We start from the raw sequence: 107,666 nt of genomic DNA on the forward strand, positions 1-107,666 counted from the left end.
ACACACACACACACACACACCGCCCGGCCTGCGTCACACCCCGACACACACACACACACACACACCGCCCGGCCTGCGTCACACCCCGACACACACACACACCCCGACACACACACACACACACACCGCCCGGCCTGCGTCACACCCCGACACACACACACACACACCCCGACACACACACACACCGCCCGGCCTGCGTCACACCCCGACACACACACACACCCCGACACACACACACACCGCCCGGCCTGCGTCACACCCCGACACACACACACACCCCGACACACACACACACCGCCCGGCCTGCGTCACACCCCGACACACACACACACACACACCCCGCCCGGCCTGCGTCACACCCCGACACACACACACACACACCCCGACACACACACACACCGCCCGGCCTGCGTCACACCCCGACACACACACACACCCCGACACACACACACACCGCCCGGCCTGCGTCACACCCCGACACACACACACAGACACCGCCCGGCCTGCGTCACACCCCGACACACACACACACCCCGACACACACACCGCCCGGCCTGCGTCACACCCCGACACACACACACAGACACCGCCCGGCCTGCGTCACACCCCGACACACACACACACCCCGACACACACACACACACCGCCCGGCCTGCGTCACACCCCGACACACACACACACCCCGACACACACACACACCGCCCGGCCTGCGTCACACCCCGACACACACACACACACACCCCGACACACACACACACCGCCCGGCCTGCGTCACACCCCGACACACACACACACCCCGACACACACACACACCGCCCGGCCTGCGTCACACCCCAACACACACACACAGACACCGCCCGGCCTGCGTCACACCCCGACACACACACACACCCCGACACACACACACACACACACACCGCCCGGCCTGCGTCACACCCCGACACACACACACAGACACCGCCCGGCCTGCGTCACACCCCGACACACACACACACCCCGACACACACACACACCGCCCGGCCTGCGTCACACCCCGACACACACACACACACACCCCCGACACACACCGCCCGGCCTGCGTCACACCCCGACACACACACACACCCCGACACACACACACACACCGCCCGGCCTGCGTTACACCCCGACACACACACACACACACCCCGACACACACCGCCCGGCCTGCGTCACACCCCGACACACACACACACACACCCCGACACACACACACACCTCCCGGCCTGCGTCACACCCCGACACACACACACACCCCGACACACACACACACCGCCCGGCCTGCGTCACACCCCGACACACACACACAGACACCGCCCGGCCTGCGTCACACCCCGACACACACACACACCCCGACACACACACACACACACACACCGCCCGGCCTGCGTCACACCCCGACACACACACACACCCCGACACACACACACACCGCCCGGCCTGCGTCACACCCCGACACACACACACACACACCGACACACACCACCCGGCCTGCGTCACACCCCGACACACACACACACCCCGACACACACACACACACACCCCGACACACACACACACACACACCGCCCGGCCTGCGTCACACCCCGACACACACACACACACACCCCGACACACACACACACACCGCCCGGCCTGCGTCACACCCCGACACACACACACACCCCGACACACACACACACACACACACCGCCCGGCCTGCGTCACACCCCGACACACACACACACCCCGACACACACACACACCGCCCGGCCTGCGTCACACCCCGACACACACACACACCCCGACACACACACACACACCGCCCGGCCTCCGTCACACCCCGACACACACACACACACCCCGACACACACACACACACCGCCCGGCCTGCGTCACACCCCGACACACACACACACCCCGACACACACACACACACCGCCCGGCCTGCGTCACACCCCGACACACACACACACACACCCCGACACACACACACACACACACACCGCCCGGCCTGCGTCACACCCCGACACACACACACACCCCGACACACACACACACCGCCCGGCCTGCGTCACACCCCGACACACACACACACCCCGACACACACACACACCGCCCGGCCTGCGTCACACCCCGACACACACACACACACACCCCGACACACACACACACCGCCCGGCCTGCGTCACACCCCGACACACACACACACCGCCCGGCCTGCGTCACACCCCGACACACACACACACACACCCCGACACACACACACACCGCCCGGCCTGCGTCACACCCCGACACACACACACACCCCGACACACACACACACCGCCCGGCCTGCGTCACACCCCGACACACACACACACCCCGACACACACACACACACACACCGCCCGGCCTGCGTCACACCCCGACACACACACACACCGAGACACACACACACACAGCCCGGCCTGCGTCACACCCCGACACACACACACACCCCGACACACACACACACACCGCCCGACCTGCGTCACACCCCGACACACACACACACACACCCCGACACACACACACACACACACCGCCCGGCCTGCGTCACACCACGACACACACACACACCCCGACACACACACACCACCCGGCCTGCGTCACACCCCGACACACACACACACCCCGACACACACACACCACCCGGCCTGCGTCACACCCCGACACACACACACACCCCGACACACACACACCACCCGGCCTGCGTCACACCCCGACACACACACACACCCCGACACACACACACACCGCCCGGCCTGCGTCACACCCCGACACACACACACACCCCGACACACACACACAGCCCGCCCTGCGTCACACCCCGACACACACACACACCCCGACACACACACACAGCCCGGCCTGCGTCACACCCGGACACACACACACACCCCGACACACACACACAGCCCGGCCTGCGTCACACCCCGACACACACACACACACACACACACACCCCGACACACACACAGCCCGGCCTCCGTCACACCCCGACACACACACACACACACCGAGACACACACACACACACACACCCCGAGACACACACAGCCCGGCCTGCGTCACACCCCGACACACACACACACACCCCGACACACACACACACACACCCCGAGACACACACCCCGACACACACACAGCCCGGCCTGCATCACACCCCGACACACACACACACCCCGACACACACACACAGCCCGGCCTGCGTCACACCCCGACACACACACACACACACACCGACACACACAGCCCGGCCTGCGTCACACCCCGACACACACACACACCCCGACACACACACACACCCCGAGACACACACAGCCCGGCCTGCGTCACACCCCGACACACACACACACACACCCCGACACACACACAGCCCGGCCTGCGTCACACCCCGACACACACACACACACACCCCGACACACACACAGCCCGGCCTCCGTCACACCCCGACACACACACACACCCCGAGACACACACACACACCCCGAGACACACACGGCCCGGCCTGCGTCACACCCCAACACAAACCCCGAGACACACACACACACACACCCCCCGAGACACACACAGCCCGGCCTGCGTCACACCCCGACACACACACACACCCCAAGACACACACACCCCGAGACACACACACACCCCGAGACACACACAGCCCGGCCTGCGTCACACCCCGAGACATACACAGACCCCGAGACACACACACACACACACCCCGAGACACACACAGCCCGGCCTGCGTCACACCCCGACACACACACACACCCCGAGACACACACACACACACACACACTCCGAGACACACACACACAGCCCGGCCTGCGTCACACCCCGACACACACACCCCGACACACACACACACCCCGACACACACACAGCCCGGTCTGCGTCACACCCCGACACACACACAGCCCAGCCTGTGTCACACCCTGACACACACACACACACACACACACCTCGAGACACACACAGCCCGGCCTGCATCACACCCCGACACACACACACACCCCGAGACACACACACACCCCGAGACACACAGCCCGGCCTGCGTCACACCCCGACACACACACACACACCGAGACACACACACACACACCCCGGGCTGCGTCACACCCCAACACACACACACACCCCGAGACACACAGCCCGGCCTGCGTCACACCCCGACACACACACACACCCCGAGACACACACACACACACACCCCGAGACACACACAGCCCGGCCTGCGTCACACCCCGACACACACACACACACACCCCGACACACACACAGCTCGGCGTGCGTCACACCCCAACACAAACCCCGAGACACACACACACACACACACACACACCCCGAGACACACACAGCCCGGCCTGCGTCACACCCCGACACACACACACACACACCCCGACACACACACAGCTCGGCGTGCGTCACACCCCAACACAAACCCCGAGACACACACACACACACACACACCCCGAGACACACACAGCCCGGCCTGCGTCACACCCCGACACACACACACACCCTGAGACACACACACCGACACACACACACAGCCCGGCCTGCGTCACACCCCAAGACACACACACCCCGAGACACACACACACCCCGAGACACACACAGCCCGGCCTGCGTCACACCCCGAGACATACACACACCCCGAGACACACACACACACACACACCCCGAGACACACACAGCCCGGCCTGCGTCACACCCCGACACACACACACACCCCGAGACACACACACACACACACACCCCGAGACACACACACAGCCCGGCCTGCGTCACACCCCGACACACACACACACCCTGAGACAGACAGACACACACACACACCCCGAGACACACACAGCCGGGCCTGCGTCACACCCCGACACACACACACGCCCCGAGACACACAGCCCGGCCTGCGTCACACCCCGACACACAAACACACCCCGACACACACACACACACACCCCGAGACACACACAGCCCGGCCTGCGTCACACCCCGACACACACACACACCCCGAGACACACACACCGACACACACACACAGCCCGGCCTGCATCACACCCCAAGACACACACACCCCGAGACACACACACACCCCGACACAGACACACACACACACCCCGACACACACACAGCCCAGCCTGCGTCACACCCCGACACACACACACACCCCGAGACACACACACCGACACACACACACAGCCCGGCCTGCATCACACCCCAAGACACACACACCCCGAGACACACACACACCCCGACACAGACACACACACACACCCCGACACACACACAGCCCAGCCTGCGTCACACCCCGACACACACACACACCCCGAGACACACACACAGCCCGGCCTCCGTCACACCCCGACACACACACACACCCAGAGACACACACACACAGCCCGGCCTCCGTCACACCCCGACACACACACCTCGACACACACACACACCCCGAGACACAGACAGCCCGGCCTGCGTCACACCCCGACACACACACAGCCCAGCCTGCGTCACACCCTGACACACACACACACACCCCGAGACACACACAGCCCGGCCTGCATCACACCCCGACACACACACACACCCCGAGACACACACACACCCCGAGACACACAGCCCGGCCTGCGTCACACACCGACACACACACACACACCGAGACACACACACACACACACACACCCCGGCCTGCGTCACACCCCGACACACACACACACCCCGAGACACACAGCCCGGCCTGCGTCACACCCTGACACACACACACACCCCGAGACACACAGCCCGGCCTGCGTCACACCCCGACACACACACACACCCCGAGACACACACACACCCCGAGACAGACACACACACACACCCCGACACACACACAGCCCGGCCTGCGTCACACCCCGACACACACACACACCCCGAGACACACACACAGCCCGGCCTGCGTCACACCCCGACACACACACACACCCAGAGACACACACACACAGCCCGGACTGCGTCACACCCCGACACACACACCTCGACACACACACACACCCCGAGACACACACAGCCCGGCCTGCGTCACACCCCGACACACACGCAGCCCAGCCTGCGTCACACCCTGACACACACACACACACCCCGAGACACACACAGCCCGGCCTGCATCACACCCCGACACACACACACACCCCGAGACACACACACACACCCCGAGACACACAGCCCGGCCTGCGTCACACCCCGACACACACACACACCCCGAGACACACACACACACACACCGAGACACACACAGCCCAGCCTGCGTCACACCCCGACACACACACACACAGACACCCCGACACACACACAGCCCGGCCTGCGTCACACCCCGACACACACACACACCCCGACACACACACACACACACACCCCGAGACACACACAGCCCGGCCTGCGTCACACCCCGACACACACACACACCCCGAGACAGACAGACAGACACACACACCCCGAGACACACACAGCCCGGCCTGCGTCACACCCCGACACACACACCCCCCCCGAGACACACAGCCCGGCCTGCGTCACACCCCGACACACACACACACACCGAGACACACACACACACACCCCGAGACGCACACAGCCCGGCCTGCATCACACCCCAAGACACACACACCCCGAGACACACACACACCCCGACACACACACAGCCCGGCCTGCGTCACACCCCGACACACACACACACCCCGAGACACACACACCCCGAGACACACACACCGCCCGGCCTGCGTCACACCCCGACACACACACACACCCCGACACACACACACACACCCCCCGACACACACACACACACACACCGCCCGGCCTGCGTCACACCCCGACACACACACACACACACCCCGACACACACACACACACCGCCCGGCCTGCGTCACACCCCGACACACACACACACCCCGACACACACACACACACACACACCGCCCGGCCTGCGTCACACCCCGACACACACACACACCCCGACACACACACACACCGCCCGGCCTGCGTCACACCCCGACACACACACACACCCCGACACACACACACACACCGCCCGGCCTGCGTCACACCCCGACACACACACACACACACCCCGACACACACACACACACACACACACCGCCCGGCCTGCGTCACACCCCGACACACACACACACCCCGACACACACACACACCGCCCGGCCTGCGTCACACCCCGACACACACACACACCCCGACACACACACACACCGCCCGGCCTGCGTCACACCCCGACACACACACACACACACCCCGACACACACACACACCGCCCGGCCTGCGTAACACCCCGACACACACACACACCCCGACACACACACACACCGCCCGGCCTGCGTCACACCCCGACACACACACACACCCCGACACACACACACACCGCCCGGCCTGCGTCACACCCCGACACACACACACACACACCCCGACACACACACACACCGCCCGGCCTGCGTAACACCCCGACACACACACACACACACCCCGACACACACACACACCGCCCGGCCTGCGTCACACCCCGACACACACACACACACACCCCGACACACACACACACCGCCCGGCCTGCGTCACACCCCGACACACACACACACCCCGACACACACACACACCGCCCGGCCTGCGTCACACCCCGACACACACACACCGCCCGGCCTGCGTCACACCCCGACACACACACACACCCCGACACACACACACACCGCCCGGCCTGCGTCACACCCCGACACACACACACACCCCGACACACACACACACCGCCCGGCCTGCGTCACACCCCGACACACACACACACCCCGACACACACACACACCGCCCGGCCTGCGTCACACCCCGACACACACACACACACACACACACCGCCCGGCCTGCGTCACACCCCGACACACACACACACCCCGACACACACACACACCGCCCGGCCTGCGTCACACCCCGACACACACACACACCCCGACACACACACACACCGCCCAGCCTGCGTCACACCCCGACACACACACACACACCCCGCCCGGCCTGCGTCACACCCCGACACACACACACACACACCCCGACACACACACACACACCGCCCGGCCTGCGTCACACCCCGACACACACACACACCCCGACACACACACACACCGCCCGGCCTGCGTCACACCCCGACACACACACACACCCCGACACACACACACACCGCCCGGCCTGCGTCACACCCCGACACACACACACACCCCGACACACACACACACACACACACACCGCCCGGCCTGCGTCACACCCCGACACACACACACACCCCGACACACACACACACCGCCCGGCCTGCGTCACACCCCGACACACACACACAGCCCGGCCTGCGTCACACCCCGACACACACACACACCCCGACACACACACACACACCGCCCGGCCTGCGTCACACCCCGACACACACACACACACACACCGACACACACCGCCCGGCCTGCATCACACCCCGACACACACACACACCCCGACACACACACACACACCCCGACACACACACACACACACACACCGCCCGGCCTGCGTCACACCCCGACACACACACACACCGAGACACACACACACACAGCCCGGCCTGCGTCACACCCCGACACACACACACACCCCGACACACACACACACCCCGACACACACACACACACCGCCCAACCTGCGTCACACCCCGACACACACACACACACACCCCGACACACACACACACACACACACCGTCCGGCCTGCGTCACACCACGACACACACACACACCCCGACACACACACACCACCCGGCCTGCGTCACACCCCGACACACACACACACCCCGACACACACACACCACCCGGCCTGCGTCACACCCCGACACACACACACACCCCGACACACACACACCACCCGGCCTGCGTCACACCCCGACACACACACACACCCCGACACACACACACACCGCCCGGCCTGCGTCACACCCCGACACACACACACACACACCCCGACACACACACACACCGCCCGGCCTGCGTCACACCCCGACACACACACACACACACACACACCGCCCGGCCTGCGTCACACCCCGACACACACACACACCCCGACACACACACACACACACACACACCCCGAGACACACACAGCCCGGCCTGCGTCACACCCCGACACACACACACACCCTGAGACACACACACCGACACACACACACAGCCCGGCCTGCGTCACACCCCAAGACACACACACCCCGAGACACACACACACCCCGAGACACACACAGCCCGGCCTGCGTCACACCCCGAGACATACACACACCCCGAGACACACACACACACACACACCCCGAGACACACACAGCCCGGCCTGCGTCACACCCCGACACACACACACACCCCGAGACACACACACACACACACACCCCGAGACACACACACAGCCCGGCCTGCGTCACACCCCGACACACACACACCCCCTGAGACAGACAGACACACACACACACCCCGAGACACACACAGCCGGGCCTGCGTCACACCCCGACACACACACACGCCCCGAGACACACAGCCCGGCCTGTGTCACACCCCGACACACACACACACCCCGACACACACACACACACACCCCGAGACACACACAGCCCGGCCTGCGTCACACCCCGACACACACACACACCCCGAGACACACACACCGACACACACACACAGCCCGGCCTGCATCACACCCCAAGACACACACACCCCGAGACACACACACACCCCGACACAGACACACACACACACCCCGACACACACACAGCCCAGCCTGCGTCACACCCCGACACACACACACACCCCGAGACACACACACCGACACACACACACAGCCCGGCCTGCATCACACCCCAAGACACACACACCCCGAGACACACACACACCCCGACACAGACACACACACACACCCCGACACACACACAGCCCAGCCTGCGTCACACCCCGACACACACACACACCCCGAGACACACACACAGCCCGGCCTGCGTCACACCCCGACACACACACACACCCAGAGACACACACACACAGCCCGGCCTCCGTCACACCCCGACACACACACCTCGACACACACACACACCCCGAGACACAGACAGCCCGGCCTGCGTCACACCCCGACACACACACAGCCCAGCCTGCGTCACACCCTGACACACACACACACACCCCGAGACACACACAGCCCGGCCTGCATCACACCCCGACACACACACACACCCCGAGACACACACACACCCCGAGACACACAGCCCGGCCTGCGTCACACACCGACACACACACACACACCGAGACACACACACACACACACACACCCCGGCCTGCGTCACACCCCGACACACACACACACCCCGAGACACACAGCCCGGCCTGCGTCACACCCTGACACACACACACACCCCGAGACACACAGCCCGGCCTGCGTCACACCCCGACACACACACACACCCCGAGACACACACACACCCCGAGACAGACACACACACACACCCCGACACACACACAGCCCGGCCTGCGTCACACCCCGACACACACACACACCCCGAGACACACACACAGCCCGGCCTGCGTCACACCCCGACACACACACACACCCAGAGACACACACACACAGCCCGGACTGCGTCACACCCCGACACACACACCTCGACACACACACACACCCCGAGACACACACAGCCCGGCCTGCGTCACACCCCGACACACACACAGCCCAGCCTGCGTCACACCCTGACACACACACACACACCCCGAGACACACACAGCCCGGCCTGCATCACACCCCGACACACACACACACCCCGAGACACACACACACACCCCGAGACACACAGCCCGGCCTGCGTCACACCCCGACACACACACACACCCCGAGACACACACACACACACACCGAGACACACACAGCCCAGCCTGCGTCACACCCCGACACACACACACACAGACACCCCGACACACACACAGCCCGGCCTGCGTCACACCCCGACACACACACACACACCCCGACACACACACACACACACACACCCCGAGACACACACAGCCCGGCCTGCGTCACACCCCGACACACACACACACCCCGAGACAGACAGACAGACACACACACCCCGAGACACACACAGCCCGGCCTGCGTCACACCCCGACACACACACACACCCCGAGACACACAGCCCGGCCTGCGTCACACCCCGACACACACACACACACCGAGACACACACACACACACCCCGAGACGCACACAGCCCGGCCTGCATCACACCCCAAGACACACACACCCCGAGACACACACACACCCCGACACACACACAGCCCGGCCTGCGTCACACCCCGACACACACACACACCCCGAGACACACACACCCCGAGACACACACACCGCCCGGCCTGCGTCACACCCCGACACACACACACACCCCGAGACACACACACCGACACACACACACAGCCCGGCCTGCATCACACCCCAAGACACACACACACACACCCCGACACACACACACACACACCCCGAGACACACACCCCGACACACACACAGCCCGGCCTGCATCACACCCCGACACACACACACACCCCGAGACACACACACACCCCGACACAGACACACACACACACCCCGACACACACACAGCCCAGCCTGCGTCACACCCCGACACACACACACACCCCGAGACACACACACAGCCCGGCCTGCGTCACACCCCGACACACACACACACCCAGAGACACACACACACAGCCCGGCCTCCGTCACACCCCGACACACACACCTCGACACACACACACACCCCGAGACACAGACAGCCCGGTCTGCGTCACACCCCGACACACACACAGCCCAGCCTGCGTCACACCCTGACACACACACACACACCCCGAGACACACACAGCCCGGCCTGCATCACACCCCGACACACACACACACCCCGAGACACACACACACCCCGAGACACACAGCCCGGCCTGCGTCACACACCGACACACACACACACACCGAGACACACACACACACACACACACCCCGGCCTGCGTCACACCCCGACACACACACACACCCCGAGACACACAGCCCGGCCTGCGTCACACCCTGACACACACACACACCCCGAGACACACAGCCCGGCCTGCGTCACACCCCGACACACACACACACCCCGAGACACACACACACCCCGAGACAGACACACACACACACCCCGACACACACACAGCCCGGCCTGCGTCACACCCCGACACACACACACACCCCGAGACACACACACAGCCCGGCCTGCGTCACACCCCGACACACACACACACCCAGAGACACACACACACAGCCCGGCCTGCGTCACACCCCGACACACACACCTCGACACACACACACACCCCGAGACACACACAGCCCGGCCTGCGTCACACCCCGACACACACACAGCCCAGCCTGCGTCACACCCTGACACACACACACACACCCCGAGACACACACAGCCCGGCCTGCATCACACCCCGACACACACACACACCCCGAGACACACACACACACCCCGAGACACACAGCCCGGCCTGCGTCACACCCCGACACACACACACACCCCGAGACACACACACACACACACCGAGACACACACAGCCCAGCCTGCGTCACACCCCGACACACACACACACAGACACCCCGACACACACACAGCCCGGCCTGCGTCACACCCTGACACACACACACACCCCGACACACACACACACACACACACCCCGAGACACACACAGCCCGGCCTGCGTCACACCCCGACACACACACACACCCCGAGACAGACAGACAGACACACACACCCCGAGACACACACAGCCCGGCCTGCGTCACACCCCGACACACACACACACCCCGAGACACACAGCCCGGCCTGCGTCACACCCCGACACACACACACACACCGAGACACACACACACACACCCCGAGACGCACACAGCCCGGCCTGCGTCACACCCCGACACACACACACACCCCGAGACACACACACCCCGAGACACACACACAGCCCGGCCTGCATCACACCCCGACACACACACACACCCCGAGACACACACACACAGCCCGGCCTGCGTCACACCCCGACACACACACCCCAACACACACACACACCCCGAGACACACACAGCCCGGCCTGCGTCACACCCCGACACACACACAGCCCAGCCTGCGTCACACCCTGACACACACACACACACCCCGAGACACACACAGCCCGGCCTGCATCACACCCCGAGACACACACACACCCCGAGACACACACACACCCCGAGACACACAGCCCGGCCTGCGTCATACACCGACACACACACACACACCGAGACACACACACACACACACACACACACCGGCCTGCGTCACACCCCGACACACAAACACACCCCGAGACACACAGCCCGGCCTGCGTCACACCCTGACACACACACACACCCCGAGACACACAGCCCGGCCTGCGTCACACCCCGACACACACACACCCCGAGACACACACACACACACACACACCGAGACACACACAGCCCAGCCTGCGTCACACCCCGACACACACACACACACACACACAGACACCCCGACACACACACAGCCCGGCCTGCGTCACACCCCGACACGCACACACACCCCGACACACACACACACACACACACCCCGAGACACACACAGCCCGGCCTGCGTCACACCCCGACACACACACACACCCCGAGACACACACACAGACACACACACCCCGAGACACACATAGCCCGGCCTGCGTCACACCCCGACACGCACACACACCCCGAGACACACACACCGACACACACACACACAGCCCGGCCTGCGTCACACCCCAAGACACACACACCCCGAGACACACACACACCCCGAGACACACACAGCCCGGCCTGCGTCACACCCCGAGACACACACACACACCCCGAGACACACAGCCTGGCCTGTGTCACCCCGACACACACACACACCCCGACACACACACACCCCGACCTGCGTCACTCACCCACCCACCCACACACCCACACACCGAGACACACACAGCCCAGCCTGCGTCACACCCCGACACACACACACCCCGAGACACACACAGCCCGGCCTGCGTCACACCCCGACACACACACACACCGCGAGAAACACACAGCCCGGCCTGCGTCACACCCCGACACACACACACACCCCGAAACACACACACACACACCCCGACACACACACAGCCCGACCTGCGTCACACCCCGAGACACACACACACCCCGAGACACACATAGCCCGGCCTGCGTCACACCCAGACACACACACACACCCCGAGACACACACAGCCCGGCCTGCGTCACACCCCGACACACACACACACCCCGAGTCACACACAGCCCGGCCTGCGTCACACCCCGACACACACACACAGCTCGAGACACACACAGCCCGGCCTGCGTCACACCCCGACACACACACACACCCCGACACACAGACAGCCCGGCCTGCGTCACACCCCGACACACACACACACACACCCCGAGACACACACAGCCCGGCCTGCGTCACACCCCGACACACACACACACCCCGACACACACACAGCCCGGCCTGCGTCACACCCCGACACACACACACACACACCCTGAGACACACACAGCCCGGCCTGCGTCACACCCCGACACACACACACACCCCGACACACACACAGCCCGGCCTGCGTCACACCCCGACACACACACACACCCCGACACACACACAGCCCGGCCTGCGTCACACCCCGAGACACACACACACCCCGAGACACACACAGACCGGCCTGCATGACACCCCGACACACACACCCCCCCGAGACACACACAGCCCGGCCTGCGTCACACCCCGACACACACACACACCCCGAGACACACACAGCCCGGCCTGCGTCACACCCCGACACACACACCCCGACACACACACAGCCCAGCCTGTGTCACACCCTGACACACACACACACACCCTGATACACACACACACGCAGACCCTGACACACACAGCCCGGCCTGTGTCACACCCCAACAGACACACACCCACACACACCGAGACACACACACACCCCGACACGGACACACACCCACACACACAGACACACACCCCGACACAAACACACACACACCCTGACACACACACACAGTCCGGCCTGCGTCTCACACACACACACATACACACACACCCCGAGACACACACATGGACACACCCTGAGACACACACACACCCACCCCACACACAGAGACACACACAGCCCGCCCGCTTCACACCCCGAGACACACACGCACACACACACACCGGACACAGACATATCCCGAGACACACCCCGATACAGACACACACCCACACCCTGAGACACAGACACACACACACCCCAAGACACACACACACAGCCCGGCCTGCGTCACACCCCGACACACACACACACACACTGACACACACAGAGGCACACACAGCCCAGCCTGCGTCTTACACACACACACACACACAGCCCGGTCTGCGTCACACCCCGACACACACACACACACACCCCGACACACACACACCCCGACCTGCATCACACCCTGACACACACACACACACACACACCGACACACACACAGCCCGGCCTGCGTCACACCCCGACACACACACACACCCCAAGACACACACAAACACACACACCCCGACACACACACAGCCCGGCCTGCGTCACACCCCGACACACACACACACACCCCGACACACACACACACCCCGAGACACGCACACCCCGAGACACACACAGCCCGGCCTGCGTCACACCCCGACACACACACACACACCCCGAGACACACACAGCCCGGCCTGCGTCACACCCCGACACACACACCGACACACACACACACACACACCCCGACACACACACACGCCGACCTGCGTCACACCCTGACACACACACACACACACACCCCGAGACACACACAGCCCGTCCTGCGTCACACCCCGACACACACCCACACCCCAAGACACACACAAACACACACACCCCGACACACACACAGCCCGGCCTGCGTCACACCCCGACACACACACACACACCCCGACACACACCGACACACACACACACCCCGAGACACACACAGCCCGGCCTGCGTCACACCCAGACACACACACACACCCCGAGACACACACAGCCTGGCCTGCGTCACACCCCGACACACACACACACACACCCCGACACACAGACACAGCCCGGCCTGCGTCACACGCCGACACACACACACACCCCGACACACACACACCCCGACCTGCGTCACACCCCGACACACACACACACCCCGACACACACACAGCCCGGCCTGCGTCACACCCCGACACACACACACACCCCGACACACACACAGCCCGGCCTGCGTCACACCCCGACACACACACACACCCTGACACACACGCACACCCTGACACACACAGCCCGGCCTGTGTCACACCCCAACACACACACACACCGAGACACACACACACCCCGACACGGACACACACACAGTCCGGCCTGCGTCATACACACACACATACACACACACCCCGAGACACACACATGGACACACCCTGAGACACACACACACACACCCCACACACAGAGACACACACACACAGCCCGCCCACTTCACACCCTGAGACACACACGCACACACACACACACCGGACACAGACACATCCCGAGACACACCCCGATACAGACACACACCCACACCCCGAGACACAGACACACACACCCCAAGACACACACACACAGCCCGGCCTGCGTCACACCCCGACACACACACACACACTGACACACACACAGAGGCACACACAGCCCGGCCTGCGTCTTACACACACACACACACACACACACACAGAGCCCGGCCTGCATCACACCCCAACACACAGACACACAAACACAAACATACACACAGAGCCCAGCCTCCGTCACAGCCCGACACATACACACATCCCAAGACACACACACACACACACAGACACACGCACGCACATGGGACTCAGTTGCGCATACACACACACCTGCCTAGATCCCACACATACACACACAGAGGCCTGGATAACACACACAGACACACATTGGCCTGGATCACATGCGCACACAAATACACATGGGCCTGGCTCACATGTGGGTGTACACACACACACAGGCCTGGGTCACAAGCGTGTGCTCACAGACACCCGCCTGCCTTGTGCACAGTCACACACACAGACCTGGATTGCACGCGCATTCACGCAGGTCTGGATTGCGTGTGTGTGCACACCGACACCCCGGCCTGGATCACACTCGCGGAGGCCTCCTTGTGTGTGTTGGTATGTGTGTGAGCTAAACACACATCCAAAGGGGGCTAGATCTCACACACAGGCCTTGCACTATCTTCTGTCTCACGTACACAGGTTTAGATCACATGTCCAACCCCCCCGCAAATCTAACACACATGCAGGCCTACATATCAGACACACACAAAGGTACAGGCCCAGCTCGCTCGCTCTCTCTCTCACACACACACACACACACACCTAGATCTCTCACACACACAGGCACAGAAAGGCCTAGAACTCTGTGTGTGTGGGTCACACACAGAGGCCTAGATATGTCACTCAGACACACAAAGGCCGAGAGATTCGATACACACACACACCGAGGCACAGAAAGGCCTAGATCACACACAGAGGCCGAAAACTCTGTGTGTGTGTCTCTCTCTCTCTCTCTCACACACACACCAATTTTTCCTCACACACAGGCCTAAATACGTCATCACAAAACACAGAGGCCTAGGTATCAGAAACACAACGGCCTAGACTAACAAAGAGGCCTAGCTCTCACAGAGGCCTAGATCATACACACACACCCCCCCAACGTGCACACACACAGAGGCCTAACACACACACACACGCCTAGATATCTCACAGACACACAAAGGCCTAGATATCAGATACACACACACACAGGCACAGAAAGGCCTAGATGACACAGGCCTAGAACTCTGTGTGTGTGTGTGTCTCTCTCTCACACACACACACACAGCCTAAATCCTACACGCACAGACCTAGATCTCTCTCTGTCTTGTGCACACACACACGCCTAGATCACACATACACACAGGCCTAGATCTCTCTCACACACACACACACGCCTACATCTCACAGGCACAAATCACACACACACACAGAGGCCCAGAGCTCTCTCTCTCACACACAGACACACACACACGCCTAGATCTCTCTCATATACAGGCACAAATCACACACACACACCCAGGCACAAAAAGGCCTAGATCACACAGAGGCATAGAACTCTGGGTGTGTGTGTCTTTCTATCCCTCTCTCTCACACACACACACACACACATCCCCACACAATTTTTTCTCACACACAGGCCTAAATATGTCATCACACAACACAGAGGCCTAGGTATCAGAAACACAACGGCCTAGACTAACGCAGAGGCCTAGCTCACACACACAGAGGCCTAACATACACACAGGCCTAGATATCTCACTCACAGACACACAAAGGCCTAGGTATCAGATACACACACACAAGCCTAAATAGCTCACCCCTGCACAGACAGAGGCCGAGGTATTGGAAACACAAAGGCCTAGACAAAGACACAGGCCTAGATCACACATACACACACAGGCCTAGCTCACACACACAGAGGCTTATATTGCACACACACACAGAGGCCTAGATCACACACACACGCACACACACACTGGCCTGGATATCACATACACACACAGAGGCCTAGATTACACACACACACAAACAGGCCAAGATCACACACACACACACAGGCCTATATATACAGAGAGAGAGAGGCCTATATCACACACACACACCTAGATTGCGTGCACACAGGCCTAGATATCACATACACACACAGAGGCCTAGATTACACACACACAGAGTAGCCTGGATATCACATACACACAGAGGCCTAGATATCACACACACACACACCTAATCGCACCCCTCCCGACCCCATCATATAGACAACCATATGCATACAGACACTTTACTCTCTGTCTGTCTGTCTCTCTCTCACACACACACAAATCTCTGTCTCATGCACAGAGGCCTGGATCCATCTCTCTCACACACACACACGCACAGGCCTGGATCCATCTCTCACACACCCATGCACACACACACAAATCTCGCACGCCCACACAGACCCAAATCACCCAGTAACATTACAGACGCCTAGATGACACCCCCCCCCAGATCTCCCACAGACCCAGATTGCACACTCACAACACACTGGCCCATATCTCCCACACACACACCCCAGGTTGCACGTGTGTGTGTGTGTGTGTGTGTACACCCCCCCCCGCACACCTCCTCTCATGGCTCAGCCAGTCCCTCCAAATCCCACCCCCGTAGCAATGAGCCCAGCTGGGGGCTGGAGGGGGGCATGACATCATCTGCTGTGGCGGTGATGTCATAGAGCCGTGTGGGTGACATCATAATCCCCGGGGAGCTGAGCAGCTGCTGCGGGACCTGCCCGTGGGGGGATTTGCACACCGGCAGTGGGGGGACGAGTCAGGCCCCCCCCCACCCCAGGCCGAGGCCGGAGGTGAGGACGGGGAACCTCGACATGGCTGGCTCTGAGTATGGCATGGAGAAGGGAGAGAGATCGAGTGGTTACAACGGGGGGCCTGGGAGCCAGGACTCCTGGGTTCTCTCCCCGGCTCCGGGAGGGGAGTGGAGGCTGGTGGTTAGAGCGGGGGGTGCTGGGAGCCAGGACTCCTGGGTTCTCTCCCCAGCTCCGGGAGGGGAGTGGGGGCTGGGGGGTTACAGCTGACCTGTACTGGGAATAGAAAGACTCTGGGGTAGGATGGGAGGCGCGGGCGGCTGGACGGACAGACGGAGGCAGGGCCGTGTAGGGGACTGGATGGGAGGCGTGTGAGGCTGGACGGATGGAGGGGGGTAGATGGGGATGGACGGATGGGGGGGATTGATGAGGGTAGATGGGGAAAGACAGAAGGACGAGGTGGATGAAAGGACAGAGGGACGGATGGAGGGGGATAGATGGGGACGGACAGGGTGAATGGAAGGACGGGGTCAGATTGTGGGGGGTAGATGGGGATGGACAGATGGGGTGGATGGAGGGGGGTAGTTGGGGTGGTTGAAAGGACAGATAGACAAGGTGAATGGGGGTAGATGGGGTGGATGGAAGGACAGAGGGATGGATGGACAGATGGACGGGTAGATGGGGTGGATGGAAGGACAGAGGGACGGGTGGATGGAGTAGATGGGGACGGGCGGACAGCGGTAGATGGGGACGGACGGATGGGGTGGATGGGGGTAGATGGGGATGGACAGACGGATGGACGGGGTAGATGGGGACGGACAGATGGGGGTAGATGGGGACAGACAGACGGACAGGGGTACATGGGGGTAGATGGGGATGGACAGATGGACGGACGAGATAGATGGGGACGGATGGACAGACAGACAGACGGTGGTAGATGGGGGTAGATGGGGACGGGGACGGATGGACGGACAGACGGGGTAGATGGGGACGGACAGACGGACGGGGTAGGTGAGGACGGACGGACGGGGGTAGATGGGGACGGACGGATGGGGTAGATGGGGACGGACGGATGGGGTAGATGGGGACAGACGGATGGGGTAGATGGGGACAGACGGACAGATGGATGGGTGTAGGTGGGGATGGAGAGACGGACGGACGGGGTAGATGGGGATGGACGGACAGATGGACAGACAGACGGGGGTAGATGGGGACGGACAGACGGATGGACGAGGTAGATGGGGACGTATGGACAGACAGATGGACGGTGGTAAATGGGGGTAGATGGGGACAGATAGACAGACAGACGGACGGTGGTAGATGGGGACAGACGGACAGTGGTAAATGGGGACGGATGGACAGACAGCAGGACGGACGGACGGACGGGTAGATGGGGACAGACAGATGGACGGACAGATGGGGTAGATGGGGATGGATGGACAGACGGACGGACGGATGGGGGTAGATGGGGACGGACGGACAGATGGGTGGGGGTAGGTGGGGACGGACGGACGGACAGGGGTAGGTGGGGATGGACGGATGGGGTAGGTGGGGTGGATGGGGGTAGATGGGGATGGACAGACAGACGGGGCTAGATTGGGATGGACAGATGGACGGACGGGGTAGATGGGGACGGATGGAAAGACAGACCGATGGGGGTAGATGGGAATGGACAGACGGACGGATGGGGGTAGATGGGGACGGACGGACGGGGGTAGGTGGGGACGGACGGACGGGGGTAGGTGGGGACGGACGGACAGACAGACTGGGGTAATTTGGGACGGACAGATGGACGGACGGGGTAGATGGGGACGGATGGAAAGACAGACCGATGGGGGTAGATGGGGATGGACAGACAAGGTAGATGGGAACAGACAGATGGACGGTGGTAGATGGGGGGGACGGACAGGTAGATGGGGATGGATGAACAGCCAGACGGACGGTGATAGATGGGGGTAGATGGGGACGGAGGGATGGACGGACGGGGTAGATCGGGACGGACGGACGGGGTAGATCGGGATGGATGGTGGTATATGGGGACGGATGGAGAGACAGTCGGGGTAGATGGGGACGGATGGACAGACGGACGGACGGGCTAGATGGGGACGGACGGACGGATGGGGTAGATGGGGATGGATGGACAGACAGATGGACGGTGGTAGATGGGGGTAGATGGGGACGGACGGACGGACGGGGTAGATCGGGACGGACGGACGGGGTAGATCGGGACAGACGGACAGACAGATGGATGGGGTAGATGGGGACGGATGGACAGACAGATGGATGGTGGTAGATGGGAACGGATGGACGGACAGATGGACGGGGTAGATGGGGATGGATAGAAAGACAGACGGACGGTCGTAGATGGGGGGGATGGACAGACAGACGGACGGTGGTAGATGGGGGTAGACGGGGATGGACGGACGAGGTAGATGGGGACGGATGGACAGACAGACAGATAGGGGTAGATGGGGACGGACAGACGGGGTAGATGGGGGTAGATTGGGACGGATGGACAGATAGACGGACGGTGGTAGATGGGGATGGATGGACAGACGGGGTAAATGGGGGGACGGACGGGGTAGATTGGGATGGATGGACAGACAGACGGACGGTGGTAGATGGGGATGAATGGACAGATGGATGGATGGGGTAAACGGGGGGACGGATGGACAGACGGACGGACAGGGTAGATGGGGACGGACGGATGGACAGACATACGGACAGTGGTAGATGGAGGGGGCTGGACGGGGTAGACGGGGATGGATGGACAGACGGCCGGACGGGGTAGATGGGGACGGATGGACAGACGGATAGTGGTAGATGGGGGGGGACGGACAGAGGGACGGACGGTGGTAGATGGGGACGGACAGACGGGGGTAGGTGGGGGGATGCCGTAGACGCTCCCGGGGGTGGGGGGCATGTCCTGCCGGTGCCCCCTTCACCTGCCCCCCATCTCTCCCCTAGGCTGCGGTGTGAGCGCTGCCCCCCGCCAGCCCTGACGCCATGCGGCCCCCCAGCGCCCCGCCCACGCCATCCTGGCCCCTGGCCGCCCTGCTGCGCTCCTCCCGCCCCTGCTCCCCGGCCCCGGCCGCCCCGGCCCGCTGGGCCCCCTGGCGCCGGTACCGCGTCTCGGAGAGCATGAAGGGGCTACTGGTGGCCCTGCTGGGGGGCGGGGTGCCGGCCGGCTTCGTGGCCCCCTTCACCCGCATGGCCCACGAGGCCTCCGCCATCCCCTCGCTGGAGATCCTGCTGGTCCGCTGCCTCTTCCACCTGGCCTTCGCCTGCCGGCTCCGCTGCGGCCGGGCCCCGCTGCTGGGGCCCGCCCCGGGCCGCCGCCGCCTGCTGCTGCACGCCGCCGCCAACGTCCTCTCCGTGGCCTGCGCCTACAGCTCCTTCGTGGCCGTGCCCAGCGCCAATGCCGCCACCGTCCGCAAGGGCTCCTCCACCCTGGGCTCGGCCCTGCTGGCCCTGTGCGTGGAGAGCCGGCCCCTGTCCGGCTACGACTGGTTCGGCCTCCTGGGCAGCACCCTGGGCCTGCTCATCATGGTGGTGCCGGATCTGCTCAGCCTGGACCCCAGCACCCGGCTGGCCGACGCCTTCGGCTACGCCTTGGCCTGCCTGGGTGGCGTGGCCTTGGCCTTGGGCTTGGCCATCTTCCGGGCCTTGGATTTCCCGGCCAAGCTGCCCACGGCCGCCTTCGCCTTCGGGGCGCTGGGGGGCCTGGTGTGCGCCCCGGCCATGTTCCTGCTGCAGGAGCCGGTGCTGCCGGCCGAGCCGCTCACCTGGAGCTGCACCGTGGCCATCGGGGTGCTGGCCGTGGTCTCCTTCCTGTGCGCCAGCCACGCCGTCACCCTGGCGCACCCGGCCCTGGTGTGCGCGGTGCTGCACTCCGAGGTGGTGGTGACGCTGGCCGTGCAGCACTACGTCCTGCGGGAGACCGTGACGCCCTTCGACGTCATGGGGGCGGGCGTCATCCTGGGCAGCATCTCCATCATCGCGGCCCAGAACGTCAGCTGCCACCCGCGGGAGGAGGAGGAAGAGGAAGAGGAGGAGGAGGAGGACGAGGAGGAAGGGTGACAGCCCGGCCGGGCAGCTGGCGTAGGGACGCTCCGCTGAGGGACGTCTACACGCCAGGGACCCCTCTGCCCCGTGGACACACCTGGAGGAGACCCCCACGTACCAGGCCGGGTTAGGACCTTCCTCCCCCTGGACACACCCAGAGGAGACCCCCGTGTACCAGGCCTGGCTGGGACCCACCGCCCCATGATACACTGGAGGAGATCCCCATGTACCAGGCCCAGCTGGGACCCTCTGCCCCATAGACACACCCAGAGGAGATCCCCATGTACCAGGCCCGGCAGGGATCTTCTGCCCCATGATACACCTGGAGATCCCCATGTACCAGGCCGAGCTGGGACCCTCTGCCCCATAGACACACCTGGACGAGACCCCCATGCACCAGGCCCAGCAGGGACTCTCTGGCCCATAGACACACCTGGACGAGACCCCCATGCACCAGGCCCGGCTGGGATCTTCTACCCCATAGACACACCTGGAGGAGATCCCCATGTACCAGGCTGAGCTGGGACCCTCCACCCCATGGACACACCTGGAGGAAATCCCCATGTACCAGGCTCAGCTGGGACCCTCCACCCCATAGACACACCCGGAGGAGATCCCCATGTACCAGGCCCAGCTGGGATCTTCTACCCCATAGACACACCTGGAGGAGATCCCCATGTACCAGGCCCAGCTGGGATCTTCTACCCCATAGACACACCTGGAGGAGATCCCCATGTACCAGGCCCGGCAGGGACTCTCTGGCCCATAGACACACCTGGACGAGACCCCCATGCACCAGGCCCGGCTGGGATCTTCTACCCCATAGACACACCCGGAGGAGATCCCCATGTACCAGGTCCGGCTGGGATCTTCTACCCCATAGACACACCTGGAGGAGATCCCCATGTACCAGGCTCAGCTGGGACCCTCCACCCCATAGACACACCCGGAGGAGATCCCCATGTACCAGGTCCAGCTGGGACCCTCCACCCCATGGACACACCTGGAGGAGATCCCCATGTACCAGGCTCAGCTAGGACCCTCCACCCCATGGACACACCCGAAGGAGAACCCCACGTACCAGGTCAAGCTGGGACCGGCACAGCACCCACCTCCTGGTGTGGACATGCACGCCAGGTGCAGACCCTTCCCCTGCAGCGCGGACGGGAGGGACCGGCCCCACTCCGCCCCGGGGCCCGCTGGACATGCCAGGCTTTGGCTTCCCAGCGCTCTTCCCCGACAGTTCTTGCCCAGAGTCAGAAATAAAACATGTATGTCTGAGGACGAGCATGGAGGGCCGCTCGCTTCAGGTGTCCTCCGGGGCGGGCGGGGCTGTCTTGGCCACCCTAAATAGCCCCCCTTGAAGCTGTAAATGCCCCACCAGCGGATAACTGTCCCGCCCCTTAGATCCCTTCCTGACCCTTGGCCGTTGCAGCCCTGAAGCATGAGGTTTAAGGTGGGGCATGGGCCAAAAGGGAGCAGGGGACGCCCGCGTGGGCTCAGGTGTTTTCAGCGTGGTACCTTCGGAGCTGCCCCCCGTGTTTCCAGCCACGGTGATTGGGGGGAGGAGTGGGGGGGGTCACACAGAGTCAAGCCCCTCTGAGCAGCTGCACTTGGCTGAGGGCAGACGTTGACACCTGGCAGCAGAACTGCCCCGTGGGTGTAACATAGCGACTCCCTAGATGGCCCCGATCTCCGTCGGGGGGGGGCGGGTCTGGGCAGCGCCTGGCACAAAGGGGCCCCAATCTCCGTCGGGGGGGTCTGGGCAGCCCTCCCGCCATGCTCATCATAAACTCTTCTCATTTGGGGCGGAAAGGAGAGCATGTCAGGACTCCTGGGTTCTCTCTCGGGCTCTGGGAGGGGAGTGGGGGCTGGTGGGTTAGAACAGTGGGGGCTGGGAGCCAGGACTCCTGGGTTCTCTCCCCGGCTCTGGGAGGGGAGTGAGGGTTGGTGGGTTAGAGCGGGGAGTGGGGACGTTGAGAGCCAGGACTCCTGGGTTCTCTGTCGGGCTCTGGGAGGGGAGTGGGGGCTGGTGGTTAGAGCAGGGGGGGCTGGGAGCCAGGACTCCTGGGTTCTCTCCCCAGCTCCGGGATGGGAGTCAGAGCCAGGGATCTTACCAGAGACGCAGAAAGGCCAGGCGGACGATGGAGGGAGGGTGATTCCGGCTTTATTTAATCTCTGCTCATCAGGACACTTCCATTCCTTCGTTACCCCATCTTGGGGGGGGGGGGTAATTAGCAGGCAGGAGGCCTTAGAGCGACCCCCATCCAGACCCGCTGGGGCCCCCCCTCCAGCCCAGCTCAAGCTCCTCATTCGAATGCTAACAGAGTCACCCAGATACACGCACCCACCAGCTGGGCTTTCTACGGACCCCCTCGGGCCTGTCACTCAAGGGACACAGAGCCGGACTGGCTGGCTCCGGGGGGCAGGGAATGGGGCACGGGGCCTGTCCCCTCTAGGGGGCGCCGGCTCCCCTCCAGCCCCGGGGGGGGGGGGGGGACTGGCTGGCTCGGAGGGGGTGGGAAATGGGGTTGGTCCCCTCTAGGGGGCACCAGCTCCCCTCTGGCCCCAGGGCGGGGACTGGCTGGCTCAGGGGGGCGAGGAATGGGGCACAGGGGTTATGGGCCCAATGGGTTTCAACACACGCTGGTGCCATCTAGTGCCCAACGGCAGGAGCTGCAGGCACAGTCAGGCTCTGAACCGGGGACCCTCCAGCGGAGGGGCTCTGACTTGGGGGCCTGGATCGTACCCTCCCCCTACTCGACATGCCCGCTGGGGGGGGACCCAGCTGGCACCTGTCCTGGCATCTGCACCTCCCTGCGGCTTACTGTACTTCCCCCGTGACCATGCCAAATTCCCCCTGCTGGGGTGCGGAACCGTCTGTCCTCTTTCTCGGAAGCCCCGGCGTGCCTCAGTTTCCCCCGGCGAGGGGACGAGGCGTTCAGGGACGGGCTGAAAGTGACCCAGATCTGCGAGGCAGCCGGAGAGAGACACCCGCGACCCGCAGCTCCACGCTGGGCCCAGGGACCTCGAGCCCGGCACGATCGCCCCCAGATCGCCCCGGACCCTAACCGGGCAGCGCCCCCAGATCACCCCCGCCCCCTAACCGAGCAGCGCCCCCCCAGCACCCCCAGATCCCCCCCGCCCCCTAACCGGGCAGCGCCCCCCCGCCCCCAGATCCCCCCGCCCCCTAACCAGGCAGCGCCCCCAGATCCCCCCCACCCCCTAACCGGGCAGCGCCCCCCCCGGCGCCCCCAGATCGCCCCGGCCCCTAACCGGGCAGCGCCCCCAGATCCCCCCAGCCCCTAACCGGGCAGCGCCCCCCCGCCCCCAGATCCCCCCGCCCCCTAACCAGACAGCGCCCCCAGATCCCCCCCACCCCCTAACCGGGCAGCGCCCCCCCCAGCGCCCCCAGATCGCCCCGGCCCCTAACCGGGCAGCGCCCCCCCAGCCCCCAGATCCCCCCGCCCCCTAACCAGGCAGCGCCCCCAGATCCCCCCCGCCTCCTAACCGGGCAGCGCCCCCCCGGCGCCCCCAGATCGCCCCGGCCCCTAAGCGGGCAGCGCCTCCCCCCCGGCGTCCCCAGATCCTCCCCGCCCCCTAACTGGGCAGCGCCCCCCCGGCGCCCCCAGATCCCCTCCGGCCCATAACCACTCAGCGCCCCCCCCGGCCCCAGATCCCCCAGGCCCCTAACCGGGCAGCGCCCCAGCCCGGCGCCCCCAGATGACCCCGCCCCCTAACCAGGCAGCGCCCCCCCCGCCCCCTAACCGGGCAGCGCCCCCAGATCCCCCCCGGCCCCTAACCGGGCAGCGCCGCCCCCCGGCGTCCCCAGATCCCCCCAGCCCCCTAACCGGGCAGCGCCCCCCCTGCCCCCAGATCCCCTCCGGCCCCTAACCACTCAGTGCCGCCCCCCAGATTCCCCCCCCCGGCCCCTAACCGGGCAGCGCCCCCGCCCGGCGCCCCCAGATGCCCCCTCCCCCTAACCGGGCAGCGCCCCCTCCGCCCCTAACCACTCAGTGCCGCCCCCCAGATCCCCACCCCGGGCCCGCGCCGGGATTTGGCTCCGGGCGCAGGCCCGAGCCGCGGCCTTTCTTAGCCCGCGCGTCCGGGCCGCGGGGCGCCTCCTCCGGCCGGCGGCTCACGCGAGGCCCCTGGCTCCGCAGGGCCGCGCGCGGAGCGTTCGAACCCCTCCCCCCCGCGCCGCCGCCCTCCGAGCCTCGACTTCGCTCCCAGGCCCGGCGGGCTCCCCCGGCTGACGCAGCGCTCGGCCATCTCCGGCCTTTTCCGGCCGGCCCCGCCTTTTGACTTATACATATTCACTCACCCTCATGAATCATTCATAGAGGCGATTAATTAGTCATGAGCACGTACCATTAAAACCGGAGAGGGGGAGATTTGTTTTGGTTTGTTATTTTAGTTAAAAGGCGGGGATGATGGGTCATTCCGGGACGTACCAAACCCTTCCTTTACGAGTAAACGAGGGGACAAAAATCTCCTCCTCAAAGTTCACATGGAGGGTCTCACACAACAGCGGGCTTTGCCCCCCCTCCCCGCTTTTGCACTTGGTTCAGTCCCCTTTCCTCCCTCCCGCCCGCCACCGCTTCCGTCTCAGGCGTGACCACGCCCCCTCCCGTGCGTGCTCACCCCTGCCGCCTGGCCCTGGCCTCCCCGCGGCGAGGGGGGAGGGAGGGGGCGAGGCTATATAAGGCGGCTCCCGGCCGCTCGCGGCTCAGTCGCGCTGAGGAGCGCGCCGGGGACGGATCGGAGGGAGGGGTCTGGCGGCCGAGCGGGGTCGCGCGTGCGGGGGGGCGGGGGTGTGTGTCGAGGGGGAGGGCCCCCCCACCGGTTAAGCGGGGGGGCAAGCGGTCCGGTCCCGCGAAGCGGAGGGGGGCGCGAGGTCGACGGTTCCTGCCGCCGGAGGAGGCCGCCGCGGCGCGCGGCCGCGTCACGTGATCCGCCATGCACGGGGGGCCGCCCTCCGGGGACAGCGCGTGCCCGCTGCGCACCATCAAGCGCGTGCAGTTCGGTATCCTCAGCCCCGATGAGATGGTGGGTGCCCGGGGGCAAAGGGGGGGGTGCATGGCACAGCGTAGGTGTATCTGGGGGTGCATGGGAGGTGGGGGGGTGCATTGCACCAGGGGGTGCGTTTGACAGTGTTTGTGTCTGGGGGTGCATTGCACAGCTTAGTGCTCTCTGGGGGTGCACGGGGGTTGTGCATTGCACTAGAGAGTGCATTGCACATTGCAGTGCTATTTGGGGGTGCACTGGGGTTGTGCATTGCACTAGAGAGTGCATTGCAGTGCTATTTGGGGGTGTATAGGAGGTTGGGGGCATTTGACAGTGGAGTATCTGGGGTGCATTGCGCTAGAGAGTGCATTTGAGGGTGCATGGCTTGGGGGCTGTGCATGGTACTGGGGTGCATTGCACAGCGTAGTGATGTCTGGGGGTTCACTGGAGGTTTGGGGGACCTGTGCACTAGGGGTTCCATTGCGCAGTGTAGTGGTATCTGGGAGTGCATTGGAGTGCGGGAAGCAGTGCGACGCACTGTGCGTTGCACAGTGTGAAGGTGTGCAAGGGCTGTGCAAAATGTAATGTTTGGGGTGCATTGGAGGGGGGATGCTGTGCATTGCACTGGGGGGTGCATTACACAATGTAGTGCTGCTGAGGGACTTGCTGGACTGTGGGGAACTGCAGTGCACCTGGGGTACAGAGAGTGAGGGGCTGTGCAGTGAAATAGGGGTACGCTGCAGAGTGTAGTGTTAGCTGGGGGCCTGCATTGCACAGTGATGCTGTTGGGGGGTGCATTGGAGTGAGCGACCATGGGGGGGTGCTATGCACAGTGAGGGGGCATGTGGGGCCCTTGCAGTGTGCAAGGGGGGTGTATGTAACAAGATTGCAGAGACCCGAGGCCTCTTTGGTATTGTCTGCTTATAAATGGGGCATATGCAATACATTTGGGGTGACAAGCTTTAGGGGGGTGTGCCATGCATGTGGGGGAGTTGGGTTACACGGGGAGCGGATTAATGTGAGTTTGCAGGGAAAGGAGCAGGTTTGGGGAGTGGAAGTGGATTTGATTTAAATTAGTAGTCAGGAAGACTTGATTTAATCACGGTTTTCTGCATAAAAGTGCATTCTTGGTTGTTATAACCTTAATACATATTCTTCACAAGTCAGAGATAGATGTAGTTTCATTTTTAGAAGGGTTACACGATACATTTTTAAACAGTGATTTATTTGGAAAACTTTTCAGAGGAGTTTTACAGCTATATCAGCAAATGGATAATTGGTTATTTCATTTATCAAAGGTAATTGAAGGAGATATTTATGAAGTCGCTGGGAGGTGAACTATCTCCAATACAGCAGGTTAATCATTAATATTTGGAGGATTTTCTTGCCAGGCTGTATTAGGAGGAGAACATCACCAGACAGACATTTCAGTTGTTTTATTTAACTAAAACAACGACCTTAAGTAGTCTGGATTTTTTTCTTCAACAGCAGACAGATAATATTTTAACAAAACAAGCCTATGTCCCTCGCTTCTCACATTGATCTCCAGACTTCTTGTCCAGATCTATTCCGCCCCAAACAACCTTGAACTTTTTAAAACTTTGCACTTTTAGAGTGAGGTAAGGGATTGACTTGGTCTACACAAATTTGCAGAGGGATAGTAGGGTTGAGGTCTGTTATTTCTCACCTTTATATATTTATTTGTTTAAAACAATTTTTGCTGTTAACAAACATGTTACCTCTGGAGACACAAATCCACAGTCCGAGAACTTCAAAACTAAGTATCGCTGATGGTATCTTCTAGACTGAGCACTGAGTCCAATTGGGTAGATAGGAAGATTAACCTCAATAATCGGTACAGAAGCCCCTGGAACCCCATCAGATTGGGTCCCTAATCCATGAATTATTGGAAGTCATTTACAAAATGTTTCTTAAACATGATTTGAATATATTGTTTCCTACTATAGAATTAGGATTTATAATCCCTATTTCGTGATGAGATGTCTTTGAGCTATAACGTATCTTATTTCAAACTTTTTATCAAAAAAAGTTTGATTTACATTTTAAAAAAATCTGATTTTTTTTACTTTTTATCGACCCTGGCATGCATACACTGGACTTGGGGTACACAGAACAGCTATGGGGTATGGGAAATTGACAGGGTGCATGACATGACTGGGGTGTGGAGGTGAAGGATACTTGTGGCTAGTAACCCAATTGAGGGTGTGGAAAAGTGGGACCAAGTGTTGAGGTGTACAAATGGGAATGCTTGCGACTGAGATAATGGGGGGTGCTATGGAACACAGGCTGAGACAGACAGACGTACGACGGTCGGGGCGAAATCAGGTGTTTTGTGCAGTTTGTTCCCAGGCTCTGGGAGCAACATAGATCTTTGTGACACTGTTGTGGTGTTATTTGGGGGCAGGGGGATATTTCACGCAGGTTGCATTGGTGTGCAGAGATAATACACGGGGGATGGAGCTGGAGGCAGACAGGGAATCATGGTGCTAATATTTCTGGTTCAATTCCTTCGAAACATTTTTGGATGCGGTTTGCACAATGTCGTATTAACGGTCAGTTGAAAGTGATGCTACCAATTGATTTTAAAAATCAATTCCAAGTAATTTCAAGTGCTGTATCTCTCCTCAAATACTGCCAAATTTTGTCATCTTCCTGCCACAGTTCAACATTTTCTACTGGTTTTTCTCGGCGCGGTTGTTGGTGTCGTTGGCCATACGAAAAGCCAATCGGCTCAAAAATCAGAAATGGTTTTATCACCCGTTTTCCCGGTGCAGTAATTTTCAAGCGCAGTTTGCAAGCGAAGGCAGTTCGAAAAATCGTAACCAAAAGAACTAGTCAGAAACCCAGAGTTCAGTTTTTGAAGTTTGTACACAGCTTCATTTTTAGGTTCATTTTTAGAACTTACCGGGAGCCACTAGATTTAGCTTTCTGAAGATCCTGACCTGATTTAGTTTGAAAGCCCTGGCAGGTTTAAAGCCGGGAGTTAATTATAGGTTGGTGCGGGGCGTGGGAGGCTTAACAATGCAAATTAACCTGTGGAACTCCATGCCACATGAAATCCAGCTTTTAGCTCTGGAGACAGGATAATTGGGATAGAGGTCGGACCCATCATGAAACATCCTGGGCTTCTGATAATCCAGAAGCCCCCCACATGCAGCGTCGCCCAGGCTGACAGCCCACCCTGCTGCCATTCCAGCACCTGACTCAGTTTCCCCTGTGTGTGGTGCCGCTTCCTGCACAAGCCTGACCCTCCGTTTCCATTTTGCACCCTCCCAGAAACGGATGTCAGTGACGGAGGGGGGGATCAAGTACCCCGAGACGACGGAGGGGGGCCGCCCCAAGCTGGGGGGCTTGATGGATCCCCGGCAAGGAGTGATCGAGAAGACGGGCCGGTGCCAGACGTGTGCGGGTAAGACCGAAAGACCTCTCTCCTGACTGCGGTGTGGGGGAGATGCCAGCCTGGTGTCCCCTGGGGGCTGAGATCCCTGCCCCCCTGAACCTACCAGTCCCTGCCTTGGGGCCGGATGGGAGCTGGCGACCCCTAGAGGGGACAGGCCCCATTCCCCACCCCCCTGAACTGTACACCCCAAAACCCAAACCTTCCCAGGCAGGCGGCTGCTGCGTTGGTTGACCAGCGCTGTTGGGTGCCCCCAGCGTCGGTGTTTCTGGGGTGCCATGGCCGCGGCGCTCACCGGGGGCCGCTCTCCCTGCAGGGAACATGACCGAGTGCCCGGGCCACTTTGGCCACATCGAGTTGGCCAAGCCCGTCTTCCACGTGGGCTTCTTGGGGAAGACCATGAAGGTGCTGCGTTGTGTCTGCTTCTTCTGCTCCAAGCTGCTGGTGGACTCGGTGAGCCGACCCGACTCCCCGCAGAGGCCAGGCCTCCCCCTCGTAGGCCTCCCTCTGATCTCCAGCCACCCTTGATCCCTGCCCGGCTGGATCGATTTCTTTACACAGACTTTTGAGGCGAAGTGGGGGCGGGTTCGCTGTGCTCGGGGCCCCAGGACAATTGTCTCCGCTTTGATTGCACTCCCCCAACGGAAATCATCCCCTCCCCACCCTGAAATGAGTCCCTCATCCGCTCCCACTTCCTCTATAAGACCATACGCCGGCGGTCCCCAAACGTTTGAGGGTCACGCCCCCCTTTACCTCTGTCCACGCCTGGCGGGGAGCGGTGATGCAGATGGGTAAGGGGGCTGAGGCTGCAGCTGGGACTGGGAGGCTCTGGGGTGGGGTGGGGTTGTGCACAGGAGTAAGGAGGCTGGGGGTGGGGCCGAGGCCGGGAGCAGATCCGCGACTCTGGGATAGGGTAAGGACTTGGACGGGGTAAGGGGGCTGGGGCGAAGCCTTGCAAGGGACAGGAACGTGGCTCGGAGATGGGGTGGGGGAATGAGGACGGGGTAAGGGGGCTGGAGCTGCAGCTGGGGGTGGGGCTGAGGCCAGGAGCAGGAATGCAGCGGTGGGGTGGGGGACATGGACAGGAGTAAGGGGGCTGGGGCTGCACCAAAGTTGGGGGCAGGGAGGGGCTAGATGGCACTCCCTCCCCGCCATCCCCTGGACGTTTCTCCACGCCCCCCACACTTTGGGGACCTCTGCCATAGACCCATCCCCACCCACCTTGCCACACCCCTCACTGTGCATCTGTGGGTCCCTGGGTCACCCCCCGGTGTGTCTCCCCCATGCAGAACAACCCGAAGATCAAGGACATCCTGGGCAAGTCGAAGGGGCAGCCCAAGAAGCGCCTGACCCACGTCTACGACCTCTGCAAAGGCAAGAACATCTGCGAGGGCGGGGAGGAGATGGACAACAAATTCGGGGTGGAGCAGCCGGACGGCGACGAGGACCTGACCAAGGAGAAGGTAGAGAGGGGGTGACGGGTTGGGTCATAGAAACCCCCTTGGGAGCTACCACCTGATGTGCTGGAATTACCTCTGAGCCCGTTTTCCCTGCCAGCTTGGGACTCCAGAACCCTGCCTTGTTCAGGCAGACACACCAGCCTGCTACGGACCCAGGTCTGAACCACGCCCCCCAAAAGCTGCAGGCTTAACTGAAAACAGCTTAAGAAGTGTTCCTGTCTCCAACACCCAGATACCTGGCTCCCTATGGGATCCAAACCCCAAATAATTCCGTTTTACCCTGTATAAAGGTTATATATGTTAAATCATAGAATCCTAGAATATCAGGGTTGGAAGAGACCTCCGGAGGTATCTAATCCAACCCCCAGCTCAAAGCAGGACCAATCCCCAACTAAAGCGTCATAAATTGTCCACGCTCTATAACACTGGTGGAGAGAGATGCACAGCTGTTTGCTCCCCCAGGAATTAATTGCTTGCTCTGGGTTCATTAATAAGCAAAAGTGATTTTATGAAGTATAAAAAGTAGGATTTCAGTGGTTCCAAGTAGTAACAGACAGAACAAAGTAAATTACCAATCAAAATAAAACAAAGCCACCGCAAGTCTAAGCCTAATATAGTAGGAAACTGAATACAGGTAAATCTCACTCTGAGATGTTCCAATAAGCTTCTTTCACAGACTAGATTCCTTCCTAGTCTGGGCCCAGTCCTTCCCCTGGTACTGTCCTTGTTCCAGCTCAGGTGGCAGCTAGGGGATTTCTCATGACTGCAGCCCCCTTGGTTCTGTTCCACCTCCTTATATAGCTTTGGCACAAGGCGGGAATCCTTTGTCCCTCTCTGGGTCCCCACCCCTTCCTTCTAAATGGAAAAGCACCTGGTTAAAGATGGATTCCAGTACCAGGTGACGTGATCGCATGTCAGGACGACTTACAAGTAAACAGCCATCTACAGTCAATTGCCCTGGTTAATGAGAGCCATCAAGATTCCAAACGGCCATTAATGGCCCCCACTTTGCATAATTACAATAGGACGTCAGAGTTATATTTTATATTCCTAGGTTCAGGCACAAGAGTGATACATTCATACAAATAGGATGACCCCACTCATCCTGACCAGGACTCCCTCCCTCCCCCCGCAGGGTCATGGCGGCTGTGGGCGGTACCAGCCCCGCATCCGGCGCACCGGGCTGGAGCTCTACGCTGAGTGGAAACACGTCAACGAGGACTCGCAGGAGAAGAAAATCTTGCTCAGCCCGGAGCGGGTGCACGAGATCTTCAAGCGCATCTCGGACGAGGAGTGTTTCATCCTGGGCATGGAGCCCAAGTACGCCCGGCCCGAGTGGATGATCTGCACCGTCCTGCCCGTGCCCCCGCTCTCCGTCCGGCCTGCTGTGGTCATGCAGGGCTCAGCCAGGAACCAGGTTGGCCCCGGGCGGGAGTCAGGACTCCTGGGTTCTCTCCCTGGCGCTGGGAGGGGAGTGGGGGCTGGTGGGTTAGAGCAGGAGGGGCTGGGAGCCTGGACTCCTGGGTTCTCTCCCAGCGCTGGGCCTCTCCCTGACTCCCGCTGTCTCCCCCGCTCTCAGGACGATCTGACCCACAAGCTGGCGGACGTGGTGAAGATCAACAACCAGCTGCGGCGCAATGAGCAGAACGGGGCGGCCGCCCACGTCATCGCCGAGGACGTCAAGCTGCTGCAGTTCCACGTGGCCACCATGGTGGACAACGAGCTGCCCGGCCTGCCCCGGGTGAGCCCAGCTCTCCTAGCTGCGTTGGGAGCTGTGCAGCGCATGCTGGGACTTTTGTAGTCTGTGCCCCTGCCTTGTGCATGCTGGGGTTTGTCGTCTTCATAGTCTTTCATAGAATCATAGAATATCAGGGTTGGAAGGGACCTCAGGAGGTCATCTAGTCCAACCCCCTGCTCAAAGCAGGACCAATCCCCAATTTTTGCCCCAGATCCCTAAATGGCCCCCTCAAGGATTGAACTCACAACCCTGGGTTTAGCAGGCCAATGCTCAAACCACTGAGCTATCCCTCCCCTCCTCTGCTCAGCCAATGAGAAAGCATTGCATGCTGGGGCTTTTACCCCATGCGTTGGCAGTCCAACATATGTCTGGGCATCGTTGGCATGGCTTGTAATGAAAAGCTGCCTGCAGGACGGTGTCCCTGCTGGGCCAGTTGGACCAAGGTGCAGGAGTGCATGCTGGGATTCATAGTCTCTGGCTTGGCTTGAGGGCCAGCCTTGCATGCTGGGACTTGTAGTCTTGGTGGGCGGTACCTCCGCATTAATGATGAGGGTGGTTCCTGCATGCCCTGCTTTACCCATTGCTCAAGCTCTTGGGGAGCGTCCGAGCCCAGTTAACCCCCTCCTTTCTCCCCCCGGCAGGCTATGCAGAAATCGGGGCGTCCCCTCAAGTCCCTGAAGCAGCGGCTGAAAGGGAAAGAGGGGCGCGTGCGGGGGAACCTCATGGGGAAGCGGGTGGATTTCTCCGCCCGGACGGTCATCACCCCGGACCCCAACCTCTCCATCGACCAGGTGGGGGTACCCCGCTCCATTGCGGCCAACATGACCTTCGCTGAGATAGTCACGCCCTTCAACATAGACAGGTGGGGCAGCTGGCGAGCCTGGGGGGGTGGCGGGGCTGGGGGAGATGGGGGACCAGTACCCACCCCCTCGCTAACACCTCTGCCTCTTCTCAACAACACCCCCCCCCCCCCCCCCGATAGGCTCCAGGAGCTGGTACGCAGGGGTAACAGCCAGTACCCGGGGGCCAAGTACATCATCCGAGATAACAGCGACCGCATCGACCTGCGCTTCCACCCCAAGCCCAGCGACCTCCACCTGCAGATCGGCTACAAGGTGGGTGTGGCTGGGGCCCAGAGGGAGGTCTGGCCCAGGGGGGACTTGAGTGCCCCCGGACCGGGGCGATGCCTGGCTTTCGGGGTGATCGTTTCCCTGGTCTGTCAGAGAACCTGCCCATGACCCTGGTGGAGGGGGGGGTCTTAAAAGGAGGGGATGGAGAGGGTTCAGATTGGGGTGGGGGTGTGGTTCAGATTGGGGAAGGGGAGGGGATTTTGGGGGTGGTGGTTGGGGGAAGGGTGTTGGGAGGTGGGTCTCTGGGGCGGGGGGGTTGAGGGATGGGGTCTCTGGGGCAGGAGTGTGTTGGGCAGGTGGGATGGGGATGGGGGAGGAGTCTCAGGGGAGTTTGGCTGGGGAAGGGTGTGGGGATGGGATTTCTGGGGACAGGAGGCTGGGGGAGAGGGGCAGGGTCTGCGGGGTGCGGGTCACTTGGGTGCCTGGGGTGACCCGCCCCACTCACACCCTCCCCCCCGTCCCCCCCCAGGTGGAGCGGCACATGTGTGACGGAGACATCGTGATCTTCAACCGGCAGCCCACGCTGCACAAGATGTCCATGATGGGGCACCGGGTGCGAATCCTGCCCTGGTCCACTTTCCGCCTCAACCTCAGGTGTGGGGGCCGCGGGCTGTACCCCTCCCCTCCCCGCCTGAGCTTTCAATCCCCCCTGATCCGGGTGGCCCTGTGCCCCCCATGTGTGTGGGAGCCCCCCCAAGCTGGTGGGTGCAGGTGCAGTGTTGCGGGTCTGTTAACCCAGCCCTGATGTGACCCCGGCTGCCGTGAGGGGCTGATCTGCCAGGCAGAGCCCCCCCACTCCCGGTAGCACTGGGTGGCATTCCCCACCCTCACGGGCTCCGTTCCCCTCCTCCCCCAGCGTGACCACCCCCTACAACGCCGACTTTGACGGGGACGAGATGAACCTGCACCTGCCCCAGTCGCTGGAGACGCGGGCGGAGATCCAGGAGCTGGCCATGGTGCCCCGCATGATCGTCACCCCCCAGTCCAACCGGCCTGTCATGGGCATCGTGCAGGACACCCTCACAGCCGTCCGCAAGTTCACCAAGCGAGACGTCTTCCTGGAGCGGGTGAGCGGGCGGCCGTGCGCGAATCCCCGGGGGTGGGGGGTGCTGGGCCAGGGGAGGGCTGGGCCAGCTTCCCCCCTGACACTCTCCCCCCCGTCTCGCCAGGGCGAGGTGATGAACCTGCTGATGTTCCTGTCCACCTGGGACGGCAAGGTGCCCCAGCCGGCCATCCTCAAACCCCGCCCGCTCTGGACGGGCAAACAGATCTTCTCCCTCATCATCCCGGGCCATATCAACTGCATACGCACACACAGCACCCACCCCGACGACGAGGACAGCGGGCCCTACAAGCACATCTCGCCCGGTGACACCAAGGTACTTGCCCGGGACAGGGTGACGGGTTCCCACCGGGGTGCCACTGAGCTCTCCCTTCACTGTGCCAGGCTCTCAAGCCCCTTCTCAGCAGACCCCCAGCTGTCGAATCTCAGAGTCTCCAATCGGCTCTCTGTGGAAGAACTCAGGTAGGGGATGCCCAGCGCTCCTGTGCGTGTGAACCCCAAATTATATTGGCTTGCACTATATAGACTGATCTGCACTGCGCAAGCTGAGAAAATGCGCCCCCTCCCTCATGTGGCGGAGATGTACACTTTTTATATGAATTGCTGTCACGGAGTGGGAATGTTCTTAATGTTTTCTCTGACTACTGTGGAGGTGCCTCAGTTTCCCCTATGTTTTTCTTACATATTTAGGTGGTGGGATAAGGGTGTGTGATTGTTGTAGAGCCCTAGAGGGCAGGTGTGATGGTGTCTGCACAGAGAAAGAAGACAGGGTGTCAGCCAGGTAACTGATGGCCTGGCCCCCTCGTCTGCAGGGTGCCAACTGAAGGGGTTGGAGACAAAGATCAGGTGGACCCCTGGTCCCAGAAAGAGACAAAGGCCAGAGGAGAGGCTGGAGGGGGTTTCAGTTTGGAGCTAGCTGGGGAAACGGAAGGAGGCCCAGCACTGGGGTCTGGGCTCTCTACCCCCCAAGATGGACCTGACTGAGGGGTCCTGTTTTCTGTATCCATAAGCTCTGTTTTGAACTGTGTTCCTGTCTAATAAACCTTCTGTTTTACTGGCTGGCTGAGAGTCACAGTGAATTGCAGGGAGTGGGGAGTGCAGGGCCCTGACTCCCCCACACTCCATGACACTTGTGTACCCCAAATTATATTAGCTTGCGCTGTATAGAACCATCTGCATCGCGCAAGCTCAGAAAATGCACCCCCTCTCTCATGTGGCGGGAGATATACACAGCTTTTGAAACGAACGAAAAATAACTGGATTGAACTACGAGAGGTAGATTTTAAATGATGATCGGAGATAGCGAACAGATCAAAGCAGATTCCCTTAGTAAATCAACAGTTTCCATTGCGTAGGGCTGTCTCTTGCAAGGTTTCTGTTCCACCCGGTTCCTTGGCCTAGCCAAGCTTCACAACGTCCCATGCGCGGACGAGATCTGACTGTCCCACTCCGCTCCCGCCAGGTGATCGTGGAGAACGGGGAGCTGATCATGGGCATCCTGTGTAAGAAATCGCTCGGCACCTCGGCAGGCTCCCTGGTGCACATCTCCTACCTGGAGATGGGGCACGACACCACCCGCCTCTTTTATAGCAACATCCAGACTGTCATCAACAACTGGTTGCTCATCGAGGGTAAGTCCGGGGGGAGCCCCCCTGCCTTGTGCCCCAGGAGGCAGCTTCCCAGCCCCGAGCAGGTGCCGTGCTCCGGCTCCTTGTCGACGGGGCTCCTGCAGAAAGGAACGGGCCGCTGCCAGGTGCTGCGGGGGTGACCAGGGATCCCCCATTGGGTGGGGCACTGCACGGACCCCTCCCAGACAGAGATCGGGGCCCCGTCAGGCACAGACAGATAGTCCATGCACTGGACGCCTTCCGGTCTCCGAGACAAAGGGGGATCGCTCAATGTCAGGAAGGACCCTGATTTCCAGCCCCCTGGCTCTAACCACTAATTCCCACTCCCCTTCCAGAGCTGGGGGGAGAACCCAGGATTCCCAGCTCCCAGCCCCCCTGCTCTAACCACCTGTCCCCACTCCCCTCCCAGAGCTGGGGAGAACCCAGGAGTCCCAGCTCCCAGCCCCCCTGCTCTAACCACCAGCCCCCACTCCCCTCCCAGAGCCGGGGAGAGAACCCAGGAGTCCTGGCTCCCAGCCCTCCCTGCGATAACCCACCAGCCCCCACTCCCCACCCTGAGCTGGGGAGAGAACCCAGGCGTCCTGGCTCCCAGCTCCCCCCGGCCCCCTGCTCTAACCACCAGCCCCCACTCTCCTCCCAGAGCCGGGGAGAGAACCCAGGCATCCTGGCTCCCAGCCCTATTCTAATGGCTTCTTTCTGGAGGTGGGTCATGAGCCTTGGGAGACCAGATCTGGGGTGTGGGGGACCGGGTCTGACTCTACTGTCCCCCCCCCACCCCCCCAGGTCACACCATCGGCATTGGGGACTCCATCGCTGACGCAAAGACATACCAGGATATTCAGAACACCATCAAGAAAGCCAAGCAGGATGTCATAGAGGTGCCAGGGATTGGGGAAGGGGGAGCCAGTCTGGCCCTTTTGTGCTGGGGTGGGGGGGCAGTGGGGGTCTGGGGTTGGGGCATGGTGGATGGTGGATGGGTTCTGGGGGCTGTGGGGGGTCTGCGATTTGGGGGGCTGGGTTTTGGGGTGAGGGTTGGGGAGGTGATGGAGCTGGGTTGGGGGGGCTGTTTTTTGGGGGATTGTGGGGGATGGAGGAGGATGGGTTGCAGTGGGCTAGGTATGGGGGTTGGCAGAGGGGTTTTGAGGATGGACTGGGGTGGGGGCTGGGTTTGGCGGTAGTGGAGGGACGTGGAGACTGGGTTTTGGCGGCTGTGGGGGCTGGGTTTCCGGGGGGCTAGGGTTGGGGGCAGTGGAGGGATGTGGGGACTGGGTTTGGGGGGCTGTGGGGGCCTGGGTTTGGGGGCAATGGAAGGGTGTGGAGGCTGGGTTTTGGGGGCTGGGTTTCGGGGGGGCTGGGTTTGGGTGTAGTAGAGGGACGCAGAGACAGGGTTTCCGGGGCTGTGGGCATTGGGGTTTCGGGGGGGTTGGGTTTGGGGGCAGTGGAGGGGGGTAGAGGTTGGGTTTGGGGAGCTGGGTTTCAGGGGGGCTGGGTTTGGGCATAGTAGAGGGACGCAGAGACTGGGTTTCCGGGGCTGTGGGCATCGGGGTTTCCGGGGGGCTGGGTTTGGGGGCAGTGGAGGGACGCGGAGACTGGGTTTCGGGGGCTGGGATCAGCCCGCCAGAGGCCCCAGTGGGAGCAGGGCTAGCGGTGGGTTTTAGGGGCCCCCGCCTCTCACCCTGTGCCGCTCCACAGGTGATTGAGAAGGCTCACAACAACGAGCTGGAGCCCACGCCGGGCAACACGCTGCGGCAGACCTTCGAGAACCAGGTGAACCGCATCCTGAACGACGCCCGCGACAAGACCGGCTCCTCCGCCCAGAAGTCCCTGTCCGAGTACAACAACTTCAAATCCATGGTGGTGTCGGGGGCCAAGGGCTCCAAGATCAACATCTCGCAGGTGGGTGCTGCTGGCCTGGCTGGGGCTAGAACCCACGGAGTGGGAGGGGCCTTCTCCCAGCCCCGCCTCCTGGGTTGGGAAGGTGGGAGTGGGCAGGGTCTTCTCTGAGCCCTGCCCCCTGCGTTGGGCTGGTGGGAGGGGCCTTCTCCCAGCCCTGCCCCTGGGTTGGGAAGGTGGGAGTGGGCAGGGCCTTTCTCTAGCTCTGCCCCTGGTTTGAGAAGGTGGGAGGGGCCTTCTCCCAGCCCCACCCCCTGGGTTGAGGGCGGGGCTCTCAGACAGCCCCTCCCACCCAGTGGTAGCTTATCACCATGTCTCTAGTCTCTCTTAGGATCTGTAGGGCTGGGTGTGCGGGGAAAAGCATCATGGAAGCCCCCAGACAGATTTGGGGAACCATGTGTGCAGAGCTGGGGGAACCCCTCTGTCCGGACCTGGGGAACCCCCAGAATGGGATTTGTTCAGGCCCCTCGGTCCCAGCTGCGGATTACGGTCGGCAGGGACCTGTGAAGTCCCCCGGCACAATGGGGGGGCCTGATCTTGGTGTGCGGGGATCCATCCCACAGGGCCAATGGGTGAGAGCTGAGACTTGGGGGGGGGGGGGGGGCCTGGGTGAAGGGGGGAGACCCAGGCCTGGCTTGGCCAGTGGGGTATCACCTCAAGTGAAATGGGGGGGGCCCCGAGAGACAGGCTGGGGAAGCCCCAGCTCTTGGGGGCGCCGGGACCAGGGTTGGCACTGGGGTCACTTTTCCTGCCCCTCCCTTCCCCCCCCCAGGTCATTGCCGTGGTGGGCCAGCAGAACGTGGAGGGGAAGCGCATCCCGTTCGGGTTCAAGCACCGGACGCTGCCCCACTTCATCAAGGACGACTACGGCCCCGAGAGCCGGGGCTTCGTGGAGAACTCCTACCTGGCCGGCCTGACGCCCACCGAGTTCTTCTTCCACGCCATGGGCGGGCGCGAGGGCCTCATCGACACGGCCGTCAAGACAGCCGAGACCGGTGAGCGGCTGCCGCGGGGGGGGCGCTGTGGGGCCGGGGGCGCTCTCCCCTGGCAGGCAGGGCTGGCCCCCGGGTGGCCCCTCTGTCACTGAGATGCTGCGACAAGCTGCAAACCCCTCCAGGTCCTGCGCTCACACAAATGCTCACACTCGGCTGAGTTTACACTAGGGCTTTTCACCAGCCACTCGATGGTGAGGCTCCAGCCAATTCCCACCCCGCCCAGCCAAGGACCCCGTCCTGCCCCGGTTAGAGGCCCGACCCAGAAATCCCTCCGGCTGGGACCCACCTCCCTGGTTCAGTCTTTGTTCCCCAGACGGGTGTCGAGTTGTGGGGGGAGCTTCCCCGTTTTTTTTTACAGCTTCTTCCCGCTTGCTGGGAAGACCCTTTGCCGGAGTCAGTGTCCCTTGTGTACTGAGAACTCGTGGCTGGTGAATATGGGGGTGCCAGGGTGCTGCTTGCGGGTATCTAGCTGGCAGAGCCCGTGCCGTTGGGCGCCCCCCCCACGCTGACGCCCACTTCCCCGTCCCCAGGGTACATCCAGCGGCGGCTGATCAAATCCATGGAGTCGGTGATGGTGAAATACGACGCCACCGTACGCAACTCCATCAACCAGGTGGTGCAGCTGCGGTACGGGGAGGACGGGCTGGCCGGGGAGAGCGTCGAGTTCCAGAACCTGGCCACCCTCAAGCCCTCCAACAAGGCCTTCGAGAAGAAGTGAGCGAACCTCGCCCTGTGCGTGTGGGGTGCCATTCCCCGCCTCCCCTCCGCCCCAGAGGTGGCTGCATCTTAGTGCCAGGCGAGGGGTCCCTGTGTCACCCGCCGCCCCGCCCCAGAGGTGGCCGCGTCTTAGTGCCAGGCAAGGGGTCCCTGTGTCACCAGCCGCTCCGCCCCAGAGGTGGCTGCATCTTAGTGCCAGGCGAGGGGTCCCTGTGTCACCCGCCGCTCCGCCCCAGAGGTGGCCGCGTCTTAGTGCCAGGCGAGGGGTCCCTGTGTCACCCGCCGCTCCGCCCCAGAGGTGGCCGCGTCTTAGTGCCAGGCGAGGGGTCCCTGTGTCACCAGCCGCTCCGCCCCAGAGGTGGCTGCGTCTTAGTGCCAGGCGAGGGGTCCCTGTGTCACCAGCTGCTCCGCCCCAGAGGTGGCTGCGTCTTAGTGCCAGGCAAGGGGTCCCTGTATCACCCGCCGCTCCGCCCCAGAGGTGGCTGCATCTTAGTGCCAGGCAAGGGGTCCCTGTGTCACCAACCGCCCCGCCCCAGAGGTGGCCGCCTCTCAGTGCCAGGCGAGGGGTCTCTGTGTCACCAGCCGCTCCGCCCCAGAGGTGGCCGCATTGTGGTGCAGAAGCGTACATTTGGGAGTACGGGTGGGGAAAGGTTACAGAGAGAGGGGTGTGGGGGTGTAGGGAGCAGCTCCAATGGGTGGGTGGGAGTGTGGGGCAGAGACCCCTCCCCGCAGCTCTCACTCCTGGCCCTTCTCCCCCCTCCCTCAGGTTCAAGTTTGATTACACCAACGAGCGGGCTCTGCGGCGCACCCTGCAGGAGGAGATGGTGAAGGACATCCTGAGCAATGCGCACATCCAGAACGAGCTGGAGAGGGAGTTCGAGAAGATGCGCGAGGACCGTGAGGTGCTACGGGTCATCTTCCCCACCGGCGACAGCAAGGTGAGCGGGTCAGCGCAGGACCCAGGAGTCCCGGCCCCCCTCCTCTGACCCACCAGCCCCCATCCCGCTCCCAGAGCTGGGGAGAGAACCCAGGAGTCCTGGCTCCCAGCCCCCGGCTCTAACCACTAGCCCCTACTCCCCTCCCAGAGTGGGGGAGAGAACCCAGGCGTCCGGGCTCCCAGCCCCCCCCCCCCTTAACTCTAAACCTCAGGACCCGGCAGTGTGGGGCTAGGCTCTGGATTGTGCCATGTGCTGAGCCCCCAGCAGTGGGGTATGGGGGGGCTGGATCTGGACTGGACCATGTGCTGAGCTGCTGTCCCGTCCCCCCCAGGTGGTCTTGCCCTGCAACTTGCTTCGCATGATCTGGAACGCCCAGAAGATCTTCCACATCAACGCGCGCCTGCCCTCCGACCTGCACCCCATCAAGGTGGTGGAAGGTGGGTCTTCCCCCCCGGCCCCGTCGAGGGGCCAGCCGGCCCCATGGCATACTGGGACAGCCTGGGGAGTGGGGGGGTTCCTCTGTGGGGACCCTGAAACTGACCTGGGGGGTGTTGCAGGACCAATGGGTCTGACCTTTGGGGGTGTGGGAATACCCACCTGGAGGGGCCTCTTCCAGGTGGGGGGAGGATAGAGGCCTCGGGGGCCCGTGGTCTGATCCGGTGCTGGGGGGGGGGGGGGGGGGAGAGTCTACCAGCCCTGGAGGAGCCTCTGGTCCAATCCAGTGCCAGGGCTGGGGGGCCTACCGGACTGGAAGGGGCCAATGGTCTGGTCTGATCTGTGGGTGGGGGAGGATACCAGCCTTGGGGGCCTGTGGGCTGATGCGAGACTCCGGGGGAGGGGGGGTGCTGGCCTGGAGGGGCCCAGGCTTCAATCCAGGGGGTGCTGGCCTAGGGGGCCCAAGGTCCAGTCCAGGGGGGTCTGCTGGCTTGGGGAGGGCCTGGGGTCTGGTCCAATGCGGGGGGGGGGAAGGGTGTCTGGTCTGCTCTGATCTGATCCGGGTGAGGGGAGGATACAGGCCTGGGGTGCCCATGGGCAGATCTTGGGGGCGGGGGGGGGACTGTACCGGCCATGGGGTGGATACAGGGGGCAGTGTACCAGCCTGAGGGGCCCGTGAGCGGCGCTGGAGGGCAGGTGGGGAGTGTACCGGGCTGGGGCGGTTCCGGGGGTGTTGGGGTGACCCTGGGGTGTGTCTGATGCTGCCCCCCCCCCCAGGCGTGAAGGAGCTGAGCAAGAAGCTGGTGATCGTGAATGGGGACGACCCGCTGAGCCGGCAGGCCCAGGAAAACGCCACCCTCCTCTTCAACATCCACCTGCGCTCCACCCTCTGCAGCCGGCGCATGGTGGAGGAGTTCCGGCTCAGCGGGGAGGCCTTCGACTGGCTGCTGGGCGAGATCGAGTCCAAGTTCAACCAGGCCATCGTAAGTGCCGGGGGCGGGCGGGCGGAGGCGGGGCCGGGGTGGGCAGACATGGGCTGGGGCGGGCGGGACGCTGGTGGGAGACAGGCCCGTGGGGTTGGTCTGGCCAGGGGGAGATGGGGCCGGTGCGGGGGGGACGCCCGAGGGAACGGGGGGGACGAGGCGGGGCCGGTGCGGGGGGGACGCCCGAGGGAACGGGGGGGACGAGGCGGGGCCGGTGCGGGGGGGACGCCCGAGGGAACGGGGGGGACGAGGCGGGGCCGGTGCGGGCGGGACGCCCGAGGGAACGGGGGGGACGAGGCGGGGCCGGTGCGGGCGGGACGCCCGAGGGAACGGGGGGGACGAGGCGGGGCCGGTGCGGGCGGGACGCCCGAGGGAACGGGGGGGACGAGGCGGGGCCGGTTCCTCCCTCTCTCCGGTTCTGACACCGTCTCCCCCTCCTGCAGGCTCACCCTGGTGAGATGGTGGGCGCCCTGGCGGCCCAGTCGCTGGGCGAGCCCGCCACTCAGATGACCCTGAACACCTTCCACTACGCCGGCGTCTCGGCCAAAAACGTCACACTGGGCGTGCCCCGCCTCAAGGAGCTCATCAACATCTCCAAGAAACCCAAGACGCCCTCCCTCACCGTCTTCCTGCTGGGGCAGTCCGCCCGGGACGCCGAGCGGGCCAAGGTAATGCCGTGGGGCTCTGGCGTTGCTGGGGGGGCCATCGGGGGGAGGCTGTGTGGGGTCCCCCTTACCCCGTCTCTCTCCCCCACAGGATATCCTGTGCCGGCTGGAGCACACGACACTGCGCAAGGTGACGGCCAACACGGCCATCTACTACGACCCCAACCCGCAGAGCACGGTGGTGGCGGAAGACCAGGAGTGGGTCAACGTCTACTACGAGATGCCCGACTTCGACGTGAGCCGCATCTCGCCGTGGCTGCTGCGCGTCGAGCTCGACCGCAAGCACATGACCGACCGCAAGCTCACCATGGAGCAGATCGCCGAGAAGATCAACGCCGGTGAGGGGGCCGGGGGGCGACGTGTGGGGCCCATCTTCCCCCCCACACCATACACACCTCCGAGGTGGCAGGAGCCTTCATGCTATCCCAGCCGGGGAGGGCAGAGATGTGTTCCTCACCCCCCAAGCTCGGATTTGAGGCAGACTCCAGTCCACTCTCATGCTTCAAGGCTGCAGCCTACAGGGGTCAGGAAGTATTTATGGGAAATCAGGCACCCGTGTGAGGTTTTTTTCCCCCACCTTCCTCTGAAGAATCAGAGCTCACCCCACAGTGGTAGATGGGTTATGGGGTGGGGAGCCTCTCTAGGGAAAGGGGGTCTGACCCATGGCGGGAAGCAGGCTGCGGCTGACGGCTCCCCCTCTCCCCCGCAGGCTTCGGGGATGACTTGAACTGCATCTTCAATGACGACAACGCGGAGAAGCTGGTGCTGCGGATCCGCATCATGAACAGCGACGAGAACAAGATGCAGGAGGTGGGTGCCCAGGGCGGGGGGGCATCCGGCCTCTCCCAGCTGCGGGGGGGGAGCATGAGTGGGGGGCCGCTGGCTGAAGCTAACCCGGCCCCTCTCCCCGTGTGGCGCAGGAGGAGGAGGTGGTGGACAAGATGGACGACGATGTTTTCCTTCGCTGCATCGAGTCCAACATGCTGACGGACATGACGCTGCAGGGCATCGAGCAGATTAGCAAGGTGAGGGGCCTCCGCCGGCCCCGGGGGGGGCTAGGCCGGCCCCGGGGCACCCCGGGGAGTTACAGAGCCGAGCTAGGCCGGCCCCGGTGCACTCTGTGGCAGGAGCCGGGCAAAGGACTCGGTAGGGGGCGCTCTCTCGGTGCCCACCGCCACGGATGTGAAACCAGGGTCCGCATCAGTGAACCCCACTTCACCCCCCCCCCGCTCCCGGGCCTGTCACATCAATCCGGGTGTGAACCCCGGGGTCCTGGCCCCCGCCCCCCGTCTCGGGGGAATCCCGTTAGGTCACTCCCTGTCCTCCCCTGCAGCTTCAGTTGCACCATGTCCTTCACTTCCTGTCCTAAACTACTGGTACCATGTCTGTGCGGCTGTTCAACCCACGGCCCACCCCAGCAGCAGCTTCATTTCAACAAAGGGATCCCCAGAGGTGGCCGCATCTCGGCGCCGGGCGAGGGGTCCCTGCCTGGCCCCCTGGGGGCGCAGTGTTGACCTCCCCTGTGCCCCCACCCCCCCAGGTGTACATGCACCTGCCCCAGACGGACAACAAGAAGAAGATCATTATCACGGAGGACGGGGAGTTCAAGGCCCTGCAGGAGTGGATCCTGGAGACGGACGGGGTCAGCCTCATGAGGGTGCTGAGCGAGAAGGACGTGGACCCCGTGCGCACCACCTCCAATGACATCGTCGAGATCTTCACCGTGAGTCCGGACGCCTGGGTTCTCTCCCCGGCGCTGGCAGGGGAGTGGGGGCTGGTGGGTTAGACGGGGGGGCGGGCTGGGAGCCAGGACTCCTGGGTTCCATCTCCAGCAGGGGAGTGGGATCTAGTGGTTACAGCAAGGGGGGCTGGGAGCCAGGACTCCTGGGTTCCATCTCCAGCAGGGGAGTGGGATCTAGTGGTTACAGCAAGGGGGGCTGGGAGCCAGGACTCCTGGGTTCCATCTCCAGCAGGGGAGTGGGATCTAGTGGTTACAGCAAGGGGGGCTGGGAGCCAGGACTCCTGGGTTCTCTCCCTGGCTCTGGGAGTGGGGGCGGGCTGGGAGGCAGGGGACTGGGGGGCTGGTGGGTTACAGCAGGGAGGGCTGGGGGGAGATCCTGCAGTATCTGGGCCCGTTGCCCGCCCCCGCAGAGGGGGCACCATGCTCGGCGGGCTCTGGTGACACCCCACCCCCCCCCCAGGTGCTGGGCATCGAGGCGGTGCGCAAGGCCCTGGAGCGAGAGCTTTACCACGTCATCTCCTTCGACGGCTCCTACGTCAACTACCGCCACCTGGCGCTGCTGTGCGACACCATGACCTGCCGCGGGCACCTCATGGCCATCACCCGGCACGGGGTCAACCGCCAGGACACCGGCCCCCTCATGAAGTGCTCCTTCGAGGAGACGGTGAGCCGGGGCCCTCCTGCAGGGGGCGCTGTGCGGGGGCAGCGCCTGGCTCTTCCTGCCCCGGCCTCTCCCGGCAGGGGGGCTGGCTATGGGGAGGTCTCCCGGCTACCCCAGTCCCAGCCCCTTTCAGCAGGGGGCCCTGTGGGGCAGGAGGGCTGGCTGTGGGGGAGCTCCTGGCTATTCCAGCCCCGGCCTCTCCCGGCAGGGGGTGCTGTGGGGCAGGGGGCTGCCTATGGGGGGGTCTTCTGGCTACCCCAGTCCCAGCCCCTTTCAGCAGGGGGCCCTGTGGGGCAGGAGGGCTGGCTGTGGGGGAGCTCCTGGCTATTCCAGCCCTGGGCTGTCCCAGCAGGGGGTGCTGTGGGGGGAGCTTGCGGCTCCTCCAGTCCCGGCCTCTCCCAGCAGGGGACGCTGTGGGGCAGGAGCGCTGGCTGTGGGGGATGCTCCCAGCTTCTCCAGTCCCAACCCCTCCCAAAAGGGGGTGCTGTGGGGAGTGGGGCGGGGTGCTGGCTGGGGTGGGGGGGCTCCCGGCTACCCCTGTCCCAGCAGGGGGTGCTGTGGGGAGGGGGCTGGCTGTTGGGGGGAGCTTCTGGCTATTCCAGCCCTGGCCTCTCCCAGCAGGGGGCGCTGTGGGGGGTGCTCCCGGCTCCACCCCTGACCCCCGGCTCCCCGCCGCCCCCTGCAGGTGGACGTGCTGATGGAGGCGGCGGCCCACGGGGAGAGCGACCCCATGAAGGGGGTGTCGGAGAACATCATGCTGGGGCAGCTGGCGCCCGCTGGCACCGGCTGCTTCGACCTGCTGCTGGACGCCGAGAAGTGCAAATACGGCATGGAGATCCCCACCAACATCCCCGGGCTGGGCGTGGGCGTCCGTGAGTACCCGCCGGGGGCCGGGGTTCTCTCCCCGGCGCTGGGAGCGGGCTGGGGGGATAGAGCAGGGGGGCTGGGAGGCAGGACGCCTGGGTTCTCTCCCCGGCGCTGGGAGCGGGCTGGGGGGATAGAGCAGGGGGGCTGGGAGGCAGGACGCCTGGGTTCTCTCCCCGGCGCTGGGAGCGGGCTGGGGGCTGGTGGGATAGAGCAGGGGGGCTGGGAGGCAGGACGCCTGGGTTCTCTCCCCGGCGCTGGGAGCTGGTGGGATAGAGCAGAGGGGCCTGGGAGGCAGGACGCCTGGGTTCTCTCCTCGGTGCTGGGAGCGGGCTGGGGGCTGGTGGGATAGAGCAGGGGGGCTGGGAGGCAGGACGCCTGGGTTCTCTCCCTGGCTCTGGGAGCGGGCTGCGGGCTGGTGGGTGACAGCAGAGGGGGCTTGGAGGCAGGACGCCTGGGTTCTCTCCCTGGCTCTGGGAGGGGAGTGAGGGCTGGTGGTTAGAGGAGGGGGGCTGGGAGCCAGGATGGCTTTTGGGGGGCAGTGGGGCGGGGGGATGTCCCTCCATCACCCCGCTCCTGTCGGCTCTAACATTTTGCTCTCCTTCCCCACAGCCACTGGCATGTTCTTCGGCTCGGCCCCCAGCCCCATGGGGGGGATGTCGCCTGCCATGACCCCCTGGAACCTGGGGGCCACCCCAGCCTACGGAGCCTGGTCCCCGAGTGTCGGTGCGTGGGGGGGTGGGGGTGGAGTTATCCCTTTGTGGGCAGTGGATCGGTTCTGCCTCCCCCCCCCCTTACTCCCAGTTAGGGGTGAAATTGACTCTGCTAACCCGCCCCTCTTTGTCGCCCCCCACAGGCAGCGGCATGACCCCCGGCGCTGCCGGTTTCTCCCCCAGCGCCGCCTCCGATGCCAGCGGTTTCAGCCCGGGCTATTCCCCGGCGTGGTCCCCCACCCCTGGCTCGCCCGGCTCCCCGGGGCCCTCCAGCCCCTACGTCCCATCGCCAGGTGAGTGTCGGGGCTTGGCCCGTGTCCCCCGCCCCCCGGCGCGCTCCCCCGCCTCTAACGGCGCCTCTTCCTCTGCCCCACAGGTGGGGCCATGTCTCCCAGCTACTCCCCGACGTCACCGGCTTACGAGCCCCGCTCGCCCGGAGGGTACACGCCCCAGAGCCCCAGCTACAGCCCCACGTCCCCCTCGTACAGCCCCACGTCCCCCTCCTACTCTCCCACCAGCCCCAACTACAGCCCGACCAGCCCCAGCTACAGCCCCACGTCGCCCAGCTACAGCCCGACCAGCCCTAGCTACAGCCCCACATCGCCCAGCTACAGTCCGACCAGCCCTAGTTACAGCCCCACTAGCCCCAGCTACAGTCCGACCAGCCCCAGTTACAGCCCCACGTCCCCTAGCTACAGCCCGACAAGCCCCAGCTACAGCCCCACATCGCCTAGCTACAGCCCCACTAGCCCTAGCTACAGCCCGACGTCGCCTAGCTACAGCCCCACTAGTCCAAGCTACAGCCCAACGTCCCCCAGCTACAGTCCCACCTCGCCCAGCTACAGTCCGACCAGCCCCAATTACAGCCCGACATCCCCCAACTACACCCCCACCAGCCCCAGCTACAGCCCGACGTCACCCAGCTACAGCCCCACCAGCCCCAACTATACCCCGACCTCGCCAAACTACAGCCCCACCTCTCCCAGCTACAGCCCGACGAGTCCCAGCTACAGCCCGACATCACCGAGCTACTCGCCCTCCAGTCCCCGCTACACCCCGCAATCGCCAACCTATACCCCCAGTTCGCCCAGCTACAGCCCCAGCAGCCCCAGCTACAGCCCGACCAGTCCCAAGTACACCCCGACCAGCCCCTCCTACAGCCCCAGCTCGCCTGAGTACACCCCGACTTCTCCCAAGTACAGCCCCACCTCCCCCAAATACAGCCCCACCTCCCCCAAGTACAGCCCCACGTCGCCGACCTATAGCCCAACAACCCCCAAGTACAGCCCCACCTCGCCAACTTACTCCCCGACCTCCCCCGTCTACACCCCAACCTCCCCCAAGTACTCCCCAACCTCGCCCACCTACAGCCCCACCTCGCCCAAGTACAGCCCCACCTCCCCCACCTACAGCCCCACCTCGCCCAAGGGCTCGACCTACTCCCCAACTTCACCCGGCTACAGCCCCACCTCGCCGACCTACAGCCTCACCAGCCCGGCCATCAGCCCCGACGACAGCGACGAAGACAACTGAGGGGGCAGCGTGCCTGCGTCCTTGCAGTGCGGGGGCGCGTGAGCCAATTAAATGGGGGGGTGGGCAGGGAGGAGACCTGTTGCAATCAGGAGTGTCTGATCTTTTTTGGAGGGGGGAGTGGTCACCCCAGGAAATACGAGGGGCCAGGAGTGTTTGATCTCCATTGGGGTAGACCGGGGGGATGACCCCCACCTTAAATTCCTTACTGGGCAATCCAAGGGGGGGCATGGATTCATGACCCCCCAAAAAACAGGGCAAGATTGTGCCTCCTCTTTTAATTCTCTTTGTAGATACATTTAGACTACCTAGCCAGCAGGGTGGGGGGGGTCACATTGCTGCCCCCCCTCCTGGCGTGATACAGCCAGGACTGCGAGCGGCGTTCCGTTACCTTAGTTTAAGCCTTTTCTCCCGGCGCTTGGAGCTGTTTGTTTTGTTAGGTGTGTCGGTTCATATTCCGCCCACCCCCCCCCCCCGGCGACGTGAGAGCCGATTTTAACCAGCGTAGAAAATCTCGGGGGGACGGTTACGGGGACGCCTGATTGCTCTGGACTTTTAATCAAACTTCCCTCTAGCGCTGTTCGTGTGTGTGTGTGGGGGGGGTCTCGGTTGCTCCCCAGTTCCACCCACCCATGCCGGGGGGGGTGAATAACCGATTGTAAATGACCCCCCCCCCCCAGCTTCTATGATTTTTTTTGTCTTAACTTGACTTCCCTGTGTGGAGGGAGAAATAACTGTACCTTTGTGAGGGAAATAAACGTTTTAGTAATTTTGATCAAGGTGCGTTTGTGTCTGTAAGCAGGGGGTGGGGTGGGGTGGGCAAACCGAGCGGGTGCAAGAACCCAGGAGTCCTGGCCCACTAGACACCCCCCCCCCCGCTCTAACCACTAGCCCCTATGCCCCTCCCAGAGCCGGGGAGAGAACCCAGGAGTCCTGGCTCCCAGCCCCACCCCTAGCCCCCCAGACCCTACTCCCTTCCCAGATCTGAGCAGAGAACCGAGGAGTCCTGGTTCCCAGACTCCCCCTGCTCTAACCCACCAGCCCCCACTCCCCTCCCAGAGCTGGCGAGAGAACCCAGGTGTCCTGGCTCTCAGCAACCCCCCTGTGTGTCAGGAATGAGTTCTGTGCTTATAGCCCTTCGTGCCTGCTCTTACTGCCTCAGTTTCCCCAGGGGTAACAGGAGCCTCCCCCTCCTGCCTTCTGCAGCAGGGCTGAAAGGGGCCTTGGACTGGAGCTGTCTCAGGCAGGCCAGGAATCGAACCCGGGACAACTGCTCAGAAGGCAGCAGCGCTCCCCACTATCCCGCGCCCGCAGGCTGGCAGGCGGTGGGCACCGGCCTGGCCAGGCACCGTGCAAGGAGCCGTTCCCCTCGCCTGGCTGCGGGCAAAGGCTGAATCCCCGGGGGCGGGGGGGCGAGCCGGCTCCTGGCAGGGGTTGGATTTGAACCCCTGTCCCCGGAGGGACCAGGGCTGTGCCTTAAACTGCTCGGCCTTGCTCCCATGGGCAGGGGAAAAGGGGGGGGGGGGCTCGTTCCAGACACCAAAAAATCTCAGGACTCCTGGGTTCTGTCCCTGGTTCTGGGAGGAGAGTGGGGGCTGGGTTAGAGGAGGAGGGGCTGGGAGCCAGGACTCCTGGGTTCTCTTCCCAGCTCAGGGAGGGGAGTGACGTTCAGTGGTTTGGGCAGGGGTGTGGTGAGCCAGGACAGAACCCAGGAGTCCTGGCTCCAGGAGGGGAGTGAGATTAGAGCCGGGGAGCTGGGAGCCAGGACTCCTGGGTTCTATCCCCAGCTCTGGGAGGGGAGTGGGGTCCAGTGGTTAGAGTGGGGGGCAGGACTCCTGGGTTCTGCCCCTAGTGCTGGGTGGGGAGTGGGTTGGAACTCGGACTCCTGGGTTTTGTGCCTACCTTGGAGGCTTTGGGGGAAGTGCCTGTCTTGTTGTGCCTCAGTTTCCCCACTGGAAACTGAAACGGGGCTGGAGGCAGAGTTCGGGCAGGGCCTGGTTCCGCTCGAACTCTCTGGGATCCCCCACGTCCTTGACCGGTCTTGGGGGGCAGGAAGAGACGATTCCCCGCGGATTTCACCCCAACACAGCCTGTTCTCCACCCAGCTCTGGGAGGGGAGTGGGGGCTGGCAGGTGAGAGCAGCGAGGGCTGGGCGCCAGGACTCCTGGGTTCTCTCCCCGGCTCTGGGAGCGGAGTGGGGGCTGCGTTCGGGCTAATCCTCTTGGTTAGCGTTGCTGCCTCCCACCCACCCCCCGGCTGTTTCACGGTCGTGTGGAAGGGGTTTGCCCCTTGCCTCCGGCTCAACCACTTCGGTGCCTTGATGGGAGCTGCTGCAGACCCCCGTCTGTGCTTAAAGTGTAGCTGCGCTCCGCCCCAGAGGTGGCCGCATCTCAGCGCTGGCCGAGGGGTCCCCGGGTCACCAGCCGCCCCGCCCCAGAGGTGGCCGCATCTCGGGGCTGGGTGAGGGGTCCCCGGGTCACAACCACCCACCCCGCCCCAGAGGTGGCTGCATTTTGGGGGAGGGGTCCCCGGGTCACCAGCTGCCCCCACCCCAGAGGTGGCCACATCTCAGCGCCAGGCAAGGGTCCCTGGGTCACAACCAGCCGCCCTGCCCCAGAGGTGGCTGCATCTCAGGGCTGGGTGAGGGGTCCCTGGGTCACAACCAGCCGCCCCGCCCCAGAGGTGGCCGCATATCAGGGGAGGGGTCCCCGGGTCACAACCAGCTGCCCCATCCCTGAGGTGGCCGCATCTCAGGGCTGGGCAAGGGGTCCCCAGGTCACAACCAGCCGCCCCCCCCCCCCAGAGGTGCCTGCATCTCGGGGCCAGGGGAGGGGTCTCTGCGTCACCAGCCACCCCACCCCAGAGGTGGCCGCATCTCAGCGAGGGGTCCCTGTGTCACCAGCTATGCCCCCCCCAGACGTGGCTGCATCTCGGGGCTGGGCGAGGGGTCCCCGGGTCACCGGCCGCCCTACCCCAGAGGTGGCTGCAGATTAGCTTCGCCCTGCTGTAGCAGGAAGCAGAGGCGAGATGGGTTTGTACCAGTGGGGGGTGTCTCCGCCCTGGGGGTACGCCGAGGTCTTCCGGGGGGGTGGGGGTGCGACATCTCCTCGAGATACTTGCCTCAATTTCCAACAGGTGGGCGAAGTCAGGCCTAGTTCAAATTTCGGACCATGTCCTGTTTACACCGCTCCGGATCCTCCCCACTACCGGGTCTGGCCCAGGTTTACTGGGGACCGAACTGGTCACGCCTGGGTGGTTGTCTGGTTTCGGGTGTAATTTGGGGGGCGGGGCCGGAAGCCCAATCAGCCCCCCGCCAGGGGGACAGGCCGAGCGTGGCTGGTTTACACGGCAGGCAGGAAACCGGGCAGAAGCGGCCGCGGCTCTGGATCCGGTGGCTTCGCACCTTTTAATCCGGTTTCAGGCTTTTTTGTGCCTTTTCCCACCCCATTGCCAGCCCCCGACAGGGGAGGCAGCCGCCTGTGGTAGCGTGGCCGAGCGGTCTAAGGCGCTGGATTTAGGCTCCAGTCTCTCCGGGGGCGTGGGTTCGAATCCCACCGCTGCCAGAAGAAGTTTTTTTTTGGGGGGGGGGTGCGTTTATAGCGCCATCCCCAACAGGAAGCACCCGCTTGGTTGGGGTGGGGGGGGGGAGCCAGTCTCTCCTTCCAGGGAAGGGATTTTAGCTCCGCTGTGTTGGTGGGGTAGCGGGGAGCGGAGCCGGCTTCCAACTTGCGGGGCCTGGTTCGATTCCCGGCCAAGACAAGTTGGCTTTTCACCGCCGATTATTTTAACCCCTTCACCACCATAAAATCCTTTCCCCCCCATGGCTCAATCCCGGCCCCTTGCTAGCCCAGCCCTGTGCCCCTCACTCCTGACCTGCAGCCCCCTGGGCTCCCCCCCCCATCTCTGCCGGTGCCCCTCACTCCTGACCCGCAGCCCCCTGCCCCCCACAGCCCTGGGCTCCCCCACCCCAGCTCTGCCGGTGCCCCTCACTCCTGACCCGCAGCCCCCTGCCCCCCACAGCCCTGGGCTCCCCCACCCCAGCTCTGCCGGTGCCCCTCACTTCTGACCCGCAGCCCCCTGCCCCCCATAGCCCTGGGCTCCCCCCCCCAGCTCTGCTGGTGCCCCTCACTCCTGACCCGCAGCCCCCTGCCCCCCATAGCCCTGGGCTCCCCCACCCCAGCTCTGCCGGTGCCCCTCACTCCTGACCTGCAGCCCCCTGCCCCCCACAGCCCTGGGCTCCCCCACCCCAGCTCTGCCGGTGCCCCTCACTCCTGACCCGCAGCCCCCCAGATATGGCGGACTGAGGCCATGTGGGGCGATTGTTCCGGGCAGGAGCCAAATTCTAGGAGGTCTCCTGCCGGAGGCATCCGGAGCGGACCCGGCCGAAGAGCCTCCCCCGGCCCCCCCGGGGGACGCCTGGCCAGAGGCCCTGGCCGCCAGATGTTGCGGGGGAGAGAAGTGGGGCGGGCGCTCGGTGCAGATGCAGGAGTCTCCGGGGGCTTGGCATGTAGGGGGCGGGGAGGTGGGGGGGTCAAGCAGCTGCCGAGCTGGGGCCGGATCTGGGTCCTGGAGCTGTTCCACGCACCGGCCACCAGGGGGCAACAGCGACCAGCTGGTGGGCTAGTGCAGTGGGGGCTGAGAGCCAGGACTCCTGGGTTCTCTCCCCGGCTCTGGGAGGGGAGTGGGGGCTGGTGGGTTAGAGCAGGTGGGGGCTGGGAGCCAGGACTCCTGGGTTCTCTCCCTGGCTCTGGGAGGGGAGTGGGGGTGGGTTAGAGCAGGTGGGGGCTGAGAGCCAGGACTCCTGGGTTCTCTCCCCGGTTCTGGGAGGGGAGTGGGGGTGGGTTAGAGCAGGTGGGGGCTGGGAGCCAGGACGCCTGGGTTCTCTCCCCGGCTCTGGGAGGGGAGTGGGGGCTGGTGGGTTAGAGCAGTGGGGGTTGGGAGCCAGGACGCCTGGGTTCTCTCCCCAGCTCTGGGAGGGGAGTGGGGGCTGGTGGTTAGAGCAGGCAGAGGTGGCTGGGAGCCAGGACTCCTGGGTTCTCTCCCCGGTTCTGGGAGGGGAGTGGGGGTGGGTGAGAGCAGGGGGGGCTGGGAGCCGGGACTCCTGGGTTCTCTCCCCGGTTCTGGGAGGGCAGTGGGGGCTGGTGGTTAGAGCAGGCAGAGGTGGGTGGGAGCCAGGACTCCTGGGTTCTCTCCCCGGTTCTGGGAGGGGAGTGGGGGGCTGGGTTAGGGGAATCGCCAGCCCCCTGCCACTCGCAGGATTTCGTTCTCGGGGCCAGGCCCGCGCGGGAGTCCCCCGGCTGCTGTGTGTGTCCGGGGCAGGGCGACGCACCTGGGCCGGCTCCGGCTCCTCCGTCCGCTTGTTACACACACACTGACGCCTCGCTCGCACACCCAGAGACTCACACACCGCCCCGCACTGCTGACTCCCACAGGCACACAGTGCAACGGCCTGTTTGATATGCTCAGCCTTGCCCGCCCTGACCCACAGACAGCCCACACCCACGCACTCCCACACCGACACTTACTGCCACACACAGAGAGTGCTACACTGACGGACACACTCGGACACTGAGACACACTCAGACACGCCCCAACACACTCTCTCACGCACACACACACTGAGCGACACACACTCGCTCTCCACGCACAGAAACACACACACACACTCACTCTCACACACACATTGACACTGACACACTCTCACACACAGAAACACATTCACACACAGAGTGACACACACACTCACACAGACACACTCCAACACTCCAACACACACAGAAACACATTCACAGACGCCCACTGATTGATACACACACTCACACGCAGAAACACACACTCACACACATTGACACTGACACACTCACACACTGACTTGCACACACAGTGACACAGACACAAACTGACACACACACTCTGACACCTACACACACACTGACTCACACACTGACACACACACACTTGACACACACAGACAGACTGACACAGACACAGACACACTGACTGACACACACACACTGACTCTCCCACACACTGAGTGACACACTCACACACACTGACTTGCACACTCACACTGACACACACACTCACACACACACTGACTCGCACACAGACACTGACTGACACACACTCACACACACTGACTGACACTCACACACACTCACACACACTAACTCGCACGCAGACACTGACTGACACACACTCACACACACACTGACTGACACTCACACACACACACTGACTCGCACGCAGACACTGACTGACACACACTCACACACACACACTGACTGACACACTCACACACACACTCACACACACTGACTCGCACGCAGACACTGACTGACATACACTCACACACACACACTGACTGACACACACTCTCACACACACACACTGACTGACACACTCACACACACACACTCACACTGACTCGCAAGCAGACACTGGCTGACACACTCACACACACTCACACACACAAGCTGACTGACACTCACACACACTGACTCGCACGCAGACACTGACTGACACACACACTGACTGACACACACTCACACACACACTGACTCGCACACAGACACTGACTGACACACACTCACACACACACTGACTCGCAAGCAGACACTGACTGACACACACTCACACACACTCACACACACACTGACTCGCACGCAGACACTGACACACTCACACACACTGACTGACACACTCACACACACACGACTGACACACTCACACTGACACACACTCACACACACTGACTGACACACTCACACACACTGACTCGCACGCAGACACTGACTGACACACACACACACACACACTGACTGGCACTCACACACACACACTGACTCGCACGCAGACACTGACTCACACACTCACACACACACTCACACACACACTCACACACACTCACACACACACTGACCGACACACTGTCACACACACACTGACTGACACACTCTCACATACACTGACTGACACACACTCACACATACACACACTCTCGCACTCACACACACACTGACTGACACACTCACACACACTCACACACACACTCACACATTCACACACACACTAACTGACACACACACTCACACACTCTGACTGACACACTCTCACACACACACTGACTGACACACTCTCACACACACTGACACACACTCACACACACACACACTCTCGCACTCACACACACACTGACTGACACACTCACACACACTCACACACACACTGACTGACACACTCTCTCTCTCTCTCGGGCTCCCCACCCGGCCTGTTTCCTGTCACTCGCGCTCCGCGCTCCCGGCCCCCGCCCGGCCCCGCACGGACCCGCCCCGATGCCCCGGCCCGGGCCGGGCGGAGCGAGGGGCGGCGGGTCCATGGGGCGCAGGCGGCGGCGGGCGCGGGCCGGGCGGGCGCTGGGGCTGGCGGCGGGGGCCGCGCTCGGGCTGGCCGGGCTGGGGCTGGTGCTGGCGGCCTGGGCCTGGGCCCGGAGCACCCCGAGGGTGAGTGACCGGGACCCCCCCCGCGCCCCCCGCCGGGGACCCCCCCGGGCCCCCCGCGCCCCCAGCCGGGGACCTATAGCGGCCCCTCCCCGCGCCCCCAGCCTGGGACCCCCCAGCGGCCCCCCAGACGCTCCCCCCCAGCGCCCCCTCCCCGCGCTCCCAGCCACGGCCCCCCCCCCAGCCTAGGGACCCCCCAGCGGCCCCCCGCGCCCCCAGCCTGGGACCCCCAGCCAGGAACCCCTCTAGGGGCCCCCCCCGCGCCCCCAGCCGGGGACCCCGCCAGCGGCCCCCCGCACCCCCAGCCGGGGATCCCCCAACCAGAAACCCCCCCAGCGGCCCCCCAGCCTGGGACCCCCCCAACCAGGAACCCCGCCAGCGTCCCCCCAGCGCCCCCAGCCGGGGGCCCCCCAACCAGGAACCCCCCCAGCGGCCCCCAGCGCCCCCAGCCTGGGGACCCCCAGCCACGAACCCCCCCCCAGCAGCCCCCGCGCCCCCAGCCGGGGACCCCCCCAGCGGCCCCCCGCGGCTCCAGAGGCTCCCCCAGCGCCCCCCAGCCTGGGACCCCCGCCCCACCTGGCACCCCCAGCCTGGGACCCCCTAACGGCCCCCCAGACGCTCTCCCCCCGTGCCCCCTCCCCGCGCCCCCAGCCACTGCCCCCCCCAACTTGGGACCCCCCAGCGGCCCTTCCCCGCGCCCCCAGCCTGGGACCCCCGCCCCACCTGGCACTCCCAGCTTGGGACCCCCTAGCGGCCCCCCAGACGCTCCCCCCCGCGCCCCCCTCCTTGCGCCCCCAGCCAGAGAACGCCCCTAGTAGCCCCCCCAGAGCTCCTCTCCTCCACCCCCCCCCGCGCCCTTCCAGCGCCCTCCACGCCTCGAGCCCCCCCAGCACCCCCCGGGTTCCCCGCCCCCACGGGTTGAGTGCCTGGGACCCCCACGTTCGCCCCCCCCCGCCCCGCAGGCGCAGGGGGGAGGGGCTGGGCCCCAGGCCGCGGGAGAGGGCGCCGGGAGGACGTGGTGGGGGAGGGGAAACCCACAGGGCTACCCCCCCCCACACACACCGCAAAACAACCGCCCCCCCGCTACACACACACACAGCACACGGCCCCCCACACACACCACAAAACAACCACCCCCACACACAGCACACAGCTACACAACCCCCCCCACACCACAAAACAACCGCCCCCCCACACACACACAGCACACAACCCCCCCACACACCACAAAACAACCGCCCCCCCACACACAGCACACAGCTACACAACCCCCCCCACACCACAAAACAACCGCCCCCCCCACACACACAGCACACAACCCCCACACACACCACAAAACAACCGCCCCCCCCACACACAGCACACAGCTACACAACCCCCCCACACCACAAAACAACCGCCCCCCACACACACACAGCACACAACCCCCACACACACCACAAAACAACCACCCCCCCACACACACACAGCACACAGCTACACAACCCCCCCCACACCACAAAACAACCGCCCCCCCACACACACACAGCACACAACCCCCCCACACACCACAAAACAACCACCCCCACACACAGCACACAGCTACACAACCCCCCCCACACCACAAAACAACCGCCCCCCCACACACACACAGCACACAACCCCCCCACACACCACAAAACAACCGCCCCCCCCACACACAGCACACAGCTACACAACCCCCCCACACCACAAAACAACCGCCCCCCCCCACACACACAGCACACAACCCCCACACACACCACAAAACAACCACCCCCACACACAGCACACAGCTACACAACCCCCCCCACACCACAAAACAACCGCCCCCCCCACACACACAGCACACAACCCCCCCACACACCACAAAACAACCGCCCCCCCCCACACACAGCACACAGCTACACAACCCCCCCACACCACAAAACAACCGCCCTCCCCCCACACACAGCACACAACCCCCACACACACCACAAAACAACCGCCCCCCCCACACACAGCACACAGCTACACAACCCCCCCACACCACAAAACAACCGCCCCCCCCCACACACACAGCACACAACCCCCACACACACCACAAAACAACCACCCCCCCACACACACACAGCACACAGCTACACAACCCCCCCCCACACCACAAAACAACCGCCCCCCCACACACACACAGCACACAACCCCCCCACACACCACAAAACAACCGCCCCCCACACACACAGCACACAGCTACACAACCCCCCCACACCACAAAACAACCGCCCCCACACACACACACAGCACACAACCCCCCACACACCACAAAACAACCGCCCCCCCCACACAGCACACAGCTACACAACCCCCCCACACCACAAAACAACCGCCCCCCCACACACACAGCACACAACCCCCCCACACACCACAAAACAACCGCCCCACACACACACACAGCACACAGCTACACAACCCCCCCACACCACAGAACAACCTCCCCCCCACACACAGCTACACAACCACCACAAAACAACCGCCCCCCCTACACACACACACACACACAGCACACAGCTACACAACCCCCCCCACACCACAAAACAACCGCCCCCGCTACACACACACACACAACACACAGCTACACAACCCACACACACACCACAAAACAACCGCCCCCTGCTACACACACACACCACTACACAACTCCCCCAACACACACAGCCAAACAACTGCCCCCAGCTACACACACACACCGAGGCTACACAACCCCCTCCCACACCACAAAACAACCGCCACCTGCTACACACACACACATCACACGGCCCCCCCACATGGCTCCCCCACACACACCACAAAACAACCGCCCCCTGCTACACACACACACACACCGAGGCTACACAACCCCCCCACACACACCGCAAAACAACCACCCCCCGCTACACACACACAGAGCACACAGCTACACAACCCCCCCACACACCACAAAACAACCGCCCCACTACACACACACACACAACACACAGCTACACAACCCCCCCACACACCACAAAACAACCGCCCCCTCTACACACACACACAGCACACATCTACACAACCCGCCACACCACAAAACAGCCCCCCCACCGCTACACACACCACAAAACAACTGTGCCCACTACACACACACACCACACCACTACACAACCCCCCCAACACACACAGCCAAACAACTGCCCCCCCGCTACACACACACACCCCACACGGCCCCCCACATGGCTCCCCCCCACACACCGCAAAACAACCGCCCCCCGCTACACATACACACACAACACAGCTACACAACCCCCGCATCACACACAGTCAAGCAACCGCCCCCCCACTACACACACCACACGGCTACACAACCCCCAACACACACCGCAAAACACCCCCCCGCTACACACACACCCCACATGGCTACACAACCCCCCAACACATGCAGCCAGACAACCGCCCCCCGCTACACAACCCCCCACACACACCGCAAAACAACCACCCCCCCACCTCTACACACACACTCACCACACCACTATACAACCCCCCCCCACGGCTACACACCGCCAAACAGCCACCACAGCGCTACACACACGACACAACCCCCCCACACAACACCAATCACCCCCCACTGCTACACACACACACACACACCACTACACAACCCCCCCGGCTACACAACCTCCCCACAGCTGCACGTCGCCAAACAGCCACCACACCGCTACACACACCACACAACCCCCCCACTGCTACACAACCCCCCCCACTGCTACACACACAGCTACATAACCCCCCCACTACACACACCATACCGTTACACAACCCCCCCACTACCTCCCCCTCAACTGCCAAAGAACTGCCCCCCCCAGCTACACACACACAGCCTCCCCCCACGGCTACACAATCCCCCCCCACTGCCCAAGTACTGCCCCCGCCAAACCGCTACACACAGCCCCCCTCTTCCACAGCTACACACACCCTGCTTTGCAAACACACCCTGCAACACACAGACAGTCCCCCACATGACTACACAGCCCCCGCACACCCACAGCCCCCACAACACACACAGCCCCACCCCCCCACTGCACACACCCTCCCACACTGCTACACACGCACACACCCTGCTAAAGACAAGCCCCACACCACTACACACAAAGCTCCCCCCACACCGCTACACCCCCCCGCTACACCCAGAAACACACACTGCTCTGCAAACACACACCCGCTACGCACCCACACACACTGCTGGGCGAACACACACATCACCACAGACACACACAGCTCTACAAACACACACCCCACTACACACACTGCTCTGCAAACACACTCCTGCTACACATACACACACGGCTACAGAATCCCCGCACACCGCCAAACAACAGCCCCCCCACACACTACACCCCCCATCCCACACAGCTACACACCCACACTGCTACACACCCAACCCCCCAGACAGCCGAACAACCGCTGCCCCCACACCGCTACACACACACACAGCCCCACACCACTACATATAAAGCCCCCCCACTGCTACACACACACACACAGTGTGTTCTGCTAGCCCCCCCCAGCCACACATACACCCCGCTACAAACGCCCCCCCCACTCTGCAAACACACACCCAGCTACACTCTCACACTGCTCTGCATACACCAAGCGTGCACACACAGCCCGCAACACACACACACAGCCCGCAACACACACACACACACAGCCCGCAACACACACACACAGCCCGCAACACACACACACAGCCCGCAACACACACACAGCCCGCAACACACACACACAGCCCGCAACACACACACACACACACTGTTTTGCCAACACATCCCCCTGTACACACACACTTATTCTGCAAACACATAACACTCTAACATACAACACTGTCCAAACACACCCACACAAACCCACATACACACACACAACCTTCCGTGCCTTGATCTGATCTGTGATCTCCCCCCGCACCCCCTGGCTGCAGCCGTGGGTGCTCCCAGCTCCAGATGGAAGGGTCTGGGTGTGTCCCCCCAACCCCACCCTGTGCCTCAGTTTCCCCGTGTGTTGGGTAGGGGGAGGCTGTTGCCTTTCTGGCCATGGGGACAGGGTGGGGTGGCAGCGGGTACACACACTGAGATCCCCAGGGGACACTGCTCTGAATCTGGGCTGGGTTATAGGGCAATGGGGCCAGCCCCGCCTGCCAGGGGAGAGCGCCCCCTGCCAAGCCCCCCGCCTCGCTCCCTGCCCCCTAGCTCCACCCTGGGGCCAGCCCCGCCTGCCAGGGGAGAGCGCCCCCTGCCGAGCCCCCCGCCTCGCTCCCTGCCCCCTAGCTCCACCCTGGGGCCAGCCCCGCCTGCCAGGGGAGAGCGCCCCCTGCCGAGCCCCCCGCCTCGCTCCCTGCCCCCTAGCTCCACCCTGGGGCCAGCCCCGCCTGCCAGGGGAGAGCGCCCCCTGCCGAGCCCCCCGCCTCGCTCCCTGCCCCCTAGCTACACCCTGGGGCCAGCCCCGCCTGCCAGGGGAGAGCGCCCCCTGCCGAGCCCCCCGCCTCGCTCCCTGCCCCCTAGCTCCACCCTGGGGCCAGCCCCGCCTGCCAGGGGAGAGCGCCCCCTGCCGAGCCCCCCGCCTCGCTCCCTGCCCCCTAGCTCCACCCTGGGGCCAGCCCCGCCTGCCAGGGGAGAGCGCCCCCTGCCGAGCCCCCCGCCTCGCTCCCTGCCCCCTAGCTCCACCCTGGGGCCAGCCCCGCCTGCCAGGGGAGAGCGCCCCCTGCCGAGCCCCCCGCCTCGCTCCCTGCCCCCTAGCTCCACCCTGGGGCCAGCCCCGCCTGCCAGGGGAGAGCGCCCCCTGCCGAGCCCCCCGCCTCGCTCCCTGCCCCCTAGCTCCACCCTGGGGCCAGCCCCGCCTGTCAGGGGAGAGCGCCCCCTGCCGAGCCCCCCGCCTCGCTCCCTGCCCCCTAGCTCCACCCTGGGGCCAGCCCCGCCTGCCAGGGGAGAGCGCCCCCTGCCGAGCCCCCCGCCTCGCTCCCTGCCCCCTAGCTCCTCCCTGGGGCCAGCCCCGCCTGTCAGGGGAGAGCGCCCCCTGCTGAGCCCCCTGCCCCGCTCCCTGCAGCGGAGGGGCTGCGGGTCGGGAGTGAGGGGCACCGGCAGAGCTGGGGGCTGCGGGTTGGGATTCGGGGGCTCAGGGGCTGAGCGCCCCCTCCTGGTGCTGTTGGTCCGACTCCATCTGTGTCTTTCTATCGCCAGGAGCTGCCGGAGGAGATGCCGGGCGCGCTGGAGCTGGTATGTCTGGGGCGCCGGTTCCCCCCCACACACACACATCCCGCCTGCCCCCCACCACCCGCCCCACACCGGCTCCCTTCCCTCTGGGGTGGTTTTCTCCTTTCTCGGACACTCTCAGTCCTTTTCTCTCCCTTTTGCTTTTTCCTTCAGTCTTTCGGCTCCTTCTCTCTCTTCATTTCTCCCGCTCTTTTCCTTTCATCCTTGAGTTATTCGCTCCTCCTTTCCTTCCCATCTTCCTCTCTCCGTCCTTCCTTCCACTCATCCCTTTGCTCTCTGGTTTTCTCTCCCGTCTTCAGTTCCTCTTTGCCCTCAGCCCGGGTGGCGTTCCTTCTCCTCTCCCTGGACTTTCCTTCCTCCTTCTCCGCTTTCTGCCTTTCTCTCGTTCATCCCTTCAGCCGCTTTCCTCTCCTTCACTCCTTTGTCTGTTCAGTTCACATTCATCCCTTTCTCCCTCCTTCTCTTTCAGGATCCATTCCCTTGCTTTTCTTTTCTTCTTTGTTTTTCTGTTTCTTCCTTCACCCTTTTCATTCTGCTTTTTACGCGTCCTCTCGTCTCTTTTCGTTCTTCTTTCCACCGATTCTGTGGTTTGCTTTCCTCCATCATAGACTTTTTCGTTCTTCCTTTCTCTTCCGTCTTTCTTCTCTCGGTTTTCTCAGTTCCGCCTACATTCCTCCGCTCTTCCTTGCACTCAGTCTTTGTGCGTTCGCTCCTTTTGCTGTTTGCTCCTTTCTCGTTCATTCTTCTGCTTTTCTCCTTCCCTTCTTTCACTCATTCCTCCATTCGTCCCGCATTCAGCCTTTCCCCCCTCTCTTCACTTGGCCTTTTCTTTCCCATTCTCTTCTTCTTCCATTTCTTCACTTTCTCTTGGTTTTTGTCTTTCTTCCTTCCTCCATCTTTTCTTGCCATTACTTTCTTTCTTTCTTTCTCATTCATCCCCTTTTCTTTCTTTCTTTCTTTCTTTCTTTCTTTCTTTCTTTCTTTCTTTCTTTCTTTCTCTGGAGGGGCCCAGGACCCCAGAGGGAGGTGGGGGAGACTGGCTCATCCCCCCCCCCCGAGGGATCAGGGCCATGAACAGAGATGGGGTAACTTCCTAACCCCCGCTACTCCCCACTCAGAACTGGCTCCCATCCCCCAAGGCGGTGTATTATTTAGGAGGGGTGGGGTCCTGTGGTACAGAGATGGGGAGGTGAAGGGGGGGGCTGTGTGCGTGTGTGTGTCACTTAGACCCCCCCCCATTAACCCCTTTCCTCACTGCACTGTCCCCCACCCAGCTGGCGCCCCCTGTTGGCCGCAACTCCCGGGGCTGGTTCCTGCAGCACCTGGACCAAGGGGACGCGCCACGGGAGAGGAGATCGGGTGAGTGAACCCCCAGTCACATCCCCAGCCCAGCACAGGTGGGCTGGGAGCCCGGACTCCTGGGTTCTCTCCCCGGCTCTGGGAGGAGGGTGGGGGTGAGTGGGTCAGAGCAAGGGTGGGTGGATTCTGCGGTTGTCTACAGAATGCATCAGGGGAGAGCGCCCCCTGCATCTCCATGTAATGCTGCTCCCTAGCGGCAGCTCACCATATGGCGCCCATGTGTGTCATGAGACCCGTACAGCCAAAGCTGAGTGCGAATCTCCCTGCTTGTATTTGGCAGTGTCCAAGGGGAAGAAGCCTCGGGCCCGGAAACCTGCTGCTGCACACTATAAAGGTGAGAGAGACTTGGGACACATCCGATCAGGTTGGGATGGGGAGGTGGTGGATTTAAAAATAAATACATATTTGGAGGTTGCTTGTTGCTGGTTAAATCATCCTGATTCCAAGCCCCCATCCTGCTCTAACCACCAGCCCCCCCTCCCAGAGCCGGGGAGAGAACCCAGGAGTCCTGGCTCCCAGTTCCCCCTGCTCTAACCACCAGCACCCACTCCCCTCCCAGAGCCGGGGAGAGAACCCAGGAGTCCTGGCTCCCAGTCCCCCCTGCTCTAACCCACCAACTCCCACTCCCCGCCCTGAGCTGGCGAGAGAACCCAGGAGTCCTGGCTCCCAGCCCCCCTGCTCTAACCCACCAGCCCCCACTCCCCTTCCAGAGCTGGGGAAGGAACCCAGGAGTCCCAGCTCCCAGCCCGCCCCGCTCTAACTCACCAGCCCCCACTCCCCTCCCAGAGCCGGGGAGAGAACCCAGGAGTCCTGGCTCCCAGCCCCCCCAGTGTAATAATGGCTCATGTCGGTTTCTGTTTCAGTGGGATTTCCAGAGAACCCAGCTGGGATCTACTCAGGTAATTCCAGGAGGGGCTGTGTGAAGGGGAGTTGGGGACTGGTGGGTTAGAGCAGGGTGGGCTGGGAGCCAGGACTCCTGGGTTCTCTTTTTGGCTCTGGGAGGGGAGTGGGGGGCTGATGGGTCAGAGCAGGGGGGGCTGGGAGCCAGGAGTCCTGGGTTCTCTCCCCAGCTCTGGGAGGGGAGTGGGGGCTGGTGGTTAGAGTGGGGAAGGGTGGGGGTGCTGGGAGCTTTCGGTCTAGCTTGGCTTCCCCCACACTCTCTCTCCCGGCCGCCCTTTTAGGGGTGAGAGGCCTGGTACCCAGACAAACGTTCCCTCCCCACTCTGGGGTGCCCTGCAGCTCCGAGGGGAGCCAGCAGGGGGCAGCCCTGTGCCCTGAGGATAACACATTTGGGGCGGCTTATGATAAACTAGGGGTGTGGGCAGAGAAGGTGGGAGTGGGGTTGGGGCAGCCGAGCAGAGGGGTGGGCCAGGGCAGCTCTCGGTCTTGAGGGTGGCGGGGGGGGAATCGAATGTGTAATACACCTCCCCCCCTCCCTTCTATGCCTCCCCCTCCCCCCCACGCCAGGGCCTGACGGGACCATCGGGGGCTGGGAGGAGACGCCGCTCAATGCCACGAGCCCCTTGCGCTACAATTTGGCCAGCGGGGAGTTCGCCGTCCTCCGGAGGGGCCTCTACTACCTGTACTGCCAGGTGAGTGGTGGCCGGACGCCTGGGTTCTCTGGGGGGCGGAGGCTGGGAGCCAGGACTCCTGGGTTCTCTCCCCGGCTCTCGGAGGGGAGTGGGGGCTGGTGGGTTAGAGCAGAGGGGGCTGAGAGCCAGGACTCCTGGGTTCTCTCCCCGGCTCTCGGAGGGGAGTAGGGGCTGGTGGGTTAGAGCCGGGGGGCTGGGAGCCAGGACTCCTGGGTTCTCTGCCCAGCTCTGGGAGGGGAGTGGGGGATGGTGGGTTAGAGCAGGGGGGACTGGGAGCCAGGACTCCTGGCTTCTCTCCCCAGCTCTGGGAGGGGAGTGGGGGCTGGTGGGTTAGAGCAGGGGGGGCTGGGAGCCAGGACTCCTGGGTTCTCTGCCCAGCTCTGGGAGGGGGGTGGGGGCTGGTGGGTTAGAGCAGGGGGGGCTGGGAGCCAGGACTCCTGGGTTCTCTGCCCAGCTCTGGGAGGGGAGTGGGGGCTGGTGGGTTACAGCAGGGGGGGGCTGGGAGCCAGGACTCCTGGGTTCTCTGCCCAGCTCTGGGAGGGGAGTGGGGGATGGTGGGTTAGAGCAGGGGGGACTGGGAGCCAGGACTCCTGGCTTCTCTCCCCAGCTCTGGGAGGGGAGTGGGGGCTGGTGGGTTACAGCAGGGGGGGCTGGGAGCCAGGACTCCTGGGTTCTCTGCCCAGCTCTGGGAGGGGGGGTGGGGGCTGGTGGGTTAGAGCAGGGGGGGCTGGGAGCCAGGACTCCTGGGTTCTCTCCCCAGCTCTGGGAGGGGAGTGGGGTCTGGGGCCCGAACTCCTGGGTTCTACTGCCCCCCCTCTGCAGGTGCATTTCAACGAGGGCCGGACGGTGTACATGAAGCTGGACGTGGTGGTGGACGGGGTGCTGGCCCTGCGGTGCCTGGAGCAGTTCCCCCCGACCAGCGCCGGCCCCCAGGACCCCGAACTGCGCGTCTGCCAGGTCTCCGGGCTCCTGCTCCTCCAGCCGCCCTCCGCCCTGCGCATCCGCACCATCCCCGGCGTGAGGCTCAAGGCCGAGCACTACCTCACCTTCTTCGGGCTCTTCCAGGTGCACTGAGCCCGGGGGCGGCGGGGCAGGACTCCTGGGTTCCCCAGGAGAGCAGTGGTGTTGAGTGGCCAGAGCAGAGGGGGCTGGGAGCCAGGACTCCTGGGTTCTATCCCCGGCTCCAGAAGGGGAGTGCGGGCTGGTGGGATAGAGCGGGGGGGGGGGGCTGGGAGCCAGGACTCCTGGGTTCTCTCCCCAGCTCTGGGAAGGAAGCAGGGTCCCGTGTTCTTGATCACACCAGTGGGTCCAGTTTGGCTCCCGGTTGCTTCGTATCGGATCCCAGTGGACCGCGCCCTCCTGCCCACCCCGTCCCCTCAGCTTCTCCTAGACCCCGGCGTCTTGCGGGGGGGGCAGTGCACACACCCCACGCAGCGTTGTGTGGGCGGGGTTCTGATCCATGCCACTCCTCGCTTCTGGATGATGGCCAGTGCCTCCCCCTGAACCCTGGCGAGATCCCTGCCCATCCAGCCGGAGACCCCCCCCAAATTCCTTTACTGCAGCTCCACTGTGGGGGTGGGGGTGTCATTAAAGTCTGGGTAGCCCCCCACAAGGTGAGGAGCCAGGACTCCTGGGTTCTGTCTCTGGCTCTGAGAGGGGAGTGGGGGCTGGTGGTTAGAGCAGCAGGGGCTGGGAGCCAGGACTCCTGGGTTCTCTCCCCACCTCTGGGAGGGGAGTGGGGGCTGGTGGGTCAGAGCAGCAGGGGCAGGGAGCCAGGACTCCTGGGTTCTCTCCCAGGCTCTTCCTGTCCGCAACGCTCACGGCGGGGATAAAACACCCACTCCAGCCAAAGCCCTTCCCCCCCCCCCGCAGCAGGGGAAAGTGGCACGGGGGGGGGGGGGTGCAGTGACCCTTGCAGCCACCAGGGGGTGCACGGACATATCCTCCCCCTGGCTGGGGGCGCAGGGCCCCTGGCTGCCACCAGGGGGCGCACAGATGCCCTCGGCTGGCCGGCCTGCCCGCCCGCCTCGCCCACCGCCCGACTGCCCGGGCGGCCAATAGCACACCAGGACCACTGCTGCCTGACAGGCTGTGCTGTGGGTGGGCGGGGCCTTGCGGCGGGCCAATGAACTCATCCCAGTGGCAGTGACGCCCGACCATGGAGGGGACACACCCACACACACCCCGGTGGGGGGGCGGGGGGGAGGTTGGGACACAGAGTATTTTATAGCAGAAATGGTTATTAAAAAGATAATTAAAATACCGTGGCCTCATCTGTGGTGAATCACTGGACCTGGGTTTTCTGGGAGGGAAGCAGGGGCTAGTGCTTAGAGCAGGGCGGTTGGCCTGGGAGCCAGGACTCCTGGGTTCTCTCCCCAGGTCTATATCAGGGCAGGGGTGTTTCGTGTAGAAGAAATGGATGATCTGACTCAGGTTTGTTCTTCGGTACCAACCCATTTATTTTACCACGAATGGCCAACACTGGCCCACTTCCCTGGCCATGGCGGAGACCGACGGCCACAGCTGGCTTCCTGGCTCAGAAATCCCCAGGCCCGCTTCTCTGGCTGGTCCTGTGCCCCAAGGAGCTCTGCCTCTTGACTTCCTCTCCGGGTGACTCTCCCCGCCTGCCTCCCTCGCTTTCTGTCTCTCACACGCGCACAGACAGCGACGACCTGTCGTCCCTCAGCCCATGCCCTTAGCCATCACTCCCAGGGAAACCCCTCCGTCCGCAGGGCTTAGCACCTTGGGCGGTGGCTTTCCGCAGTTTCAGCTCTCGCTGCACTCGCGGTGCACTTAGTTGCTCCTTCTTTTGAGCTGGATCAGTTAGTGCAGCCGGGGCCATCGGTCGAGCAAAACAGCTGTAAACAGCCATGAACCGGTTTGTCACAGGGTGCGAGAAGGGAGGCCGAGCCCCGGGCAGCTAGACTCATTACCAGCTGCCCAAACGGGCGGCTTATAAAGGCGGAGACGGGTGCCAGCAGACGGTGCCCAGAGGAAGCTCGGATCCACGGGAAGAGGCCACTGGGCCCAGAGAACCAGGTATGAGTTTTCTTTCAAAAGGCTTTGTGCAGAGCTTAATAGACCAGAAGGAGAGGGAAAAGGGGCTTTGTTTTGGGGAAACTGAGGCAGGCCTCAATAGCATCCCACTGAGCCAGCAGCAGGTGCTATGGGTCAGGTGCCCCAGTGAACGCTGCTCATACATTGGCTCACATGATATCGTGAGGCGAAAGGGGGGGTTACACCTTTTATCCGTCTACCTCCACCCCCCAACCTTGAGCCGGCCAGCCCCCCTCAAGGACCCCTCCATCCATCCGCCCAGGGACATACACCTCCGAGCTCCCCAGGCCTCAGCTCCGCACCCCCTCTCTGTCCTGACCCGCAGGCTCCCCGCCCGCCCAGCCCCACCAGGGCCCCTCGATCCTGACCCGTGGGGTGAAGGCCACTAAGCCCCGGATCGATGGCTTTCCCAGAGCTGGCACCCGCGTGGGTGGCTGGGTCAGGTCTGCGGTAGCTTATCTTGTGTTCTCACTCACCAGAACAAACTGATTATCACACACTTCCATTCCTGAGAAAGCCCGAACGTGGGTAATCACAACCACCACCCCGCCCCAGAGGTGGCCGCATCTCAGCGCCGGGCGAGGGGTCCCTGTGTACCCAAGCTGGCGAGTGCTTTAGGCTCGAAAGGCCCAGGGGAATATTGGTTGGGAGGGGGCTGCAGACAGATGCGGGGTAGGCAGTAGCCCAGTGCGGGCACAGCATGCAGGGGCTGGGAGCCAGGACTCCTGGGTTCTGTCTCTGGGAGGGGAGTGGGGGCTGGTGGTTAGAGCAGGGTGGCTGGGAGCCAGGACTTCTGGGTTCTCGCCCCGGATCTGGGAAGGGAGTGGGGACTGGTGGTTAAAGCAGGGTGGCTGGGAGCCAGGACTCCTCGGTTCTCTCCCCGGATCTGGGAAGGGAGTGGGGACTGGTGGTTAAAGCAGGGTGGCTGGGAGCCAGGACTCCTGGGTTCTAGTCTCTTCGGGGGGCGGGGAGGTTTCCCAGCTGTTGCCAACACCCTGGGACCTCAGCGCATTCATCCTTCCTATGCAAATATGAATAATTTTTTGGGGGGGGGCATAGAAATCAGGGGGCGACTTTGAGTTTTGGAGGCCTGTGGCAAGAGGGGGGCCTGGACATTTGGGGATGGATTTGGGGGGGGGTCCCTGGAAAATTCGGGGTGAGCTCAGAGGGGGCAGAGACTTGGGGGTGACCTCCACAGAGGGGTAAAGGTTGCGGGGAGAGATTTCAGGGGGCAGAGACTTGTGGGTGACCTCCCCACGGGAGGAAGGTTTTGGGGGCAGAGATTTGGGGGCAACTCAATTGAGGGATTTTAGGGGGGATTTCACAGGGTGGGGTAAAGATTCGGGGGGGACCTCAGGGGAACCCACAGGGATCTGAAGTGGGGGCATCCCCCCACCCATTCGCCGTTGGGGGTCTAACGGTCCCTGCCAGCTGGCAGACGGATACAGCTGGCAAGGCCCCGGGCACCCGTCGGTTTCCTGCCCCACGCCCTCTTCCCCACGTCCCCTTACGCAAGAACCAGACGCCAGCACCCGCCACTAGCTGGCCACAGCCCGGGGCTCACCGGCTGCTCACCGGCCACCCCCTGGAACCTGCAAAGCACCCCCAGATCCCAGCTGCACCCCCCTTGGCCATCCCAGGCCTTGCTGACCCTGCCAGGGAGGGGCAGGTTTGGGGCAGGACTCCGGAGAGGTTGTGGGGTGGGTGGGCAGGGGGATTTGGGGGGGGGTGGCTTTGAGAACAGGCAGGGGGAGATTTCGGAGGTGTCCAGGCAGGAATTTTGGGGAGCAGCTAGCAAGGGGGAGGGGGGCTCTGGGAATGGGAGTTTGGGGGTTTTCGAGGAGGGATTTGAACAGGATTTGGGGGAGCAGCTAGGGAGGGGGAAGGGGGCTCTGGGAGTGCAATTTTTGGGGGTGTAGAGGAGTGATTTGTGGATGTGGCTAGGGAGGGGGTGAGGGGCTGTGGAAGGGGGATTTGGGGCCATCTGGGCAAGGATTTGGGGGAGCAGCTAGCAAGGGGGGGGCTCTGGGAGTGGGCTTGGGGGGATCAGGTGAGGGGGCAAAGTGCGGGGGAGGTGACTCTCCCCAGCCCTCATGGCCGGGGCGCCGGGGCACCAGCCACTGGGGGCGCTGTGGTTAGGGGGGGGCGCAGCCCTGGGGGTGCTAGCCTGTCTTACAGCCCTCATAGCCCAGCAGGCCCACCTGGGAGCCCTGCGCCGGGAACTGGTCCAGCTCCGGGGGGAGCTGGTGGCCGCCAGGACGGGAGAGACCAGGCCCCCTGGAGAGACGCAGGTGAGACCCCTCAACACTGATCCAAATGAGAGGGCAGTGAGGGTTAGTGGTTAGAGCAGGGGGGGCTGGGAGCCAGGACTCCTGGGTTCTCTCCCTGGCTCTGGGAGGGGAGTGGGGGCTGCGAGAGGGGGGGCTGGGAGCCAGGACTCCTGGGTTCTCTTCCCGATTTTGGGAGGGCAGTGGGGGCTGCGAGAGGGGGGGCTGGGAGCCAGGACTCCTGGGTTCTCTCCCCGGCTCTGGGAGGGGAGGTGGGGGGTGAAACTTACCCGGGCTCTGCTCTGCTCTCCCTTCCCCTCCATGGGGCAGCAGCCGGGGAAGACCCCCTGAAGGGTTAAAGATTAAGCGGCCCCCCCCCCATCGGCGCGGCGGGGGGTAGGAGCGGGGCTGGGGGGAGCCGCAAACACAAACCCGGCACCGACCTTTAGCGCTCGGCGGGGAGGCGGAAACAACCCGCCTCCCTGGGAAAGCCCCGCATGGCGGAAAGGAATGTAGAGAATCCCCCCCCCCCCAACTCACCAGCCCCCACTCCCCTCCCAGGGCCCCCGAGAGAACCCAGGCGTCCTGGCTCCCAGCCCCCCTGGTTCTAACCCACCAGCCCCCGCTCCCCTCCCAGGGCCCCCGAGAGAACCCAGGAGTCCGGGCTCCGGGCCCCACTGCTCTAACCCACCAGCCCCCACTCCCCTCCCAGGGCCCCCGAGTGAACCCAGGCGTCCTGGCTCCCAGCCCCCCCTGCTCTAACCCACCAGCCCCCGCTCCCCTCCCAGGGCCCCCGAGAGAACCCAGGAGTCCTGGCTCCCAGCCCCCCTGGTTCTAACCCACCAGCCCCCGCTCCCCTCCCAGGGCCCCCGAGAGAACCCAGGAGTCCGGGCTCCGGGCCCCACTCCCGGTAGGTTCTGTAACTCTGCAGGCAAGTCTGGATGATCTTTGAATGAACTTCACTTCCTGGGCGCCATGCAGCAACCCAATTAATCCTGCCTCCGGGAGGGGAGTGGGGGCTGGTTGTTAGAGCCAGGGGGGCTGGGAGCCAGGACTCCTGGGTTCTCTCCCCGCTCCGGGAGGGGAGTAGGGGCTGGTGGGTTAGAGCAGGGGGGGCTGGGAGCCAGGACTCCTGGGTTCTCTCCCCGCTCCGGGAGGGGAGTGGGGTCTAGTGGTTAGAGCAGGGGGGTGCTGTGAGTCCGGACGCCTGGGTTCTCTCCCGGCTCTGGGAGGGGAGTGGGGGCTGGTTGTTAGAGCTGGGGGGGCTGGGAGCCAGGACTCCTGGGTTCTCTCCCGGCTCTGGGAGGGGAGTGGGGTTTGGTGCCAAGGGATTTTTTGCAGGGTTAACCCTCTCCTGTCTGCTCCCGGTTCAGGCGCCCGGGGAGCTGGAGTCCCCTCAGGCTGCGGGGGTCCAAGCCCCCCCAGTTTGGCGAAGGGGGAAAAGAGGGTCCGAGTGGAGCTCCAGGGAACGGGACCAGCGACAGCAACACAGTGAGTGGCTGGGGATGAAGCGAGAGTGACAAGTGGCTGCAGCTGTTAATGGGTGTCCCCCCGGGCGGGGGGGGGGGGTGAGGAATGGGGCCTGTCCCCTCTCTGTGTGTGTGCGTGTGGTGTGGGTGGGTGTGCGCACGCGTGCGATGTGGGGAACGGGACATTGAGAAGTGAAAGTAGAAAGTGACAAACTCAGCAGGGGAAAGGCCAGATGCGAATCTCAGCTCCCTCCCTGGGTCAATCCAGAGTCACTCCTGCTTACAAGGCAGTCAGGCCTAGATTCTGTTCCCAATTTTTGCCCCCAGGTCAGGTTCTGGTAAGAGCTGTTGCCCCCGCGCCCCTCCTCCGCAGTGGATAACCAAATTGAGCTGGTGTCAGGGGTGGGATCGATCGCTGATTATCTCGATTAACCCACATGTATTTTGCCATGTGGCGTGAGATGCTCTGGGGTTGGCACCTTGGGTAGAGACTTCAGGCTCTGACCCATGGTGCAGGCAGCAGATCTGGGGCGATCAGACACGCCCTTAGGGTCACACCGCTTGGTGTGAGCAGTGGGATCCCAATGCCACTTGGTAGGGCTGTTTAAGTTCCCAGTGGATCCGGGCTCCAGCAGCCGTGGGGCAAAGGGGCGCAGGGGTGAGAGGAGGGGAGCTGGCAAGTCACCTTCTCTGTCTCTCCACCTCACTCCTAGGGAAACGCTCGGTTCTCCACCTGGCCCCGAGCCATCGCTCCACCAACAGTGAGTTGTCCCCCCCACCCCACCCCACCCCACCATCCCCCTTCCCTGGGTGACCCATGCTGACCATCAGGACTCCTGGGTTCTCTCCCTGGCTCTGGGAAGCGAGTGGGGGCTGGTGAGTCAGAGCAGGGGGACTGGGAGCCAGGACTCCTGGGTTCTCTCCCCGGCTCTGGGAGGGCAGTGGGGGCTGGTGGGTCAGAGCGGGGGGGGCTGGGAGCCAGGACTCCTGGGTTCTCTCCCCGGCTCTGGGAAGCGAGTGGGGGCTGGTGGGTCAGAGCAGGGGGACTGGGAGCCAGGACTCCTGGGTTCTCTCCCCGGCTCTGGGAGGGCAGTGGGGGCTCGTGGGTCAGAGCGGGGGGGGCTGGGAGCCAGGACTCCTGGGTTCTCTCCCTGGCTCTGGGAAGCGAGTGGGGGCTGGTGAGTCAGAGCAGGGGGACTGGGAGCCAGGACGCCTGGGTTCTCTCCCCGGCTCTGGGAGGGCAGTGGGGGCTGGTGGTTAGAGCGGGGGGGCTGGGAGCGCTAACAGCCCCCCATCTCCCCCACAGACGAGGGGGACATGACTGAGATCTGGTGGCAGCCTTTCCTGCAGCAGGGCCGGGCGCTGGACGTGACTGGCCCAGACGTCACCGTGAAGCAGACGGGATTGTACCTCGTCTACAGCCAGGTAAGGGCCAGTCCCTGCCCTGGGGCGGGGGGGGGAGCCGGCACCCCCTAGAGGGGACAGGCCCCTGCCCCATTCCCCGCCCCCCCTGAGCTAGGCAGGCCCCTGCCTGGGGCTGGGGGGAGCCGGCGCCCCCTAGGCCTGCCCCATTCCCTGCAACACCCGGCCCAATCCTCACCCCCTCTTCCCTGCTGCCCCCCAGGTGCTGTTCCACGACCCCACGTTCACCATGGGGCAGGTGCTGTGGCGGGCGTCGACCGGGGGGCCGGGGCAGATCCTCCTGCGGTGTGTTCAGAGCATGCCCCGCGAGCCGGAGCAGGCCTATAACAGCTGCTACAGCGGAGGTGAGGGGGGGGGGGGGGATCCAGGAATTGGGGGGGGATGGGGATATTGCAGCTAGTGGGGGTGCAGGGGGGGAGACCACCCAGGGAGGAGGGATTTGCAGCCCCTGGGGGGGCAGTTAGAGGGAATGGGGGGGCTGTCCGGCAGAAGGAGGGGGATGGGCTCGCCGGGGCTCCCCCCAAGGATGATGCCCCCCCCCCCCAGGTGTTTTCCAGCTGCAGCGCGGGGACCAGCTGAGTCTCCGTGTGCCCCGGGCCAACGCGTCCCTCGACCTCAGCCCGCACGGGACCTTCCTGGGCCTGGTCCGCCTCTAGCAGGGCCAGCCACCCCCACTCCCCCAGGCGAGGACGGAACCCAGGCGTCCGGGGAGCTGCAGAGGGACCAGCCCAGAAGGGCCCCAGGCGTCCGGGGAGCTGCAGAGGGACCAGGCCGGAAAGGACCCAGGTGTCCGGGGAGCTGTAGAGGGACCAGGCCGGAAGGGACCCAGGCATCCGGGGAGCTGCAGCGGGACCAGGCCGGAAGGGACCCAGGCATCCGGGGAGCAGCAGAGGGACCAGGCCGGAAGGGATCCAGGCATCTGGCCAGACGGGACCCAGGCATCCGGGGAGCTGCACAGGGACCAGGCCGGAAGGGACCCAGGCATCTGGGGAGGTGCAGAGGAGGGACCAAGCCGGAAGGGACCCAGGCGTCCGGGAAGTCTGGAGCAATCCCAGGGCTGTGATTTTGGGGTACATCCTGGAAGGGTCTCACCACTGGGGAGGGTGCAGGACTCTGCCCCAGCCACAAGGGGGCACCCCCCGAGGACAGCCTGAAACAAACCAACCCCCCCCCCGAAAAAACCGAAGGAAATTCCAGCCAAAAATCTTTGTGAAGGGTCGTGAATGGGACCCTCTGAACAAACATGCTCAGGAGCACGGTGGCTGGGAGCCCGGACGCCTGGGTTCTCTCTTCAGCTCTGAGTGGGATCTAGTGGCTTGGAGCAGGGGCGGGGGAGGAGTGGGGCTCGGAGCCAGGACTCCTGGGTTCTTGTTTGGCTTTGTAAGAAGTCCGAGGCTAGGCAGATGCCACACGGACACAGAGCAAAGGGCCCCAGCCCAAACGACTCTGCCGGTCTGGAAGGAAGGGACCCAGGCGTCCAGGGAGTTGCCGAGGAACGCAGCTGGCCTGGGAGAAAGGGACCCAGGAGTCCAGGAAGCTCAGAGGGCCTCAGCCAGCATGGAAGGAAGGGACCCAAGCATCCAAGGAGCCGCAGAGGGCCTCGGCCGGGCTGGGAGAAAGGGACCCTGGCATCCGGGGAGCCGCAGTGGGGCGTTAGAGGACACCCCGTTTGTTACAGTCCCGGGTCGAAGCAGGGGGGTGGCGGGGGGCTGGGTTCTCCCGGGTGCTCTGCTGTGGGTTTCTTACCTGCTAATAAAGTATTCCACATGCCAAAGTATTCCCGGACCCCCCTCTTCTCGGGAGCCCAGCAACGTGTGGGGGGGTGAGCCATGCAGGGAACCCCCTGGGTGCACAGGGCTCCCCCCACACCAACAGGTCCCTCATAGATACCGTCTGGCTTTGTCCTGCCATAGACCGGGCTGGGCCCCCCCCGGCCCCTGTGTCCCATTCCTGCCCCCCCCGGCCAGGATCCCCACCCGCTGGGCCTCCTCACCCCCCAGCTCCCCCCTTCAGCCTCCACTCCCCGCTGGGCCCCTTCCCCCCCAGCTCCCCCCTCACCCCCCCACCAGCCTCCCCTCCAACCCCCAGAACCCACCTCACAAGACTCCCCCCGGCCCCGCCCCGCCCAACCCCCGACTCCTGCCAGGCCCCCCGGACAGGTCCCCATCATCCCTGGGGGGGGGGGGTTGATGCACCCAGAGGTTCCAACCCCCCCCCATGGCTTCCCGGGGCTGTCACCGGGGGTGGCGGGGGGGGAGGCCCGGGGCCGCGGGGGGCGAGCAGGTCACAGAATCCTAGAGGATCAGGGTTGGAAGGGACCTCAGGAGGTGTCTAGTCCAACCCCCAGCTCAAAGCAGGACCGATCCCCAATTTTTGCCCCAGATCCCTAAATGGCCGACTCCAGGATTGAACTCGCAACCCTGGGTTTAGCAGGCCAATGCTCAAACCACTGAGCTATCCCTCCCGCCCAACATCTCGCGAGATGTGCGGAGGAGAGCGGCCAGGGGCTGAGATCTCGCGAGATGTGCGGAGGAGAGCGGCCAGGGGCTGAGATCTCGCGAGATGTGCGGAGGAGAGCGGACAGGGCCTGATATCTCGCGGGATGTGCGGAGGAGAGCGGCCAGGGGCTGAGATCTCGCGAGATGTGGGGGAAGCTGGGGTGGGCGGGGGCGAAGTGAGAGTGAGAGTTTCTGATCTCGCGGAGTTTCCAGCCACGTCTCGCGAGATCTCACCGAGCGGGTGGGGCCCGGTGCTATCATGGCCGCCTCCAGCCCTTGAGCGGCTTGTGCTGTCGGAGCGATAACCCGGGAGGTAACGGCGCCCGTCCATATAACACGCCCCCCCCCCCCCGGCAGAGAGTAGGCCCGTCCATCTATTCCCCCCCCGGCAGAGAGTGGGCCCGTCCATCTAACACCCCCCCCGGCAGAGAGTGGGCCCGTCCATCTATTCCCCCCCGGGAGAGAATGGGCTCATCCATCCCCCTTCTCCAGGGGAGAGAGTGGACCCGTCCATATAACACCCCCCCCGGGAGAGAGTGGGCCCGTCCATATAACACCCCCCCCCGGGAGAGAATAGGTCCGTCCATATAACACCCCCCCCCCGGCAGAGAGTGGGCCCGTCCATATAACACCCCCCCCCGGCAGAGAGTGGGCCCGTCCATATAACACCCCCCCCGGCAGAGAGTGGGCCCGTCCATATAACACCCCCCCGGGAGAGAATGGGCTCGTCCATCCCCCTTCTCCAGGGGAGAGAGTGGGCCCGTCCATCCACACCCCGGCACCCTTCTCCTCTCCACCTACCCTGGGTAAGAGCCCGGATTGCAGCTGGGAAGAGAGGACACGTGGTCTGGGGGGGCGGGTCTTGGAGCCAGGACTCCTGGGTTCTCTTTCTCGCTCTGGGAGGGGAGCAGGGGCTGGTGGGTTAGAGCAGGGGGGGCTGGGAGGCAGGACTCCTGGGTTCTCTCCCTGACTCTGGGAGGGGAGTGGGGGCTGGTGGTTAGAGCAGGGGGGGCTGGGAGGCAGGACTCCTGGGTTCTCTCCCTGACTCTGGGAGGGGAGCAGGGGCTGGTGGGTTAGAGCAGGGGGGGCTGGGAGGCAGGACTCCTGGGTTCTCTTTCCCGCTCTGGGAGGGGAGCAGGGGCTGGTGGGTTAGAGCAGGGGGGGCTGGGAGGCAGGACTCCTGGGTTCTCTCCCTGACTCTGGGAGGGGAGTGGGGGCTGGTGGTTAGAGCAGGGGGGGCTGGGAGGCAGGACTCCTGGGTTCTCTCCCTGACTCTGGGAGGGGAGCAGGGGCTGGTGGGTTAGAGCAGGGGGGGCTGGGAGGCAGGACTCCTGGGTTCTCTTTCCCGCTCTGGGAGGGGAGCAGGGGCTGGTGGGTTAGAGCAGGGGGGGCTGGGAGGCAGGACTCCTGGGTTCTCTTTCCCGCTCTGGGAGGGGAGCAGGGGCTGGTGGGTTAGAGCAGGGGGGGCTGGGAGCCGGGACTCCTGGGTTCTCTCCCTGACTCTGGGAGGGGAGCAGGGGCTGGTGGGTTAGAGCAGGGGGGGCTGGGAGCCGGGACTCCTGGGTTCTCTCCCTGACTCTGGGAGGGGAGCAGGGGCTGGTGGGTTAGAGCAGGGGGGGCTGGGAGCCGGGACTCCTGGGTTCTCTCCCTGACTCTGGGAGGGGAGCAGGGGCTGGTGGTTAGAGCAGGGGGGGCTGGGAGGCAGGACTCCTGGGTTCTCTCTTGCCATTAACCCTTTGTCTCCTGCCTTGGCAGGCGCCCGCGCTCTGGGGATGCCCGACTCACCGGGGCTCGTCGGCCGCTGCAGCACCCGCAGGAGCAGAGACGGCCCCCCCCGCGCTCCCCGCCGCCCGCCCAGCTGAGCCCCCGGGCGATGGAGCCAGGGACGCTGGCTGACGGTACCTGGGCGGACGATCCAGCCGGGGGAGACCCCGGGTCCGGGGAGCCCCCCGCCAAGCTGGCCCGGCAGAACGGCTCCCCTGGGGGCCAGGCGCCGGGGGCGGGATCCAGGCCGGAGGACCCCGGCGGGGAGCCGGCTGGGGGACAGGGGCTGGCGGAAGCAGGGAGCGAAGTGGCGGAGGACGGAGGACAGGAACCGGAGTGGGAAGAGGAGTACTAGTAAGGGACGGGTTGACGAGCTCGGGTCCCCCCTTGTGCCGGGCGTTGGCTCGGGCCCCACACACGGAGCCTCTGATCTCCGGGGCGCGGGGAGCACCCGGTTCTGATCGCTGGCACCAAGCAGGGGCTGGGTCGGGGTGTCTCGATCCACCGGGGTGGTTAGAGGCTGGGGCCTAATGGTTAGAATGGGGCGGGGAGCAGGACTCCTGGGTTCCGGGAGGGAAGTGGGGGCTGGTGGATCAGAGTTGGGGGGCTGGGAGCCAGGACTCCTGGGTTCTCTCCCCAGCTCTGGGAGGGGAGTGGGGTCCGGTGGTTAGAGCCAGGGGGGCTGGGTGACCTCTGTACCAATGTCTCCCCCTCCTCTCTTCCTCCCCCAGCCTGCCGGGCTACGAGTTCCTGGGGCCCCCCAAATTGCTGACGGGGGCCTGGGGCGAATACAGCAGCATGCTGGAGAACTTCCTCAAGGGCTGCAAGTGGTAGGATGCTGGGCCGGGCCCTGGTGTCAGGGGCTGGGGCGGGCGGGGTGGATATTTGGGGTCACATCTCGGGGCTCTGACCAGGGATCCGCTGCCCCCGCCCCCCCCGGGGAGCTGAGTGTCACACAGCCCCCTGGAGGAGATTGGGGACCCCCTGGTGGTGCACAGAGCCCCAGGAGCAGGTCCCAGACACACCAGACCTGGGGACTCCTTGAGAGTGGGGGCTGCTGGGATTGAGGGGACCCCAAATTGGGATGGGGGGGGTCCCTGTAATGGGATGGGTGCTCAGGGCAGTTGTTTCCCCATAGGGCCTTTAGCCTAAATACACATGGATGGGAGGGGAAACTGAGACTCTGGGAGGGCAGTGGAGTCTAGTGGTTAAAGGGAGGGTGGGGTGGGCTGGGAGCAGGACACCTGGGTTCTCTCCGCCGTTCTGGGCAGGGATGGGGGCGCCCTGATGGCCTGGCTGTGCCCCCCTCTCCGCAGGGCCCCTGACGGATCCTGTCTCCTGACCAACAGCGCCGACAACACCTTGCGCATTTACAACCTGCCCCCCGAGCTCTACGGCCAGGAGTGGGGGGCCATGGCCGAGATGGTAGGGGGGAGGGGTGGGCGGGGAGGGGGAGGGGCTCTTAAAGGGACAGTCTCACACACACACACCCCCGTGTGGTGTGGAACTGTGCTGGTGCAAATGGGTGGGTGGGGGGCTGGTTTTCCCCAATAGCCCCCACTCGCCTCCCAGAGCCAGGGAGAGAACCCAGGAGTTCTGGCTTCCAGTCCCCCCTGCCCTGGCTCCCAGCCCGCCCTGCTCTAACCACCAGCCCCCACTCCCCTTCCGGAGCTGGGGAGAGAACCCAGGAGTCCTGGCTCCCAGCCCCCCCCCTGCTCTAACCACTAGGCCCCACTCCCCTCCCGGAGCCGGGGAGAGAACCCAGGAGTCCTGGCTCCCAGCCCCCCCTGCTCTAACCACTAGGCCCCACTCCCCTCCCGGAGCCGGGGAGAGAACCCAGGAGTCCTGCCCCCGCCCTGTGGCTTCGGGGGGGCGGCGGCCTGACTGTCCGTGGGTCTGTCTCCCCACAGAGCCCCGTGCTGCGAATGGCCGAGGGAGACACCGTCTACGACTACTGCTGGTTCCCGCTGATGAGCTCCGCGGACCCGCCCACCTGCTTGTAAATGCTGCGGCCACGAGGGCGCCCCCTGCTGCCCCACGGGGAAGGGGGTGGAGCCCTTTCCCATCCGGCCCAGGGACTGGCTGGCTCAGAGGGGCGGGGAATGGGGCAGGGGCCTGTCCCCTCTAGGGTTGCTTGTTCCCCCCCCCATCATACACTCCCCAGTTGTTCTCCTCTGACCCCCCCCTCACGTTTCTGCCTCTCTTGTGGTCCCGCAGCTTTGCCAGCAGCAGCCGTGACAACCCCGTCCACGTGTGGGACGCTTTTCACGGGGACCTGCGGGCCACGTTCCGCAGCTATAACCACCTGGTGGGTACAGAGCCTGGCGCCCAGCCCCCCTGCGCCCACCCCTGGGCAGAGAACCCAGGAGTCCGGGCTCCCAGACCCTCCTGCTCTAACCCCACCGGCCCCCACTTCCCTCCCAGAGCTGGGCAGAGAACCCAGGAGTCCGGGCTCCCAGACCCCCCTGCTCTAACCCCACCAGCCCCCACTTCCCTCCCAGAGCTGGGCAGAGAACCCAGGAGTCCGGGCTCCCAGTCCCCCCTGCTCTAACCCCACCGGCCCCCACTTCCCTCCCAGAGCTGGGCAGAGAACCCAGGAGTCCGGGCTCCCAGTCCCCCCTGCTTTAACCCCAGCAGACCCCACTCCCCTCCCAGAGCCAGCAAGAGAACCCAGGAGTCCTGGTTCCCAGCCCCACCCTGCTCTAACCCACCAGGCCCCATTCCCCTCCCAGAGCTGGGAGGGAACCCAGGCGTCCTGGCTCCCAGCCCCCACTGCTCTAACCCACCAGATCCCACTCCCCACCCAGAGTCGGGAAGAGAACCCAGGAGTCCTGACGCTCCTCTCTGTGTGTCTGTCCCCAGGATGAGCTGACGGCCGCTCACTCCCTTTGCTTCACCCCCGACGGCTCCCAGCTGTTCTGCGGGTTCGATAAGACCGTGCGGGTGTTCGACACGGAGCGCCCGGGCCGGGTGTGCGAGAGCCGTCCCACGTTTGGTGAGAGCGCCCCCTGGCACCACCGTGGCGGATGGCACCACGACGCTGGTTTTGTAAAATGCCATTAGGTTTCAGAGTTAACACTTCCACAGCAGGGAAAGGAGGGGCCCGTGGGGATCAGGGAAGGCAGATTCGGGGTGATGCTTGGACTTCTGGAGAAAAATAGGGAATTGTTCTTTGTTGCCGCAACAATCTGGATGTGTACAATGGGGGGGGGTGTGGATGCTGGATCTAATTGAGCTGTCCGCTGCAGTGAATGAAATCAGGTTGTTTGCCGTCATTAGGTTCCAGAGTTAACGACCCACTCGGGTTTGCGTGGGGGGTGAAATGTGTGTGTCAGCCCCAGCTGCTCCCCTTCTGCCAGTGAAATAGGCATTAGGCATCTCACTGCCATCATTAGGCTCCACGGTTAATATGCCCCCTAGGTTTGAAGTTGCCGTTTGTGATGCAGTGGGGGTCCAGAGCAAGTGGACTCCCTGGGGGGGGCCCATGGCGAGAGATTCAGAGAGGTGCGGTTCCAGGTGACACCCCCCCCCCTGGAGAGAGTGGACCCCCGAGAAGGGCTGTCACTGAAGGGGGTTGCCCCCCAGGGACCGTATGGGGCCAAGAGTGGGGATGACCTGTGAGTCCGTGACAACGTTCAGCTCAGGGGAGGCTGTGGGGGGTGGAGGAACGACCCCTCCTCCTCTTTGCGGTGAAATGGAGCCGGCAGTTTACTGCCATCATTAAAGTCCAGAGTTAATACCCCGCCCAGGTTTGGAGGGGTGGGGGGGCAGGCAGGGTCAAACCTAAACCAGGTGATTAGGTCTCGGTGGTGTCACTTTTTCCCACCCTGCCACCATTAGGTTCCAGAGTTAACGGAACGGCGCTGAGTGGAGTGGGTGGGAGGGCTGTTCCGGGGGGATTGGTTGGGGGTTTTTTAACCTGTCCCCCCGCCCCGATGCAGTGAAGAAACAGGGGCAGAGCGGCATCATCTCCTGCATCGCCTTCAGCCCGCTCCAGCCCCTCTACGCCTGCGCCTCCTACTCCCGGACGGTGGGGCTGTACTCGCGGGCCGAGGGGGCGCCCCTGGCCATGCTGCAGGGCCACCAGGGCGGCGTCACCCACGCCCTCTTCGCCCCCGACGGCACCCGGCTCTACACCGGCGGGCGCAAGGTAGGCGGAGCTTACAGAGGGGCAGGGCCTGAGACACGGCTGCGGTTGGGGGTGGAGTCTGGGGGGGGTTTGTCTTCTGCTGGGCTCACTCCCTCCCCCCCCCACCCCAGGACCCCGAGATCCTGTGCTGGGACCTGCGGCACCCGGGCCGGGTTCTGTTCTCCATGCACCGCACCGTGGCCACCAACCAGCGCCTTTACTTCGACCTCGAGCCGTGAGTGACCTTTCCCTCCTTCCTCAACATCCCCGGGGGCCAGGACTCCTGGGTTCTCTTCCCCAGCTCCGGCACCCACTCTCGGTACGAGCCAAGGCACGTGGCTTTGTGGCTGCGTGCCTCAGTTTCCCTGCCTGCCTCAGTTTCCCCACCTGTAGAAAAGGAGTAAGGCGCCTTCCTTTGTCTCGGGGGGGCGGGAAGGGGTGCTCGCGGTGGGGCTGAGCGGGGCAACGCTGCTACCGTAACGCCCCTAATAATGCCCCTTCAGATAATTATTGGGGTCTGGGGATGGAACCCAGGCGTCCTGACACCCAGCCGCTGTCGGTGTGGAGCCCAAGGAACCCTGGGAGCCATAAACCCCCCCAGCTGCAGCCTCTAAGTGCCGGATTGGGTATGTGTCGTCCCCCCCCCGTGTCCCATCCCCCCACCCCACCCCCCAGGAGCGGCCGGTTCCTGCTGAGCGGTACCACGGAGGGGCTGGTCTCGGTGTGGGACACGGATCAGCCCCCGACCGGAGACACGGAGCCGGTGCTGGAACCTGCGCTGCAGTTCCAGGCCCTGCGGGACTGCGTTAACGGGATCAGGTACCGTGGGGCCCGGACGCCTGGGTTCTCTCCCCGGCTCTGGGAGGGGAGTGGGGGCTGGTGGGTTAGAGCAGGGTGGGCTGGGAGCCAGGACTCCTGGGTTCGCTCCCCAGATCTGGGAGGGGAGTGGGGTCTGAAGAGTTAGAACAAGGGGGCTTTGAGCCAGGACTCCCCGGGAGAGGACCCAGGTCTGGGATGGGAGTGGGGGCTAGCGGTTAGAGTGGGGGGGCTGGGAGCCAGGACTCCTGGGTTCTCTCCCTGGCTGTGGGAGGGGAGTGGGGCTTCACGTTAGAGCCGGGGTGCGGGGGCTGTGGGTCGGGGGGAGGAGCCGGTGGCCCCTCTTGACCCTGTCTCCCCTCTGTCCAGCTTGCACCCCAGCCTGCCCTTGCTGGCCAGCGCGTCCGGCCAGCGCGAGTTCCCGGAGCCGTGGGACAGCGGCGAGGAGGACGTGGAAGGGGGGCCCGGGCCACCCCAGCGCCCGGCCCGTGGCCACAACTGCCTGCAGCTCTGGTGGTGTGGGGAGAGCCGGGAGCCCGACCCGGCACCTGCCCCGTGATGCGGCCTCCGGATGGGTCGGGGAAAGTGGGGGGCTGAGCTGTGGGGGGCGATGAGGGGGGGGCCACTGTTTGACGCCGGGGATCTGTACATAACGCACTCAGCTTTGTCTCTATTCGCTGGCTCGTTTGGAGCCATAAAACTTTTTTTATCATCCCCCCCCCGTACGTTTTTGGGGGGCGGGCGACAGTGGGGAACTGGGGCCGACACCCCGACCTGCTCTAACCACTAGCCCCCCCCCATGCCGTGCACACCTGGGCTCCATGGTCCTGGGATTTCATGCCTTTCGCTAGCCGCCAGCCAGCTGGGAGACCCTACAATAACAAACCGCCCGAAGGCCCCCCAAGTCCCCGTGGAAAAAGAAAAGAAGGAAGATGGAGGAGGGGGCACGCTCTACCCGCCCCCCCTGCCTGCTCTACGTCCCTCCCCAGTCGTCCCAGTAGCGGGGGGCAAGCAGGTCCAATCCCCCCCCCTTCCCCCGCCCCCAGGCGTGTGAAACCCACCCCAGAGACGCGGTCTGGGGCCAGGTGGCCCAGCGCAGGGTTGGTTTGCCTTGGCAGCGGCTGTCCAAACACAGCTGGAGATGGGTAAATAGCTCTGCCCCACGGGAGGGAAGGCTGCCAGCCGGCCGGCAGTTGGCATGAGTGTCCATTGAAAGGTTGCAGGCGGGGGGGGGGTGGGGCGTGAGTCAGGACTCCTGGGTTCAGCTGCTGGGAGGGGAGTGGCAGGGGAGGAGGGATCCTTGTATAGACACTGACCCTGCCCCAGAGGTGGCCGCATCGCTGGGCCAGGGGTCCCCGGGTCACCAGCCGCCCCGCCCCAGAGGTGGCAGCATCTCGGTGCTGGGCCAGGGGTCCCCGGATAACCAGCCGCCCCGCCCCAGAGCTGGCCGCATCTCGGCACCGGGTGAGGGGTCCCTGTGTCACCGCCCCCCCCCCCCCCGCCTGGCCCTTCTGCGGGTCGGGGTCCCTTTAAGAGCTCACCTTCTGGCCTCCTTCTCTCCCCACCTGAGTCTCCTGTTTCCAGCAGCATCCCGTTGCCACAGCAACCTCCTGTGATGTCACAAAAATGGGATTAGGAGCAACCAAGCAGGACCAGGAGCCCCCCCTTAAAGGGACCCGGACTCCTGGGTTCCCTTCCCAGCCTGGGAGCCAGGACTCCTGGGCTCTGTCCCAGCTCTGGGAGGGGGCCCCTTGGTCTAACCACCAGCCCCCACTCGCCTCCCAGAGCTGGGGAGAGAACCCAGGAGTCCTGGCTCCCAGCCCCCCCGGTCTAACCCACCAGCCCCCATTCCCCTCCCAGAGGCAGGGAGAGAACCCAGGAGTCCTGGCTCCCAGCCCCCCTCCCCCGCTCTAACCCACCAGCCCCCACTCCCCTCCCAGAGGCATCGGGGGCGGGGGCGAGAGACCTGGCCAGCGGGGCCCCTCAGCCTGATCTGGGCCAGCGGGGAGGGGGCGGGTGCTGGCCTAGATCGGCTGCTGGGTCTGATCCTGGCAGGGGGCGAGATGCCGCAGTAGATGGGCCCGTGAGGCTGCTGCTATGGGGGGACGGGGGTGGCCCCCTGTGCTCCCAGGAGACCCTACAATAACCAAGTGATCGCTGCCACCCATGCTCCAAAGACCCGACAATAACAAAGAGGCAAGTATGCAGGGTGCTCAAAACATCTTAATGATTTATTATTGTAGGGTCTTCCTCAGCCAACAGGTTCTGGTTTTTGTGCTAAACTAATTACCCTTGTGGGGGGCAGATCTCAGCATGGGTTGTGTGTGGATCGGACTTGAGGAATCTCCCGGGTCTCTTAGCAGTATAGGGGCTATGACACGCACTAGTCTGGGCTCTTCCCATCCATAATGGGATTTAATTCCCCCTTTTTCTCCGGCGCTCGGCATCTCTGTCACGTTCGCTCCCGGCGCCTGTCCCTGCTTGTCTCAATATCCCACCTTCCCCTGCCGGATCCATACGGCACCGGACCTGCCCGGCTCCCCTGGCGGGGGGTGTGTGGATGTGGGGTTCGGGGGCGAAGCAGCCTCTTCCCCGGCTAGCAGGCGATGAGATCAGGGTGGGAGCCATGTCCCCAGTTGGTGTGGGGCGCAGGTGGGGAGGGGGAGCTCCTGGCTACTCCTGCTCTGGGCCCTGCCAGCAGGGGGTGCTGTGGGGGGACGGGGTGGGGGCAGCTCCTGGCTACCCCGGTCCCTGCTGCTGGGTGCAGACTCGCTGCAGTAACACATTGAGCCACCAGATGGCGCCAGCAGCCTCTGTTTGCATTGGGCAAATATTTCCCCCCACCCCCCTTGTGGGCTCCAGCCCCCCCCCCACCACGGGAGAGCGCCCCCTACTGAGCCCCCCGCTCGCTGCCCCACAGCGCCCCCTGGGGCCAGCCCTGCCTGCCGGGGGAGAGCCCCCCCTGCTGAGCCCCCTGCCCCTCTCGCTGCCCCACAGCGCCCCCTGGGGCCAGCCCTGCCTGCTGGAGGAGAGCACTCCCTGCCCCACAGTGCCCCCTGGGGCCAGCCCCGCCTAGTGGGGGAGAGCCCCTCCGCTGAGCCCCCCGCCCCTCTCGCTGACCCACAGCGCCCCCTGGGGCCAGCCCCGCCTGCTGGAGGAGAGCACTCCCTGCCCCACAGTGCCCCCTGGGGCCAGCCCCGCCTAGTGGGGGAGAGCCCCTCCGCTGAGCCCCCCGCCCCTCTCGCTGACCCACAGCGCCCCCTGGGGCCAGCCCTGCCTGCTGGAGGAGAGCGCTCCCTGCCCCACAGCACCCCCTGGGGCCAGCCCCACCTGTTGGAGGAGAGCGCTCCCTGCCCCACAGTGCCCCTGGGGCCAGCCCCGCCTACCGGGGGAGAGCGCCCCCTGCCGAGCCCCCCGCCCTGTTCCCTGCCCCACAGCGCTCCCTGGGGCCAGCCCCGCCTGCCGGGGGAGAGACCCCCGCCGAGCCCCCTGCCCCGCTCCCCTATCTCCCCTCCAAATCCTGTACTGGCCCAGCCCTGCTTAGCAAGACATCAGTGGGGCCAGGGACTCTGTTACACATGAAGTGCCACCAGCCGCTCCTGGCCCGTGGGGGGCGCTGGCCCGTGGGGGGTGCTGGACAGCACAATGGGGGGCAGGCGGCTTCACGCTGTGAATATTTGCCTCCAAATTACAGGGTCCTTCCCAAAGCAAATTCAGGTATACGTGGCTACGGCCTAGCCTGTGGGGCGCCAGGACTCCTGGGTTCTCTCCCTGGCTCTGCCCCTCGCTCCTTGGGCAACTCTAACCACTAGACCCCTCTCTCCTCGCCCATGCCGGGGGCCGAACCAGGCTCGTCTGTGCCCGTCCTCCCGTGATCGCTCCTTTCCCTCTGTCAGTGGCACCTGCCCAGCTCCCCAAACTCCGTCTCAAGCGCTGGGGTTTGGGGGGGGGGCATTGGTCCAATCCTTCACAGCCTTGTTTAGTTTCGTTTCGGGGTGTCACTGGGCTTCAACTTCCCTCAAGTCGAAAATCCCCCTCCCCGCTCCTGAGGCTAAAATCACACCCCACTTTGCCCCAGGCCCATCTGGGAACCTCCAAAAACGCCTGCCGCTCCCGCTTCGCTTCCCGCTTCGGCCTCCGGATCCCGCTTGGCCCATTCGACCCCCAACCCTGAACATCAAGACCCTGGAAGCCCGACGGGCCAAGAAATCCCAGCGGGCCATGGCCAAAGATCGCAGTCCGGGCAAGTCCTGTCTCGGGGAAGACCCACAGCCAGGAGGATCCGCCACGGCCCTTAAAACAAGCGGATCCCGGGATGAATTTTTCACGAAAGGGTTTCCCGGCCGGTTTAGCATCTGCAAGTTCTCGGCAAAGGCGAAACACTCCGGCCGGCGTTCAATGGGACCAGTGGGTCGGAAACGGCCTTCAAATCCACGCAGGGTTTCGCAAGCTGCTGGATTCCTCTCCAGCCAGATTTGGCCAGCGAGTGGGGTTATTGTTTGTTTAATCGATCCCCCACCCCCCCGATTCTTACAGAGAAATCCCACTTCCCAGGCCCCAAATGCTCCCGGACTGCCCGGCCTCGGGGCCCCGAGGAAAACCCAGCCGGCCTGGTCCAAGGGGCGAAATCGCCAGCGTTGGGGCTCAAGTCCCTTTCCCACCCCAAACCGATTTCCAATGCATTGGATGAAGTGAGCCGTAGCTCACGAAAGCTTACGCTCAGATAAACTGGTTAGCCTCTAAGGTGCCACAAGTCCTCTCCTGTTCTTTTTGCGGATACAGACTACCACGGCTGCTCCTCTGAAACATTTCTAACCCAAATCCACCTTGCCCCACACGCAGGCACACAAGGAACCCGGCTGGGCATTTGACAAATCAGTCGCAGCTTGGAGACATTGCTCGCTTTCCTCGCGGCGCAAAGCGGCTCGGGAAAAGGACCCTGATTTCGCTCTCTTTTTTTTTTCCCCCTCGAGAAGCGAACTGTGTCTCTGATCAATCCTGACAAGGAAGCGGAGAGGCCTGCAAAATATTCCTGTCTTCAAGCAACCCTTGCTGGCGGATTTATTTGTGTGCACGCTACTCATTGGGGAGGATTTTAGACCTGAATCCTGACTCCACATCTTCTTTAAAGTCCAGGCTCCAGATCCTAGCCTGTGTGTGTGTGTGTCTGTGTGTGTCTGGGTGTGTGCGCCCCTGTCTCTCTTTCTCTTCTCCAGTATTTCCCATTCACCACTTCTCTTCTCCTGCTCCTCCTCCTTTCCGCTTACTCCCATTCTCTGTCCTCATCTCTGGAGTTACTCAATGCTGAACCTTCAAAAAAAAAGAGAAAGAAAAGAAGAAGAAGAAAAAAAATCTCACCAAAGACCAGGAGTCCAGGGGGGGCTTTCAAATGAATTCCTTCCCCCTCCCTTCTTTCCTTGTGTCTTACAACAGTGTGTCCTCCCCGCTCAGGAGATCAGACCAGAAAGACACACACAAGAGACGGGGAGGCAATCTCTCTGTGTGTGTGTGTGTGTCTAGATGTATTTTTCGCCAAGGCTGCAGATGGCATTAGGATCTTGAAGGAAAAACAACACACACACACACACACAAAACTGCCCCCCTCCCCAAACTTTCCAGTTCTGGCATGAAAAATCCAGGCGGGTGGGGGGAAAAAATCCATAAAACTTTACCCAGCCTAGGGCTTGCAGAGTGGGGCAAAGTCTAAGAGTTTGGGAGCCTCTTGATTTTTGTGTGTGTGTGTGTGTGAAAGAGAGACTCTCAAGAAGAAAACACAGAGGAGAGGTAAAAAAAATTCCCTTTCCTTTGCAATTATGGCATTGAGGACTTCATTGCTTGGACTCTATGTAGGGTTACTGTTTTCCTTGCTGGAACTGTGGATTATTTCGGGTGTTAGCTTGGAGCCTATATACTGGAATACAGCAAACAAAAAGTAAGTGGGGAAAGGGGTGAAATCCCTCAGGTTTTTGCTGCTTTGTCTGTTATAAAGCGGGGATGGGTTTGGGGCGGGGGGCAGAGGGAAAGAACCCCCAAGTTTTAAATCGCTGGTTGTGGTTGGGGATTCATTTTGGGGCTGCAAATCCCAGAGGCGAAGGGTGTGTGTGTGGGGGGGGGGAATTGAAAGTTCTTTTGTTTTCCCCTAATCTAGTCAATTTCAAGTGTAACTGACTGGGGTTTTATAAGGACCTGGGTCAATTTCACCCTCAAAAGTCTGCCATTTAATCCTCTTGTCAAACTTTTCTTTCTTTCCCTTTCGCCCTCTTCAGTCAACCCATGTTTTGGAAAGTGTGTTGGGGGTGGGACTTGGTAATCCTCCCCTCCCCCCCCCCCCAAATCAAGGACAATGTTTTATTTAACAAAATCAGCCTCTAAAAGTGCCGGGGGATTGTCGGTTTTGCTCTTTATAACAATTCTATATTTTTTAAAGTCTGGAAAAATCGGTGTTTTCAGTGTAAAGGTGAGATGTGTTTGTTTCGGGGGGGGGGATTTTGGTGGCTTTTTGACGCTGGACAGCGCGCAAGAGCGAGTGTGTGTGTGAGAGAGATTGTGGTGTTTTGGTGAAGTTTGTGCAGGCGAGCCAGAGACGGGTGTGAATTTGGGGTAGGCCTCTTGAAGGTCGTATTTTGGGTTGTGGTCGGCTTTTTTTTGGAAAAGAGCGGTGCTCTCCACGGGTGCGGTATATAAATGTGTGTCTCTTCCCAGTTGTGGGTGTTGGTTTTGGTGCCTTCAGTGTGTAGATCAAGTGTGTGTGTGTGTGTGTGTGTATCGAAAGGGGAAGAGGGATTCCCTTGAAATTATTCTATGTGTGTGTGTGTGTGTGTGTGTGTTTATTTAGCTTTATACTGGCAGCTTCTTAAAGTTGTGTGTAGTTTGATGTCCCCTTGAAATGACTGACTGGGTGTGTGTGTATCATAGGGTTGGAAGGGACCTCAGGAGGTATCTAGTCCAACCCCCGGCTCAAAGCAGAATATATGGATTGATCCTGCTCGAGACTGATGGCTTCTTGAGACTGATCTTTGGGTCTTGGGTTGTGTTGTGAGCCTCTGTGGATCCTTTTCATTTTTGATCACCGCACACGGGGGCCTCTGTTTGCTGATCTATGCTTTATGGGGGCTGAGCGAGTTTCCAGACCATGGTGTTAATAGGTCAACGTAGGCATTTCTTTCTGCCCCTATATATCGGTAAGTTACATTTTCCTCCCTGCTGGCTATATTATTCCAGACACAAGATCCATCTAAACCACCCGAGTGTGGGATCTGCTCCGGGCTCAATCAAAACCCCCTTTCTCCATCCGGCGCCAACGACAAAGTTTTAGGGGGTTCGATGGGCTGGCGAGCCTGGCCAGGGACGGAGCCTGGCTGCCAGAAAGATGAAGCATAACCGTGATTCACAGACCCTACAATTACTCCCATCGTCGTTGTCAGCGCTTCCTAGCAACAAATACAGATTCTAGCAAATGGAGCTATTTGTCTAAATCATTTCCACCCCCACCCCCACGCCTGAAAAGGGGGTTCGCCGTCTCCCTTGCAGATCTAGGGAGAAGGGTGGTTTTTGGCGTCTTTCCGGGTGGTTTTTCCCTCCCCCCCATCCCCAAAGGATCTTAAAACACAGGGGTACGCCGCTTAAAGAGGGGAAAAAAGCAAAGCCACTTTCTTTATAAAACGTATTTCTTTTATGACGCAAAATATCAGACCAGATCAGCCTCTGGCTACATTTACGTGCGGGGACCAATTTGGTTGTCTCTTGGGGGGCTGGCAGTGTGTGTCTGGGAAGAAATCTTGCCATTTTTTGAAGCCATCTTCTTTTTAAAGCAAACCGTTGGATTGCTTAGGCGTTGATTTTGGACACACGCACGAGCTTTGATTTTGGACACATGCGCGTGCACGCGCAGATCGCCCGGCCGGCCTAGGGCGAGCAAATTGTTGAAAGGCTTTAAAAATCTGCCCCGAACGCCAAGTCCCATTGTCAAAGGTCACTTGGGCCCAGGGCTTCATTTGGGCCAGGGCTTGGCAGGACAGGGCCCCGGCACCTCTGGGCTTGCTGCGTCAGTCATAAATGTAAATAAATTACTTCCGCCTCTTTCGTGACAAATTAAGCACCGCTTAGGCCATTTGGATAAATCAATGGGGACGAGGTGCCTAAACCCCTGTGGGGGAACTGGAACCTAGCAGCTTGAGACTCAGTGGAAGGCTTCTAAATCTCCTAGGCCCATTTCGGCCATGCTCTGCACTGAGCTGTTTCTGTCTCTGTGTGTGTGTGTGTGGTAGGGGACTGGGACACTCGAGATCTGACCGTTCCCGAGATTGGAGGGACCGGGCTCCCGGCAAACCGGTTTCTCTCTTGCATTTCCCCGGGCACCGGTTTCTTCCTCTCTCACACGCAGGCCTGTGAGTGTCTGCAGCCCAGCCAAAACCTGGATCTATTATCTCTCATGGGACGTTCAAAGTGTCCCATTTTCAGGGGCGTTCAATGAAGTTTTTCGATGTCAAATCCGTCGACCGATTTTTGGAATGATCTTCAAACCGGACGGTTTCCAAAGCGGAAAAATCTGGGAGTCCCTTTCGTGGCCAGAGCTCAGATTGATCCCGCAAACTCCTACCCCTGAATCCTGATTTTGAAGCCGCTCGGACAATTTCTAGCTGCCCGGGCGGGAAGGAACAGGAAATATTCCTGCGGCTATTCTTGGTCATCACTATCGGTTTTTATGAAGCCGTCCAGAAGTTTGTAACAGTCCTTCCCACGCAGGTGGAGTTATTCCTCATGAATGCTTAAAATTAGGAAGGCACGTGTACTGCCCGACGGATGCGCCAGGCCGCTGAAAATGAGTGTCTCTTATTAAATAGAGGGGTGCCCCATCCCTTTGATCCACTCTGACCGCAATGATACGTGGTGAATATTTTAACGTCCAGGAACTACACGGATCAGAGTTTTGTGGCCAGGAATCGACGCCGATCCGTGTGACTTCCGATAAAAGCTTTAACGCTCCCCCCAACCCCCCCCCAGCGGGCTCACCCGGGGCTCAGATGCAGCTGGCTCTGGGGTGCGGAGAAGCGACTGGGTAATTTTCAAAGCGACCTCCTCTTGCGTTCGATAGGGCGGCCTTGTTTTTAAGCACGTCGGCTTCAGGAATGCATAGTAAAGCACTGAAAAATCAAGCCCTCTGACCAAATCCCTAAGCCACAAACCGTCCCCCCCCTCTGCGCGATACAGCCATGGATCGTCTTAAACAGCAAATATTTTCATGGCCAGCATCCTTGCAACGCCGTGCGTCAGCGTCCTTTCAAATCACTTGCCCGTATTGAAGATGGACGTGCCAGTGGGAAATCAGTGCGTCTCGTGTGAAAATACGATTCACCAGGATTTACCCCGAGAGTCGAGAGAGATCCTTGGGCCTCTGCGGGGCTCGCAGATCGGTGCCTCTGGACACGGGCTGCGTGCCAGACAGGGCCGGCACCGAGAGATCAGAGGCCGCTGGCTGTGGCGGGATATTTTCGGCTCTTGCTTTTCGGTGGCGGGGTGTGGGGGGGAGGGCGTGAGGGGTGGTGTTGCGGGGCCTCTGGAGCCTGGGGTGGCCGAGGAAACGCAGGGGGAATTCTCTGGAACCGCAAAATCAGGCCGCCGGTCCTAGAGAGAGAAAACGCAGTGGGTTGGCTCCTGGGCTGAAGGCCTGTGACCGTCAGGACTCCTGGGTTCTAACCGTGACTCTGGCATGGATAAGGAAGAGAACCCAGGAGTCCTGGCTCCCACCCCCGGCTCTAACACTAGACCCCAGTCCCCTCCCAGAGCTGGGGAGAGAACCCAGGAGTCCTGGCTCCCAGCCCGCCCTGCTGTCACCCACCAGCCCCCATTCCCCTCCCAGAGCCGGAGAGAGAACCCAGGAGTCCTGGCTCCCAGCCCCCCATCCTACTAGAGTAGGAGTTGTGCCCCGCCCCAGAGGTGCCACATCTCCGCGCCAGGCAAGGGGTCCCCCGATAGCCAGCCACCCCACCCCAGAGGTGGTTGCATCTCAGCACTGCGCAAGAGGTCCCTCGGGGACCAGGGGCAGCTGATGGGGGTCTTTCCCCCAAGTCTGGGTGGGGGTGGGGCTGGGTGGCTCCCCTGGGTGTGGGGCTGCGGGGGGGCCCAGCAGAGGGGTGAGGGACAGGTGTTTCACACGGACGAGGGCCGGGAGGGGCCCTGCTCCCAGGTGGGAGGCTGTTTTGTCTCGGCCTGTTCCCCAAAATCGGCAGCCTTGGCTGGGGTGGGGGTGGGGGGAACGACCGTGTCTCTCTGTCAGGGTCTCCTTAGTCAGAGGATCTGGGGGGGGTCACAAGGCAAGCGGGGGCCGTCCCTGGGGGGGGGCACCAAGCTGTGCCTGTCCTGGGGGGGCTGGGTGGGAATCAGGGGCCTGTCCCCTCTCGCGGGCGCCGGCTCCCATCTGCCCCCAGGGCGGGGACTGGCTGGCCCAGGGCGGGTTGGGGTCCCCTCTCTGACGCCCCGTCTCCGGCAGGTTCCAGGCGGCGGGCGGCTACGTCCTGTACCCGCAGATCGGCGACCGGCTGGACCTGATCTGCCCCCGCTCCCGCCCGCCGGGCCCCTTCTCGGCGGAGGAGTATGAATATTACAAGCTGTACCTCGTGCCGGGCGAGCAGGCCCGGGCGTGCGAGATCCTGCGGGCCCCCAACCTGCTGCTGACGTGCGACCGGCCCGAGCACGACGTGCGATTCACCATCAAGTTCCAGGAGTTCAGCCCCAACCTGTGGGGCCACGAATTCAAGAGCAACCAGGACTACTACATCATCAGTGAGTGCCCGGACTCCTGGGTTCTCGCCCGGCTCGGGAGGGGGGCTAGCGGCTAGAGCAGGAGGGGCTCCTGGGTTTGGGTTGATAAATTTTTCTCCTGCATCTCGGTGCCGGGCGAGGGGTCCCCGTGTCACCGGCCGCCTCGCCCCAGAGGTGGCCGCATCTCAGTGCCGGGCGAGGGGTCCCTGGGTCACCGGCTGCCCTGCCCCAGAGGTGGCCACGTCTTGGCACCGGGCGAGGGGTCCCTGTGTCACCAGCCGTCCTGCCCCAGAGGTGGCCGCATCTCGGCGCCAGGCGAGGGGTCCCTGGGTAACCGGCCGTCCTGCCCCAGAGATGGCCACGTCTTGGCACCGGACAAGGGGTCCCTGTGTCACCAGCCGTCCTGCCCCAGAGGTGGCCGCATCTCGGCGCCAGGCGAGGGGTCCCTGGGTAACCGGCCGTCCCGCCCCAGAGGTGGCCGCATCTCAGTGCCGGGCGAGGGGTCCCTGGGTCACCGGCTGCCCTGCCCCAGAGGTGGCAACGTCTTGGCACCGGGCAAGGGGTCCCTGGGTAACCAGCCATCCTGCCCCAGAGATGGCCACGTCTCGGCACCGGACGAGGGGTCCCTGTGTCACCGGCCGTCCTGCCCCAGAGGTGGCCGCGTCTCGGTGCCGGGCGAGGGGTCCCTGGGTAACCAGCCGCCCCGCCCCAGAGGTGGCCGCATCTCGGTGCCGGGCGAGGGGTCCCTGGGTAACCAGCCGCCCCGCCCCAGAGGTGGCCGCGTCTCGGTGCCGGGCGAGGGGTCCCTGGGTAACCAGCCGCCCCGCCCCAGAGGTGGCCGCATCTCGGCGCCAAGCGAGGGGTCCCTGGGTAACCAGCCATCCTGCCCCAGAGATGGCCACGTCTCGGCACCGGACGAGGGGTCCCTGTGTCACCGGCCGTCCTGCCCCAGAGGTGGCCGCGTCTCGGTGCCGGGCGAGGGGTCCCTGGGTAACCAGCCGCCCCGCCCCAGAGGTGGCCGCGTCTCGGTGCCGGGCGAGGGGTCCCTGGGTAACCAGCCGCCCCGCCCCAGAGATGGCCACGTCTCGGTGCCGGGCGAGGGGTCCCCGTGACACCGATCATCCTGCCCCAGAAGTGGCCGCGTCTCAGCGCCGGGCGACAGACCCCAGTGTCAGGGCCCGTCCTGTCCGGTGGGGGTCGGGCTGCTGGGATTTGGAGGGGCGGCTCCTGTCTCTTAGGCTCTGTGTTGTGAAATCCGGCTCCCCGCACCCCCCCCCCAACACAATCTGTCCGTCATTCTGTCTGTCTCCTGCCCTCCCACACTGTTCATTGCTGAGTCAATCGCTCGCCGCCCACGACCGCTTCTCCAGCCCCCCCAGCCTCACCTCTGCCGGTGCCCCTCACTCCCGACCCGCAGCCCCCTGACCCCCCCAGCTCTGCCGGTGCCCCTCACTCCCGACCCGCAGCCCCCTGACCCCCCCAGCTCTGCCCCCCCAGCCCTGCCGGTGCCCCTCACTCCCGACCCGCAGCCCCCTGACCCCCCCAGCTCTGCCCCCCCAGCTCTGCCGGTGCCCCTCACTCCCGACCCGCAGCCCCCTGACCCCCCCAGCTCTGCTGGTGCCCCTCACTCCCGACCCGCAGCCCCTGCTAGCCCCTCCCAGGCTCCCCCCTGACTCCCGAGGCCATGCCTGGGGTGACAGTGGCAGGCTCCCAGCCAGAATCATAGGGTCTGAGAAGTTGGGGGTCAGAGCTGGAGCCGTGGGGTGACCCCCCCAAGTCCAGTGTCCGAGGGGTGGGGGGTTGTTTGCATGGGACTGGGGGCTCTCAACAGGAGGTGTTTCAGGGTGTCTGCCGGTGAGGGGGTGAGCATGCAAGAGACCAAGGCACCTTGCGGGGGGGGAACGCGTGCAAGGGGGTGTGCACGCAGACCGGTGCGCGTGTGGAACAGGTGTGTGTGTCTGTGCAAGGGGGTTAGTTCGCTGGCTTGCCCGCTTGCACTGTCCCTTCCCCAAAACGCTCCTTGCCCACTCAGTCCCTCGCCTGCATTTGCACACCCCCGTCACTTGCACACCTGTCATTATTTGCACACTCACTTGCCTGCACACACCTGGGGTTGCCTTTCACCTTTGTGTGCCAACCCTATGTTGCACACTCGTAGGCAAGTTTGGTCCCTGGCCCACTTGGCCCTATGCACACCCACGTGCACACCCTCTTGCACACACACCCCAGACCAGGGCCTGCACCCACCTCCTGGCACGCTCGCTCACGCTGGTGCACACACCCCAGCATGGATGTTTGGTCTCTCGCACACTTGTGTGACCCATTGCATACTCACACACACTCAAACCTCTTGCACACACAGTAGAGACGTTCAGCCCCTTGCATGCTCGACTGGTCCCTTGCAGGCACACGGGATGAACATTTGCTCCCTCACACCTGCCCCTGGCCCGTTGCACTTTCACACCTGCGCACACTCACTCAGTCTCTTGCACACATATGTAGGATGGACATTCAACCTCTTGCACACTCCCCTGGTCCCTTTCATGCACACTCACATGCCCATGCCCCCCCTCCTCTGCTGCCCACAGACTCTTGCACACCCTCTCTCCTGTGCACACTGCCTCCCTTGCACACTCACCCAGCCCCCTCCCTACAGATGGCACAAGGCCTCTTACAGGGCTTGTCCCCTGGCTGCTCCCGCACGTGCGTGCGACACAGTGTGTGTGTGTACCTGCGCACATGGGTGTCTGGGGGTGGTCCGGGCTGAGCAGGCCCCCCCCACCCGGAGCCTGTCGGCTGCTCCGGGATATTTTCCCTTTTGAAATCCAGGCACTGAGGCTTCCTGACATCTGGGTCACGGGGCGGGGGGATCGGGGGGGGGGGGGGGAGCAGCAAGGAGGGGATAGGATGGGGGAGGGGCAGGACAAGGGGGAGGGGAGCGGGGGGGAGGGGCCAGTTTGAATCATCAGGGCCCCATGGGGGGGCAATTGTTGCCCCTGAGGGGGTGGAGAGATGCGGGGGGGGCGCACATCCACCCCCCCCCCGCAGTTTCCCATCACAGACCCCGCTGGTCTTTCCCCCATTGCTATGGCAACTGTCTCCCGACAAACCAGTGACTTCCTGGCACCCTAGCAACCGTGCCACGGCAACCGCCCCCCCCCGACCCCACCCCAGAGAGGCTGCACCCCCCCCACTTGGGGAAGAGGGGGCCTCATGGGGGGCTGGGTGTCACCTGTGGAAGGGAAGCTCAAGTCCTCAGGCCGCCCCCAACCCCCATTCCCAGCCCTCCCCCCTCCCTCCCTGCCCCTCCGCACCCCCCATTCACAGCCCTCCCCCTCCCCCCCCTGCCCCTCCCCTCCCCCCCATTCCAAGCCCTCCCCCACCTCCTCCCTGCCCCTCCCCTCCCCCCATTCCAAGCCCTCCCCCACCTCCTCCCTGCCCCTCCCCTCCCCCCATTCCCAGCCCTCCCTCTCCCTCCCTGCCCCTCCGCACCCCCCATTCCCAGCCCTCCCCCACCTCCTCCCTGCCCCTCCGCACCCCCCATTCCCACCCCTCCCCCACCTCCTCCCCCTCTCCCTTTGCTATCACCCACCTGCCCCAGCGTCTCTTGGGGGTCTTGGGGATTTTACTGGGGTGGGAGGGGGGGAGCGAAGGGGCCGAGAGGGGATCCCGGGGGGGCGCTGGGGGGAAGAGCGAGAGGCCAGCAGAAGCAGGGAGGGGAGATGGCAGCGTGCGGGGGTGGAGCTGCGGGGGGGGAAGGGGGCAGGAGAGTTGGGGGGAAGGGACTGGTGGGGGAGGGGGAACCAAAGGCGCTGTCATCGCTGACCCAGTTACTGGTCAGACGATTGTTCTGCCCAACAAGACACGAGCGAGGGAAGCTGGGGGGGGGCGGGGGGGTCAGGTGCCAAGTAGGGCAGGAAGTGACAGAACCGGAAACAAGCCCCCCCCCTCGGCAAAAAATCCCTGAGTAACCAGCCGCCCCGCCCCAGAGGTGGCCGCATCTCGGCGCCGGGCGAGGGGTCCCGGTGTAACCAGCCGCCCCGCCCCAGAGGTGGCCGCATCTCGGTGCCGGGTGAGGGGTCCCCGGGTCACCGGCCGCCCCGCCCCAGAGGTGGCCGCATCCAATACACAAATGTTTATTACAGATCTTTAAACTCGCCAGGACTCCTGGGTCCCGTGGGGGGTGGACAGAACAGACCAGCGGCTGGGGGTTTTGAAGCGGGCGGGGGCCCGGAGTTGCGCATGGGGTGGGGTCGCTGGGCTATGTAAGGAGCTGACTAGGTGGGGGATGAATGTGTGTGGGTGTCTGTGGGGGTGGGGCGGGCAATCGGGGTGCATGTGGGGGGCTGTCTCTGCCCTGGGGGGACCTGTATAGAAGGGGTCTGGGGGTCTGGGGGGGCTCTTGGGAAGACAAGGGGCCTAGTGGGGATGGAGGGGACCATGGGGAAGGCTGGCTGCAAGGGGGGCTGGCCCGGGTAGCCAGCATCTTTGAGCACAGACCCCCCCCAAGTTTAGCGGTGAAAGGGCCCGGCCACGCGCGGCTAACACGATGTGATGGCCTGGCTTGCCGGCGCCCCCGGCACCTGCTGCCACCGCACACACGCAGCCCCCCCACCGCTCCCTGCGGACCCCGGCGTCCGGGCCACCACCCCCGCTCGGCTTCAGCACCGACCTCCCAATGGGCTTCCAGCCCCCCTGCTGCCACCACTAGCCCGCAATCCCCTCCCAGAGCCGGGGGGAGAACCCAGGAGTCCTGGCTCCCAGCCCCCGGCTCTAACCCACCAGCCCCCACTCCCCTCCGAGAGCCGGGGAGAGAACCCAGGAGTCCTGGCTCCCAGCCCCCCGCTCTAACCCACCAGCCCCCACTCCCCTCCCGGAGCTGGGGAGAGAACCCAGGAGTCCTGGCTCCCAGCCCCCGGCTCCAACCCACCAGCCCCCACTCCCCTCCCGGAGCCCGGGAGAGAACCCAGGAGTCCTGGCTCCCAGCCCACCCTGCTCTAACCCACCAGGCCCCCACTCCCCTCCCGGAGCCCGGGAGAGAACCCAGGAGTCCTGGCTCCCAGCCCACCCTGCTCTAACCCACCAGGCCCCACTCCCCTCCAAGTGCTGGGGAGAGAATGAGGGTGGGGGCTGGGAGCCCGGACTCCTGGGTCCAGTGGGGGCTCCAGGCTGGAGGCTGCGCTCTCCCCGCGAATTGCTGAGAGCAGCACAATGAGGACCTGGTAACACGGCCGGGGTGTGTGTGTGATCCAGGCCTCTGTGTGTGTGTGTGTGATACAGGCCTCTGTGTGTGTGTGTGAGATCGAGGCCTCTGTGTGTGTGTGTGTGTGTGTGTGTGTGTGTGTGTGTGATCCAGGCCTCTGTGTGTGTGTGTGTGTGAGAGAGAGATCGAGGCCTCTGTGTGTGTGTGTGTGTGTGTGTGTGTGTGTGTGAGATCCAGGCCTCTGTGTGTGTGTGAGAGAGATTGAGGCCTCTGTCTGTGTGTGTGTGTGAGAGAGTGTCGCCCAGCCATCACTGGGGTCTAATTTCACCTTCCACAGAGCGACAAAGAGCTCACACACAATCACCCCACACGCACACAACACACCACAATCCGTGGCCAGAGACACGCGCACGGCCCGCGTGACAAGGCCACCTCACACACGCGCCGCGAGCATCCGCTCACAGGCCAAGCCCCGGCCCCCCCCACTCCCCGAACCAACCCTGCCCCACCGGTAATGGCTCCCCCCGCCTGCCCCCTACCGCCACCCTGGGGCCAGTCCTGCCTGCCCGGGGAGAGCGCCCCCTGCTGAGCCCTCTGCCCACTCCCTGCCCCACAGCGCCCCCTGGGGCCAGCCCTGCCTGCCTGGGGAGAGCGCCCCCTGCTGAGCCCTCTGCCCACTCCCTGCCCCACAGCGCCCCCTGGGGCCAGCCCTGCCTGCCCGGGGAGAGCGCCCCCTGCTGAGCCCCCCCACCCCACCCCACCCCACCCCACTGTAATGTCCCTCTCTCTCCCCACAGCCACGTCAGACGGCACCAAGGAGGGGCTGGAGAACCTGAAGGGCGGCGCCTGCCTCTCTAAGGGGATGAAAGTCGTCTTGAAAGTGGGGCAGCGTAAGTCACAACATTACGGGAGGGGGCTGGGGGGCAGGGAGCGGGGCAGGGGCGCTCTCCCCAGGCGGGCGGGGCTGGCCCCAGGGCGGCACTAGGGGGCAGGGAGCGGGGCAGGAGGCTCAGCAGAGGGTGCTGTCCCTAGGCAGGCAGGGCTGGCCCCAGGGCGGCGCTAGGGGGCGCTGTGGGGCAGGGAGCATGAATTGGAGGACTGGCAGTCAGGACTCCTGGGTTCTCTCCCCAGCTCTGGGAGGGGAGTGGGGGCTGGTGGGTCAGAGCAGGGGGCTGGGAGCTAGGACTCCTGGGTTCTCTCCCTGGCTCTGGGAGGGGAGTGGGGGCTGGTGGGTCAGAGCAGGGGGGCTGGGAGCCAGGACTCCTGGGTTCTCTCCCTGTCTCTGGGTGGGGAGTGGGGGCTGGTGGGTCAGAGCAGGGGGGCTGGGAGCCAGGACTCCTGGGTTCTCTTCCTGGCTCTGGGAGGGGAGTGGGGGCTGGTGGGTTAGAGCAGGGGGGGGCTGGGAGCCAGGACTCCTGGGTTCTCTCCCTGTCTCTGGGAGGGGAGTGGGGGCTGGTGGGTCAGAGCAGGGGGCTGGGAGCTAGGACTCCTGGGTTCTCTCCCTGTCTCTGGGACGGGAGTGGGGGCTGGTGGGTTAGAGCAGGGGGGGGCTGGGAGCCAGGACTCCTGGGTTCTCTCCCTGTCTCTGGGTGGAGAGTGGGGGCTGGTGGGTCAGAGCAGGGGGGCTGGGAGCCAGGACTCCTGGGTTCTCTCCCTGGCTCTGGGAGGGGAGTGGGGGCTGGTGGGTCAGAGCAGGGGGGCTGGGAGCCAGGACTCCTGGGTTCTCTTCCTGGCTCTGGGAGGGGAGTGGGGGCTGGTGGGTTAGAGCAGGGGGGGGCTGGGAGCCAGGACTCCTGGGTTCTCTCCCTGTCTCTGGGAGGGGAGTGGGGGCTGGTGGGTCAGAGCAGGGGGCTGGGAGCTAGGACTCCTGGGTTCTCTCCCTGTCTCTGGGACGGGAGTGGGGGCTGGTGGGTTAGAGCAGGGGGGGGGCTGGGAGCCAGGACTCCTGGGTTCTCTCCCTGTCTCTGGGTGGAGAGTGGGGGCTGGTGGGTCAGAGCAGGGGGGCTGGGAGCCAGGACTCCTGGGTTCTCTCCCTGGCTCTGGGAGGGGAGTGGGGGCTGGTGGGTCAGAGCAGGGGGGCTGGGAGCCAGGACTCCTGGGTTCTCTTCCTGGCTCTGGGAGGGGAGTGGGGGCTGGTGGGTTAGAGCAGGGGGGGGCTGGGAGCCAGGACTCCTGGGTTCTCTCCCTGGCGCTGCGAGAGCGGATCCGAAATCCCTGGTTTTCTCCCAGCTGGGGTTGATTTGGCGAGTCCCGCTGAGCCCCTCCAAGGAGCTAATTAGCGCTGCGTGATTGCAGCGGGCGAGAGGAGGAGCGACTGGGGGCGGGGGGGAGGGGAAAGGGGGAGGAGCTTGCTGTGTGATTGACAGCACCTAAAGCCAGCTCCAGCTGGCCTGCGCTTTTCCTCTGGGCCCCGAACCGCTGCGAAGGACCCACAGCTTCTGGGGCAGCCTCTCATAGACTATCAGGGTTGGAAGGGACCTCAGGAGGTCATCTAGTCCAACCCCCTGCTCAAAGCAGGACCAATCCCCAATTTTTGCCCCAGATCCCAAATGGCCCCCTCAAGGATTGAACTCACAACCCTGGGTTTAGCAGGCCAATGCTCAAACCACTGAGCTATCCCTCTGCTCAACCCTCTCCCCCCCCACCGGCAGGGCTGGGCTAGCCGGGGGCTGGGGGTCAGGAGTGAGGGGCCCCGGCAGGGTCGGTCCTGCGTCCCATAGACTCCAAGGGGAGTGGCGCCCCCTCCTGGCCGGGCCTGGTTTTGCAACACACAGAGGGGAAGGTGGCTGGGAGAAGTGGGGGGCTTTGCCGGGGTACAGGGGGCTCTGCGCCCTCCCAGGGGGCAGAGTGCGCTGGGGACCCCGCTCTGTGTGCACCTGTCACTCTCCCCCCCCATCCCCATCCCCCCACCCACGCATCTCTCTCTCTGCCCCCCCAGATCCCGGCACGGCCTCCAAGTCCCAGAAAGCGGGGTCAGAAACGCCGCCCGAGAAGGAGCGGGGGACGCTGGGCGGAGTGGAGCCCAGCAAGGCAAGCGGCGCAGGTACGGAGCTGCCCACCCCCCGCCAGGTTCCCCACCCAGTACTGGGGGTCCCTGCCCCACACCCAGCGCCCCCTGTCTGCCCCGTCGGCACCAGATCGCTCCCCCAGAGCACGCGTGTTCAGAGATGGGAACTGAGCCCCCCCTGCTCTAACCACTAGACCTCCCAGAGCCAGGGAGAGGACCCAGGAGTCCTGGTTCCCAGCCCCCCTGCTCCAACCCAGCAGCCCCCTCTCCCCTCCCAGAGCCAGGGAGAGGCCCAGGAGTCCTGGCTCCCAGCCCCCCCTGCTCCAACCCACCAGCCCCCACTCCCCTCCCAGAGCCAGGGAGAGGACCCAGGAGTCCTGGCTCCCAGCCCTGTTCATGGTGGCAGCTCCCTGACTGGCTTGGCCCAGTGGGTTTCTGAGCCCCTCCTGTCCCTCAAAGCCAGTTAAGGCAGCTAATTGTCTCTGTGACTCCGCCCCCTGCCCAGGACACCTGGGTCCTTTACAGCCAGCAGCATCCCTCAGACTCAGCCCCCGCCTCTCCCTCCTGGGACAGACAGCAACAGGACATTAACCCCTTCACACCCACCGAGGGGGGGGCCTGCCTTGATTCCCCCATCCCCCTGACTCCAGACCCGCAGCCCCTGCTAGCCCAGCTGTGGGCCCCCCCCAGCCCTGCCGGTGCCCCTCACTCCTGACCCACAGCCCCCTGCCAGCCCAGCCCTGCCCCCCCCCCCGCCGGTGCCCCTCACTCCCAACCCGCAGCCCCTGCCAGCCCAGCCCAGCCCTCCCCCCCCCCTGCCGGTGCCCCTCAGTCCCGACCCACAGCCCCTGCTAGGCCAGCCTTGGGCTTCTGGGCGGGGAGTGGGGTCAAGTGGTTACAGCAGAGCGGGCTGGGAGCCAGGACTCCTGGGTTCTCTCCCCGGCTCTGGGAGGGGAGTGGGGGCTGGTGGGTTAGAGCGGGGGGGGGGCTGGGAGCCAGGACTCCTGGGTTCTCTCCCCGGCTCTGGGAGGGGAGTGGGGGCTGGTCGGTTAGAGCGGGGGGGGCTGGGAGCCAGGACTCCTGGGTTCTCTCCCTTAGCCCTTTCTCTCTCTCTCTCTCTCTCCCCCTGCAGGTGCTGGGAACGCGACGGGCCCGGCGGGGGGCGCGAACGGGCCCTTGCCCCAGTCCAACGTGCCCGTGGTGGCCGGGGCAGCGGGGGGCGCCGCCTTCGTGGCCCTGGTGGCGGCAGGCGTGACGGGGGCCGTGTGCTGGTGTCGGAGGCGGGCCAAGCAGAGCGACACCCACCTCCCGCCTCTCTCGCTCAGCGGCCTGACCAGCCCCAAGCGGGGGGCCGGCCCGGGGGGGAACAACAATGGGTCGGAGCCCAGCGACATCATCATCCCGCTACGGACGTCGGACGGGGCCTTCTGCCCCCACTACGAGAAAGTGAGCGGGGACTATGGGCACCCCGTCTACATCGTCCAGGAGATGCCCCCCCAGAGCCCCGCCAACATCTACTACAAAGTGTGAGGGGGAAGGGGGGCCCGGGCCCACCCCGGCGCTGGCTACGGACTTACGCCTCACCCCCCCCAATACGGACAGCCCCCCCCCGACGCTGACGGAGATGGGTGCCCCCCACCCCCGATTCTTCCTCGTGTAAAGAGCCCCCGGCACTGACAGGGTTAAAGCAGAGGGGGGACCCTGTACTCTGGCGCTGACAGGGTTAATGGGGGCCAAGGGGGTCCCTGTGCCATTTCCTCTCTGGCACAGATGTTGGGGGGGGGGGCTTGGAGCTGGTCCCTTCCCCCAGCTCCGCTCCCCACATCCCTACAATCCTGTCCAGGCCAGGTCCTGGCTCCCCACACCTCAGCTCCACCAGGAGTGCGGGGGGGGGGGGGGGCCTGTGGGGTCAGAGGGGAAAGTCAGGAGCAGCTGTGTTACGTCTCGGGGTGGGGGGAAATCGGCCCTCTTCAGGAGATTCCCCCCTGTCCTAAGGGCTGGTGGGGGCAGTTTTATCTCCCGCCCTCCCTTCCAGTCCCTGTTCACATGGAGTGGGGGAGGGGATTCGAGGAAGGGGCAAAAAGTTTGGTTATTTCAACCATCGGGCCCCCCCGGGACCTTTTCTTTGTCGCCATTTGAAATGTGACTCAACAAAATGGCCGCGCCCCTGCCCCCCGATCAGAGAGACGTTTTTGCCTGTTGGGGGACCAGGTACGGAGGTTCGGGAGTGGACTCGTCATTTTACAAAAAAAATCCACCCCCCATTCAGCAAAAAGTGAACTTGAAGCCACAAGAAGTGACCTATAGCCCGCCAGGAAATGAGGCGGAGGAAGAGACTCCAGCGAGGGTGGGACTTCCTGTTTTTGGATGGGGACTTCCTCTTTTGGGTGGGACTTCCTGTTTCGGGCCCAGAAATGACTCCAAGGTGAACAAGAAGGGGAGGGGTGGGATCTTTGCGGGCTTTAATGACGTTTTTTGACCTGGGAATTTCTTAGCTTTTGTTGGTGGAATTTACTGTCCGATCACGTGCATTATAGAAGTTCTTGTGCATCCATCTGGCCACCGTTCGTTATTTCGTACCCGTCTCTCCCCCGCCCCCTTTTCCCTCGTGAGTTCACGAGGGGGCCCCTGGCGGGGGCTGGGTTACACTTCTCCTGTGCAGAGGCCTCGTCTCCTGGGAAAACGTTTTCTTTTACAAGGTGTTTTCCCGCTCCAAATAATAGGGAAAAACGATGCCCGGGAAAGGCATCATGCACATTTATACCAGTTTAAGCTGCTTCACTTCACGATAAACAGGAGTAAAGAGGTGATTTGGTGGGGGACCCTGCGCTCCTGGGTCCGGTTCTGGTGCTACTTTGCATCACGCCGGGCGGTTGCCCTGACAGATCTACTGCTATCCAGCCGGGGTTAGACGGGGTAGTTACACGGGGCCCGACTGGCCTCGTAACGTGTTAATCTATTTTTTTAATAGTTCAGGGCCGGTGCCCCGCACGGGATCTGGGATCTCCCAGCGGGCTGTGGGAACTTTCTGGGGTTGGGCGGGTCTACGTGTCGCCAGGCACAGCTAGTGGGGATCATGGGATACAGTGGGCCCGAAAGGTGGCCAGGTCCTTCCAAAGCCGAGCCCGAGAAAGCCGCCTTCGGGCGAGCGTGGCAAAGCGGCTTGGCCTAGAAGCCAAAAGTGATGGGGACAAGTCATTCCCGCGCCTTGGAGAGGGGATGGTGGAGAGGGGTCCGGCCGAGCGCCGCGATCGTGGCCAAGCTCCGGCTGGAAACTGAAGCTAGACACGTTCATACTAGAAATTAGGCACAAAGTTTCGATGGTGAAGCAATGAA

The 107,666-nt window shown here is 63.6% G+C and overlaps 5 protein-coding genes and 1 non-coding gene across 11 annotated transcripts; all 6 read left to right on the forward strand.

The window, feature by feature from the left end:
- Positions 1-22,712: 22,712 nt before the first annotated feature.
- On the forward strand, positions 22,713-23,672 carry SLC35G6 (solute carrier family 35 member G6). The gene has a single exon (XM_048833576.2). The coding sequence runs from the start codon at positions 22,734-22,736 to the stop codon at positions 23,670-23,672; it is 939 nt and encodes a 312-aa protein (XP_048689533.1). The 5' UTR covers positions 22,713-22,733.
- Positions 23,673-28,508: 4,836 nt separating this feature from the next.
- POLR2A (RNA polymerase II subunit A) lies at positions 28,509-52,011 on the forward strand. Of its 2 annotated transcripts, XM_048833677.2 has the most exons (29): positions 28,509-28,706; positions 31,962-32,094; positions 32,399-32,535; positions 33,372-33,545; positions 34,678-34,959; positions 35,122-35,283; positions 35,922-36,142; positions 36,263-36,395; positions 36,880-37,004; positions 37,267-37,477; positions 37,580-37,789; positions 38,936-39,104; positions 39,885-39,979; positions 40,794-40,997; positions 41,767-41,989; positions 42,520-42,703; positions 43,473-43,644; positions 43,976-44,081; positions 44,857-45,062; positions 45,506-45,730; positions 45,819-46,065; positions 46,437-46,537; positions 46,648-46,752; positions 47,268-47,450; positions 47,929-48,132; positions 48,815-49,001; positions 49,606-49,719; positions 49,850-49,999; positions 50,083-52,011. In XM_048833677.2, the coding sequence occupies exons 1-29, from the start codon at positions 28,617-28,619 to the stop codon at positions 51,237-51,239; spliced, it is 5,910 nt and encodes a 1,969-aa protein (XP_048689634.1). In that variant the 5' UTR covers positions 28,509-28,616; the 3' UTR covers positions 51,240-52,011. The 2 variants fall into 2 exon arrangements, with proteins under 2 accessions (XP_048689634.1, XP_048689635.1); XM_048833678.2 differs by lacking the exons at positions 28,509-28,706; positions 32,399-32,535 and having other exon boundaries at positions 32,020-32,094.
- A 2,706-nt stretch (positions 52,012-54,717) lies between these two features.
- On the forward strand, positions 54,718-54,799 carry TRNAL-UAG (transfer RNA leucine (anticodon UAG)). The gene has a single exon. It is a non-coding gene; the product is annotated as a tRNA-Leu (tRNA).
- A 3,681-nt stretch (positions 54,800-58,480) lies between these two features.
- Positions 58,481-77,929, forward strand: LOC125628543 (uncharacterized). The gene is made up of 13 exons (XM_075123760.1): positions 58,481-58,738; positions 64,954-64,989; positions 66,261-66,345; positions 66,626-66,679; positions 67,209-67,244; positions 67,813-67,937; positions 68,760-69,009; positions 73,083-73,285; positions 74,635-74,752; positions 75,444-75,491; positions 76,037-76,155; positions 76,355-76,496; positions 76,699-77,929. The coding sequence occupies exons 1-13, from the start codon at positions 58,571-58,573 to the stop codon at positions 76,806-76,808; spliced, it is 1,494 nt and encodes a 497-aa protein (XP_074979861.1). The 5' UTR covers positions 58,481-58,570; the 3' UTR covers positions 76,809-77,929.
- A 929-nt stretch (positions 77,930-78,858) lies between these two features.
- Positions 78,859-86,073, forward strand: WRAP53 (WD repeat containing antisense to TP53). Of its 5 annotated transcripts, none has more exons than XM_048833872.2 (11): positions 78,859-78,963; positions 80,406-80,768; positions 81,146-81,244; positions 81,731-81,839; positions 82,325-82,413; positions 82,632-82,722; positions 83,277-83,409; positions 84,356-84,564; positions 84,675-84,778; positions 85,219-85,362; positions 85,729-86,073. In XM_048833872.2, exons 2-11 carry the CDS (start codon positions 80,524-80,526, stop codon positions 85,916-85,918), a joined length of 1,413 nt encoding a protein of 470 aa, XP_048689829.2. In that variant the 5' UTR covers positions 78,859-78,963; positions 80,406-80,523; the 3' UTR covers positions 85,919-86,073. The 5 variants fall into 5 exon arrangements, with proteins under 5 accessions (XP_048689829.2, XP_074980161.1, XP_048689832.2 ...); XM_075124060.1 differs by having other exon boundaries at positions 78,860-78,963; positions 80,406-80,548; XM_048833875.2 differs by lacking the exon at positions 78,859-78,963 and adding an exon at positions 79,366-79,456.
- Positions 86,074-89,075: 3,002 nt separating this feature from the next.
- Positions 89,076-106,880, forward strand: EFNB3 (ephrin B3). Its single transcript, XM_048833908.2, has 5 exons — positions 89,076-91,291; positions 95,849-96,141; positions 102,121-102,213; positions 104,262-104,366; positions 105,463-106,880. The coding sequence occupies exons 1-5, from the start codon at positions 91,173-91,175 to the stop codon at positions 105,858-105,860; spliced, it is 1,008 nt and encodes a 335-aa protein (XP_048689865.2). The 5' UTR covers positions 89,076-91,172; the 3' UTR covers positions 105,861-106,880.
- Positions 106,881-107,666: the final 786 nt, after the last annotated feature.

This window comes from Caretta caretta, chromosome 28 (genome assembly GCF_965140235.1).
Source record: "Caretta caretta isolate rCarCar2 chromosome 28, rCarCar1.hap1, whole genome shotgun sequence".
Lineage (NCBI taxonomy): Eukaryota > Metazoa > Chordata > Testudines > Cheloniidae > Caretta > Caretta caretta.

Excerpts from the sequence above, each read along its gene's own strand:
- SLC35G6 (XM_048833576.2), top strand. The coding sequence starts at position 22,734 with ATGAAGGGGCTACTGGTGGCCCTGCTGGGGGGCGGGGTGCCGGCCGGC.
- POLR2A (XM_048833677.2), top strand. The coding sequence starts at position 28,617 with ATGCACGGGGGGCCGCCCTCCGGGGACAGCGCGTGCCCGCTGCGCACC. Across the intron at positions 35,284-35,921 it reads AGCTGCCCGGCCTGCCCCGG|GCTATGCAGAAATCGGGGCG; the intron begins GTGAGCCCAGCT and ends TCCCCCCGGCAG. Across the intron at positions 49,002-49,605 it reads CGGGCTGGGCGTGGGCGTCC|CCACTGGCATGTTCTTCGGC; the intron begins GTGAGTACCCGC and ends CCTTCCCCACAG.
- LOC125628543 (XM_075123760.1), top strand. The coding sequence starts at position 58,571 with ATGCCCCGGCCCGGGCCGGGCGGAGCGAGGGGCGGCGGGTCCATGGGG. Across the intron at positions 58,739-64,953 it reads GGGCCCGGAGCACCCCGAGG|GAGCTGCCGGAGGAGATGCC; the intron begins GTGAGTGACCGG and ends TTCTATCGCCAG. Across the intron at positions 67,245-67,812 it reads CCCAGCTGGGATCTACTCAG|GGCCTGACGGGACCATCGGG; the intron begins GTAATTCCAGGA and ends CCCCCACGCCAG.
- WRAP53 (XM_048833872.2), top strand. The coding sequence starts at position 80,524 with ATGGAGCCAGGGACGCTGGCTGACGGTACCTGGGCGGACGATCCAGCC. Across the intron at positions 81,245-81,730 it reads TTCCTCAAGGGCTGCAAGTG|GGCCCCTGACGGATCCTGTC; the intron begins GTAGGATGCTGG and ends CCCTCTCCGCAG. Across the intron at positions 81,840-82,324 it reads GGGGGGCCATGGCCGAGATG|AGCCCCGTGCTGCGAATGGC; the intron begins GTAGGGGGGAGG and ends GTCTCCCCACAG.
- EFNB3 (XM_048833908.2), top strand. The coding sequence starts at position 91,173 with ATGGCATTGAGGACTTCATTGCTTGGACTCTATGTAGGGTTACTGTTT. Across the intron at positions 102,214-104,261 it reads CGTCTTGAAAGTGGGGCAGC|ATCCCGGCACGGCCTCCAAG; the intron begins GTAAGTCACAAC and ends CTGCCCCCCCAG. Across the intron at positions 104,367-105,462 it reads CAGCAAGGCAAGCGGCGCAG|GTGCTGGGAACGCGACGGGC; the intron begins GTACGGAGCTGC and ends CTCCCCCTGCAG.